The sequence below is a fragment of the Besnoitia besnoiti genome, chromosome VI (assembly GCF_002563875.1).
Source record: "Besnoitia besnoiti strain Bb-Ger1 chromosome VI, whole genome shotgun sequence".
Classification (NCBI taxonomy): domain Eukaryota; phylum Apicomplexa; class Conoidasida; order Eucoccidiorida; family Sarcocystidae; genus Besnoitia; species Besnoitia besnoiti.
The window spans coordinates 1,208,120-1,329,864 of NC_042361.1; the positions used below are offsets into that span (position 1 = coordinate 1,208,120).

General features: G+C 59.0%; 14 protein-coding genes and 1 non-coding gene across 15 annotated transcripts; 9 read left to right on the top strand and 6 right to left on the bottom strand.

Annotated features, from left to right (window-relative positions):
• Positions 1-662: 662 nt before the first annotated feature.
• Positions 663-9,850, top strand: BESB_065920 (uncharacterized protein; the record flags this gene model as incomplete). Its single annotated transcript, XM_029364985.1, has 11 exons — positions 663-2,242; positions 2,809-2,965; positions 3,291-4,916; positions 5,467-5,521; positions 5,760-5,930; positions 6,499-6,647; positions 7,205-7,306; positions 7,652-7,837; positions 8,388-8,474; positions 9,275-9,445; positions 9,719-9,850. 11 exons carry the CDS (start codon positions 663-665, stop codon positions 9,848-9,850), a joined length of 4,416 nt encoding a protein of 1,471 aa, XP_029218568.1.
• Positions 9,851-12,450: 2,600 nt separating this feature from the next.
• On the bottom strand, positions 12,451-13,170 carry BESB_065930 (uncharacterized protein; the record flags this gene model as incomplete). The annotated part of the gene is made up of 1 exon (XM_029364986.1): positions 12,451-13,170. The coding sequence occupies one exon, from the start codon at positions 13,168-13,170 to the stop codon at positions 12,451-12,453; it is 720 nt and encodes a 239-aa protein (XP_029218569.1).
• A 2,024-nt stretch (positions 13,171-15,194) lies between these two features.
• BESB_065940 (uncharacterized protein) lies at positions 15,195-17,202 on the bottom strand (the record flags this gene model as incomplete). Its single annotated transcript, XM_029364987.1, has 4 exons — positions 15,195-15,305; positions 15,912-16,178; positions 16,590-16,728; positions 17,132-17,202. 4 exons carry the CDS (start codon positions 17,200-17,202, stop codon positions 15,195-15,197), a joined length of 588 nt encoding a protein of 195 aa, XP_029218570.1.
• Positions 17,203-18,662: 1,460 nt separating this feature from the next.
• BESB_065950 (uncharacterized protein) lies at positions 18,663-21,297 on the top strand (the record flags this gene model as incomplete). Its single annotated transcript, XM_029364988.1, has 5 exons — positions 18,663-19,588; positions 19,924-20,004; positions 20,108-20,576; positions 20,815-21,032; positions 21,180-21,297. The coding sequence occupies 5 exons, from the start codon at positions 18,663-18,665 to the stop codon at positions 21,295-21,297; spliced, it is 1,812 nt and encodes a 603-aa protein (XP_029218571.1).
• Positions 21,298-23,212: 1,915 nt separating this feature from the next.
• BESB_065960 (uncharacterized protein) lies at positions 23,213-29,371 on the bottom strand (the record flags this gene model as incomplete). The annotated part of the gene is made up of 3 exons (XM_029364989.1): positions 23,213-25,110; positions 25,452-26,958; positions 27,341-29,371. 3 exons carry the CDS (start codon positions 29,369-29,371, stop codon positions 23,213-23,215), a joined length of 5,436 nt encoding a protein of 1,811 aa, XP_029218572.1.
• Positions 29,372-33,646: 4,275 nt separating this feature from the next.
• On the top strand, positions 33,647-36,238 carry BESB_065970 (uncharacterized protein; the record flags this gene model as incomplete). Its single annotated transcript, XM_029364990.1, has 2 exons — positions 33,647-35,498; positions 35,898-36,238. 2 exons carry the CDS (start codon positions 33,647-33,649, stop codon positions 36,236-36,238), a joined length of 2,193 nt encoding a protein of 730 aa, XP_029218573.1.
• Positions 36,239-38,321: 2,083 nt separating this feature from the next.
• BESB_065980 (uncharacterized protein) lies at positions 38,322-45,450 on the bottom strand (the record flags this gene model as incomplete). Its single annotated transcript, XM_029364991.1, has 12 exons — positions 38,322-38,464; positions 38,986-39,076; positions 39,505-39,573; positions 40,046-40,182; positions 40,474-40,645; positions 41,140-41,278; positions 41,707-41,847; positions 42,184-42,762; positions 43,188-43,327; positions 43,934-44,085; positions 44,632-44,827; positions 45,190-45,450. The coding sequence occupies 12 exons, from the start codon at positions 45,448-45,450 to the stop codon at positions 38,322-38,324; spliced, it is 2,220 nt and encodes a 739-aa protein (XP_029218574.1).
• A 2,680-nt stretch (positions 45,451-48,130) lies between these two features.
• On the top strand, positions 48,131-48,832 carry BESB_065990 (uncharacterized protein; the record flags this gene model as incomplete). Its single annotated transcript, XM_029364992.1, has 1 exon — positions 48,131-48,832. One exon carries the CDS (start codon positions 48,131-48,133, stop codon positions 48,830-48,832), a length of 702 nt encoding a protein of 233 aa, XP_029218575.1.
• Positions 48,833-51,368: 2,536 nt separating this feature from the next.
• BESB_066000 (DEAD/DEAH box helicase domain-containing protein) lies at positions 51,369-59,923 on the top strand (the record flags this gene model as incomplete). The annotated part of the gene is made up of 13 exons (XM_029364993.1): positions 51,369-51,740; positions 52,228-52,364; positions 52,845-53,016; positions 53,327-53,426; positions 53,832-54,015; positions 54,118-54,373; positions 55,010-55,122; positions 55,482-55,530; positions 55,878-56,349; positions 56,822-57,174; positions 57,508-57,559; positions 57,875-57,983; positions 58,291-59,923. 13 exons carry the CDS (start codon positions 51,369-51,371, stop codon positions 59,921-59,923), a joined length of 4,002 nt encoding a protein of 1,333 aa, XP_029218576.1.
• Positions 59,924-62,661: 2,738 nt separating this feature from the next.
• On the top strand, positions 62,662-72,839 carry BESB_066010 (uncharacterized protein; the record flags this gene model as incomplete). Its single annotated transcript, XM_029364994.1, has 10 exons — positions 62,662-63,373; positions 64,449-64,768; positions 65,056-65,336; positions 65,766-67,373; positions 67,757-67,902; positions 68,462-68,868; positions 69,379-69,658; positions 70,233-70,732; positions 71,239-71,590; positions 71,932-72,839. 10 exons carry the CDS (start codon positions 62,662-62,664, stop codon positions 72,837-72,839), a joined length of 5,514 nt encoding a protein of 1,837 aa, XP_029218577.1.
• Positions 63,729-63,800, top strand: BESB_069910. The gene has a single exon. It is a non-coding gene; the product is annotated as a tRNA-Thr (tRNA).
• A 1,551-nt stretch (positions 72,840-74,390) lies between the features above and the next one.
• Positions 74,391-92,665, bottom strand: BESB_066020 (uncharacterized protein; the record flags this gene model as incomplete). Its single annotated transcript, XM_029364995.1, has 12 exons — positions 74,391-75,902; positions 76,060-76,176; positions 76,601-76,739; positions 77,243-77,345; positions 77,625-78,962; positions 79,403-80,414; positions 80,916-81,281; positions 81,719-81,804; positions 82,168-84,515; positions 84,980-86,168; positions 86,652-86,837; positions 87,280-92,665. The coding sequence occupies 12 exons, from the start codon at positions 92,663-92,665 to the stop codon at positions 74,391-74,393; spliced, it is 13,782 nt and encodes a 4,593-aa protein (XP_029218578.1).
• A 1,998-nt stretch (positions 92,666-94,663) lies between these two features.
• Positions 94,664-101,609, top strand: BESB_066030 (OB-fold nucleic acid binding domain-containing protein; the record flags this gene model as incomplete). The annotated part of the gene is made up of 14 exons (XM_029364996.1): positions 94,664-94,692; positions 95,141-95,282; positions 95,908-95,979; positions 96,353-96,492; positions 96,928-97,021; positions 97,604-97,714; positions 98,198-98,377; positions 98,751-98,876; positions 99,431-99,640; positions 99,942-100,026; positions 100,186-100,277; positions 100,630-100,767; positions 101,004-101,054; positions 101,532-101,609. The coding sequence occupies 14 exons, from the start codon at positions 94,664-94,666 to the stop codon at positions 101,607-101,609; spliced, it is 1,548 nt and encodes a 515-aa protein (XP_029218579.1).
• A 1,476-nt stretch (positions 101,610-103,085) lies between these two features.
• Positions 103,086-110,309, bottom strand: BESB_066040 (uncharacterized protein; the record flags this gene model as incomplete). The annotated part of the gene is made up of 13 exons (XM_029364997.1): positions 103,086-103,625; positions 104,177-104,291; positions 104,641-104,792; positions 105,406-105,528; positions 105,827-105,970; positions 106,434-106,591; positions 107,090-107,177; positions 107,631-107,739; positions 108,116-108,203; positions 108,707-108,749; positions 108,934-109,053; positions 109,447-109,676; positions 110,216-110,309. The coding sequence occupies 13 exons, from the start codon at positions 110,307-110,309 to the stop codon at positions 103,086-103,088; spliced, it is 2,004 nt and encodes a 667-aa protein (XP_029218580.1).
• A 5,260-nt stretch (positions 110,310-115,569) lies between these two features.
• On the top strand, positions 115,570-120,838 carry BESB_066050 (uncharacterized protein; the record flags this gene model as incomplete). Its single annotated transcript, XM_029364998.1, has 2 exons — positions 115,570-118,160; positions 118,396-120,838. 2 exons carry the CDS (start codon positions 115,570-115,572, stop codon positions 120,836-120,838), a joined length of 5,034 nt encoding a protein of 1,677 aa, XP_029218581.1.
• Between the last annotated feature and the right edge of the window lie 907 nt (positions 120,839-121,745).

The following is a 121,745-nucleotide window of genomic DNA, read 5'->3' on the forward strand; positions in this document are numbered from 1 at the left end:
TGTCCCTCGCGTACGCAGATCGCATACGCGTTCTGTCCCGCCAGTTTCTCAAAGCTCCCTAGTAACGGTGTACTAGTCTTTCGCACAGAGGGCAAACTCCCGCTGTGCTGGAACAGCGAGGCAATGCGCCACCCACCAGCTGTCTAGCTCGAGCGACCCTTTTCCTCTGCGTTTGAGGTTTTTTTCCTCCTGGATCTGTTTTCTTCCCCTCCGCGACAGGGTTTCCCTCGGCGTCGCCTAGAGAAGCAACGCATCCGCACACTTCGCCGCAGTGATGCTGTTTCCAACGGTCTCCTCTCGTATAGTCGGGCCTCGCGTGAACATCAGCGACGTTTGAGCAGAATCAGCAGAATACGAGGAATGGGAAGATTAAATATTGAACAGATACGCTGCGAGGTCTTTTAGATAGGTGGCGTTCACTGCTTCTCTTTCTGTGCACGTCTGCGCCCCTTTCGCCCTGACCTTAAGCGACAGGACCTCATCGTCTCCTTTGCACGCCCTCCGCGGTCCCTTCTCTTTTATATCTTCAGCGCGTTCATCTCTATAGGGTTCCAGCAGCCTTTGCCTCTCTCTTGCCCTCCTCTCCAAGTTTTCTTCGAAGCACACCCTGCTTCGTTTTTGCCTGGCTGCGCCGAGGTCAACTCGTTTGCCTCGCGCCCCCCATGGCGGGATCCCCAAGGGGCGGGCCGTGGCCCCCCTCGTCCGCCGCTGCCGCTCCCTCGCCCTCTCTTTCCTCGTCGGGCTCACGGGCAGCAGAGCGACATCAAGCTAGCGGCGGGAACGCCTCCGCGCCCCTGTCTCCTCTCAGTCAAGCTTCTTCTGCTCCTTTGGGGCCTGCCCGCTCTTCTGTCTCTCGGCCGCATCCCTTTGGGCGCCATCTCTCTTCTTCCTCGCAGTCGCAGTGTGCTTCGTCCCCCCTATATGCAGCTGCGGAAGATTCGTGCAGGGTGTACCTACAGCCTGACCACCAGCAGCAGTTTTTGCTTCAGGGACGCCTGGTCGACGACACCATTGGCCCGCGATCGACGCGTTCGTTTTTTTCTCTCGTCTCCAGCGCCACAGGCGTCGGGCCTTCGTCTCCCTCCTCGCCTTCTGGACTGTTCGCAGTCGGCAGCGGCGCGGCGCTTCACTCACCGGCTGCCAGCGCATCTCTTTCCTTCGCCCCCTGTAATGCCTCCCACGCGTCGCTCGAGGGGGCGGGCGCGCCGGCGTCGTCTCCTTTCGTGGGCACAGCGGCGGGAGGCTTGGCGTCGTTCATGTCTTCTCTCACTTCCTCGACTTCCGGTAAGGTCTCAGCGGGGGGCGCAGCCGCCGGCGAGCGCGTTCTTTCGCGCTCAGTGGAGAAAGTGATTGAGAGCGGCGACGTCAAGATGGAGGACATCGAGCCTGAGCAGGCCGCAGACATCTCCAAGGCTCTCTTCCTTCACCAGAAGAATCACCACGTCCTTCTTCAAAGCGAGATGATCCCGCGGACGCCTCTGGCGATTCATCCACTCTCGCCCATGTGGGACCAGGCGGCGATGCCAGGCGCGCGGCAGAAGGATGGGCGCGAGGACGGCGCCGCATCGCGGCCGGTCTCGGCGGAAAGAGGCACGCGAACGCTCAACATTATCAGGGAGGTCTATCAAGGCCACCAGCACCCTTCGCCGGCTGCCGCCGCGGCCGATGGCGGTGCTGCGAGGAAGGGTGGCGAAGGCGAGAAGGCTGCGGTGGGCGCGGCGCATGCAGGCGAGGCTGCGACCGATGCGCACGGCGAGGAAAGAAAGCTCGCGAGTCGACGCACGCGCAGCGAAAGCGTGAGCAGAGAGAGTCTGCAGCAGCCAGAAGGCGCAGAGGCGCGTGGGACCGTAGAGAAGAAGAGGGCGAGGGCGGCAGGTTGCCTTTCGTCTCTCGTCGCAGGAAAGCCAGATGATGGAGGCCTGCCGGGCGGGAGGGGCGAACGCTCGCAGCTGTCGGCTGTGGAGGGACGAGGCGGCGAACCGGAGATGCTCCTTTTCCCGTCCAACGAAGCAGAAGAGGCGTGGATACTCGATGAAATCGAGGCGCGACTCAAGGAAGATGCCGAGTGGTACTTGGAGAGCACAAAGTCTGAGTTGCAGGAACTGAGAATAAACGCCGAGCGCGAAGTACTGGCGCTGCAGTATATCCCTCTCAAAGCTGACCGCCTGCTTGCGCTGGACACCAGCTGCCGCGAGAGTCTCCTCGGCGTCTTCGTCTGCCTCTGCCTGCGGCACATTGAAAGGTGAGAAAGTGCCGCGGAGAGGCAGAATGGGAGGTGTCGGGGGAGGGGGAGGGGGGAAGGGGGAAGAAAGACGAAGGGAGAGGACAAGGGTGCGCGACGCAGCTCAGCTCGGCGCACGAGACAGAAGGCCGCGTTCATGGAAAGGAGTTCGCGCGGCGAGTCTCGAGGCTCTCCTCGAGGGTCGCACTGTCTCTTTTTTTGTCTCCTTTCGACTGTTGCAGCCAAACCGTCTCCGCTGTCTGCGCGGCCGTATGGTGGCGGTCGCTGGGTGCGTCGTTTCTGGCTTTTCCTCTCTGCGTGATCCTCGCCTTGTCTTCTAGGGGCTGCTTAGGCGTTTCGTCCTTGCGTCTTGTTTTCGCCTTCTATTTCCTTCACGCGCGAGACGCGCGGATGAACTCCATATTAGTGTATCGGATTCAACTGCGCCTCATATGGTGCCTGAATGGTACGCTTTAGCATATTGTGGATGTCAAAAGTCGTGTCTGACGTTCTTCCACGGGCGCGTGTCTCTTCTTATCCGCTTGCCTTGCCTGCGTCTGTGCCCGTGTCCGCGCACGCTTTCTCAGCGCCAGCCCCGAGATCCAGAGTCTCCTCGCGGAGTGGAGTTTGATTTTTCTTCACACGCTGGCAAGCCCCCAAGTTCTGAACGTCGACGGCAGCGTCGAGAAGAGCTTAGTTCGGCCGATTGTTCTGCGCGACCAGCTCTTAAAAGACGGGCTAACGGTAGGCGGCAGACAGTGTCCCGCTCCCTTGCATGACACATCGTTTTCTTCTGTTCGCAGTCGTCTTTCTGTTCGGCTTTCCAGATTCCAGCGCATCTCGCAGGTCTGCTGGCTCCTTAGTCATCGCACTGTCTCGCTGTCTCGTTGTCTTGGCCGGTTCGTTCTTTCCTATCTTTTCGGTTTTGTTTGAGCGTTTCCGCGCGAGGCTGTCTGCCCGCCTCCGGCGCTTTCTCCACTCCGAGGGTCGAGAATTCTGCCCATGTGGAGTTATTTTTCGTTCTTGCGTGCGGCGTGGTGGCGGCTGGCTTCGGTGTGTTTGGTTTCAGGCTTCAGACATCCTGAGTCCCGTGCCGCTGATGAAAGTCGTCGTCCAGGCGTGCGACAAGCTGCAGCCAGAGTTCAACTCGATTTTCAACACTCTTCACGCGGAGATGTCGTGCTTCGCTCACCGGACCTCCTCGCCGCAGGATTCCCCCTCCAGCGCGAGCCTGTCTTCGTCCTTCCCTTGTGACGGCAAAGCGGCGGCGTCCTCGGCGCTACATTCGGACTCGGTGTCTGCTTCCACAGCGGCTCCCTCAGATGCGTGCGCCTCGTCGCGCGGCCCTGCGTCGAGTCGCGGAGGGCAGGGTTCACTCGACAGCGAGCTGCAGACGAGCCGCCCAGGCCATGGCAGACGCAGAAATCCTTCTCCGCCGGTAGCGCCGCACGCACGCTACGCTCGCGAGAGACAGGGAATCCTCGACGAGAGCGAAGAGGAGGGAGGACAGAGGCGTAGGGGGAGTGCGGATAGTGGCGATGGCGGAAAGAGACGCGGAAACAGAGCAGAAAGGGGCGCCTGCGCTCCCGCATCCGACTGTACGTACACCGCAGACGGGGACGCGCAGGCAGGCAGGGGGAGCGGAGCCGCCGTTTCGCTGCGCGCCGAAAGGCGCGGCGTGGACGACGGCGGCAGCCTGCACCACGGCAGTCCAGGCGAGTGCGGAGAAGACGCGGCGCGGAGGAGCGACAGCCTGGGAGGCCGCACGAGTGACGGGCGGAGCTCCAGCGGCGAGGGAGAGGAAGAAGAGAAAGTGAGTGAGCGTCTGCGGCGGCGGTTGGACGCAGAGAGGCGAAAGGAAGAGGCGGAAAGGAAGCGCCTGGAGACTTCCATTGTGTGCGCGCGAGCCCGCGGCCTCGGTTCTCTGGACGGTGACGCTGATGTCTCGTCCGAGAGCGGCAAGAGAGAGAACGGCCTGGGCTCTGCGCGGTGGCTGCCCTGCGACAGCGCGTGTCTGCAGCGAGTCGAGACACGGGGCGCTGGAGAGGATCAAGCAACGCAGGCGCCGCCGTGGCAAGTGTCCTCTTCGGGTTCGGATTCGCATCCCCTTCGCTTCACGTGTGTCGCGGCGCATCCTCTCGCCGCGGGTCAGTCTCGCCCCCCCTGCCGCGGGCGGCCGTCGGAGACGTGCGATTCGTCACTGCGCGTGTGTCTGGAGAAGCGCCGCGAAGAAGACGACGAGGATGCAGCAGGCCTGGTGGTCGCTGTGGGTTCCGTGGAGGAGCAGGAGGAAGATATCCAGGAGGATGGCGAGGACGGCAGCAGCTGCGGCGATGAAGGTTTCTCGCTCGCGGAGCAGCGAATTCTGCTTCATACTGAGGAGGAGCTTCATCGCTACCAGGCGCGAGCTAGCGGACGCCTCTCGGGGCTGCAGGGGCGCGACGACGGGAGCTTCAGCGCCGCCGCGGGCTCGGGCGATGACGAGGAGGCGTCTTCGCTGATGCCGTCGTTGCCGCCCTCCGCGAAGACAGTTCTACTCAGAGAACTGACGACGGCCCTCGTGACTAGCGGCGCGTTTGACGCCCGCGTGCAGCTCATGCTGCAGCTCTTCGCGGTGGAGATGCTTGGCCTCAATCCTCTCATTCTGATTAGACTCCAACATCACCTCGCCGCCGACCTCCTCGGTTTGCTCAGAGTATGCCGCCCCAGCGCTGCGCACGCGGTGTCGCGCCGCGTTTTCAATGCGAAAATACGCGCATTCTGCCCCGAGGCACACTTACAATCGTATTCATACTCGAAAACGCCGAATGCGGATGTCCGCGTGCAGGGTTTAGGGTGTTTGCTGCCTCAGTTCTCTCTTGTTTGCCGTCGCACAAAGGCTTATTGCTCCACGCGGCCTCGCCTCTCTCCTCTTCGCGTGGCCGCAAGCGTGGCGGTGCGCCAAGACTAGACTTCACGCACATGCGTCTTCACCCTTCTCGCTCTGTCTCTGGTCCGCGCCGTCTGTGACACGTCGATTTGCTCGCCGCATTACCAGAGTGATACACATATATACATACATATACCATTAAACACATATATGTATTTTTTTATGCGAATTGATGCTATCTCGTGTGTACGCGTCGCTGGGACCGGCTTGCAGCATTCGTTGCTCTCGCGGGCGATTCTTCTGCGGAGGAGGGTAGGGGCCGCTCGCTGATTTATTGTTTTGAATCGTTTTGGAGCGCTGCGCGTGTGCGTCACAGGCCAGCACGAAGGAAGGCTCGCGGCAGAAGGCCTGGAGGCGTCTCAAGATTGCAGGTAACCTTGGAACCTTTGCGAAGCTCATGCGTTTTACTTTTGCATTCCTGGCGTCCGAGGCTTCGCATATACATATATATATTCTATATTCACTTATTTTTATATCTTCGTCTAGCGTATGGGGTGTCGCTTCACACATCGGTCGCATGCGTAAGGTGCGCGGATGCTCCGTCGGGACTCGATCTGTTCAAATGGACTGCAGCTTTGCGAGGTCGAACCCGTCTCTCGTGTTGTCCAGGCGCGGCACTTGGCGGCGGATTTCTGGTGGCGCTGACAGCAGGTCTCGCCGCTCCCGGTATCGTCGCGGGCCTCGCGTCTCTTGGGCTCGGCGGGGCCGGTGTCTCCGCCTTCCTCGCCTCCGCCGGCGGCATGGCCGTCATGGTGTCTCTTTTTGGTGCCGGAGGGGCCGGTAAGCGACAGGGACAGCAGGCAGCAGGCGCGTTCCGGGCGGCCGAGTCGCGGAAGGCGACGCGCGCGGGTGGGGAGAAGGCGCCTTTACGGCGAGCTGTATGTATGCGTGCATGTGTGCATGCATGCATGTAGATAGGCAGGTAGGTATGGGTATGTGTATGCGCCGTATCTGGTGTTGAGGAGAGAGCCGTGCGCAAAAGCGAAAATTAGACGCGAAACGAAACGGTGCAAGGCGAGTGGTGATGCTGAGACGCGTGTTAGAGGGGAAGGCAAACAGAAGAGGAGAAAAAGGATTAAGAGACACAAGAGAAATCAGACAACGGAGACCAGGAGCTACAAAGAGACACGAGATTCTACCGGTGGCGTGTGTCGTAGAGGGAGGCGCTCGAGTAAAGGGTGGAGGGACCTCAACGAGGAAAACAATCGAGTGTATTATCTGTGTTGCTCCAGTGCCTACTTTTTTTCTGCGGTCGTCTGAGTAGCTTCACCTTTTCCCCTGCGGGAATTTCATCTCGGTGTGCGTGCGTAGCTTCTTGCGCGCCTCCTCTGCCTCCTTTTTGTCTCAGGTCTGACAGGGTGGAAGTACAGTAGGCGCATCGCAAACATCAAGGTTTTCGAGTTCGACATGCTCAACGGAAAAACGCCGGCAAGTCTCGGAGTCACTGTCTGCGTGTCTGGCTACTTGCGCACGTTTGATGACATCTCCCTCCCCTGGGTAGGCGCCAGAAGCTTCACAGAGTCCGCGGCGGTTCCGTGTGCAACTCTGTTGGGATGCGCGCAGGTCGCTCACACGACAGTGCCTCAGACCGAGCTGCCATCCGAGGCGTCTCGAGAGCCATATGCATGTATGTGTATACTATATATATGTATACGTGGATGTATGTAGAAGTGTGAAGGTGTCTCGACTAGTCGGTATGTGAGCTCGGGAGCCAGTCTGTCCCTTTCGGCAAAAGCTCCTCTCTGTGGCGCCCACACCTCTAGCGCCTTATCTGCGTTGAGGTCGCGATGCATGTGTATATATGTATATTTCCATGTATGAGCGTATACTTGTATATGCATTTACACACATATTTACATATATATATGTATATAAATGTATAAATATGTATATACTGTATGTATTGTGCACGACCGTTTGCCGAAGGTTTGCGAATGCTGGTGCAGTCGTGAGTCGAGAGGCAGAGGCCTCGATGGAGCTAATCTTCGACAGCGCTTCATGTCTGGGGTTGCGGTAGGTTTTTTATTGTCTCCTATTTTTGCCGCTCTCTGCAGCTGCAGGCATGTCCGCTCGCGTGCTCAGATCTCTTTTCTCTCAAGTGGGAGCCGAAGATCCTCAAAGCCCTCGGAGGCATGGTCGTTCAAATGCTTTCGCAGGTAATGTATGCGCCCTCGGCTCGCCGCTCACGTCTCCGTATATGAGCCGAGCGGACGGTTCGCGCGGCGTGGACGCTGACACTAGCGTGGCGGCGCGAAAAGTCTGTGGCATGCTGAGTGTCGAATCTCCGCGTCGGTCTGCAGCGTCTGTCCATTATGAGGATTCGCAGCTGTCGGAACTTCCCCTCACATTGTCAACGGCAGGCTGCAGCTTATGCACGCGAAATTCGGCGGCTGTTTGGGGGGCCTTCTGTGCCTCTCCACGTCGCGTTATTGGTACGCGTCCTCGTTGAGGGCGGCTCACATCGCGGTTTCTCTGGATGCTTCCGCTTGGTGGGCTCGCAGGACTTTGCTGTCGCGGCGGGCAAGTACTACTTGCAGCACACCGTGCTCGGTGGCCTCACGTTCGCCTTGTTTTGGCCTATGGCGCTCATTCAGTACGCGGCGAACCTCGACAACACGTGGATCCTGTGTCGAGAACGCGCACAGCAGGCTGGCAGACTTCTCGCCGATGCGATCTCCGACACGCAGGTATACATAAATATATATATATCCATGCATGTATATGTGTATATGGATAGGTATATATGCTTGTGTATATGTGTCTGTATATTCGTATGTATGTGCGTTGGGGTGCGGATCTGTGTGTCGAGATGCGAGTGCGCGATACCGAGACATCTCGCGCTCACCAGGCTGCCACATACATTTGCCATTACAAGTGCGTTGATATGTATATTTATATGTATAAGACATATTCTTTATATGTAAATAAATGTATGTTTTTCTGTATTCGAGTAGGATTCCGATGCACGCATGTGTTGTTCGCGTGTCTGCTTTTCTCAAGTCCGTGCACGCGTTTGGTTGAGACTTCGAGAGAATTATGGCTCGAGGGAGGCTAAAGAACGCAGCCGGATGCCGCACATGCCTGCGGCGTATGGTGCTGCGCGCCTTCCGTGAGCGCCAGGTCTCCGACTGGTATCAGAGGTCCGCGGGCCTGAGGCCGCCCAAGAAACTCTTCTGTTATTTGTTTTGAAAAGCCCTTTTGAGTCTTGTGCGCATCGCTTTCGGTGATTGCTCGCAGGCAGTTGGGCAGCGACCCGTCAGCCTGGTCGGCTACAGCATGGGCGCGCGAGTCGTCTTCTACTGTTTGCAGACGCTGTGGAAGCGCGTAAGTTCGAGATGCGTCACTCTCTGGCTTTCTACTTTTTCTTCCTCTTCTTTCAGCCGCCTAGAGCATCCTTAGGGTTGAGTCTTTCCTTTCAGCGATGCAAGGTCCTGTTTTCGTTCTCTGCGCGTCCGAGGTCAGCGTCACGGCTTCTCGTGTTTGCTGCTCGCCGAAGAGCTTCGCCCGTCGACCTGTGTGGACTGCGTGTCTCTTGTCCGCCCTCCAGCTTTGTTTGGCTGTTCCCGCTGCGGATTGTCGCACGTCTCTCCTCGCGGCCGAGTTCATTTTCGGCGTTCAATTTGCCGTTTCGCCCGTCTTACGCCTTTGCTTGGCAGCCGCTTCGCTTGAGTTTCTGTCGCTTCTTTGGCGGTCTTCTCACCGTCGCGGCGCAATCCTGCGTGCATCCGCCTGTCACCCAGCGTTTGTGCCCTTTCTCTTTGTCTGTCTGTCTCTCTGTTTGTCTCTGTTTGTCTCTGTCTGTCTCTATCTATCTACTGATATCTGTCTGTGTCTTTGTCTATTGCTCTATCCCTCTCTGTGTCTCTCTCTATCTATTATATATCTCTCTCCGTGTCTCTGTCGTTGTCTGCCTCGATCTATTGATCTGTCTCTCCTTGCATGACTATCATTGTCTCTCGTTCTATTTTATGCTCTGCGTGCAGCCTTTTCAACGGCTTTTTCTCTCTTTTTGTGCGCGAGTGTGGCGTCGGTGTTGTCTTCGCTTCGTCGTCTTCCCTCGTCGTCCATTGCCTCCCTTTCTCGCGTTCTTTCACCTCTTTCTCTCGTGTCGCCTTTTTTTTCAGCGAAAACTCCACGTGGTGTGCGACTGCGTGCTCATTGGTCTGCCTGCGAGCCTCAACGCGAAGCAGTGGTCAGCGGCTCGCGACGTGGTTAGCCGGCGCCTCGTGAACGTCTACTCGCGCTCCGACTGGCTTCTCGCATTTCTCTATCGATGGATGGAGTGGGGCCTGCAGGTGCGTTCGAGCCGCCGGCGTCTTCGCGGATGGCCTGGGCCCCACTGCATCGCTGAAAACCTGGAAAGAAGCTCGTCCTCACCCGCTTTCCGCGGGTGTGCGTGGGGACGGCTGTCTTTTCCTGTCGTGAGTACCGGTGCGGGGGATGGCGGCGCTGTTTGGCTGCTTGCTGAGGGTGCTCGAGTCGCATGCGCAGTATCTCTTCGTTCTCGGCGCCTGCGCGTGTGTTTGATCTCGCTGTGTGCGTCGTCCTCTCTGCGTGTCCGCCGCCAGGTTGCAGGCCTCAGCCCCGTGAAGTGCGTCCCGGGTGTGGAGAACTACGACGTCACCGGGCTGGTGAAGAGTCACGCGCAGTACCCGGAGAAGATCCCCGATATTCTCTCGTTCATCGGCTTCGACGCCTGAGCGCAGGCCGCAGGCCGCAGTTTCCGCCGCGTTCACTCTTCTTCTCCGGTGTCGTCTATCAGCGTTCATCATGGCACTCACGCCTTCCGTGCGGGCGGGGCTCAGGCTGTAGCCAGCCGCCTGGAAGGCTTGTGCGCTAAAGGGGAACGTATCGTGCCTCCCGGCGAAGAGAATCAAAGCGTCTGTTCAGCGGCGGGGAACACCCGTGTAGTTCAAGCGAAAGCGGGCAAGCTCGGCTGAAGGAAGGTGTCCGCGGCAATGCGACAGAAGGAGCGCCTGCGCCAGAAATGCTGAGTGCGACGACGCTCAGGCTCCGGCGTGCGGCAGTGGTCGAGGCAGCTGTGGTGTGCAGTTGCCGCTTTGAGGGGAAGGAGCCTCCGCCGGGGTGCGAGGCCCTCAGAAGGAGCGGAATGGCGTTCTGCGGCGGTTTTCTAGATGTTGTGCATTTCAAGCCAGAAAGCGGAGCTCTGTCCATGTGCGGAATTGCGCACGCACAAAGACCCTTGGCATCGTGGCGCCTGTATGTACAGCTGACCATCTGCTTGCCGCAAGTCGCATAGGGGACATCACAATCGTCACATTGCGAGATTTACGGGTCGGATCGCGCCACCGGTGATTTTTTCTGTGCATTTTCAATGTGATGGATGCACGGGTGCCGTTTGAAACGCTGGAGAATAGCCAGTCTCGTGCTCGCCGTCGTCCTGCTGCTGTCGGGCCGGCGAGTTCGCGGTTTGCGAATGCAGCCGCAGTTGGGCGCCCGCTGCGAACGTAGAGACGTGCCCACGCATGCAAGGTTTTAAGATGCCGCAGCCGCGTCCGTAAGGCGCCTGGGCTAGATAGAGATGGGGCTGTCGCGCGGGGGTGTGGTGAGGGCCTTTAGAGACGACTGCTATCCGAAGCGAACTGCACGTGTGTAGTGGCCCTCGCTGCGGACTGCAATACCGGAGAAACACAAGATATGCATTATTGCGTCGAATGCGGCGGCGCGCCCGCTCCAACAGCACGATTAACACGCCAAGCTTTGCGTCGTTTCCGAACGATCAATATGTTTTACACGAGTTGACGACGCCACATGCATCGCGGCGGATCAGTTTTTGCACGTTAAAGGTATACAAACAGCTTTACCTGCAGAGACAAACACGTAACGCGACGTGTCAACCAGCGCAGTTCGCTACTCCTGCAGTCACAACGAATGCAGAGGTCGCAGGGCCGCAGCACCCTGACGTGTAGTCATTGCGCGTCGGTTCCAAAACTCCATCGTCGCGCGCAACCCTCGCATTCGGGGCGGTGCCTCTCTGCTCTCGTGCGTCTCCAAGGATTTGAGTGCAGTACTCGCACTTCCTAACGTCGTAGCGCAGGGCGGAGTAGCTGAGGTTCGGGGGATCTTCTGCACATACGCGAGTGCTGCATGTTTGATCAGTTAGTTCTCACATGTCATCGCAATCGACTGCCCCCTCCTCGCGCAGAGGCGTTACGTTTGCGCCCACTTGACTACTGCATTTAAGCAGGTCTGTGGTTTACCTCGACTGAAGTCAGCATAATGAAACGGGGTTGCTCAGCCGCTGATTCACCATCTTCCACTTGGTTTCGGCTTCGTGCGGACTGCGCCACTGTATGCATTGATCCCGGCCGAAAGGACTTACCGGCTCTGCTGTCTACATCTGTCACTGAACTCACGGTAGCCTCTCTGCGCCGGGAAGTGCGAGTGGACGTTTACTCTATCAGTTTCATGATTTGGCATGTTTCCTCAGAACGCGCAAACGGTTTTCTTTGCAGCTCCGCTGGCCATCAAGAGGGGCCCATAGAACGAACTGCCTGCAAAGCGAGAATCGAATTCTAAGAGCGCTCGTTGCACAATACGTTCACGTGAAGCTAACTAAAACAAACAAGATGTTTGACCCTGTTTTTTGAATTGCCGGGACGTGCAACAGCACAGAAGCCGTCGGGTGCTTATGGCCATGCGTTTCACCATTTAAGCTCCCCGATACCGCGCACAGTCAATTACCGAACCTTTAGAACACGTGAGACCTGCACCAAAGAAAAACGCAATCCTACACGTACTCCGGAACGGCAAACCTCCCTTGAAGAGTTACAGACTATTTGTAGCCCCCATAAAATCACCGGAGAAGCGCCTCACTCGCTTATGCAAAAAGTTGCAACGTGCTTCAACCAGGCTACGCGAAACGACAGTGCTCAAACACATCTCATGCTCTCATCGTCACAGCTCGAAAAAGGGTGCGAGAGAAGGCAGACAAGTCAACTGTCCCGATATAGAATCGAAAACTACAAGCTCTCATCAGCCGCTACACATCACCGTCATCGGCGCTGCACGTGGACCGTGTACCAAGCATGTCCGCGAACTCTCACACTGGATACTAGCACTAGCAACGGAACTATCGGTTCCCCAACCACTGGTGCGCTTGCCGTCTACACGTGGCACACGCAAATTCCGGAACACGCGGTGCTCACGCGATACTTGCCTCGTCACACCACATGGAGTTGGTTCGTCGACCACCGCGTGGCGCATTTTCCAAGATAAGCGTGAACATGAAGACTATCAAATCTAAACCAAAGCCTAGTAAACGCTCCTTGGCGGCAACCTATTCCCGCGTCTCAGAACGCTCAGGGCGAGCAGCCCCCTGCCTTTGCGGTCTCGTTCGCAAATACTTGTACCGGAACGTAGCGACAGGTTCTCTCCCAGTTAAGGAGAGAACCAGGGCGACGGCTGCTAGAGCGGCATTAAGAAGGGAATGTTTCGGGCTCCCAGGCGCTTCGGCGCCCATTCGGTACCGATCCACGCGCTCTCGCAGCGCAGTATAGACTGTTGACGCCAGCACAAACGCACCAATAGCCTGCAAGAGGGAAACCCGCCGCTTGAAATTGACCCGCCTCCCACCTTCGACGTTTGGCCTCTGCTCCCGGACTTGGGAACCCGGTTCGTCCTCCTCCGCAACCTCGCCGGCGATCTCTCTCAGCGCCTCAGCAGTCCCCGGTTCCACCAAACCTGAAAGCTGATCAAGCAAGCGGCCCACCTGAGCGGCTTCCTTCTGCTTTTCTTTCTCTGTCCCTAGAGACACAGAAAACATGTTCAACGCAACCGGTTTCCCAGCCCCCCGTTCTGCGTCTCCTCCTCCCTCGGCCTGAGGCTTCCGCGTCGTGTCTAATTTGGAGCTCGATGGACCAAGGTAACTCTCAGTTTCCGTTGTCGGCACAGACGGCTCCGCGTCCATTATTCCGCTGGCAAGCGCCACGTGTTTAGCGCTTTCCGCTGCCATGCCGACGGCAACACACGCACACAAAAGCAACCCTCGGCCCTTCATGGTGCGATTCGCAGAATGACGCCCGCGAGACGAGACGCTAACAAGAAGCAATGGACGAATGCAGACGAGTATCTACAAAGCAACAAGCTTTAAACACGAAAAACCGCAAGAGCAAACAAACTCAAACGGTGGGGTGCTTTCGCGATCAAATAGAGTGGGGGGGTTGCAAACGACATGTCTATGCGTCGCATTGAAAATCGCTCACTGGCAGTGCAGTGCGAACTGCAGGAAGCCGGAGGCGCCACGCACCGCAGTAGTAGCTGGAAGGCGCTGCAAGGACGGGCGCAGAGCCGCCCGCTAACGTTTCAGAAGATTCGTGCATCGACCGGCATCTGTCCACTCTACTCTGTGGCGGTGACGCGCGTCTCTGGCCGCAAAGGTTACTCGATGCCTTAGATCCAGTGGCTGTAAGTTGGGCAGAATCAGTCAAATCCTACAAAGCGAGACGCCTCAGTTCCGCTTGATCACGCCTAGAAATGAGGAAACTCAGCGCATCAGAAGGATACCATCGGCGGAGATAAAACTGAGGTTCGATCACCTGGGAGAAACGAGACGCCGTCGAGATCGCAAGCTTCCCCGCGGGGAATGAGATTGCATTCTTTTTTCGAGGCACGCTTCATTGTTTTCTTTAGTCCACGCAAGCACGCGTGCCATCATCGAGGCGAGGCTGCTGCTCTAGGGGGCCACGTCGGTGGCGTGATGCGTCTTTCGAAAAGCATGTTGTGTTTCGCACCGTAATGGATACTTCCCGGCAGTGCGGCGTCATTGTTACCACCCGGGATTCCACAGCATTCAGACACACTCACGTTCTGCGGTCCCTCCAACACCTCCAACACATGCACTTCGGGTAAGCGGTAGCGCCGGCATCCGCAGGTATTTTTGCAGACTTCTAAATCACCGAAACGCACACGCGCGAGTCTGACCACAAGCACCACCGGAAGCGGATTTAACAACGGAAGTTCCGCAGTTCTGTGCCAGTCAACTGAGGCCGGGGATGCAGTTTTGCGTCTGCGAAGTGATGTGCTGTGCGCGCCGCGCTACATCACATCTACAACGCCAGCGCAGACTTCCCTTTTTCACAATTCACTATCGTATTTAGTCTACCAGCCGCAGCTCGGCCGCTGCAAGCTAGGTGGATCATCAGACTGGTGGCAGTCCACTGTTCCTGCGAGTGTGCTTCCCCGCGGTTTCGAGGAATGAAGAAGGCGTTTCGCTTTCAGTATCAAGTCCGTCTACTCCTGCTGCCCTACTACTAGACCGAACGGCGTCTACGCGGCTCGTGACGCTCCACATCACCCGTGCGCGCGAGTCGCCGGCCGCGATCTGCCTTCGAGGTCTCTGCCTGAGTAATTTCTGACCTGGCGTGCAGACACCAGCAGGCATGCAATATAATCGGATATACCTAAAACAAGAAGCATGGCGCTGCTAGGCACGCCGCGCTGCACTTATCTAGCGTCGCAGGCACACCCAGAGTTCTGGTGCTGCAGCTCTCGATCTCTGAGTGCGCTGGTCTTTGCGACGGGAAATGCCACAACCATCGCTGAAGAAGTCTAGTGCGCTGCCTGCTTTCTCGTTTTATGAGCGAAGCGTGTGCGCAGGCGCAGCCATGCGGGCCGCGCCGCAGGACCACGCAGGAAAGTTCTTCTACAAGCGAGTCAATTTGCACTGGAAGGCGGCATGATAAAGGCGCGTGCGCCCTACGAAACTCCCGTCGACTCTGCGCAACTCGCGGCGTGGAGCTGAGGCCGCAACCCGCCCGCCACGTAGCTCCCTTTCTCCCCTCGCGTCGGCGCAGGGGGCGCGACAGGCTTCCGCCACCGCGAAAGAAAACGAAAAAAAAATCAAAATTCACGATTTTCCCAGTCGCATGCAATGTGCGCCCGCCTGCTGCGATCGCCGTCGCCCGAGAGCAAAGTCCGCGCTCACAGAAGACGGATTCGCGCTCAGCTTGCCTCGACGCGATCTTCTTCTAACACGCGAAGCGAAGCCAACCTCGACTGCGCAGAGCGCGCCTTTCTGGACTTTCAGGGCTTGGAGGACCCTTCCGCGCCGCAGACTTGGCTGAAAAAATTCGACAGACGATACGGGTTGTGCGCAGCCGCAGCCGCCGCGTCGTCTTTGCCAGAGTCGCATTTCTGCAAGAAAGACGCAACGAAGCGAAAAAAAGGTCTGATGCGAGAATGAATCGGAAACGAGGGCGGGCCCCTGCGGAAACACACGCTCAAGCCGGCGATAAAAGACGTGGACATGCAAAACGAATGTCGCAGAGAACTCCAACCTCCTAAGTGAAGACTCCCTTTAACACACACCGCCGGGCGAACAGCGACATGCACCTGCCCCGACAGGGCGACAAAGTTCGAGATTCCCGGCATGCATCCCCGCCGCTCACTTCACCCGCGCAGACCGACAATCCTCAGAGGAAGGAAAACCTCGCACTCCGCAGGATAGGGATTTTGACGAAACCCGCAGCTAGCCCAGATGCCTACGGATTTTTCCGAGTCGACCTAGCTGCCACGTAGAATCGAATCCGCACGCTTGAGAAGAGCACATGCGAGGCGAACAGAGCTTTTCTCGCTCCTGAGAGGGCGCAAGTCGGGGCTGCGCAATCTGCAGTGTAGACTGGCGCCATTCAGAAGGTTGTAACGCCGTCATGCGGATGATGCGAGTTCAAGACCTTTTGAATCCACACAAAGGCCGTGGCCCTGATTTCTGAAAGCCGCCAGAGTACGGCCCGCGCTCACCTTGCTCTTCTTTTTCTTGTCCGCTCTGTGCTTCTTTTTCTCCTTCTTCTTGTCTTTCTTCTTCTTCTCAGTCTTTCGCTTCTTCTTCGCGCTGCTGCTCGCCTTCTCGCCGTCAGCACTGCGGCTGTCACTCGAGCTCGACGCGTCGCTGGACTCTGCAGAACTGACCCGATCGTCGCGCGCGCGCTTTCTGCGCTGCTTCGCCTCCTGCCTCAACAGCTCCAGGTGCTGCTTCTCCTGCGCCTCGATCTTCGCATTGCGAAAATGCTGAAAAAAGAAAAAAAAATTACAAAACTCCCACCCTCGTACCGCATCGCGCACGTTCACCCCGAAACAGGGGGCGCACCACCAGACACGCGCAGCGATCCACTCACTACCCACGCGCCTAGAGCACGCAAATTCTCAACCCTTAGTGCAGAAACAAACGCCACCCTGCATCGTGCCCGCCTCCCCGTGACTTGAAGTGGGCAGGCTCGCGAAGCGCCCAGCGTCCTCTCGGTGCTGAGACCTCCGCCCCGGCCTCTGGCCCAGCGTCGCGCGAGAAAAGGAGCAACGAAGAGAAGAAAGACAAGAAAACAGACGAGCAAGTCCTTCTGCTTGCACTCAAGCGCCCGCCTGCTTCCTCTCTCTTTCTTTTTTCCTCTCTCTCTCTCTCTCCCGCTCAGGATGACCTCTTACCTCCAGTTGATCTGCGAACTGCTCGTTCTCGTATCGCTCCAAGAATTCGTTGGCGCTCTCTTCTTTCTTCTTCAGCATCTTCCGCAGCTCATCCCAAGTCGGCCGCGAGTCCCGCTGCAGCTTCTCCATCAACGACGGGCTGCAGGCGGCGAAAACACAGACACGCGAAGTGCCCTCAAGAGCGCGTACAAACTTATACACACATATATACGAATATTATGCATGCATATGCATATATATACATATACATACATATATGACTAGATACATAGCCATGCATACAAATATATATATGTATATGTATGCATGCGCGTTGGCGGGGACGAAGCCGCATACCAGTCGCTTCGTCCACACATCTGCGTGCCTGCTGCGTCTGCCCGCCTGCGCGGAGGCTGCGCGAGCTGCACTCTGCAGCGCGTATATGCGCGCGGGCTGCAGAGGCAAGCAAACGGAGCTGCGCGTTCTGCGTGCGTTTCAGCGACTCGGTTGTTACTCGAGGCCTTTGCAAAGCAGCGGGGAGAACTCTGCTGGCGGAGAGTTACCCGCTAGAGACGACGCGCCGGATGGGGTTGAGAACCATGCCTTGGGGCTTGAAACCCCGGCACTTCACCATGGCGACGAGGACAAAGCTGAAAAAGGGGGCAGCTGCCGCGGCCGCGGAGAAAAGCGAGGCTCGAAGGCGGAGGGAGTCGCAGGGACGCAAGGCGACCGAGGGTGACGGTCGCGGCGTGTCGCTCAGACCTCAAACGCTCTCAGAGAGAAAATAAAGTCGAAGCGAATCCGGCAGCCAGCGCACGAGGGCGGGGTGCGGGCTTCCAGACGAGCTCCGCGGCCTGCGCGCCTCCTGTGCTGCAGAAAGACGCTGAGGCAACGATCGGCGAAGTGGCCCGCGGGCGCCCTGCTGCGCACCGCTGAGGCGCGAGAGGGAGAGGCGACGCGAGAGCGGTGCCAACTCTGCGTCTCCTGTGTGTTTTCGGTGCCCGACAGGAAGGTAAAAGAGGACTGTAGATGCCGAGCGACGCGCGCAGACTGCGGTTAAAAGAGGCAGTCCACAGCATCGAGCTTGCGAACTGGAAGATTTGCTCGCTCCACGCCGAGGCAAGCGACGAGAAGAGAAACAGAAGACGAGTCGTGACAGAGACCAAGAACGAAAAAGGCGAGAGCATGCCTCGCAGACACGCGAGGGAAGAACGTGGAAACAAGCTAGTTAACGAGCAGAGCCGCGTCTGGACGTCGCAAGAAAGTCCCAGCTTCCGAGAAAAAGCCTCGCGGCTGCTGTCAAGAGAACAAGCCAGCCCGAAAGAAAGAGACAAAACTTCCTCTCACAAGAAGGATGCCAAGCCAAGTCACACGCCAGAACAGATTCTCTCTGTCTTGGAGATGAAAAACGGGAAAAAGATAAAAAGTCAACCGCGGAAAACCTGCGAAACGGCTTGAGAAAACGTGCGAGAAAAGCCACCCAGAACCTCGCGTACACGCCGCGTAATCAAGGGCAGCAGACAGGCAAACAGACAGGCGGCACAAAAGAAAAGGCACCGGCGCCTAGAAAAAAAATAAGGCTTTTGCTCGGTTCACGCCTCGATTTTGTTTGCAAGAGAGGGCGGCGAACGCAGTCCAGCTTTGCATGCAACTTTCGCAGTTTTGAGCCATTGCAGACAACGCTGAAGCGCCGTGACGCAGCGATCAAGTGTCTAGACACCTCGCGGAAAAATGGAGGAAAGAAGCGATAAATGCGTCTTAGGCAAATGCTTCCAGAACATTCAGTCTCTTTCTCCAACTTTCCGACGGCCTCCCACAGAGGCGGTGACTTCTCTCTTTACAAGGATCTTAGGCGGGCTGGTGCATGTCGACGCACATGTGCACACTCTCGGGAGCTCTTCAAACGCTTCAAAAAGGCGTGTCAGCGCATGATATAAAAGCCTCACCCATTTCAAAACTATCATTTTCCGTTACGGCGCTTTCTCTTTTGTCTGCATATACGCCCGAGGAGAGCGAGGTGTCTCAGGACAAGCAGTATTCAGGCGTCGAGCCGCGTGGCGCATGTGACTTCGGATTCTCTCTGCGGCCTTCCTCATGCCGGATTTCCGCCCATTTCAGCTCTTTTCTTTTCCTTCTCCGCGTCTGGTCTCTCCATCTTCTTCTCCCCCTCCTGCGCCCCTCCTTCTTCTCTTCTGTCTCGCTTTTCTGGGAAATTCTATTCTCCTTTCGCACGGTGTCTCTCAGACTGTCCGCGCGCCTCCTTTCTCCGACTGCCATTTCTGGTCCGAGGCTCTCTCTCCGCCACCACGGGCCTCTTCTTTTCCTCTCAATTCCGCAGCGTCTCCGCCCGCGTTTTTCTCTGCTTTTTCTAGACTCGCCTCCTCATCGGCCTCTCTGTGTGAGCCGAAAACCTGGGCCTTCTCGTCTCCTCTGCGCTTGTCGTCTCTGGGCTGTAATTCGGCGTCTCCTACCATCCCTCCGCGGCGCCAGAATTCGTCACTGTCGAGAGACGGAGCCACGGCAGGTTTTGAAGAGGAGAAAGAGCTTGAAAGCGGCCTTTTTGCACATCGAGAGAGGTTCACATCGCATCGATTTGGACGCAAGAAGAAGAAGGAAGAGGATGACGTCACACCGCAACCTCCCTTAGCGGGGAAGTGTCTCTCTGCGCTCCTGAGTCGCGGAGTCTCTCCAAGACCAGGTGTGTTTTTGTCTTTCCTCGTCTCTCCTCGCGACGCGGCTCTCTACTCGCCGGGTTCGCTGCCTCAACAGCCACCCCACTTTCTCTCTTCCCCTTCTTCTTGTTCAAATACTTTTCCGGGGTCATGGTCCGTCTGTTCGTTGCCGCTCCGACCGTCCGGGGCTCGTCCAGCTTCGGCGCTGTGGGCTCAACCTCCCATCTCGTTTCCGCCGGGGTCTGTTTCTTCTTCGTCGTCTCCCTCGAGTTCTTCTGGTAGCTCGCTTCCCCTCCCCCGAGGCCGCAACCGTCCGCCATCCGCTCTCTGGAGAGACCTTTACAGGCTGTGAGTGCTTTTCGTTGCCGTCACGCCCGCCTCCACGTCTGCCTTTCTGGGAGTAGCTGTACGAATTTGTCGTCTCACAGGTTGTGTACGAGGAGTTGCTCCACGCAGCAGGGAGGCGGTAGCTGTTTGGCGAGCCCTTGTGCGCTGCTGAAATGGAGCCCGTTTATTGAAGAAGGCCGCGAAGCTAGTTGAGACGGGCTCCTTGTGGCCGGTGTAGCCGAGGCTTCGCGTCTCCGCTCCCCACAACCTTCTCTCTGGCGGAGTGGAGGACGCTGCCTCGAAGCGCGCCAGTCGCGCCTCGCGGTCTTCTGGTGTTTGCCTGCCTCGGCTCGCAGGGTTTTCTTGCACCGCATCCCGCGGAGAGCTTCGCTGAAGCCAACGAAGGAACGCGTTCGTCTGTTGCTTCGTCGGGTTCGGTGGGTGCATTGCGTCAGGAGTTTCGCCTGTGTCGCGACGTGACGACCGCTTCGTGCCGCGTCATGCCTTTTCGACGCAAGAGGGCTGTTTGTCTGCCTGCAGGCTGGAGAGAGATGCCGCGAGAGGGTCTGAAGAGGCGGCGAACGAGCGCGTCATTTTTCTATTTCAGGATTTGGATCAGAATCTCGCGCATCGCCTCGCGGCGCATCTGCTTTTCTTCGACTCGGCAACCAGCGGCCGCGACAAAAGTGGAAAAGACGTGACGCACGCAGGCGACGCGCAGGCTCGGGCAGGAGGCGCCGCGAGCGCCAGGGAGCTTCCTCTCGATTTCCGTGTCTCGTCTGCCTCGCCGTTGGATGCCTCGCTTTCTTCTTCATCTGTCTGCTCCACCGCTGCTGCGTCGCCGGTGTGCCTGCCTGAAGAGGCAGACGCGGCCGGTGCAGGAACAACAGCAGGGAGGCGCAGCGCCGCTGAAGAGGGCCCTCTCGAGGATGAGAAGCCTTTCATCATTTTCTTCAACTCTCCAGGCGGCTCCCTCAGCGCCGGCCTCGCGCTGTTTGACGTGATCAGAGTAAGGCCTCCACGCGCAGGGTGGAACGCGAAATACGCCGAAGTTGGGGAGAGCGCCACGCGCGAGAGACACGCCTCTTGCCTCCTGCCTGGGGGGGTTTAGAATCGCCGCTCTGCTCGACGTCGTATACATCGAAGGGGGGAGGGGGGAGCGAGCGGAGGTGATTGCATTGGGTTTGATGCCGCTGGATGCGCTGGAAGTGGAGTCGCTCTCTTCTTCCTCTGCGTGCGTTTCGCAGAGCCTGAAGGCGCCGGTCTACACCGTGAACCTTGGCATGGCTGCGTCCATGGCGTCGCTGCTTCTCGCGGCGGGGACTCCTGGTCGGCGCTTCGCTGTTCAAGGGAGCTCTGTGCTGCTGCATCAGCCGGCGGGCCTCCTCGCAGGCCGCGCCGCAGACCTGATCAGAGACTGCGGAGAAGTCGCGAATCTGCACGCTCGCGTCGTGCGGCTCTACAGGTAGGAGCGGCGTAGGAGGGGAGGCGGGGAGGCGGGGAGAGAGAAACGACTTCTCAGGTGCCTGTAGGATCTACGTACTGGAATGATACGCTTTGACACGGATTATTGTGTGTTGCATGACTCTCTTGTCTCTCGTCTGGCTCTTAGTCAGGTGACTGGGCAGTGTGCTGCAACTGTCCGCCGAGACATGGCGAGGGAGAAAGTCCTGAACGCGGAGGAAGCGTGCGGCTACGGCCTTGTGGACGCGGTGCTGTCGCTCTTCTAGCCCTCGCGGAAGTTTCGATCTTGACCTCACAGCCTCTGTCTGGTTAAATGGCCACGCGGCGGCCCGAGGTGTTTGTACACGGGAAGTCGAGCGAGAGGATGAAGCCTTTCGTGACGCCCGCCCAAGTCGCGCGTGGGGGGCGACCAGATCCTCACACGTGTGTTTTAGAAGAGCGTAGAGCCAGGGGTCTGCTTCCCAGCGTATGAGACCCGGAGGTCGAGTCGCGCAGCCGCGCTCTGCAGAAAGAGTTTCTGCAGTCTGGGTTCTTGGAGGCCGCATGCACCCTGGCTTTGCAGCGACCGTCTGTGTGTGTGTAGAATTCGGCTTGACAACCTCCGCGGCTCACTGTCTTTAAGTAGTTACTCGTCAAATCAAGCCCTACCAATATTCAACTTTACATTAGCCAATTTTTATATTCCATTTTTATTGAAATAAAAGACAGTTGTGCACCTCCGTTAATCTGAAGGAGGCAACCGCCCCAGTCAAACTACCTTCTTGAAACTTATTAAGATGATTAAAAAATGGCTCATTTTTTGCCATTGGGGCATTTGCGCGGAAAGCGTGTTTGACTAGGGTGCGGCGACATACGATTTTTTATCAGATATGTGAAATGTTGCCTGAGAAACGAAGTTGTGACCATGTGTATCGATGCACACGAAGCTGTAAGCTCTCTTCCTGGGCTGACTACCATATCGTTTGCGTAAATGTTTGCTTGCGGGAGTGCTGCCGCGAAATTTTCTTCCGGGCCGTTCTGTTCCGTTCCAGGTGTACATACACCCGGCACAGTATGTACCCCGTCGCCAGATTTAAGCTGCGTCTTTTTCCTCAGAAGTCGCGTCGCGCCATCGGCGTGACGATCTCGTTAGCACGAAACCTAGATCACGTCGTCCACACGTGGGAAAATTCCTAGAAAAATGAAGCTAACTCAGGCTATCAGATACCGACACCCGCGTTCTTTATGCTTACACTACAACCGTGCCCCGCTGGATTGCTTAAGACAGCTAAAAGTGTTGGATTTCCATACCACGAAAAGCGTATTTGCGTGGAAGCTTCAGGACAGGCTCGCTCTGCAAGCCTCAATATAAGTGAGCAGAATGCGCGCAAAGGTCGCGGTCGGAAGACGAAAACTACCGTGCATATATATCCAACCGAACACCACGTATTAATATAGCAAAGGTAATCAGGGTAATGTGGTTCCGCGGCAGCGCCTGAGGTCTCGTGTTCGGCTCGCTAAATACGTGAGGCGCCCCAAGCAAGTGCCGCAGCTGAGATGTTCATCAAATTTAGTTCATGGGCTCGCGCCTCACGCCGCAGATAGGTTCAGTGATGGCGGAGGCGGTTTGCCGCCCCGGCCCTTGAGCAAATTGCGTGCGGCTGCCCCACGATCGCCGAGACTGCATCGAAAAACCGCGCCCAACGCCTCTGGCGGCCGCACAGGCGAGAGCGGCAGTTGAAGGGAGGCGTCACTCGCGCCTGTCTCTGCGGCGCGAGTGAGCGTCGAAATGAGAAAGTCAGGAAGCGACTGCACGGAGGTGTACGTACACCTGGCCCGTGATTACCTTTCGCGAAATCGGTGAGCCTCGAGCTGCGAGCTGCGTGCCGGCGGACGCAAAAAAGCAAAAAGTGTAGGCTGGGGAAAGATGCCTAGTACTTGACAAATGAGCCACCTCCTCGCTGAAACCGCACGTTTTCCCCGGCAGCCAGAGGCGCAGGCAAAAGAGACACACTTGAAAGGAAAACATGGCGGCGCCGGCGTGCACACACTACATCTAGCTAGGCGTGTCTCCTTTCTCTCGCGAGCGCGGTTAACACGCAAGCCTCTGATCCTGCCCGCGCACTTCGCCCCGGCGGACAGCGCGTCTCTGTTTAACAAGGATTACCATCTGCATTCACAAACTGGCGCACCGGACGCGCCTCACACGTCCTCAATGTCGTCGTCCCCGTCCTTACCCCCGGAGCCTCCTCCTGCGCTGGCTGCGCCTCCGGTCGCAGGCCATCCGGCCCTCTGCGCGGAGACACCGACCGGGCCCGAGTCCTGGCTGTTCGATCCTGTCTCCCGGGTGCGTTCGCCAGATAGGGGCAGTTCTGCGTCGGCGAAAAACGGGGGCGGCAGCGGAATGGCCCCCGCCCAGCTGTCCAGCAAGGCATCTGTCTGATATACGTCCTCTTCCAAGTCTTCCTCGTCACCGCCGACCGCGCGACTCTGCGGCGGACGCGCCGCGACCCCGCCAGCCGCCCAGCTGAGACCCGAGGAGGAGGCGCCCCGCTCGCCGGGCGAGCTCGAGAGGCCGCGCAGCTTCTCAAGAATCGGCGCCTCGACGCCGCGTAGAAACTCCAGGCAGCCTGCACTGAACGGGCTCCTCCCCTCGCGGTCTCGTGGACCTGAGGCTGCCGCTTGGCCGGCGGCCTCGCTCAGCGATTGAGAGTGAACATTACTCGCCGCCCCAGCCGCGTGCGGCGACGGGAGGAGAGGGCCCGCGCTCGCGCCTCGCGGGCCCTCCGCGTCCGCGCGTCCCCCGCCTCGATTGCGTGACGCAGCGCTCCAGGGCGGCCTCGACTGACTTCGCTCCAGCGCGCGGATTTGATTCGTCACGTAGGGCAGCACTTCAGTGAAAAATCGGCTCGCGGAGAGCCCCAAAACGCCGTGGACCCCGCGCCAGGCCCACGCCGCCGCCGGCGGACTTTCAAAACAACGGTCTAACGCGGCCTCGCGAGACAACACAGACTGCGCGACCAGCAAGGCCGCCGCCGCGGGGGGCGCGAGGGCCTTCAAAGCCGGACGGGCCGCAGGCAGGCGAGTCGCGCACGAGCGGAAACTAGGGATGTGCGCGCGCTTCGGTGTACGTACACTCCGCGCACCCGCCACGCCGCGCGGATCTGCAGGCGGCGGCGGAGTCCAGGCCGCTGACGACGAAAAACTCACATGCAACGCGTCCTTCTGGTCAGGATTGGATTCTTCAATCGAACGCACCGCTGAGGGAGGCAAGCGTAAGAAACTTTCCGCTCGCGGCAGCGCGTGGGATCTATTGACTTTGGGCTTCGTCGCCCAGCTCTCGCGCGCACGCCTCTCGGCCGCAAGCGACGTCTCCGTCAGCTCGCCGAGTCGGCGTCGCACGCCCGCAGTGTACGTACACCACACGCCGCACCGCAAGCCGACCTGCCGCCGCAGGGCGGGCATGCGGCTCTTTTTGAAGGAAAAAAAGTTCGGCCGCGAGGCCCGCGCGCCCGGGTAGGTAGGCCCTCGGGTTTCGGGCCAATTCCCAGGCGCGCAGGGATGTGTGTTGCTGTCGAGAACGGCGCGCGCAGCGATGATCGCAGAAAACCAAGCGCGCAGAAGCGAGACGTGGTGAGGCACTTCGCCGTCGCCTGCCCGAGCAACCGCCGAGCCCGAATATAAGCCGACCCCGCCGAAGACGGCGTCCACGTCCGAGAGGTGGGCTGTGGTTGCGGCGACGTCGAATAGGTCAGCGAAGAAGACAAGGAAGTTCTCTTGGAGGAGAGAGGCAAAGTGCTCCCAGTCGCAGGGCGTCTGCTCCAGCAGCTTTTCAGGTGAGAAATACAGCCGAGGGCGCGTCCGCTTGTGGAACAGCAGCGGCCACGGCGCCTGCGCCACGACCGCAGAAGACGCGGGGGCGGCCAACAAAGAGGCAGCGGAAGAAGCAGCGAACGCTGAAGGTCTTGAAGGCGAAGAAAGCAAACACGAGCGAGCCGGCGAAGCTGCGCTTCGCAGAGGCGAGGGGGGCGGCGCCGCCGTGTTGAGGCGCAGGGGTGGTGTGTGGCCGCGCAGAGCCCAGAGGAAGGACGAAGAGAGTCCTGCAAATAAGGAACGGAGAAGAGACAAAACACAAGAAACAACAAACCGAATGCACGCCAGACTGCCTCCATCTGAGGTGAACACCGGCAGCATATCCCTCCACCGGCACGGGAAGTTAGTGTTCTCTCGTGCGGAGTTTTCTATCCAGCAGACACTTCATTCTTCTCTCACTGGAACCTTTCCTACGACGATTCTCCTACAAAGCATTCGCTATTTTCTCGACAGGCGCGAGGCGCATCCTGCTAACCTCCCTCTCGCTTTCACCTTTGCTCGATAGGTACGTGGCGGTGGCTGCCCCTCTGCCTTCCCCCCCTCCCGCCCCCTGGCCCCAGTAGCTTACCGTCAAAGAGTGCGTAGGCGTGGCTCGCGTCGCCGCCGCTGGACCAGAGTGTCTCTTCGCGCCGCGCGGCTTCGCCTTCCGATAGCAGCAGCGATGCGCAGCGACAGGCTGCTCGTGGCAAAGGGTCGGCAGGCCTCGTCAGCTGGAAATCCCACGCGACGTCTCTTTCTCTCTGCAGACGAGTCTGCGAGTCTCGCCCTGGAGAGTCGACCTGCGGCGGAAAGGCACTCGCGGGGCTGCCCGAGTCGCCGCCGCCGAAGCTTCTCAGGGAGACAGGCGCGCAAGCGGGAGAGGCTGGCGGCGAAGACGACGCCTCGCAAGCCGACGGCGGAGGCGGGGAAGAAAGTCCCGACGACGAGACGGCGTAGGAGGACGGCAAAGGCGAATCCGAGGAAGCAGGCGCGCGCGAAGCACAAAGCAACGGGGCTGCAGCGGCGAGCGCGTGCGCACCCGCAAGGCGAGGACAGGAGGCCATCGCCGAGACCAGCGTGACAGAGTCGGCCTCCAAAGTGTCGAGAGAATCCATAGCCTCGAAGATATCATCCAAGTCTGCGAGGTCAAGCTCCTCTAAGAGCTCCTCCGCCTCCGCGCCTGCCGTGCTGCTGGTCGTCGGACGCATCATCGCCCGCACCGCCCCCGCCGCCGTGCCTTGTCGAGAGCCCGCGGGCCTCTCGCAAATGGGGGACGCCAAGGACGCCTCTAAAACCTGTCTGCTTGCGGCCAGCGTCTCGTCGCCCGTCGCGCTGAAGGACCCCTCCACGCAGCTGCTGCCTCCCTCTTCTGGTTCGCCGCATTGCGACGGCGCGCGGCGACAGACACAGAACTTCCCGCGAGCCGCCGCAGCGGACGAGGCGCAGCAGCTCCAGCGCTCCCCTAGGGGAGAAGACGGGGCGTCTGACGCGCGTGCGACCTGCGGCCCTTCGCTGTCGTTCGCGGGCGCACGCGGGCTGTTGAACTGTTCAACACGAAGGAGGCGCTTGTTGTAGAGGATCTTCCCGAGGGCGTGAAAGAAGTCCCATTTTTCATCTTTGCCGCCCTCGCACAGTTCCTCCGCACGCGTCTCGTCGGCCGCTTCTCGCGCCGTGCGGGATAAGTCGCTCTCCTCTCGGGGTCGCGCACCCCCGCCTCGTCGTCTCGAGCCGCAGCCGCAGGCCTCCGCCGCTCGCGCGCGCTTCCGCCGCGACAACCGCGGCCTGGACTTCGAACGATCGTCGCTCTCTCCTTCGGAGGTGCTCCATCCCGCATCAACGTCTCGGCGCGACCCCCTGCTGCCTCGCGCCGACGGCGAAGGGGTCTCCGGCGCCGCGCCGGCCGCCGCGAACTGCAGCGACGTGAGGGCGTGCCTCACGTCGCCGTCGCTGATGTGCAGAATCGCCGGGAGATCGACAGACGGCAGCGCGGCAAGCAGCGCAGCAGCCTTGCTCGCCGACAGCGTCGCGCCCAGTGGCGCAGACGGCGATGGTAGCAGCTCTTCCTCAGCCAACACGCGCAGAAGAAACGGCCGAAGCTGAACGCGCGGAAACACAGCGAAAACGGGAAGGGCAGCACATGACAGCTGGCGGCACGAAAGCACACACACGCGACGGCGCACGCGCCTGAATGGCGCTAAAAGCCACGGTGCCGCAGGAAACAGGATCGGTTCGCTGCCGCAGGAGGCGGGCAGAAAGCGGAGCTTGTAGCTGTCTTTATCTCTGACTCCCTCGCTTCCAGTGCCCCCTTCCCGCGCCCTCCTGACTGATCAAACAAGCGTCTGAGCAGTAGATGTCTCTCGTTGCTAAAATGAGTGAGAACGGGAATCCCTATTTGACGTCTGGGTCCACTGGAAGGCCCGCGGCGCCCCACACCGTCCCCCTTGCTTCGCTGCCTGTCTCTCTTCGTGCGGAACTAACCTTTGCGACCGGCACTGGGTTGAGCTTTAGGTGCAGGACGCCGCGCTCGCCGAGTTCACCCGCAGGAAGGATCTTCCGGATGCCTTGAATCTCCTCGCGGGAGTTCCCGATGCAAATGACCAGCGGCTGGAGCGCGTCCGCCGCGACCACTGCCGCCTTCTCCCGCAGGCGCGCCGCCCGCCTCTGCGCGGCAAAGTGCTCGCGGAGGAGTCCCTCGAGGTACGCCGCAGCCTTACGGACAAAGGCCGGCGACCGCCGAAACAGCGTCGAGGGCAACTGCCGCAGAAGCGCGACCTGCCGGCAGCCGGGCTCTGCAGGCCTCGACGCAGAGGTGGCCGACGCCGCACGCGGCCCTGCGGAAGGCGGATAAGGACCGGAAGAGGCGTCCTGGGCGCCGCGCTCCACCTTGCCGCCTCGCGCTTGCGTCGACGGGAGAGGCAGAGAAGCGAAAGCACCGGAGGCAACGCAGGCGGTCGGCTGAGAGTCTGCCGCGCAAGTCAGGCTCCAAGCCGCAACCCCGGTCCCACTGTCTCCGCCAGGCCGCGGCGGACATACACCGGAAGGAGAGTGCCCGCGACTGTAGAGTCGCTCAGGAGGCGGCAGCGTGAGTGTGGGGAGGGGCGCTTTGGACTGCGCCTGGGCGAGAAATCTGAGGAGCGAATCGCCCAGCGAAGAGGCTGCGAAAAAGTCGCCGCCGGCGCCGAGTCCTCCTCCGCAGTGTCGCGTCTGCGTGCTGGGTGTCTCCTCTTCCCACTCGACAACGCCCAAGTTCAGCGCCGCCGCCACGGTGGTCGCCATCGCACGCTTGCCGCAGCCTGAGGGCCCCTGGATGACGCAGATCAGCGGCGCAACGGGCAGCACGTCCGCCGAGGCGAAAGCATTTTCCGTCAGAGGCGACGCGCCTTCGCTCGTGACGCCCGCGCTGCCCTGGGCGCAAGCCCCTGCGGCGGCGGCGGCGGCCTTCGAGTCGATTGTCAATCCCTCGTCAGTGTGGACAGCGACGTCGTCCTCCGCGGCGGCCGAGGAGTCAGGGAGCCCGCGGCGCGCGGGGTCGCGCAACCCTCGATCTGGGCGCGGATTCGAGGCAGATGAGGCAGGAGGCGAGGAGGCCGGCGAGGCGAACGGCTTCAAAAATTCGATGAATTGCTGGATCTTCTGCGGCGCCTGAAGAAGATCGCCTATCTCTCGCGGCGCGTATTTATCGACCCAGCATCGCGGATCGCTTCTTTTATCTCGCCGCGAGACGCACGCGAGAGCGTCTTCGTCAGACCGAAGCCAATCCGCGTCCCCGCCTCCACCTTCCTCCCATCTGCGCATGGCTCTCTTTCGTATTTTCACTTCTCCTTCATCAGGGTCTCGCTGCGCCAAGTCTTTGCTCTGCGTCGTCGCGCCACCCGCGCCTCCCGGCGCTGATCGCCCCGCCCGCAGCCGCCGCGCAAGAGACCGTTTTCCCGCCTTCGCGTCGTCGCGTCTTGCCGTCTCTTCTGCGGGGCGAGATGAACCGCTGGGCTCTGCAGCGGCTTCTGTTAGACGCGTCGCCGCCTCGCGCCCGTCGGCCGTTCTGCGCCGCCGAAGGAATGACAGACTGCGAAGCAGCGAGCCCGTCGGCTCCGCGTCTCGCAACCTTCGCGGCCTGTCGGCCTCGCAGTCGCTCTCCTGCCCTCCACGCGCCGCCGCAAGAGGCAGCGCCTCTGTCTCCCGCCGCCCGCTCGTTGTCGGACTCCCGTTGCCCTCAGAGGACGAAGAGAGAATGGTGAGGTCAAGAACGACTGCTGCGCCGCCGTCGCCATCCGTCGCCTCCACCTGCCGCCGGACGCCCGGCGTGCTGCCCCGGGCGTCGCGCACTGCCACCTCAGGGCTGCCGCTGGCATGAAGGCCGGCTGCTGCGCCTCGAGGTGGGGCTCGAGGCGATCCCGTGGCCGCCCGCGGCGGAGTCGCAGTTGCAGCCGAAGGCGCCAGCCGAGCGTGCGCTTGAGGCGGCGTCGCGCCACCTAGCGGGGCTAAGGCCGCGGACGCCGCAGAGGCGCCCATCGCGCCCGCTGCGGCTCGCTACCCGCGAAAATCAGCGCCCAGACGGTCAGCCGAAGCCGTGCTTCGGAGGCTCTGTAGAGCCGGCCTCGACGTCGGGCGGCTGCTGGCGAGCCGAGAGAGCGCCTACGCCGCAGGCTGAGGACCTTCGGCCTCGGTGGAGTGCATGTCGCACTTGGATGCAGAGAAGACGAGCATGAACCGCGTGAAGGCGGGAACGGGGGCGGAGACAGCGGCGAGAGGTAGAAGTGGAGGAAATTACATTCTTAAGGCGAGCCAAATGCCGCAACTCCCTTTTGGCGCGGCCTGCTTAGCTCAGGCCTCGTGTGTTCTCAGGAGGTGCTGCGACGTGTCTGAGTGGGGAGGGGCACGCGGCACTGCATTTGAGCGGACACCCCCCGCCCCGGCTGGTCGGGGGGGGGTGGGGGGGGGGGGGGGGGGAAGTAGGGGGGGGCTGTTGGTGGCCTGTTTCTTACGGGAGAGTCGTCGCGGGGGGGTTCTAGGCAGGAATTCAAACACTTCACCACCCCATGTTACGCATGCGAGGAAGGCCAAATGCCTCAAACGAGCAGAGGTTTTTCCCAGGCGTGGGAGACGTCGGACATGTACATAGTGTCGTATGTAGAGCGGCTCGCCGTAGGCCGGTCGATGGAAAGTTTTGCTGGAAGCCCAGCGCAAAGGGAACCCCCACAAATGTCTTGGGAAGACAGCAGGACAAAGAAAGGATGGCGGAGCGCACTCCGCTGCGAGGAAAGTGCACAGGGCGAGCCCCCGTAGCACAGAAATCTGTGCTGTGTCCGCAGGGGGACGGTAGAACCCGCCGGCGGGAAAGCCGCCGGAGTCTGCTGAAAACGAAGGCGCGAGTGCCCCAAAGGCGCTTGCCGCGGCAAAGTGGTGAATTTGGAGCTCCGATGCTCTGACGACTCAGCAGTGTGTCTGTCGCGTTTTCGGCTGCCGGAGCGACCAATATGGCTGCCCGCGCAAGAAGACAACGGGGCCAAGAGACCCCGAGGCCACCCGCGGCACACAGCGGCGTAGTGGCGCTTGGAACGTGAAACGGCACACTCAGATGCGGCGTTGACACAAATGAGCGGGACAGAAGGGGATGTGATCCGACAATCGAGGCGAAAGCACGTGCAAATCACCGAGTGAACCACGCGGCTGGTCTCAGCGCATGCATCCGGCCACCCCCGTTCGAGGCTTGTGCCTTGCGCACGCGCCATGGAATGACTTCTTCCCGCGCAGTACGCGCCGCGAAAAACAACGTTGGGAACTGTCCTTCCTATGCAGTGGAGCCGCTCGCTTTCTCCGCTTTTTCAAGCGGTGAAGCCGCGCCCGGCTGAAGGGAGCGTGTCACAATCGTTCGCATGCAAGGTTGCAGACAGCCCGATTGCAGGCACGCGAACTGGGTTGCCGCACACGAGATCGTCGTCCGCCCTCGCTGCCTCCTTCTCGCAAGGCGACGGCTGTCGATTTCGCGGAAATCCTTGCCGTGCAGGTCTCTGCAGCCTAGTGTGCGACTTGTAATCCGTTCATTTCGTTATATGTAGGGCAGACCCGCCAGGCGGCGAGATGGCGGCACTCGAACCTGAGACGTCAGCGTGCTCCCGGTCGCCCACCGTGCGCGGCCCAAATCGGCAGAGGGCAGAGAGAACCTCCATGTTCTAAAATGCGGAAATCTCGCGAATTATATTGTTGTGGCATTCGCAGTGGAGCGGGCTCTACGCAGACGGTGGGCTAAGGACCCACCAGCGACGGTTATTGCGGCTGCAGGTGGGCGCATGCATCGAGGGCCGTGATAACGACCTGTTCAGCGCGGGCTGAATGAGACACGTGCCCAAAAACTGAACTCCAGAAGGCTGCATATAATTATCAAAAAGACTCTCTTTTCTGACCGTCAAGACTCATCAATTCAATGGTTTGCGATAGAACCATAACACCATGGTTTTTACACAGTCCATCCCATGGCTTCTCGTACGTTGAGATGATGCCAACGGAGAGGAGCCAAGTAGAAACAAGGAACTTGAGAAGCATAAAAAAATTCATAGGTACGCAGAACGTCGGTCCTGAAACGGGTGCGTAACTTCCCAGCGGGAACGTGGCTGCTTTGTGCCAGCAATACCTTTTGGATCTCGACACGTACGCTCTCTAAGAATAGGTATACCGTTCGGATACAGTATCCATTGGGGGATCCGGACTGCCGTTCGATTTTTTAGGCTTCGTGGAGGAAGCAGCGGCAGGCAGCATTCTGAGCCCTCTCATATGCCTGAAATGCATCCGGCACCGAGGACATAGTAAGGGCGGCGACGGCCGAAGAGGCGAGGTGTGAGCAGCGGTGGCCTTCTAAGCAGTCACTGGGTCACGGCAAGGGCGAGATAACTTGGACGCCGTAAACAGAGCTCGTCAAGGTTGAACAGAATACTCCAACTATTAACTTATACTCAAATAAAATGCACGCAGTAGGCTCCAACTCTTTTAGCTGCCGTGTGCCGTCCGAAGGGCTATACCGCCTGCATGCAGAGTCAGCTCCGCTCGTCATTGTTTCACTCAACATCTAAGAGCCCTGTCTACATACGACATGTTCCATCACGCCGTGCGCCGGTCGGCGGTGCTCAACGTTTTTCCGACCTGATTGCACGCAAACAGTGTGGTTAGAACCAGCTCTTCGCTAGAGCTCACAAACTGTATGGCTCTAGACGCCAGCAACCTTTTATATCTTTTACGCAACGAATGGTTCCCAGCGCTCGTTCTCCATCTCTTAAAGCAAACGAGGAGATGGTTGTGTCTGGAGGGATTCTTGCCAATGGTGTAGCTTCGATGCACGAAATTGCAAGGGGATCTCACAGCGGCTGAGGAAACTGTCGCATGTTAGCAGCCCGGGAGCTCCACCTCTCCTGCCAGAGGCTGGCAACGATACTGAGTAATCGTCAAAAACATGCTAGTGCCGGTCTGAAGGGGCAATCAAAGGGAAAAGTTAAAGCCGTTTGCTGGGTTCCACGTGCTTGTTCATGGGATCTGTCCTCCAGCATTTCTTGCATCGGATTGAATGCTGGTCCGTCCCGTGTATATTGGGTAGCACCTCAATCGGAATGGAAGCTTTGAGCAATAGAGAGGGCGCCACGCGAGTTCAGCGAATGCGCGAAACGGCGTCACGTCTGACTGATAAGGATTTCAGGGCCGTGATGACGTAGAGGTATGGGTTAGGGTGCCGACACAGGCGTTTTTCCTCAGAAATAAAACAGGTGGCGTGGCAGCCCATGGCGCCAGACGCGCGGACTGCGGCACGGGGGCGGGAAAACCTGACAGCGCTGCCACTCTGTTTTTTGACTCTTTCATAGCTGTACTTCTGGTCTCTTCACGTATTGCTCCCCACATTTCCCGTTCGAGCGCATATTTCCGCGATTCATCAGCTGTCAGAGCGTGGCGCTGGCCTCTGCTGTAGCGTCGCCGTTTCAAGTCTGTGTATTCCTTCTCGATCCGCCGAGTAACAGCACTAGCGCACGGTGGTGACTAAATCATGCGCGCCGACGTGTCCACGGCCTGCGCTTCGATTAGGACTTGCCCATTTCGAGTTTCGACGTCCCTACAATCCGCGGGGGCAATTCGACCGCAGTGCTTGCCCTTCGTTTTGCACATCCAACCAGACAGCTCCAGCGACCCACGAAACCTCTGGCTGACGAATAAATCTCGTCACAAACGTCACGGGCCTCCTGCAGCCGCACACCAGCATGCTACGCGCTACCGCGGAGCTATGTCTCGGTCGCGAATCAGACTCAATCAGCTCGCATGCCGAGCTTTGTGTCAGCGGCCGCAACTCAGGCAGCCGATCCCATAGTGCTACACAGGGCAATAGCCCTAGGAGCGGGCAGACTCCTAGTGCCCCAATTCCGACTGTGAATGCCCGGGAGGTTTCCGAGGTCTTCGGACCTTCCCGGGAACCTGACGGATGCGACGGGAGTCCAGCCGCCGCATCCGGCCGAGATGCTCCCGAGAGCGGCCGGACGGCTCCGTGCCTGCGCCACGCTTCTTCTCTTTAGAAGGTCACGGGGTATCCACCCTTGTGTATCGTGGACGGAGTCGCAAACAGGAAAAATTATTCTTCTCGCACGCACAGACGAAGCCGACCCCAGTGCAAGTCTAGGATTGGCGGTCTTGCCGTTGCCTTCCAACGCTTCGTAGAGTCTCGGCCTCCAGCGACTCAGTGCGCCGGCGCCGGAGTTGAGTGTTTCACGGAGCTGCGAGGCGATCCCGGAGGCCAGACACCGAGGTGGCGCGCACATGGGGAACCCTTGGGGCGACTCATCACGCAGCCGTAGTAGTGGGGGCGGAGCCCCCTGCTGTCACGACAACGCGGCAGGCAGCGGTGCGACACCAAGAGAAGCGCCGTCTGACAACTCCGTGCCGCTAGCAGCGCACGCTTGCCACGAGGCCGCGTCAGCTACTTTCTATGACGATTGTGGCGGCTGTGATGCTCGCGAGGGTGACGAACCGCACTGCACTCCCCTAGAGGGTGTCGCGATCCAGCAGCGCGGAAGAGCCTCTCCTAATGAACCAGTTGGGGAGAAGAAAATAGCGTCGCCGGAGTTGTTGCATTTGCTCAAAATGCGCCGGCCTCAGAAGGGCACACGAGATGCAGGAAGAGAGCCGAGGGGCCGCGGCGCAGGGTGGAATCGCGGCCACGGCCAGCGCTGTGACGGCAGCCAAATAGCCGGAAAGGATTCGCTGCCCGCGGACAGAGGGCCCCCGGGGCGCAGATCCCCGTCTGAATGCCCGTTGCGAGTTCACGAAGACCCCTTGCCTTCATCCAACAGCACGCACGCGACGCGGAGGGAGCGGGGAAAAGAAGTGAGCCAGTGGATTCGCTGGACGGCGGCGCCCGGGGCCCCAGAAGACAGACTGCCTGTGGCGCTCGGGCTAGACAAAATCGCATTCTCGTCTTCTGACGACGACGAGGGCTCGGGGGACCGGCGGCGGCTGCTGGAAAAATCCATGACGAGCGCGACACAAGTCGACGCGGCGAAGGCAGACACCTACGCCCCTTCACTTAGTAGAACTGACGGTGCGACCGCGAGCGCGCCCTCTCACCCCGAGTCAGACGCAGCCCCTGAAGGCGGGGTCTCGGAGCCCGCCGCCATTCGTCGGTCGACGGCCACCACCCCAACTGCCGGCGCGTCTGCAGCTAACGAAAAGGCGGACGAAACCGTGGCTAAGGGGGCGCGGGACCCCAGGAGGCGCTCGGCGCGACTTCGGCAAGTCTCGCCAGATGAGGGCTTCGGGCAGCCCGCAGTGCCGCAATCGCGCCACCACGCGCAGGCTGCCTGCGAACGGCCGTCCTCAATCGCGAGCCTCGTGACCCCGGTGCGAAGCCGCCAAGGAATCGTGGAGCAAGGCGAGAGGATGAATCACTCAGGAGACCCGACTGTGAGGCGTGGCTCACAGCGCGCGACAGATACGGTAAGTGCGGAAGACTGGTCGGAGACAAGAGGGCCTCCGGGGGGTCCGCAGGGGAGCGGGGGCGGGCCAGCAGAGCGCGGGGAAAACCCCCTCGAAACAGGAGGCGAAGCAGCGCTAAACGGCGCAGCGGCATCTGCTGTTCTGAGGAGCCTTGCAGACTCTCCTGAGCACGCAGTGCGTCGCCCGGGCGAGCCGCCTCGGTCTTGCAGTGCGCCCGCCGACCGCAGCGCGCCTTTCCCTCCTGCCCGCCAAAGCGACACCGCATCTGTCGGCCGTTCGCCGTCCCAAACTCCCTGCCCCCCCCCTTCGGGCTCGCTGCATCCGCTGGCTGTCGGCTCGGCCTCAGCCGCTTCCGCTCAAGCCGCGGAGCTCGCTGCCTTTCGTCTGCCCCCTCCCTCCTGGACAGAGGGCGTGTTGAACGGCGGCTGCGACGCTGCGCAAGGCGCGCTGCCCTCTGCAGATGACCACAGAGCCATGCTGGGCGCCTCGTTGACGTTTTTATCCGACAGCGCGCAGTGCCTGCCGATGCAGGCGGCCCTCGCTGCGCGCGGAGTGGCACGGCTTGTGGGCGACAGGATCCTGTTAACTAAAGCTGAAGACCTGGAGACTCAGGAAATGAACGGAGGCGACGCGGACGCGCGCGACCTTGCGCTGATAAAGCTGCCCTCAGGGAGGTGTGAGGCGATAGGCATCCCAGTGCCGTCATTCTTGTGAGCGGCGCCCCTGGAGCGGCAGTCTCATTCTTCGCCGGACCCTTTTTCGCTCTTGGCGAAGGAGGCCTCGAGGGCTGCAAGCTTGGGGCACAGCGTGCGCCGATCTGAGACCTCAGCGGCCTCGGAGCTCGCCGCCGCATTCTTCGTCCCTCCACCGGTTTCTGCCGCGCCGCTAGGCCTCGACGGAGACGCATACAGGAAGGGCAGCGATGCGGCTGAGAGGAGGCCGGCGCTGGGATCAGCCCGCCACTCGCGCTCGCCGTCGGCCCCTCGGTACAGAGCGAGCCCCTTTCGCTCGCTGTCCCCGGCGAGGCGTCGCCACCCCCCGCGGCTGAATCCCCCGTGCAACGCTGGACTCTCAGATTACTCGCAGAGGGCCTTTGATGCGACTCGGGGGAGCTACTTGGCTGAACAGGACATTCAGCTCGTTCGCCTGCGCCTGAGGCACGTCCGCGAGCAGCGCCAGATTCGGCGCGCAATAGCGAATCTGCTTCGAAGCCACAGGGAAGAGATGACCGCGGTGGAAAAACGACACCGAGAAGAGCTCGAGTTCATCGAAAGCCGCGAGCGTCGCCTGCTGCAGACTCAGGATGACGAAGTGCGCCGGCTCGAGGAGTTTCAGCTGCAACAAAATCTGTCGAGGGCCCTCCGCATTCTTCACCGGCAGCAGCAGCGGCCCGTGGATCCAAGACGCGAACGCTAGGAGGAAGACCTTCAGATCGCTTTTCACGTACAGCGAAAACAGAGGGACGCTTACATTTGAGTTCCTTCTTCCGCCGAAACACCGCAGCCTGCGGTTCGGCGCATGCGAGCTGGCATGGAATTCACATATTCCTCTGACGGTCTACGCGAGACAGCGCAGCACGACCACTTGAGTGTTGGCTGCCTACGTAGAGAAGCGAAAATTGTGTTCTTTGGGCTTCTTTCTGTGCCTCAAGACGCGGAGTCCACGCATTAAACACTCCACAAGTGTGAAGAAGCAGACTTTCCGCGTGTATGCGTCTCTGCATGTCGGTCGCATATATTTATTTATATGCGTATATATATGTGCGTTTATATATATATATCCATATATATATATATATATATATGCTGAAGGGAGGAAGTCTGTACTGAACACATGCCGCGGGCGTTGTCCTTAGTTGCAACTTCGTGATGACGCCCACGCAAGAAAGCATCTGCTGTCGCCAGAGACCCGGCCGGGTCTAAAGTTTTCTGCATACCTCGAACGTGACGATTCGGGAAGCTACTCTGGCTGCCGCCGGCCTTTCGTCTCGCGTACAACTGAGTGCGACGTCAGGGCGGCCGCTGTTCGCTCTCGTTAATCGCCAGCCGCTCGATGTCTCTCCATCTAGCTGATTCGCGAGACTGTCGGCGCTGCTCTTTTCATAAGTTACAGAATTGCTTTGCCGAGTTTCTTAAAGAAAAGTGTAGTGCGTCGATGCCCACTTGGAGTATGGGCTAGCGAAGCAGGATCTGCCTCAGATCTGTGACTCCACGTGTGCGTCTCTAGACTCAAGGCACCTCTCTCAAATCCTAAGTCCCATCTGAAAACTGCGCCAACACCCGCGTGGCTACTCTAGCTACATGTGAATATGAATTGCATTCTACCTCTAAATCATATTATGGCCGCATCGGTTGAATGGAGATGCGCGACGGGATCTGCCGTGTTCATCCGCTCTAGCACAGAAGGCTTCTTGCAGCTAGAGACCGACCCCTCATACGCGTGTCCACTGCCCCTGTCTTCTTTCTTGCCTGCCGGCGTGTACGCTTTTCATGCGATTCAGCCAGCTCGGCCTCAGCGAGAAAGCGAGAGTGTAGGCCGGAGCCCGCGCGCGACAAACACAAAAACATTTCGCGTGGCTCGCCGCATGCAGGGCGGCCTGCGCGATTCAGACACAGAGGCCGGGTTCGGTACGCCACCGACACACGGAATCTCGCGTGCGTGTGTTCCCTAGGCGCCAGTGCGCTGCCGTTCAGAAGTCCACGCAACAAAGGGCGGCGCATGACTCCACGAAAAACAACTCTTCTGCTCCCTTCACACTACGCCTCCGCCCCCTGGGCCGTGCCCCAAGCGAGGCGAGTCAGACATGAAGAACGCAGACATGAACGAACACAAAAGGCGCCTGAACGGGTCGCAGCGTCAACTTGCGATTTCGTGACGCGAGATTCGAGCATGTTCCCTGCGTTCCTCTCCCGTTCCACACAAATGCGTGACGCAGCTCTGTCTGCCTCGGTCATCGCGATTGCATGCGTACAGCGAATTACAGTCATCCCACTCAACACGAAACAGCCAAAACGTCAACGCCACACTTCGCCGACGCCAAACGCAACGTGCCATCACTTTTTCGCCTCACAGCCCCCCGTGCGTGAGGCGTCCTGCATCCCGAGCGGCGCTTCGCGTTTCGTGTGGCACGCGCGCGTATGTCGAGAGGAGACGCCAAGTAGAAGCTAGTGAAGTCGCCTTTCTTGCGAAGCCCCCGCAACCCGAAGCGCCGCACCTGCAGCTCCAGCTGCAGCACGATCTGCCACTACTTAACACACCATTATTCCGCTCGCGTGCACTAAAAATCCGCGATCGTCCGCCGCAGAGAGCCCCTCGCCCAATCCTGTCGGCACTTAACTAATTTCTGCGCCACGCAAGCACGCGGCCTTACCCCAGAGCGACGCACGCAGATGCATTTTGATCTGCAGCGCCCAAACGGCACAACGGGCGAGACTGTAAGAGACTAGCGAATCGCGCAACGCACCGAGACGCGCGCGTCAAGAGCCGCTTCGTGGCCCCATCACACCGAAGGCGAAAACGGCGCCGCGACGAGATTCTGTCGCGTGCGACGCTGATGCAGAAGCCTTAGGTACGCGAAGACGACAAGGAGGAAGCGCAGGCAGAGACTCAGGCCCGGCATGCGGTGGATCAGAAGCAGCACCGCTGAGAAAACCCGCAAACACAACGCGGCGCCCTGAGCATGTCAGGCAGTTTGACACTGCGGACAACGAACCAGACAAACCGGGAAGACAGGGGAAAACGAAAGCCCGAGTGGCGACCGACGATGCGGGGCCCGAAGAGATGCCAACTCGAACGACTCCGCAAAGTCGGCACGCGCTGAACATAGTCACTCAAAAGCCGGAAAAAAGGGCAGCCTCGTGTTACACAGAGGCATTCCCGCCCACCTCCGCACGCCGCGCTCTCTCACAGACAAAAGTCTGCGTAAACGAGACAACGGGTGCATGCAGAGGAGCAAGCCGCATGCGGCTTCAACTCCACAGGCAGGCGCTTGTATTGCCGGGACCGCCAGCACACCCGACACTCGCATATATATATATATATATATATACATATACATACCTACATATACATGTACATACACATGCATACATATGGTATGCATGCGGAGGTTTTGTGGACACACGCGCGAGTCCTCTGGGAAGCTTGACAAAAAGTGAGGTTACCTGCACCGCCGCAGCCGTAGCGGAGAGCCATGCCGGCGATGTTCGGTCGGTAGAACGAGAGAATCGAGAGCAACCACAGCATGCCGACAACCTGGGGATTAAAAACGAAAACGCACACACCACCCCGAAACCGTGTTTGTCCTTATCTCTGGATGGAAAAAGTATGCGCAACTCGCTGATTCAAACGCAGACTGCTGCCCCGTCTCTAGTCGGGCTGAACGGGCTGTATGGAACGCGAGGAGTCGCGCGAACCGGGGAACCGGGCCTGAGCCTTCGCGAATTCGCTCCCGCAACCGCACCGAGTTCACAGGGATGGAGACACGGTGCAAAAAACAGAATACAAGTATACGCTTAGGATATAGAAACTGCATGCGCATCCTTATGCACGTGTCGCTGCACCAGACGAGGGGGGGGGGGGGGGGGGGGGGGGGGGGGGGGAACGACGCGCAAATAGCGAGGCTCCAGGCGGACGCGTCCTCTCTTTTCCGACAAGCACCGCTTCGGCCCCGCGTGACGTACCATCTCGCGTCGCTTCCTCAACTTCTCGTGGAAGTGCAAGACGGCCGCCGTGACCTTCAAAAGTGTTTTCTGACGCAGAAGACACGGACCGAAGAAAAGATCAATAAGACATGCCAGACCGCGACGCGGAAGCGCTCTCCTGGATGCACCGACGACTAGGACGCACTTCGAGCTGAGATTTCTGCCAAGCGCATGCGTCGTGCGCGGCAGTCCTCGCAGAGACCTGCAGCTTGATAGGCGCTGCAGCTGGACAGCTATTCCGCCTCAAAGGGAATGGAAACCTCTCACACGGCAGCTCGGCACAAGCCATGGTGGACAGCGAGAAACAAATCAGTATAACAAACTGTTTGTGATTTAATTGAAAAATCGTCGTTATTGTAGAGGTCATAATTTTGAAAAGTTTATCTAAAAGACAACTTAGTGGAATGGTATCCTGCAATCCTAAAGAACTTGATCTGTCTCTCAGAAAAGACTCTGGAGACGCGCCCACGCATTCAGTGCCGCCGAGCTGGTCGCATGTGTCCTTCGCCAGTTGACTCACGTGAGCCTGGCGGATTTGCACATGCAGAGTCTGCGGCACAGCCGAACTCAGAAGTGACTTCAGCAAAGAGTCCTCCATCGTCGCCTCATCCGACTGCTGCTGATCTTCGAACGCCTGCAGAGACGACGGCCCGCGGCCTGCAGACACGAAACGGCGAGACCCGAAGCGGTGCAAGCAGCCCCAGAGAAAACTTTACTAACAAGCTGCATTTAATTATAAAAACATTGAGCGGAAAAGAGTACAGAAGTCTTGTATCACTTTTCCAGCCTGCACCACTTCAGTCCCAGTATCAGACACTTGACAGTCAGAGAGTCACGACAGATACATATATATATATATATTTAAATATACTTACATATATACATTGTACAGGCAATGTGCCTGTATACGAATGAATACAAATTGACCGGCTGCGTGTTCATTCTCACCCTTCGCGTCGCCCTCTTTCCCTTTGTCTGTCGCAGGCCCCAGTTTCGAGTCCGGCCCGAGTGCAGCCGCTGGAGGTTTTCTCTTGGCATCAGACAGAACTGAAGCGGCTGCGATCGCCGCCTCCGTCGTGTTCGAGAGCGGAGTGAGAGATAGCATAAGGCAGAGAATGCCCTGAGAAGAAAACAAAACCAAACTGTCGAAGAGGGAACAATACAGTCGCGCAGGAATCAGCTCTGAGCAGACAAGCTTGACTCCAACAGAAAACATGTCTCTTCAGAACGTCAGAGAGACTACCTTTTTCGTGTGCATGACGCCGATTGTTTCGTACACGAACAGACCTGCCAGGAGGCTTCTCAGTCAAAACGAAACACGTACCCATCCTCCACCCACGGCAGAGGCAAAAGCAAAAATAACTCAGGGACTTCTTGCGAGGAAAAGGTATAAACGCGGCCGCTGCCACCCCTCAAGGCTCACATGCAGTTCTAAACATCTAACTAAAATACACACACAAATATATATCTATATATATGTAATTACGTGGGTGTCTCCTATCATAGGTACGGGCACCTATATATATATATGTGAAAATGCATATACGCCTATGAAGCGGGAGTCGTGCGGAGGCGTCTGCAGGTAGTGCTTGTGTCGGGCTTGTGGGAATGTACCAGCAGCAAGAAGAGAAGGGCGAAGCTCATTTGCGGCTGCAGCGTCGCCAGCAGAACGCCCGCGAGGCAGCAGCCAGAGACGAACGGGTGCTCCCAAGCCGGAATGGCCGCGACGCTATGAACGAGGCTGTTCAGCACGCTGTACAAACACACCGAAACACGCGAAATGCGCATGAAACGTGTCACGAGAAGACGGAAAATGCGCGAGCGTGAAGGCCGGACTGAGAAAGGAAAGGCATAAGTGCAACAGGAAAGCAGCCCAGTGACGAACCAATCGACAGAGCGTCACGCGGCGGCGCTTTCAGAGACTCACATGAGGCGAATACCATAACACGGAGAAGGCACGCAAGAATGTGCGATGCGAGAGATACACACACCACAGGCAAGGGAATTTGAAAGCAGAGGAACAACACGAAGAAGAATATCTTCACTTATGAGAAGAGGAAGTGCGGCATCAAGCGACCGAAAGCTGCGAAGCCGCGAGCCCGGAGTCAAATTAGAGAGAAGACAAACAGCTTAGGCGGGATAAAAAGAAATCCCAAAGACGCGCGCGTGTCATTCGCTTACCAAGCCCAAGTGAGGTACTTGAGCCTCTTGATGTCATGCCACAGCTTGCGGAAGTTGAGAGGCGGCAGAGACGCCTCATCCGCAGAGTCTATCACGGGGAGCGCGAGCGCACACATCTCGGAGACGTAGCTCCCAGGTTTTCTAAAAAAACAAAATTAAAAAAAGAAGAAAAACAGAACTCAGCCAGGTCTCCAGGCAAGCACAATCCTGCCTCGTGAACGAGTCTCCCACACAGTCTCAGACCCTCGATCTGCGCTCGACGATGGAGGAACGGCGTTGCCGTCTATCCCTTCTGTCTCAGCCGGACTTCGCCCTACCATCCCCGCTCGAGGCTGCCTCTCTGCTCTCTTCTCCACAGCTTCAGGTGTTCACAGCTTCGCGTCTCGCGCTGCAGCTGGCTGATTTCCCCCCGCCCCCCCCCCCCCTCTCCCCGCCCTCTCGTCGCTGGCCTGCAGTTCAGGGTTTAGGTTCGCTCACTTCTCCGAGCCGACCCGTCCCTTGGGGATGCTCCCGACGATTTCCATTTTGAAGAGGCAGCGAAGTCGCGGACCGCAGGAGTAGCCCTCCGGGAGGAGGGGCGGGCGCGGGGTTTCTTCCCACTCGTCGATGATTGTGGAGCGCGACTCCACCGTGAAGGACGAAGACCGCAGACCGGCGACCTGAGGCGCGGAGGCTGCCGCGGCCGCCGCGACGTTCATGGTGCATGTGAGCAGATCGATGTCTCCCGCGCAGACCTTAGCTTCGCTCTCTTCCTTAGCCGCACGCGCCTCCGTCTTCATCGGCGTGTCGAGGGTCCTGCAAGGGGGCGGGGCGGCCGCCGCGTCGCCGGTAGTCGACGAAGGCTTGCGAGTGTCCTCGGATTTCTGCTCCGAGGCTCCCTCGCTCTCGAAGCTCAGCCCCGCGTCCGCATCAAAAATCTGCTTCGTCTGCAGCAGCTGCGCAGTCGCCGCCGCAGAGACCAGCCGCTTCTCTCCCAGAATGAACGGCGAGTCCAGGCCCTGCCCCGCGATCCACTCCTCGTTCTCGTCGCGCAGAAACTGAGGCGGAAACTCCACCCTGCAGCGACAGAGAGACGCCAGAGGACCGCGGTGAAGCCACACACAACGCGAGGCAAAAGAGGGCGCAGACACAGCCCCCTCAGAAGGGTCAGGCGACAGGTCGCGCACGACGGTTACACACGCGACATCGGCGCAGCGCAGGAGCAGCTTGGCGCTTCACGCAGACGGCGAACAGATGTCTCATCCAGCACAGACGAAATAAGACATTCATCGCCTCAACTGACGTCGCGAACTGTCTCCCCACACCCCACGCGCACCAAGCACCACGTGGCAGTGAAGGCGCGAGAAAAAACCGAGCGGAAGTGGGATGCAATCTGCAGCTCTTCCCTTCTCGAAGCATCGCAGTTAAATCAGAGGCCCTACTCATTGTCAGCGAGACTTATGGGCTCAGACCGACACACACTTCGAGGGAGACGCGCTTACTCGAGGTCATACACCTTGAAGGGAAGCATGAGGTGAATGGGTATTTCGAAAACGCCGAGGAGGTCGTCGTCGGCGATCACGCCCAGCGTTGTGTCCCGGTTGAAGAGTTCGACTCGCAGAACGCTGTAGGGCTGATGAATCTGTCCCGCATGAAAAAGCAACAGGCACACACGCGCGTTGCAATATGCATGTCTGCCATGACGGCAGAAACAGACACTCAGACCTGGTGGCGCCGACAGGGAGACATCTCTCCAGGTATACAGTTCTGGATCGCGGATCGTCTGAACAGAGATGATAGCCACTAAAAATGTGACGATAACGATAAATAGCCTAGCTATAATCTTTGTGTTTTAATGCCATTTGTTCCTGACAAGAGCTCTAGGTCTATTCGCATCCGCAAACACACGCAAAAACGCATCTATTCCAATCTGGAATAGATGCGTTTCTGTGTGTAGACACGGGAAACGGCTAAACGCCGTTTCTCGTGTCTTCCTATCCCACGTGGCCGGCTGACATATATACGTATTTGGGGCGCGTACATGTACAAATATATACCGCAATAAAACTGAATAGACGCATCCACGCATGTGTGTGTGCTAGGCTTCACATTCGCTGTCGAGCTACCGCGCGCCATGCCCTCTACACGTAGGCGCGAGACCTGCGTCTCATCACATTTGCCGGATTTCGGTCCCATCTCCGCGGCTCGAGACGCTGCCCGCGCTTTGGCGAGAACGGGAAACTCGTACCTGAACCTCAATGCGTTCGTTGAAAATCGTGTTTGGCAGGCGCGCTTCTTCCTTTTCGCCGCTCACGACCGCAGCGGTATCGTTCAGGCCTTCGGGAGAGATGTTGAGAACTCCGCTGCGGTAGACCGGCACGCCGTTGAGGCTGACGCGAACTGCGAAAAATGCGAACAAGGCGTGGACACACACACGTTCACATGACATAGATGAGCGATGTCCCCACCGCAGACAAGAGGACAGCACTGCGAGAGCCCCGCCAATCGTTTGAGCCCAAATCGGCGCGATGCATCACGTAACATTCAACAGATGCCTCTCGGGAGGCACACGAATGCGAAAAAAGTGGAGGATAAAGGCGCAACAAACACGGCACGGTCACCGCAGGGCCAAGAGGTTTTCACCGCTGCAGATCAGCGCGTGTGTGCGCTCAAACTGCGGAGTGAACAAAAACTGCTGCTGCCCGCAGGTGGCACACACACACGCAGGGAAGCAGCGAAAATTCGCCTTTCGAATCGTCAACCAAAGAGTCGCTCATCGCGACTCGTCTAGGGTTTAGGGTCGCTCATAACGCCGCTTCATGGCGCCGCCGCCACAGACAGTCCTATCGCTCTGTGCACACAAATGCAGGCGCAAGAGGGAACAAAGTCGCAAGAAGAGTCATAAGCCGGCGTGGATGAGCAGGATCGACGTCTCTGCGGTCTCACCGTATCCTCTTGAAGGTGCGAGGCTGCTGACAGTGAAGTCGCGACGGCCGACGTGAGTCAGACCGCTCTCCTCTCTCTCCTTGGCGTCTTTGTTGCCCGTGGTAATAAACTGCGAAGCGTCAATGCCCTCTTCGGCGACGTCGGTCACTTCTGGGAGCAGGTAAGCGAGGAGAATCTGCAGGCGGCCGTAGCCCTCCTAAAAAACGCACACATGCGTGTACCGAGAGCGAAAAAACAAAGTTCACAGAAACACGCGATTGGCTGCGGCGTATCGCGCGTCAGCGGCCGTATCGCCGGCCGCTGACGCACAACCTCGCACTCGGGGTCATGTGACACGGACCCACAAACGGATACATGTGTATCTATATGCAGAGAAGCGTATCCGTTGAGGAGGTAATAGGCGGGAATATCACTTCCCCAGTCATACCGAGGGCACGCGCTGTGAACGCATGGCTTGTGGACTTCAACCATACATCATAAAACTATGAAATATACGTATATAAGTATACATATTAGAATATGGACGTATGCGTCATCTGTTGCTTTGCGACTTCTTACCACGATGAGGCCGTCAGCAGCCTCCTCAGGGTGCGCGAGGCACTTCCACCAGCTGAAGCGCTCGAGCTCGTGGGCCTCTGAGGGAATGCGCAGATCTTGGTTCAGCGCACTCATCGACGTTTTCGCCGCCATCACCAGCCGGTGACCGATCGGCAGGACGACTGGCGCAGAGGTCGCGGAGGAGTTCGGCGCTGTGCAGAAGAGCTGCTTGTGCATGCTCCCTTTGCGGTTGGCCTCTCTCTTCGATGGCGACGACACCATTTTGAACCAAAAAAAGGGTTTCCAGTCTGAGCAAAATGCTACGCGTCGCGAGGAGGAGGAGGGGGCACGGCAGGGGGGTGGTGGAGACGCACTCCCTGTCACTTCGGGCAATGAACACGCGGCACAAGCGGGATCGCAGAAAACGCGAATGCGAGCGAGCCAGGGAGACTCCCGACGCCGGCAATCGAAGAGGAGAGCGTTTGCTTTGAAAACGAACTGGAGACTCGCAGCCTTGCACGAAGAAGCAACGAAAGAGCTTAATCAAACCGCACGTGACCCTAAACCGCACGCAGAGGCGACGGCGTCGGGGCTGCCGCAGAGGCACTCTCTGGCGCTGCTTACAAAGAAGCGAGCTCAGGCGCAGTCAACTACGATATCACCGAAGCAACACTACGACAACACAGTCCCTCAGAATCAAGCTCGTGGCAGCGACTCGAGCACAGCAGAACCAAGATACACAAGAATGAACCAACGATTCCAGCAGTGTGTGACCGGGCGAACTGATACGCACACCACCAGATCGCGTAGGCCGGTCGCTCATGGATCCGAGGCGAACTCCGATGACGGATTCATATGCTAGCCGTCTCTATCCAGCGGTCTGACGCACAGGCTTTTTTCACGGCAAAAAACGCGCGACTAGCTCGCAGAACGCTATCAGCAGCGCATCATCCCGCTGCCCGCCTCCGCAGCCCAGGAGCTCGGCGGGCGCTGCTTGCGCAAGAGAGAGATGATGACTCCTCAATTAGGGAACGACTGGATCTCGAGAGACGGGGCTTTGCCGGCCGAGTCGTTACCGAGGGCCGCTGCGGAAGAAAGCGTCTGTTTCGCTCAGTTTCACGCGCCGGGTGTAATGCACAAGTCCTGAGCGAGTCGGAGAGCGACGTATGACAGATGCTGAGACTAGACACTGGAGGAACGCGAACACTTGAGTCAAAGACGCGACGAGATCGGACAGAGACAGCAAAGCTTCTTTGCTGCGACAAAACGAAGGCAAGCCAGCAGTGGACGGCCTCAACCGCGGCGGCGACACCGTGCAGCGGCGGGCGACGAAGCTCGCCGCGCTTTCCTCGACGAGCAGGTGAAACTAGCCTGCGTAGGTTGGTTGCTATCGCGCGGCTTTATTTTGAAAGTTTTTTTTGGGAGAGGGCAGTGTAAGCGCGGTCTCTCGCTATGGCGCGGCCCCGGTTACAAGTTCTGGAAGGGGCGTGCATGTAGTAGCCATTGGGCCGGGCATGCACATGGTGGTGTTTACGGTGCTTGTCTCTTGCAGGTGACTGCGCTGCGTCCCGCGAATTGGAAACACGCTTCCAGCTCAAACGTTTTTCGTTCCGTGCCAAAAGAGAACCGGATATAAACACGCGAACTCGTGGAACGGGCGTGGCACACCACGGTGGCACGCCTGAGGAGGGAGCACTCGTGGACTGCAGACACCTTAAGACAAAAGCGCAATGCTACACGTCCGTTTTGTTCGCTGTCACACCGTACGGGTAACAGGCTTAGCTTTATGTATATGCGTTGCGAAGTTAGGCAGTCGATTTCGAAGGGGCAGTCTTCATGGAGCTCTCACGGGTGTGAGGATCTAGAACGTCTTTCGGATGCCGTGTGAAAGGATGCGGGACGCGGGCATTCAAATAACTCAGCACAGAATCGTCCACCGTTTTGCGCAGAGGCTTCCATGAAGCAGTAGACCAGCTCGAAGTGGAAGGTAAGCCAGTGTCCGTGCTAGCTGAAGATACCATACAAATGCCCACGGTCCTGACGGCCACGCCTCCTGTGAAACGCGAAGCCTCTCACCCAGATCGCCCGACGTGTGTGGTGGCTTCCCGTGTCAAAGATACACGGCGCATCCTTCGGGGTAGTTTTTCCTCGAAACTCCCTCATGGTGAGGACCAGGTAGTGCCTCACGTTCTCACTATGGTCAGTGGATGAAGGGAATGCCCTACGGGCGAGGGCAAGGGGATCACAAGCCACTCGTCTGTGTCGTACGGTAGGTAATATAGCAGCCCCAAAACCACGTTGATAACGCCCGTTTTGCACGAATATCAATTTGGACACCGTCAACACGGTTGTGCTTCTTCGGTTGTGCGCAAGCAGGTCCGTTCCTGTGTTGCTTTCCCCGTTTCCGTCTGCTGGTACCAGATCCGTATAACTGATTGAACACCCCGGAGTTACCAGAGGGAATGATACAGGTCTGTTCGTCGTGACGGGTAAGTAACAAGACGTAGATCGGGGCCGACAGGTCAACAGCAGCTATGACTAGGTCAACACGTGTGCGATTTTTCCGAAGAGCATTAGCATTCGGGCTGTGCTTCCCACGTGCTGGCGCTGTGTGGCTGCCTGCTTTCCGGCGGTCTGCAAGCTCGAAGGCCTGACCTTCGCAAAAGGGCATGCTGGCTAGATGGTTGCGCACCTTGGTCCACGGAGTTCTGCAGGTGGACTATCTTCAGGGACTGCACAGTGGAAAATCGAAAAAAGCCCTGGTTTCTCTCGGATATCTTGCCTTTCCGTTGTACTCGCGACGGCCGGTCTGCATGCCGCCTATTTTTGGCTCGCCACACAGCCACCGACTCAACGGGTCAATCTACAACAGAGAAAAAGACTAAATTAGCACCCCGGTGGGAATGTCCTGCAAGTTTACCGACTCCGTTGTGCAGTCGTTCCGTTTTTTGGTTTTTGCCAAATGTCGCGTGTTTTGATTGCAACAGGAGCCCTGACGGCACTGAGCTTCTGTGGCTGCGGCCTAGGCCTCGGCTCGCGGCTAGGCGCTCTGGTAGGCTGTTCGCCAGCACCCTCGGAGAGAAGAAAGAGGGGTGGAACGCAGGATGTAGACCGGGAGGAAACAGAGTTGACGAGCGGCAAGCCAGACAGTCTGCCAAAGTCGCTCGTACAAACGTTTGGAGCAGCGGGTGTTGCCGTGGCGCTCTTCAAAGGCGGTGATATGATCGAGACAGGCGCTCGAACGTCTTGGTCTCTTGGCGCAGACAACATGCCTCGAAACTTGGTTGATCTATCAACTGTGATGAAGTTTCTCGCAGGCATTACATTGGGGTGGCAGGCGGCTCGTCTGGTAAAAGGCTTTTTCCGGTCGGGTGAGAGCACCGACCCTTCCGTCTTGCAGCAAGACGATGAGCTCGTCTATGAGACGCTCATACGGGAACAAGGCGGAATAACACCTGCAGACGACCCTCTGGTGAAGTCAACAACTGCGGGGCTTACTCTTGTACTCCTGGGCGGCGGGATGGTCGGTGCGCTATATAGCCGCATTCCGGAAAGCAGTTTCGACGATGTTTTGTGGAACACAAGAATGAATGTAGCAGCATCGTTAATGGGGGGCGCTGGCCTGGGTGTCGTCTTGCGGACAGGGGGGGAGCTGCTGTCGTAATCCAGACTACTCAGCGCAACCTCTTTTCGCCACACACAGCATTACCTATCGTGGTGCCTCGGACGTACTGATGGGTAGAGGCTACTGTCAGAAACCGGAGAATTTCCTTGTCTCCGTTCTGCTGTCGCCAGTTCCCTGTTGGTTGCGAATGGCCTGCCATATGCGCAGAGCCGTTACTTGATGTATATGCCTCATTGCAGCACACGCCGTGGGGAGAAATGTCAAGTAAACCTGCAAACGCAACCTCTGATTTTTGTGGCCAAGTGAGTTGGCAGGCCATATATATGTCGTGAAGGTACATCGTTTCCGGGTTGCCCCGCTGAAACAGCCACGGCCCCCCGCCAACGTGAAGAGGCCCGTATTCTGTTTTCGTATGGGCGGCGACGCTGCTACCAGATCCGCTGTCTGCTGTTGGCGCGAAAGGCTGCTGATGGAGGTGGGGGCCTCACGTGTACGCAGAGAGACGGTCTGACCGCTGTCACTGCTCCATCGCCACGATGTGCCGCCAGTGCTGACGCAGCACACCAGGCCAAATCTCCGCGTCGTTTGCCACACCATAGCTCTCACAACTGCGTGTCGCGCTGCAGTTGACAGTAGCAGCACGATCATCCAAGCATTGACTCCGTACTGCTCCTGAGGCTGCACTACAAGATTGCGGCTTTGCCGTGGTTTCGATACAGCGTTGTATCAATTGAATGATGCCGTCATGTTTGAGCCCAGCGCATCCACAGGTCCAGCACGACATGAACCCCGAGACTCAGTGGAAACAGGACGTGGCTGACGTGCGGCGAAAATTCCCCCGCCTCGCAGTTTCCGCGTGATGCAGTGGTAATTTAGGACGTGCATCGTGGCACACTATCACATAAACTCTGGGTAGATGGTTGGAACAGTAGATGAACGACACACAACCACGGCTTACCATGCCGAAAGAGCCTGTGCGTCCGAACAGTTTCATTGCTTTTAGGTCAGTTCTGTGGTATGATGATTAGTTGAAAAAACGTGCACCTACTCCACGCCTGAGCACTGATGTTACACCAAATCTCTCCCCGTTTCATGTTACTACAGTCACAGGGTCCAGTGCGGACGTGACGTCGGTGTGTGCCGTATGTGTTGCGCGAGACCAGTACTTCATCTCACCCGCCAGCTTAGTGAAGCGAAACCGAATGCAGAGCCAGCTTCCCACCTACACCGTTGTGCCGCTGAAATACAAGGAATATCCTTCAAGTCACTTCACTGGTATACATGACAAGCATCTGATACCGTTGCAACATGTCGAGCGACCTTCCTGCTGCGACTACTGCACAGGGGACCTCATGCCGCCAAACGCGCAGAATAGCACGCCGTATTTTCCGCGTGAGAGGACCTCAGGAACCGCCCTGCTGTGCCAGTTGGCAAGCTTGACACTACAGATGAGCCGTGTTGTGGCTGCCGGTGTTCGAGGCTCTCCGCAGACTCGGCACATGTTTCTTTGCGATTGCATGCAATATACAGGCTCGGCGAGCTTGTGCCGGGCGGCCAAATTCTGAGGTTGCTTCGAACGATCAGAAGTCCACTCGGAAACTCTCCGTCTCGATAAAATACAACCTTTCCTCCTGAACCACTAGGATATTTCGGTGATCGACATTTCCCATGCCAACCGTGGAAACGGATGTCTAACACCGGCCCGCCGCCTCTTGCGTGCCAGTTGCTGACTGCTTGCAGAATCTTCAGTACAGCTTCCCTTGTCCTACTTGCCTCTATTCTCTTTCGTTTTTCGCAGTCTTTCGGAACAGCTGTGCTTTCGGAGTTCGTTTGAGTCTCGAAGCCTCTCGTACTCCGCGTGCAGCATGTTGACGGATAGCAGCGGGAAAGGCGGGCGATCGGGCTGTAGATGCAGGTCTGGACTGCCGTCTTACGGTTCCTTGTAGAAACGAACTATATGCGTATTTCAAGCGTGTCCCGTGTCTATCGCATTCGCGAACTACCGGAAGAATTGTTTTCTCAGCCTGCAGGCACCGTGCTCACTCCGCTGTCCGCCGTTGCCCGGCACGCACCGCCGAAGAATCGATGGAACTATTTGCGCTGCGAGTCTGATGCCCATGCAAGTAAATAGCTGCCGGCCTTCGATCTCATCTCGTTCAGGTGAGCGAGCACCTCCCCTGCATTTGACTAGTAATGCAAAGGGAAGTCACGTTGCCTCTGCCTTTGAGTGACTGTAATCGGGAGCCGCCTGCCCTCTCGGCCTGGCGAAAAGCATGCTCGCGTTCCCTTTCAAGCAGCCCTTGCTCAGGGCGCCGACCAATGTCCGTTGATTTCTTCGAGAGTCCCAGAGTGAAGAGCAAGCCACTCGTCTTGCGCTCTTTTATCCCCTCTTCTGAACCCAAACACCGCTCGCACGAAACACACCAACCTTCGCGCTGCTACCTTCATCTCTTGGCTGATGTATTCGGCTCCTGCTTCCATCTAGTCTCCTGTACCTGAAGAGACGGTTCAGAGGGGTCTGCGCGGGCTCGCTCTGTCCCAATCCTTGTTTGTCTTCAACCCTCTGGAGGAAAAAATGGAGAACTTCTTTTTGGCGAAGGGCGAGGAGGTGGAACCGGCGCCCAACCGGCCTAAGCTGCCCTTGCCCGGCGACTTCGCGCCTTCGAACGACCGACCCGCGGCCGCGCCTGAGGCCGCGGATGAAGAAGACGATCCGCTAGACGCGTACATGAGCAAAATCTCCGAGCAAATTCAGGTGGAAGATGAAGCGATTCGTCAGCGGCAGGAACGCGAAGCCGAGGAAAGGGCAGCAGCCTTAGGCGAGGCGCAGCCTGAAACTGCGTGTCGCGGGAGCGACGGAGACGCTGCGAAAACTAGGGAAAGATTCTTTGATGACGAAGACTCTTTGGCAGACAGCTACGCCTACGTGTTGGATCAAAGGCAGAAGGTATGTGGCCTCTACACGCGTCAGATGCGACGGCGAAAAACAGAGAAAGCGAGAGAGCAGAACAAAACGCGAAAAGCGGAGGCAGAGAAATGGGAAGCATTTTCAGCGGCTTCACTCGATGTTTGGGTACTGCGCACGCAACGGACACCAACACCAAACAAATCTATCGACCTCAGACGAGCACGTATGAGGTGTATTTACACGGAACCACGCCCGCGGACAGAACGCTATTCTGCTCACAGCTTGTCTGCCTCTCCGGTACCACGTTTCCGCGCTGCTTCATCTGTACGACAACTCAGTGTTGTCCCCTGTCGCGTCGTCTCTGTCTCTCTTCGTTTTTTTTTCCTCATCGCGGTTTGCGCTTCGGGGCTTTCTTCCGTGGCGCGTCGGTTGCTCCAGTTTACGGGCCTGTGCTCACCGCCGCTCCCCGCCCTCTCCAGGATTAGGTTTTGTCTCAATTCTCTTCTCTTTTCGTTTCTTTGTGAAGGAGGCGGAGGCGCAGGCTGCTGCACTGTCAAAGGCGCGCCGGAAGAAGACCCGAGGAGGCGATTCCGACGACGAATTGCACCGAGAAGAAGAAGACGTTCGCGGAGCGAAACAGCTTGCGTCTGTCGATCATAGCATGTACGCCTTTTCTCTTCTCCCTGCTTCTCGTGTTTATCTCTTTCCTTTTCTTGCGCGCGGCCGCTTGCCAGAGTCGTCTATGGATTTTTTTCCAGGAGACGTTTCATGCCCGCTGTCTCTTGTTTGCTCGCACCTGTCAAGCTGATGCCTTCTTCCTGGACCCGTTTTGCAATCCTCCAACGGTCTCGCTGGCGCGTGATTGTGTTTGTTCGGTTGCTTTTTCGTGCTTCCGACTTCATTTTGAGCCTCTTCTCGCGAGTGATTCACCGACTGCCGTCGTGCATTCCTCTTTGTTCCCCCTTCTGTTGCCAGCGGCCGCCTGTTTCTTCTGGGAATTCCATTGCGTGTTTTTCATTCCTATGCTGTACGTTTCTGCCACTGCTTCGCTCCTCCACTTGCTGCGCGTTTCTGCCGTTTCCGCCTTTTTTCAGTTTTCCCCTTTTATTTCGCTTGGCGCATGTGCGGTGGCGTCCGTTCCAGGTACGAGTATCCAGCGTTTCAGCGCGATATCTACGTGGAGGCTGCCGATATCTCCAGTCTGTCGCACGACGCGGCTGGCGAGCTTCGCCGCTCCTTGCAGATTAGCATCACTGGCCTCAATGCGCCGCGCCCCATTGCTTCCTTTCTACACCTCAAGGAGTGTCTATCGAAGGTAGGCGGAATCCGCGTCGCCTGAGCGAAGTTGAATTCGTTCGCTGGAGGCATTTTTTTGTCTTTTCGACAAGAAATAGCTGCGTGGTCCTGCCGCCCCGCGGCGCGCGTTCAACATACCGTTTACGACCAAGTGTGTGAACAATGCGCTCGCCTGTCCCTCGCTGCCGCGGTCGACACAGTCAACGGATGGCCGAAGGCGGAAGATGAATGCGTGCATGAGGCCGCAGCTCATGAGACACACTCTAGAATAGTCCCTCTCTTGGCCTGTTGTGAAGGACGAAGGCGTTTTGTTTTTTCCTGCGCGTTAGGCCCTCTTCACGGGCATCAACAAGCGCGGCTTCGTGCTGCCGACGCCGATTCAGTCCGCTGCGATTCCCTGCTTAATGAAAGGCAGAGATCTTCTCGGATGTGAGCCGCCCCACCGGATCATCGGGTGGCGTCTCTCACACTTTTTGGAAGAAATATCGAGAGCCGCGCTTTGCATTGCATCCGCGCTTTGCATTGCATCCGCGCCTTGCATTGCATCCGCGCCTTGCATTGCATCCGCGCCTTGCATTGCATCCGCGCCTTGCATTGCATCCGCGCCTTGCATTGCATCCGCGCCTTGCATTGCATCCGCGCCTTGCATTGCATCCGCGCCTTGCATTGCATCCGCGCCTGCATCTGGGGCGATTTGGCTGGCACGGCCGGCCGCGGGCGCCTGAGGTCTGTAGCTCTTCTTCTCGATTTACAAAGTAGGAGAAGGCGCGAGAGCATGCGTGCGCTGCTGCTGAACTCTTTGCGCCCTTTTCTGGCTTTTTTCTTTCTTCCCAGTGGCGGAGACTGGCAGCGGCAAGACGGCAGCGTACCTTATTCCGCTCCTCGCGCGTCTCCAGCACTTGAAGGAAGAAGAGCGGTGGCCGAAGCAGCACGTGCACTACGCGGACAGGCGACCGGAAAAAGTCGGCGGCTTGCTCCTCGCGGGAGGGCCCGCGGGCCTCGTCCTCTGCCCCACCAGGTGCGTCTGTGCGCCGCTCGATGAGCCCTGGAGGCCCCCCACCGCGGCGCTGACGGCTCCTCGGTTGACGGCTTCCAGTTATCGGTGCGTGTTTATTTTCAGGGAGCTGGCTGTGCAGATTGACGGCGAAGTGCATGCGCTGATCGCGAAGTCGAAGCAGGGCTCGGCTGCGCTGAGTCTGAAGCACGTGCTTCTCGCGGGCGGATTCGATAAGACCGAGCAGTACAAGGCACTGAAAGTCGGCGTGGACGTCGCCGTCTGCAACCCGGGGCGCCTGATTGACTTGGCGACCATGAAGGGCATGGAGGATGTGCTGAAGAAGGCCGTGATAGTCGTCGTCGACGAAGCAGACAAAATGGTAGAAATGAAAAAACGCGCGGAAGGGCTACGCAAACGACTCCGGAGGAGGCGGGGGAGGGGAGGGGGCGGGGGAAGGGGGGGGGGAGAAGATACTGAAGATGACTCCTGTTATGGGGCACAGACAACCAAGTTCACCGACCCAGCGCTTCCACTGGATTGCTTAGGACAGCGAAACGCGGTGGATTTCTCTATAACGGTCTCCGTGTTTCCTTGGACTCTGTAGATATTAGATCTGCTTATGAGTAGAAAATAGGGCGCATCCGGAGTAAGATAGACGACAGCGGCAAATCGACCGTGAAGGAGACGCTTGTTGCGAGTGGAAGAACACGCAGATAGATAGATATAACTTAGATAAAAATATAGATCGATATCGACAAATTTGTATAGATATGTAGATCTAGATAGGTAGATCTAGGATCCAGATAGGTAGATATAGATTTAGATATAGGTTGCGAAGGTGCATTCGAGTGCGCATGCACATGATGTCTTAGAGAGATATAGATAGACAGACAGATAGATAGATAGACCGCCCGAGAGGCGTGAGACGTGGGGGGAAGGAGAGAAGACGCGGAACCGGAATGTGAAACCAGGCTGCACAGCGACTGTTTAGGGCAACCTTGTGTGTTTGGTGCAGGTTCAGATGGGGTTCGAGAATCAGCTGCGGACTATCTTGAGCGCGGTCCGCCCCGATCGCATCACATGCATGTTCAGCGCGACCCTTCCGCACAGATGCGAAGCTATCAGCAAGTAAGGGCGGAACCGTGCGACCACCCGGCAAGGAATCCAGGCATGCGGGTCGGTCAACGCTTTCAGCAGGTCTGAATCTTTATTTCGCCGTTCTGTCTTTATCTGCGTCATCTGTATGTATACGAAAGCGCAAGGGGCTTGGAATGACGTGGCGCTCCTCAGCGTCGAGGGCTCCATGTGTCTATCTAGCCGCCTGCGAAGCCGTGCGTCGCGGCGTGGCTCAGATCTGCTCCCACGGATATCCGCGAATAAACAAAAAAACGATTCGTTGACATGCGCGCACGTAGGATAGACGCGGTTTCCTACTGTGAGGCGGCCAGGCTTCCTGTGACGGCTTTGAGTCTGATTTGTTTCTGTAGACACTTTCTACGGAGCCCCATCAAGATCACGATTGGCGAAGGCGGGCAGGTACGCGAGGTCGCCTCAGATGTTTTACTGAGGTGTTCGCTTCTGCGGCTTGAGGACGTACCCGACCGCTCGGCTTTTTCGCGTCTGTACTTCACGCCTCACGCGTCTTTTGAGGCGTGTTGCGCGGGAACACTCGCGAGGCTTTGCCGGCTTCTGGGCGGTAGTCTCGCGCGCCTGTCCTCTGCACGAGATGGGTTGGCCTGGGACGCCCGCTCGCAGGCTGTCCGTTTTCTTTTCGATTCAGACGCCCTCGCGTCGATGCCCGTCGCACTCCGGTTTCGTGGGCAGGCTCGCTCGTCACCCCACAGCCTCGGACGTTCTTGTTTTTTCGGCGTGGTCGTGCGCAGGCCGCGAAATCGGTGGAGCAGAACGTGATGGTCGTGCCGGATGAGCAGAAGAAGTATAACTGGCTCGCGTCGCACCTTCTGTCGCTGCTGGCGGCTTCGTCTGCTTCCAACTCGTCGTCGCTCAGCGCCCCGCTTCCGGCCGCGGCGTGCGACTCCGACCGCGGCAAGGTCGCCGTCGTCTTTTGCAATACGCAGCAGAGGTGCGAGGACTTGGCTTTCCTGCTCGAAGACGAGATCTCTGCGCAGATGAACGATATCGCGCGAGGCTCGCGCGCGCCCGCCAGCGCGGAGGGGTCATCCGACGGCTGGGACAAGGCACGCAAGCCGCGCGCGATGAAGGAGCTGACCGACAACGAGACTACCAAGGCAGCCGCGGCGCGTCTGCTGCAAATCGACTTCGGCGCCGCTGAGCCCGGCAAACGCGACGATCCAAACAAAGTCCTGCGAAGAAACGCGGAGCAAACCTTCAAATGTACGCAGACAGCGGCAGGCGCGGCGGGAGGCGGCGCGAGCTGAGAGACAGAGAATCAGAGAGAATGACGCGCAAATCTCAAAAAAGGAGAAAGCAAGTGCCTCAGAAAAGAATGATGAATCAAAGTTTAACCGCGAACGACCCGCGCAAGCGAGCTCGCCTCAACCTCTGCGTTAGCTGTCACCTAGAGGCGGCGAGTCGCGATTCAAAACAGATACAGATATCAGTGGAGACGAACCGTGAAGTGCTGCCTAGCTTTGATCTCGTTTTGTATGTTCCTTTAGTTCTCTCTAACCTGCGGTCGCGTCTGTCCTTGAGCCTCGCCTCTCACGCGTGATTTGACTCCACGCAACTGTGTCAGCGTCACTCGCGTCAGTGGCTGATGCCGAGTTCCGCGCCCACTTTGCGGAGTCGTTGCAGGTGGCTTCCGCGCACTGCATGCGAGGCTTCCTTTTTCGCGTTTTGTCTTCAGATGTCACGGTTGTCCACGGCGGCCTGAACCAGACAGAGCGCCTCTCTGCGATTCGGCGCCTCCATCAGCACATCTTGAAGCCTCCGCCGCCCCCAGTTTCGTCTCTGCCTCCCACAGCGCCTCGGGACCACCTGATCTCTCCCCTAGTTCTCGTGGCGACCGACGTTGCCGCTCGCGGCCTCGACTTCCCTGCAGGCTTGTCTCTCGTCGTGAGCTACGACGCGCCGCCTGAGGGCGAGGTGTACGTACACCGCATTGGCCGCGCCGGCAGGGCCGGGCGACGCGGGCGAGCTTTCGCGCTGCTCACCCGCACCGAGAAACGCGCGGCGGCGTTGCTTGTTGAGGCCATGGAGGTGAGAAAATAGCGCGAGTTCCAGTCGTGGGCTCTGGGGTCTGTTTTTTTTGCGGAAACCCGGTTCCTCAAGTCGCGCGATGCAGCACCGCTGTGCTGGAGGCTGTCTCTGGCGTCCTTGGCATCGCCATTTTGCGCTGAGGACACTCTGTCTCGTTTCCTTGGTAATGTGGCGTTTTCTTGCGTGGTCGTCGTTATGGAATGAAGTGTGCTGTCTCTGCGCGGGTGTGGTTTACCTCCCCCTGCGCTGAGGCACCTGCCTTCGTTCGTTCGCTGGAATGATTTCTTCCCTCTCTGCATGCATGTCTGGCTGGCTTCTTCATGTTTTCTCCAGGGCGTTAACCAAGAGGCCCCGCGCCACCTGCTTGACATCGCGATGGGCTACGGTAAGCAAACTCGCGCCCGAGATTCTTGAGTGTTTTTGCATCTCCTGAGCCGTAGATTTCTTTCTCCTGGATCCCTCATGGCGTCGTGTTGGATGGAGCTGATGATTTGTTTCGTGAACGTCTTTTTGGACAAAATTTTCGCAAAGATCTACATTCTTAAGCAAGAAGCTGATGCTGCTTTCGATTTTGTGCACGTTTTTCACTCTTCTCGTCCCTGCTTCGGGCTCCGCGTCTACATCGCTTTAGTGGCTCGTGTGTCGTTAGTATGCCGTCTCGCGTCAGGCACATTTGTTGTTTTTTTCTTTTTTCTTTCAGCTCCTTTCCGAACTGCCCGTTTGGCGGGTATGAAGATGGAGGAGCCTAAAGGCAAAGGGAAGAAGAAGAGGGACCATCGTCACAACGCAAATGCGGCCTTCGGCCTTGGGTAGGATTTTCAAACTTTTAGCATGGTCAGGTGCTTCTGCGATGCTGCTCTTGCCTACGATATCGAATCGGCTTTGCATGACTCAGCGTCGTCCTCCATCGGTTCGTTTTTGGCATCGTTTTTGAAGAGAGACGTTCCCCTTGTTTCTGTCTCTCTTGCAGCTTTTCAGTGCAACCCGTTTACGGCGCGTTTTTCTTCGCCTTTGGGGTGTTTTTGCCAGCCGTCCCCCTGTGGTGGGCGAACCCCGTCCCCTGGCGCTCTCCACAGGCCTGTGTCTTTAGGTTGTCTGTTCGTCTGTTTTCTTCAGCTACACCGGTTCTGCGTCTTCTGACGGGTCGGCCGCGAGCTCGGCGGCGCCGAGCGTCTATGCGAAGGCGGCGTCTGCTGCGGCGGCGGCGATTTTGCGCCAGAAGGAGCAGAATCTACAGGAGGCCTCAGCAGCGGCGCACCCGGGGTCCTCGCAGGGCGGCGGTGAGGCCGCGTCGTCGTCGGGCGCCGCTGCGCAGCCCTCGGCAGGCAAGCGCGGCCGCTGGGACTCGAGCGTCAAGGCACAGAGCGCCGACGGCCTCTTCACGCTGCAGCAGTTGCAGCCTGCCTCCGCGCCCACGTCGGCCTTTTCGCTCGCCTCCAGCACGGCGGACGAGGCGGGTGGGCGGAGCGGCGCGGGTGCGGGCGCCTCTGCGCATGTCGCGGGGAAGCAGGTGCGCGTCGTCGGCATCGACGACGAGCTCTCCTCGGATGAAGAAGCTCCAGCGTTGCCGCCTGCACAAGCGTCTGCAGCACGTCCCGGCCTGCTGAATCTGAGTAAGCGCGAGGAGAGGCGGCGGCAGTGGGCGGAGGAGAACGAGGCGCGGCGCGTGCAGCGGGAAAAAGAGGAGATGCTGAAGAAGCGCGGGCAGTCGCCGCCGCCGCCGAGAAAGGCCTTTTCAGAGCGCCGCGCCGCGCCTACCGGCGACAAGAATGGCGAACCAAGTCGGCGCGAAGACGAGGGAACCGGCAGCCGAGTGCCGGGCGGTGGCGGAGCGGAAAGCCCTGCGGCCCCACCCGCGTACATCTCTTCCTCGTTTTGGAGCACAAACAGCCTCCAGGGGTCCGCGGCTACCTCTCTTCCCTCCGGCCACGCAGCGGCGGGCGACGCCCCCCCGTCCTGGATGGCGCAGGCGTTGGGAAGCGTCGCTCCATTCAACGCGTCGACTTACGCGCCGCAGAACTCGGGTAGCCACGCCGCGCCGCACCAGGGCGCGCAAAGCCTCATGCAGCACATGCCTTACTGGGACCGAAACGGCGCAGCGGGCGCGCCGGCCAGCGGCGCGACCGCAGCAGGGTGGCACGGTGTACAGACACCGGGTGCGTTCGGGGCACCATCGCCGCCGGGCGCCTACACAGCGCCGTCGCATGCCTCGTTCGCCCCCCCGAGAACTACGACGGAGGCGCCAGGGATGCAGCGTCGGCAGCAGCTCTGGCAGCTGCGATTGCCCATGCGCGGCAGGCTGCGGCGCGCCGAAACCTCTGAGTGGGGTGGCGCGCTCGCAACGCGCGGGGGGAGATGGGCCTCGCGCGCCGACCGCCGGCGTTTCACCGTGCAACGGGAGCGCCGCTTCAGATTTTTCTCATGTCGGCTGCTGTGGGCCGCAGCGGTCGAAGGATGCCCATTGTGGCCGGTCTTGTTTGCCTTTGAAGGCGCTGTCTCGGCGGCACCACCGGTCTGCGCCGCGTTCCAGCGGGGTGCCGACGAGCTTTCTAAGACTTACCCGTGTTTCAGGCGACTTTACGCCTTCGACTTCGTGACGATTCGCGCATGGACATCCGGATCTCAGTTAGTTTCACACCGTCGCGGGGTTTTCGTTTTACTTTTCTGTCCCCGTGGATGCCTTTCGGTAACTTCTGCTCATAATCAACTGAGCTCTGTCCGTGCTGCGATTCACGTCGGCGCGCTCTGAAGGCTAGGTAGCCCGCCAGATACTCAAAGCGAAGCGCGTTCGATGTGTGGAGTGTACTCTGGCCGAAAGGGCGTGTTGCGAAGAGAAATTGCAATCCAACTCCCCACGCGCACCCCTCCGCCGGTCACTTCATCTTTTGACGCGTACAGAGCAAACACACACTGACAAGTTGTCTTAAAGAACCTACACATCAGCCATCTTCGTGCTGAGGGCATCTTTGTAGTCTTCACTCGAAGTCTGACAAAGCGTTTAGGGTATCAGACTCAGATGCTAGAAAACAGACTTCTTGCTAACCCGAGGGCACAGAACGAAAAAGGCAGGGAACTACTGCACAACGGCACATGATTGCAGACCAGGTGCGAACACGCCCCACGCAATTCGCAGACGAACGGAACTGCGGAAAGCGAATCTGGCCTCGCCTCACTTCGATGCTGGCTGCCTCTCGAGTCCGACGGCGAGAGCGGCGGCGCAAATAGGACATTCGCGAGAGCGAAATGTGCGTTATTGCGTTTTTGGAGATGCACACTCCCACTATATTGAGACCCAGGCTGGGTAGATCTCGACGCGGAACGATATCGGTGCTGTGTTCAGTATGTGCGCTGTTCCTTTCTGCTTTTTCTTTCGCTCTACATGTCTCTCTACGTGCGTGCCCCGTGTTGCTTGTGGTTATTCTACTGTTTATTCTAGGGCGGCATTACAGGTGAACTTATGGGTCTCGCTCGCACGCATATTGTCCTACACCACATGTTGTATTGTGGCGTGTTGCGCTTGTAGATTCTGGCTTCCTGACGGCTTTTTCGTGCGAATCTCGGAACAGAATCCTCGCCGCTGAACACCCACCCGCTCGCGCACGGTAACGGGGCCACAGAAGGGGACTCCGGTCTGAAAGGAACACTTCACTGAACCATTGTGTGGCGCGGCGCCTGGCCGCAACTGTCCTGTTTCATTGCTGTGTCTTCTTTCATGCTCTCGAGTCGTAGGGTTAAGAACAGCTGCCAGGAATCACTCCGAAGGAGCGCCGACGGCTCACCCACTTATCCCTTACGCGAGAGAAGGCACATGACAGAATGCAGGAATTCCACGACTATCTTTTTTCATTAATCACATGCATTTGGTAGGGGATTTTTCATCTTAGCATTTGGTAAGGATTTTTCGTCTTAACTAGTATACATTTCAGCTCGGGCGTGGCGTTCCTAAGATACTTAAGTTCTTTCGTGCCGCAAAGTCTGGGCAAAACGTTTGCCAGGAGACGCCGCAAAAACCACAGAAAATAAACCGCCGGCTACGAACCGCGAGCGAGCTCTAACCGCACACGTGGTGTGCCTCAGATTCACTCCCGAGGGAGTCTTTGAGAAACGATGTTCTGCTGCGCGACGACGGCCGCTACGCTTCTGCACACTTCACGTAGTCGTCGTGTATCAGACCCGCGGGAAGCGGTTGCGCAGAAATCACAGGTACCTTTGCTACCAGGCCCCAAAATAACTCTAGAAACACCATGGTGCGCAACCGTGACGTACACGAGGCTGCTTGCTTTCCGCGCCCCAATTTGCAGATACGAACTCTCGCGAAACAGCGTTGCCGTTTCAAGCGACGAAAGATCAGCGGACGGGGGGCGGGGGTTGTCGCGAATATCCCATACAGCGTGTCAGGCTTCGCTCCAAGACAATAGCCACTATTCTTTCGTGTTTTAGCGGAAAACTGAAATCCTCTGAGTTTGGAGTCTTCAAAGGTAACGCGGTACTTCCCTGTCGGCATGCATGCGCTCCTTTTGGTGGAGCTACCGGCGCCACACGACATGGTGTTGCTGCGCGCGAGCGTAGCACACAGACCGAAGGCCGAGGTGCGGTTGGGAGCGCTGCAGATGGAGTGCAATTCAGGTTGGGCAAGCGAGCAGGAAAGAAGGGATGGTTTCGGTCCTCCTGCGTTTACTGTCAGCCTTGCCATTCTTAACGCATTTTAGCCTGCAAACGTGCCCGACACGGGGGGAATGCCGCGGATTGTCGCAAGGCACAGACCGCGTCATTGCGATAACGTCGCAGTTGCGCAACTAATTGAGTCTCAAAATGGGAAATGTCTAAGGTTCCAGAAGAAGCCAAGCGCCAGGGTTATCTGCCTGGCTTTCGCAAGTATGCTTGGAGCGAAAAAAAGACTCAACGTCAGCGATGATTTCGGTTTCGGTGTAAACAACGACGGAGTATTCCGGGGGTGAGTTCGGGCAGCTTTCGGGGTCCCGGGTGAGTGTATATACACAACAAACTGTTTGCGACAGACAAGAAAACCCCCAAGAGGGTTATAAAAGAGCGTATAACATTCCGCCTAGCTTTCTGGGAAATTCCTTAAGACAGCGTTATTCTCTCTAAGTCGAGGTGCGAGACAACCCGACACGAAGCGAATCTACCAGTCGTGCCCCCCCCCCACCCCCCCCCCCACCAACTACTCAGCCGCTGCCTCCTGTCTTTATAGTTCGGTTTCGAGCCGGAGCTTTTCTATTCCAGTCAGCGCATTATATAGCCCAGCCAGAGTTCCCGGGCTGTTTCGATTGAATACCTCTCTTGCTTCGCGGCGCAGCGCGCCCGCGAGCCATTCGGTTTCACGCGCTCTATAAACCAAGTCGAGGCGGTCTGTGTACCTACTCATCTCAATCGAAAGATACGCGATCCCCTCCAATGACAACTCATCCGGCCTCTTGGCTTTCTGCCTGCCTCTTGTAATCCTTCTCAGCTTCGTTGCCGCTCAGTATGGCGGCAGCGGGCCCCGCGCCTGCTGAGCCTGAGCGCCCGTGGCGCGCCCAGCTTCTTCACTACACCCGCCGCCACTATTATGCCCTGCTGCATCGCTGGTCTTTGCTGCATTCGCCTCTGTTGCTCGACTGGAAAACCTTCTGCGCTGTGTTTCTACCCGCGGACGTCCTTGCCGAAGGCAGCGCCAGCACTGCAAGCCCCGGTATGAGGCCGCGATGGACAGATCGCAGCAAGAGAAGTTGCCGCGCTCAGGCGCTGCATCATGGCGCGGAAGACGGAGGTCCAGGGTACCCAGTACGCGGCGGCCGTGGCGAGATAGAGTCCGTGGCTGCTACCACCCCCGGCGATCACGGGCCGGCTCCCTCCGCGTCATCATCAGGAATGCATTCGCCTGAGCACACCCCTCATCGGGGTGTCAGCAAGCATGGAGAAGTCGCAAGCGAAAATGCCACGAATGTGTGGCCGTCGCTCCTGCAAGTGAACCGCACTCTCGATGAGTCTGGAGGGGTGGGAGCGGCCGAAGACGTAGACCAGTTCTGCGAGGCAGCAGAAAGCCTGAAAACATTGGCTGAGGACGTCTGGGACGCGTTCCACGTTGGCGGCGGCCTTGAGGCGCTTCAGCTTCTCGGCGGCCTCGCCTGGCTGCTACCGTCATGCCTCAGGACGAAGGCTAGGGCCCTGACTCGCGTCTTCGACGTCACGCGCACAGGTGAGGAGGGGCGGGAGAGCTTGTGGAAGCATTCGCGACAGCGAGAGGGAAACGGCCATGAGGATCCGCGTGCAGGGAGTGCATTCACGCAAGCAAGGCAAGGCTGTTGGAGAGAAGCTGCCTGCGCAGTGGAGGCCAGGGCGGAAATTCAGCGAGTCCGGCAGCATCGAACCCGTATCGGGGAGCCCCAGACACGGAGTTGATCGGGCTTGCGCAAGTCCAAAGCACGCGGACAGCGACGCACGCGGACGCGACGGTTGACTGAGCACGCCGCACACTGAATCCAGGCAGATACAGCAGCGCAATTGACAGGCACCGCGTTCACGCAAAGACCGACGTTTGCCGCATTTTGCCCGCCACCTTAGCTTAGGGGTAGAGCATCGGTCTTGTAAACCGAAGGTCGTGGGTTCAATTCCCACAGGTGGCTAGTGCTTCTTACGCATCAGCTCGATTCCTGAGGGGATCTCTGAGTGAAGTCGTCTCGCCTGTCTGCATCACTCAGAAAGAATGATGATCAACCGAAGCTACTCTACGATAAATACAATAAGATGAAATCCACACTCTCGGAACAGCCATCTATCTGGTCTCCGAGAAAACTGCCGCCTCTCCCGGCAGTTCTCCCGTTTGGCCTTGCATCTGTTGCTCGCCGATGACGCCATCACTTCGCATGTTTCGCTCTCCTTCCGCTGCACCTTCGCGCCCTGCGTCGTCCTCTTCTCGACCCCTTGTTCTTCTCATGCTCACACCTCTTTGCGGTTTCGTCTACAGTCTTTCTTTCTCTCTTTCCTCCCCTCTCTTTTCTCTTCTGATCTTTCCGCCGCGGTTCTATGCTGTGTCAGATACGCTATTTTTGTCGCCCTCTCGGGGACGCCTTGGTATCTTCCTCACAGGTTCCATCCGCTCTCCTCTCGTGCTCTTTCTTGCTTGATGCCCTCTTGAGCTTTCACTGCTTGTCTTCGTTTCTACCAGTTGCATGTCGTTGGCCCCCCTCTTCGCTTCCTTCTCTTTTTCCTGTTTCGGGTGATGACTCTCTATCTTTGCAATGACAAGTCGGGTTGCTCCTGTCACTTTGCAGGCCATCTGTCCTGCACGGAGCTCTCGATTCTGCTCGACAGGAGCCTCCGCGGCCTCGCTCGCCTGGTGGCGTGCCAAGCGATATCGGCTGTAGCTACACCGTACAGCGCTGCCCTTCTAAACCAGGCGATCGCGGAAAGGCACGTCGCTCAGGAGGCAGATGAAGGTGGCGGAAGCGACCACGGGAGACACCTCGCAGCCTCACGAATCGCCGGGAGGGGCGACGGCCACCAGATCAGCGCAACAGAGACACCCGAGGCGGTTCACGCCGTCAGCAATGACCCCGTTGCGTGGGAGTTCTTAGTGGGCGTTCTTCAAGAGGTAAGAAGAGACTCGGTAGCAAAAGGCCGAATGCGCAACGAGATTGAAAACCCATCTCAAGCTGTTTCACGCACTGACATCTTGCTCGCTGCCGTCCACACGTGCCCTGCGTCTCCGTGTCTTACGCACTTTCAGATGTTGGTTGTTGGTCGCTTCCTCAAAAAACTTTCTTCTCGTCTGGCTGGCTCCAGCCCATAGGAGCATTCTACTGTTCCTCCTGGGCGGCTGCAGCGGCTCTATATCTGCAAGTTCACCTCTCTTTGTTTCGCGGTTTGTTGGTGGCTCAGATTGAGTGGTGCATTGCGCGGTGCCTGCGGCCTTCTCTGGCAATGGCGGAGACGCTGCTCCTGGCGTTCCCCAGCGCCTCGCTGCCGTGGATCGCCTGGCTGCAGCCTGGAGCGCTTTTTCTCGGGCGATTCGAGATCCTGCGCCTGCTGCATCACAGCTCGCGTGCGCCGCAGGGGCGGGTGGTGCTGAAGGTACAGGAGAAGAAAACTGGCGTGACCTTCGCGCTCAAAGTCGTCGTCAAGCGAGACGCGCATGGCCTCATGCAGAGCGGAATCTGCAGGTGAGCGGTGCCCAGCGGGCTCACAACGACCAGCGGAGGGGCGCCGCCAAGCTTTGCTGCGCGGCTGTCGCTCCACTTGAACAGCCGCACAAAAGTCAGCGTCCGACGTTCGCATCGCAGTCCAGACGAGACGAGCGCTTTAGCTGCGTGCAACGTAGCTTTCAGGAATCAAAATGCACTTCACATATGGCGAGACACATCCACGTTTGAAATCTGGCATCGCACGTCTCTCTCAGCATCGAAGGCACTTGCATACTTCGCCGGTCGAGCGATGGTCTGTGACGCCGCGTGGCGATCAACCCAAACTTCCTTTGGCGTTTTTGCGTCAGGAGCCCCTCCGCTTGTGGGCGCTTCGTTCTCCATTGTTTCCGTTTCTTCACCTGCGTCTCTGCTCGCGTTCCTCTGCGGCCGGCGTCTTCTGCTGTTTAGTCCTGACTCTGGCGTCGTCTCTGCGGTGGTCGCCCCGGCGCTTCGGAGCTCCTCCTTTCTTGCAGAGGCGCGGCATCTGCAGAGGCATGCGCAGCAGGCGCGAGAGGCGGGTCGCGGCCACACGGCGCGCTGCGCACTCCACGGGGAGGCGCCGCCAGTTGCTTTTCAGCTCTTGGCGTGGGAGGACGGCGAGACGCTGCAGGCTTTTCTGGCGCAGAGACGGCGAGACATGGGGGTCTCGACCCCCCCGGCTTGGCGCGCGAATGTGGAGGCGACTGCTGACAAGAAGCATCCTGCGCTAGCCTCTTCACCGTCGCCTGCAGGTGCGCTGCGGCCGTCGCCTGAAGCCTCCCACCTCCTCGCGCCGGCGTTCTCTGAGACAGAGCTGGTGGCCTTGTGGCTCGCGCTGCTCTCGCTGCTGCAGGAACAGCATCGCGTCGGCGTCACGCACAGCCAGCTGAAACCAAGCAAAATTCTGCTTCAGAACGCAGCAGACAGCCTCGGCCTTCTCGCGGCCGCCTCGCCGTCACACGGGCCAAGCGGCGCACGGCCGTCGCCGCATGCGTCTTCCGCTGCGCAGTCGCGAACCGACGAAGAAGCAGAGGGGGGGCGTGTACAGGGACGCGCAGCAGCGGAAGATGTCAAAAACGAGGACCTGAACAGCCACACAGGGCAGGACGTCGAGACACAAGGTGACCAGTCCTTCTCAGAAAAATCACTAATCCTTCTCGACTGGCAACTTGGAATAGAGGGCCAACAGGTGGAGAAGTCACTTTCGTCTTGCCTTCGCGAAGCACATCTGGGATCTCTGCAGTTTGCTTCCTCGAGGTACGCTTATCCTTCTTCCCCTGCGTCGCAGTCTCAGGCTGGCGAGGTGTACGTACACCCGTTTGGCGCAGCCCCGCCTGCGCCGGCGGAGCTTTGCGAGGCGCCGTCTCCCGCGTTGGAGGACGAAGTGTGCGCTCTCGTGGGCCACGCAAAGCGAGAGCTCTGTCGCGCGCTCGACGCGATTTCGCCAGAAGACATCGAGCAAGAAATTCGCGCGTTCTGTGGCGCTGGCGATAGCGAGGGATACGCGCCTCCTGAGCAGCAGCTGCTCGCCCTCTGTCAAGCTGCTCAGGCGGCGTCTGCTGATCGCGGCGACGCGAGCGGCCAGGGCATGTGGAATCGCTGTGATGGAGGAAGTGCGGAGGTTTGCGAGGGACTTGAGGGCGGCGGAGGCGCGCGAGCTGCCCGTTTGTCGCCGCCTGGAGGTGCCGCGCCGCCCTCGCTCTCCCTTCGTAAAACATGGGATATCTACGCCACGGCGAGGATCGTCGAGGAGTGCGCTACCCTTCACCCGCCGGTCGCGCAGCGCATGCGGCCGAATTTCTGGGCGCAGTTCGGCTGGCGGCAGATACATGCGGAGGAGGCCCTCGAGGTGGTCAACTGCGGCCGCTTCGGGCGCGAGGCACGAGACTCAGAGGGCGCGAGGGGGAGGACTGTGAAGAGGCGGAGGCGTCGTGGCCCTTGGAGGAAGAAAGCGAGAAGTGTCCACGAAGAGTCGCCGAGCGACCGTCGAGTGGAAAAGGGCAAGACGATGAAGACCCAGAGGCATGGCAAGAGACGGTGCTTCCAAGCATCCTCATTCAGGCGCGGGGCTGCTGTCTCTCGTCGCTGACGACAGTGCACACGTCCCTCGCGTCTGTCGACGAAGAACTCAAGACGCACTTTGAGCAGGATATCCTGCATCTGCACGCCTACGGGCTCTCAGACAATTTTATCTCGATTTTGAGCAAGTAGGCGAAGCCCCGCGGCGCCTCGAGGTCCAGACTCTAAACTCTGCGGCGCACTGATAGCCAGGCAACCACGAGTGCAGAAGAGGCACTCCAAGTCGCGAGCCACTTCTTTGTTTCCGTGAGTGCAGACAGGAGAAGCATATCTCCCGCCTGGGACCCTGTTTGTCTGGTCTGCGCGGAGACGGTTCTGTCCTGCTTTGCTTATCCATTTAGGGCTCTGCATCCTGCGGCGCAGAAGAGATTTCGAGACGTCGAAGAGCTTCGCGAGCAGCTCGAGGACTTGGCGCAGAATCTCCGCCGCCTGCCGCGTGCCTTGGCTGCCGCCGCGCGAGACTGTCTCCGCCTCGCCGGCGCGAGTCGTGCGTCACACCACAGAGGGCCTCACGCTCTTGCATGCGTCTACGCGACTCGCGCACATCGCCTGATACACGCGGCGTGTTGTTGTAAAACTGCGCTCACTCACACTTTCCGTATGCAGTCTCGCAAATCCGCATGAATAAATCTGTATATGCGCTCAAGGACGTGCTTGTGGGGGGTTCCGTCGCCACGCGGAACGCTGTATGTCCGCCATCAGGCGCGGCGCGCCACGCAGCTGTACCAAATATGAAGGGTCGACGCACACGTAGTGATTCCCGCAGTCTGTCTCGACGCCCTCAGCACTTGTGAAAAGGCAATTCGTCGCACCGTTTCGCTACCAGGCGCATGGCGGCTCGTGTTCAATGAGCCCATGGAGCCCACTCACCGCTCGCGGCGCGCAGCACTCACGTGTGTGGCGATTTCCCACGTGGACGCGCGCGCGTCCTCTCTGCGTTTTCGCCTTGCGCGACTTCGCGTTCTCACTGAACGCGTCTTCCGCTGGAAGTCTCTTGACCTCTCGCGCTCTGTCCGGTTACCTCTCTGCCTCCCTCCCTGCGTCAGGCGAGAAGCCTTCAAGCGCAGCCCGGGGCGCCGCCTCGCCTGCGCCCCCCGCCGCGGCTTCGTGCGCGAATTCCGAGGCGTTCTCAGGCAGGCCAGCGTTTGCCGCGCAGCAGACCGAGTCTGCCGGCATGGATCTGCGGCGGCTGCAGTTCGGGCCCTTCCGCATTCGCTACCTCGCCAAATTCGCAAGGTACCTAAACGTCGCGACGCTCGTGCTGCCCTCCGCGTCGGCCTCCACGCGCGCCGCCTACGGCGACGCCTCTGCAGCGCTCTCGTCTGCTTCGCGAGATGACGACGTAATCGTCATTCCCCTTGGCAAGATGCTCAACCGCGAGGAGAGGCATCTGGACTTAAGCGGGAAGAACTTGACGTCGCTCGAGACGATTCTTATCACGCGAACGCTGCTGGTCAGTGCGGCACGACGCACGCCACGCGCGAGCGAGATCGGGGGGTCTAAAATGCAGACAGCGAGAGAACGCAGGGACAAATCGCAAGGAACTTAGCGCACAGAAAGATACTGCGAAGCCTCACGCCTTCGTCGGCAGCTTTGCATCGCCCCGCATCCGTGTCGGCTTGCATGCAGTCGCGCTGTTCACGTTTTCGCCCCCGGTGAATCTGCAGAAGCTACTCGGCACGATGCGGACCCTTTGAAACGCCGCTCGCATCAAGGCTACACAGCAGAGACGACCGGGGCCTGAGGAGCCCCTATTGTCTACTCGCACAGCTGCAGCGTGGGCTCACCTCCTCCGCACGTCTTATGTACACGAACTTTCGCATTCGCCTACACAGTCGTCCTGCCACACCGGTCCAATGGCCAGAGCGATCGTAGGTATCACCAACTCCGCATCTTAGATACCGAAGCAAGTCAACTACATGTCTCGCAAGGCTCCCTCTGCCGTCTCCTGCACTTAAAACAGAATGCCTCATGGCTAGAAGAACTCCATCTGAACGACAACGCCTTCGGCTCTGCGCCTCCCCGGGGCGTGCCTTCGCGCGAGCTCCTAAGCGCGGGCGAGGCCTTCGCGCCGTCGCCGCCCCAGCAGCTGCGAAGCTCTTCGCCAGCAGAGGGGCACTCGCAGGGGCAGGAGGCGCGAAGCTCCTGGGGGCGAGGCAGCAACGCAGCTGCGCAGCTCCTTGGCGTCTCGCTGACATGCATGCGAAACCTCAAAGTCCTCAACTTGAATCGCTGCCAACTCTGTGAGTCACCAGACACGAAGCCGTCGCTTGCTCCAGGCTAATGACAGCGGTTGAGGCGCTGGGCAGGGGCCTCGACAGGCACAATGGACTGAACACGCAGCGAGTTACACATGCGCATACCATACATCTACATACTTCTTTCGCGCGAATATATCTATCTAACCATCTATCTCTATGCATGTATGGGTAATAGCAAAGAGCGAGGTGAGGCCATAGACTGAAGGGAGCATCCGTAGACAGACGCACATGGAGTGAACATATAGCTTCGTGCCTGCGCCAGCTTGCGTGGCTCGTGCTCGTTAGCGAAAGTGGGGTCCTAGCCTCCCCGAGAGAGACACAGACGCTTTCGAGAGGCACGTTTAGGGCAACCATGTGGGCGCTGGGTTCAGGGGATTTGTGTGGCGCCGCACCGGCGAGTGCGGCGCCACAGGCTGCGAGACGCCGAAGATGTCAGCACCAGTGTTGCCCAGCGTCGTCCCCTCGTCTTGCCCGTGAGTTCGTGCTCCTGTCGCCTTCGAGCGGAGGTCTCCATCAGCCCTGCAGTTTGGCGTCGGTTTGCGGGGTCTGCGCGCAGCTCCGGTCGACAGCCTGCATCTCCTCGAGTGCCTGCGGCGCTGCTCCAGCCTGCGGCGGCTGTTGTTGAGCAGCTCGTTGATGTGCGACTCTCCCTCTGCCGAGGCTGGCACGCTGTCGCTCTGCACCTCTGCGCGGGCGTCGTCCTTTACCGCGTCTTCGCGATCCCCGTGCTCGTCGTTCGTTTCGCTGTCGCCATCGATGCCGCTGGCCTCTTGGCAACTGTCGTCGAGGACGCGCCGCGATAGAGCCCTGCAGCAGCGGCAGAGCCGCAGCAGCTTGGCGGCGCTAGAGGGGCCTCGAGAAGGAAGCGGGAGAGGAGACTCCGGAGGCGCAGGCGGCGACGAGGATTTTGAGAACGAGCAGGTATGCCGGCTGGCGGCGAAGGCGCTGAAATATGACTGGCCGCTGATGGAAGAAGTCGACTTCAGTCTCGCGGAAATCTCCGACGCCGGCCTCGACCTCCTCGCAGACGCCATTGCCAGCCACGCGCATCTCCAGGTGAACGACGCAGACACCCGGCTGCGCGGCGCTCCCGCGAGTGTGAAACGAAACAGATATGATTCATGTGCCTTTCTTTGCTGCTTCCCGAGGTTGCTTGAATCGGGCGACTCTGGCGGGGTTCCGCCTTCCATACGCGCTTCCGCACTCTCCTGCATGCTGCGTCACCTCCTCAAGAGCACCTAAGAGACGACCCTGCGTCTAGCAAAGCTCTGCGTTCCTCGTTTCTGTCACAGGATTCGCGTTGATGAGAAGCAGACGGGGAGTGTGCTCACAGACATATGTTTTTTTGTGGTTGCACGGTGTGCCGCAAATGTCGCTACGTGCGACCGCATCCAGAAGAAGCTTTTGAAAGCCTGGCTGCGTCCGCTGCCCCTAGAAGCGTCTGCCGCTTGCCCAAGATGGCACCGCCGCCGGATCAAAGTCCTACCGGTTCTGTGTGGGGTTTAAGACTTCGGCCGACTCATGCGCACGCATCCTGTGTGCGTGGCTGTCGTTCTCTGCAGCACGTAAACCTCAGCGGCAACCCCATCACCGTCGTGGGCCTGCGGTCGCTGTGTCGCGCGCTGCGGGCGAACCGCAGCGTGGGCCTGCTGAGCCTGAAGGAGATCTCCGCCCTCGAACAACGCCCAGACAGTCCGACTCCTGTCGAAGAGAACGCGTCAGCGCTGCAGAAATCGAGGGAGAGCCTGAAACGGCGGTCTGTCGCCCCGGGAGGCGCGAGAGATCGCGGCGGCAAAGGAGAGGAAGCCCCGCAGGAAGACGACGAGGCTTCACTTCTTCTCCAGATGCTCGAGCGAGCTGTGGGCTTCAACGTTCAGTTCAAAGAACTCCGACGCCACGCCTCTGTCTTCGACCGTAGGTGGAGAGATGGAGGGGTGGGGTGGGGGGGGGAGGGGGGGGAGGGAGAAGCCGGGCGAAGCCAAGAGAGGCGTAGAAACACCAGAGGCCCTTTGATAAACACAGGACGCCAGAAACCAGACGGCAGACGCTGCAATTCGCTGACCAGGCACCACCGGAAACCCCTGCGAGGTGGCTCACGAAATCCGCAGGTTTAAGGTTTAGGGTCAACTGTACCCGGACTTGGACGCCGACTGCCGCGCAGGTTTGAGGTAGTGGAAGACTTCGCTTGACACCCGTCTGCGCGTGGACCTGCCTCTTGCATTAGTGAGTATCTCCGCATGTTTTTTTATTTGCAGTGCCTGTCGGCGCATCGCTCATGAGCGAGACGCTGGCCTCCTGGCTGGAGGGAGACTCCTACCTTCAGAAAAAACTTTTGCTGCACCTGCAGCACGTTCGCCGCCTCCATCAACGCGAATCCGGGACCGCAACAACTACGGGGCGCGTTCGCAGGCACGGAAGGCAGCTCACTGCCTCATCGGCAGTGTCGTCCTCGATGCGTCTGCCTAGCGATGGATTACACGGCGACAAATGGGGACAGGGGACGCCAAGCGGCGAGCAAGCTGAGGCCGCGTCTCCGCCGGTTACCGGCACAACCGCTAGTTGGGCTCCAGGCGGGAGCGAGAGGGGCAGAAACGCGCCGAAGCGGGACGGCAGAGCGCGGTCCTCGGCCCTCGGCTCCGTGGGCTTCGGTGCCGAATCGGAGACGAAGGGAAGCGGTGACGAAGGAGCAGGGGGGGAGAAAATCGAGAGTTGGAACTTTGGACGTTTCAGGGCTCCAGACCAGGGCGAGGAAAGACGAGATGCAGAGGGAGAGAACAGAAGAGTGTGCGAACGCGCCAACGAGTGCGAAGGCAGTGAAAAACAAGTTGAAGGAGGAAGAAGAGAGTTTCGTGTGCGCTTCTGCTCAGGAGGCGATGGAGCGGAAGAACCCCCACGAGGGGAGCCAAGCGTCGCGTCGTACGATGCAGCACAAAAAGACAGAGCCGCTGCGACTGCATGCGACGACGAAGACCGCTTCTACATCGAACTCGAAAATGCACTCGCCGATAAAATGCTAACAGCTGACGGGTCGTCGCTCAAGTCCAGCCTCTTCCCAGCGTTCAAAGAGGCCGATCTCAAAGAACTCGAAGGGATCCTGAATGTCAAGCCTCGTTGGCAAACGCTACAGGGGCGCCAAGGCGACAAGGGCGAGGACATGCGGTAGCACGTCGACAGGCTTGCAGAGGCGGGGCTGTTAAAAGAACTCTTCCCTATGGCGCTGCCGGCATTTCACTGAAACGGGGAAGCAGACGCTAACGAACCGCCAGAGCTGTCCTGGCTTGTCCTAAGGCTGTGCGTACGTATACACATGTGTATACGCAGAGAGGTCGACATGTATGTGTACATTTGCCAAATGTATACGTATTTATATGCCAGTTCGTTTCGAAACCCGCGTGAAGCAAATTCGCAAACGGGCCGCGGCTTGAAAATCGACGCATCCGTCGTCCGCCTCGCGGATTTGTTTGAGCACGCCGGGGCAGTTCAGTCTCCACAAGCATATAAACTTCCTGGCATAATGCGCGCCTGCTTGCGAAGTTGCGAAATGCCTGGGTACGAGCGACATGAGCGGACCTGACGTTTCCTCTTTGCCAGTGTTTCACCTTGTCTTGTCGGCTCCGTGCAACGTATGCCCCGAAAGCACCGAACGGTCGACGAAGTGTCAGAGTCACTGGGCGCTTGAACATCTTGTTAGGTTCTCTTACAAGCTGTAAAACATCCTGCAGCCATACGACGTACTCTCATACCGCCGCCCATGCAGGCACACAGCTAGCAAGCCCAGGTGGTCACGAGAAGTCGGCAGGCGAGAAAAGGCAGAGGGAGCAAGAAACGGGGACGAGGCCGCACGACTTTGCCCGGCGTTCGCCCCACACAAAATACGAATGTAGACAAACACACGGTTTAGGGTTTCAAACACCCGTATGTGGAACACACCTGCATCCCCCCCCCTATAATGCAGCGTGACCCACATATCTGCAAAATGGAGACTTCGGAAATTCTTTAGATTTGTAACATCTATCAATCGACGCGTATATATGTGGATCTATCCGTTTTTACCCCAATATCTAATCACACCTTGATTTGTACTTCTATTTTTGTGTATCGATTCGAAAAACTTTTCAACCGTGTACACGTTTGGTGTAGATACGGTAGGCGAACGAGAGACGTTTTGAGGTGTGCGGGCGAGCTAGCCTTGAGGTCACCCTCGAATATGCAGCGATGCGTCAAGTCGCAGTCACGGTGACGAGGATACCTGGCTAACTCGAGAAATACGAATACATATAGATTTATATAAATATATGTTCGCCTACGACGCATCGTGAGCATTCACCTGCATTGATTGCAGCGCCTGTGTAAACCGTGGCCGCCAGCTCTTATACGGCCGTTTCATGCATGTGACTGCTGGGGTTACAGGTTTGTAGCTTCTGTTCAATACAGTGCTTCCGAGCGCGCAAGAGACAGGCCCTGCAGAGACTGCATGGTTTGCTCTCGAATCCGTCGGCCGTTGCCTGATACCGGCGATCTGAACGTGGCGCATATCCGGACTTTTTACACGTGTGGAGTGATTTGCGCGTGTCTGCCTCTCACGCCTTTGGCTGCAAGCGAGAGAAATGATGCCATCCGATCGTGAAACAAAAAACACATCCCGAGTCCGCGGAGGCGCCCGCCTGGCGACACACATAACATGTCACATGCAGATGCGCGTGGCGGCTAATCCCTAAACCATACTGTAGAACGCGGCGCAGTGTACGCATAAGCGCACAGCGGGTGGGCTCGGCGTCTTGCGGCTGACTGCCATCGACGATCCCGGCGCGTGGCAGTTTTTTCCTCTGCGAGGAAGCGCCAGCGCGCTGTTCGTATGCGCCAGCGCGTCTGGCGTCATGAGGAGGGCTGGGTCGGCTGCCTCGCGGGAGGCGCTCTCGCGTGCCTCCAGACAGCGCAGCACGTCGATGCGTCTCCGCAAGCGGAAAAGTGGAAGGTAGGCGAGAAGTTTCTTCTGCTGCATGCGACGCGCATGTAGCCGCGTGTGCTCGCGCTCAAGGCGCTCCAGACTTGTCCAGCGCCGGGGCATGCGCTTGCCCTCCGCCCTCTCCTCTGCGTGGCTAGGCGAGCCCGGCGAGGCGCCCGAGGACGGCGCCAAAATACCCGACGCCGACGACGAGCAGAGAAGAGGCGAGTGGTTTGGAGGCTCGAGTGCCGCGTCAGTTTCGCGGGAGAGCGAAGGCGACGCAAGGAGAGCCGTCGAATCATCGAGGCTCCAGCGCTGCGAGGCCTCATCTCCAGGCTCCCCCCTCGGCCTCGCCGCGTCATCGCCGCCTTGAGGACTTTCCGCAGTCACGGAGACAGCTCCGTGGCCCCACGGCCGAGAGGGCTTGGGGCGCGTCTCTGCGACAACGCGACTCTTGGAGGCCCTCGCGCAGTCCTGGTGCTCTCCATCTTCTGCCGCCTCTCCCGCCACCTTCTCTCTCCGCCGAGGCGACGTCGCAGACCCCGGCCGGGTGCGGCGGAAGCCCGAAAAGAGGCGATTCCGAACCGACGCAAACGGCTTGCCTGCGCCTCGCTCGCTGCGGGCGGCGGCGGCCGTCGACGTCAGCGAGGCATGCGCCGGCTGGGAGACCGCCGACTTCTGCGGCGTTTTCCGCTTCCGAGACCTCGCAAGCTGCCCAAAAAATCCGGAAGCCCGCGCATGCGGCACGGGCGCAGCAGCGCCCCGTCCGTCGCCCTCCTCCAGCGAAGCCTGACCGGCACTCGCTATTGGAGACGACGCGACGGAGACCGTCTCTGCGCCTTCACGCTCAGCAGCGAGTCGCCCTGGAGAGCCGTGCCGACGCCCGGCCGGCTGCGTGGAGACCGACGAACACCGCGAAGATGCGCGCGCGGAAAGCCGCGCTGCATCCCTGGCCCCGACAGCGGCTGGCGGTGCCCCTTGCTCCTGACCTTCTGCGACTCTCCGCTCCGCATCCCGCCTGACGGAGTGCGCGGCGGCTTCGCCTGCAGAGAGCGCCGACGCGAACGAGGCTCTCTTCTCGCCGTGAGCGGCCCCCGCCGCGTCTCCACTCTCCGCTACGATGCCCTCCTTCGACGCCGACGCCGCTTTCGCGGGCTCGCACGCGGCGGATGGACTCGACAAGCAAGCGGAGGCAACCGACGGCGCGCCGGACGGCGACAGACAGCCGCCGAGGCGGTCGGTACCCGCAGAGCGGGAGTCTTCGCCGCTGTTGATGACGCTCTGTAGGACAGGAAACATTTCTGAAAAAGAGCGCATAAGCCGCCAGCACCTCTCGTCTCGAAACACGCTGAAGCGGTATATACACAAACATGAGTGTGCCTAGGCTCCAACGACCGCCCTTCCTCTTCAGGGGCTCGCCGCCGGGCTCAAGACTTACGTCAGGCGGCGTCGGCTTCGTAATGTCGTCCGCGTGGTCGCCGCAGCATTTGGCCATCTGCTGCGCGCGGGGGGGTGCCGCCTCCTGGAAGACCGCCCCGCTGCGCAGCTCGAACCTCTGAAGAAAACGAAACACACGGCCCGTTCGTTCGTGGACAGCCACTGAGCAGACGTGCGCCGACGGGCGCGGCTGTTGTCGAGCATCTCTCCGTTCGCTGCGCAGCTGCCGCTCTCCGCGCGCGACGCGCCGCCGGAACAGATCTTTCTCTCCCGAGTTCGCCCCGACGCCGACCTGCGTCGCCGCGGGCTTCCTGAAGTACGAAAAACTCTTTCCTTAGTGTCAACTGCGATTTAGGACGTTAAGAGACGAATTCTCGAACCACTCAGGCTGAATACTCAACTTCACGGTCAACCAATGCAGATACTCGGAAGATGTGAATGCCAGACGGGCCTCCCGTAACTTCTTCTCCGAAGACGTTCAGCGAGCTTTAGGAAAGTATATGGACATGTGCGGCCTCCTATTCGCTCCTGAAGAGACTTACCGGCGTCGCGGCAGCGGGAGGGGAGTGCAGCACGAGGAGTGGCTGGCAGCGACCAGCGGCGACCGCGTGGAGCAAAGGGAGGGAGAGAGGACTCTCAAGCGTCACGAGACATGGCGCGCAGTAGTAAAACCCGCAGCACCTGAAGAGACACGCCGAACGCGAAAGGCAGACAAAGTGCTCAAGTGTTTTTACCCTCAACACACATGCATGAATTTCATCGGCGGGAGGCGAAGAGAGGGGAGGGGCACATCTGGGCACATAGGGAGAAGCGCATGGACGATAAATGCGCGCGCCCTCACGGACTCTAGACGATCAGGAATTCTCGACATATCGAGAAAAGCATGCGTATACACAACAAGGCCCTCCGTATTCGCATCGCCACGCCCACACACCCGTACGCGACCAGGAACCGATACAAACATACATACCAGCATATGTATACATATATATATATATATATATATCGATATATAGTGTTAAGAATATAGGCATGAAGCGCCCTTTGCCACAGCATACATATTCACTCCTCCGACCGCCGCACGTCGCGAGGGAAGGCGCAAGTGATTGCGGTCCTGCATGCACAGCGAGGGCTTGAATGCCACATTCGAAGACGGGAAATGCCCCGCTCTGTGCCTCTCTTACTGGCAAAGCATCCCTTCGCCGTCGACGAGGTAAATATCATCCATGCGCGAGTGTCTCTGCAGCGCCCCGTCTCGAAAGTCGACTCCTTTGCTTGAGCCCAAACCTGCAGGCAACGACAGAAAAGCACTCGAGCCGGTCTGACGCGAGGCACCACACTCGAGCCGCAGCTTCCGCTCCCATGTAATTGAAAAATGGTGAATGCAGACGCCCCCGCGTCCCACCTACCCCCCCCCCCCCCCCTCCCGGCACCCAAAGAGTTCAAGGCGCCAGCCAGATACAGGCAACTTGACAGGCATTAGCAGCTTTATATAAAAGAGAAGGAGACGAGTGTGCTGGAATCTATAATACAGGGCTGCTGCCTCTCATTGTCTCTTTGGCGCACCTGTCAGAGTGGAGTGGCGCGGCGAACTCGAGGCCGAGTGAGAGCCTGCGCGGTACTGAGACAGTAGGAACCCAGGGGCCGGAACGCGGAGGTGAGCGCCCATTTTCGTCTCCTTTCTCGCGGCCGGCGACGGGAGGGGAGCAGTCGCCCCCCCCCGCGCCGCCTGCGCCGACGGTGAGGCGGGCAGCGAGCAGGCCGCGCAGGCGGCGCTTGAGGGCGAGGGCGGCGCGGCAGACATCCCGAGGGACTCGCGGGAGAAAACTGAGATGATCATGCGCGTTTGGCGCTTCTCCAGGACAAAGACAGAGGACAGCGAAGACGCCTGGGCCTTTGCGCCTTCACAGACGACCAGCGGAAGAGACAGCGACGCGGACGCGAGCGCCGAGACCGGCGAAGAGAGCGCGGACATGGGCGCGGGCGGCAGGGCCGCCTGCGGCCCGGGCTCCACGCGCGCAAGGGGCGACGCCCGGGGCACGAGGAGCTGTCTGGCCAGGAAGCCCGAGCGCGCAGAGGCGAACGAAACCGGCGAGGAGGTGAAGAGAGACAGAAGCGCAGACCGCGCAGGGCCCGGCGCCATCTCGGTGCCGCAGTCGCGACAGGAAAGGTAGCAAGAGGCGAGCGCGGCGGTGCCCAGGAGCACCGCTGCCGCGAAGGGGAAGAGCGGCGGTGCGGCCGAAGAGCAAGGCGCGAACAGGAAGACCGCCGCCGCGGAGGCGGACAGAGTCAAGTTTACAGGCAGTCTCCACTCCGCCGCCTCTACCGCCTCGTCGCGATCCGCGCCTCCTTCTGCCCGACTGCCTCTGTCTTCCTCGTCCACATCGCCAAAGCTCGAGAGCGCTGACAACGCGGAGGACGCCTGGAGCGTCAGCGCGTCGTCTTTATTTCGCTCCGCTTCGTCGAATGCATCCGCTGCCTCACTCGGCCGGAAGGCCACGATCCCGCTCTCGCTCCGGTCGCGGCGGCTGGCAGGCGGCCGCAGCGCGCCAGCCCCCCCGCCCCCTCGCCGCGCCGCACTCGCAGGCGACAGCGTCGCGCCGTTCGCGCAGGACTCCTCCGCCTTGACGGGGTAGTAAGCCGGTCGGAAGGAGCTGCGCGTGCGATCGAGCGCGCGGCTGGCGGAGGTCGGCGAGAAGAACGGCCGCGGCGAGGGCGGCGACGAGTAGAACGAGGACGGAGAAAGGAATGACGAAGACGAACACGAGGACGGCGACGCCGCTGGGAACGCATCCGGTGGCGCGGAAGACGAGGAGTGCTGCATCAGCGGACACAACTCCAGGGACGAGATCGCCGCCACATAGTGCGCGCCGAGAAGCGAGAGGAGCAAGACGTCGGCGTCACCTGAAGACGAAGAGAGAAACAGGAAAAGGGCCATTTTTTGTTTACAGCAGGGCGAACATTCATCGACGCGCTGCATGCCACACCGCGTTCCCTGATTGCGATGCCATCGCCAAGTAGACCTCAGCAATGCAAAAATACACTTGTATACATACAAATACACGTGTGCTTGTGTGCATGCCTATAGGTACGGTTGCTGATATATATATATATATATATATATATAAACAAACATATCTTATATATGTACGCATAACTGTATACACGTGTATATCAATGCATGCAGGATTTTGTGCAGTATACACACACATACTACGGGTCTTGTCTGGATAGTCGCCATTTTTTGCGCGCGAACGCAGTAGCCGAGGGAAAAACTCGGTGGAGAGACAAGATGAATGTGATTCATTTTTTACATTTTTCGATGCGCCTCTTGATCAACTCACCTGCAGTCCGCCTGGCGGCTCGCTTGCTCGCAGCCATGAGCGCCAGGAAGGCTTCTCGTTTCATTTGATGGGCGACCTTGTGAATCGCCCGCCACTGAGCCTCGACGTCTCTGCCTGCGACGCAGTCTCTGGTGCCCTCTGCTTCGCCCTTTCCTCCCTCTCCCTCAGCCGTCCTGCTGTCTCGTTTCTTGCTCTTGGCCTCAGTCGCGCCTTCCGCAGCAGGCTCGCCCGCTCGCGATGCGCGCGCCCCAAGCGGCCTGCCCCCTCGTCCGCCGGTGTCTCCGCCGCGCAGCTTCGCCCGACCGAGCAGATTCGCGCCGAGCTTTCTCAGGCGTCTGTCGAGCGAGGCGAGGGCGTCTCGTCTTTCCTCCGGCGCAGGGGTGCGGCGTTCGCTCTCACGGGACTTTGTTTCAAGATCCTCTTCGCGGCTTTCCATCGCTCGCGCAGCAGAGCAGGAGGCCCCTGGCTCGCCTACGTCCTCGCCCTCCGCGCTTGCCTGGGGGCTACGCCGCTTCGCCTCCCCCGCTGCCGCTTCGGCGGCCTCGTCGCCCTCCTCCGCGCGCCGCTTTGTCTCGTCTTCGCGGAGACTCCGCTGCTCTCTGACGAGGAAGGCGAGCGTCACACCGGCCGACAGGACGGCTGCGGGGGGGAAGAAACCCGAGTTGAGCAGGACGGCAAGCGCGCGGTAGTCGCGCCGCTGCAGCGCAGTGGTGACCGCCTGCAGGCGCGTGAGCAGCAAAACTTGTTCTTCGCGGCGGCGCAGCTCGGCCTCTGCTCCGCGGCGCCGCGGGCCTTCCGCCGCCACATCCTCTGCGTCGCCCGCGCCCGCGAGGGGCTGCGATTGGGACAGAGACAGCGTGGAGAGCGACGCCGCGCAGGGCACAGACAAGAGGGCGCCGCGCCCCAGTGAGCAGGTGACGCACGACACCAGCGGCTGGTAGAGGAGGCGAAGAAGAATCGCGTAGTGACCTCGGTCCACGGCGGCGACGACACACTGAAGCAGCGCGCGAACCTGCGAGAAGAGAGAAAAAAGTCGCGACAGAAAACACACTCAGATCGACAGATGCACACTGCAGACGAAACACTGAACGAAATCTCATCGACCAATAAATCGCGGAGAAAAACGTGCCAAGCAAGTTGACAGGCGGCACACTACACGCACGTCGTAGTCTCCTACGCGCTGCAGCAAGGCCTCTACAACCGGAACTGGCAAGAGCCCGTGCTTCAGTATCGTGCTGTAGACTATCAAAATGCACAAAGGTGAGGCACTCATCCATATACATACACATGCATGCATATAGCTGATAAAGGAATTCATAAAAAGCCAAATAAATATATACAGATATATAAATATATACACATAATCGAAGACTTGTACAGCACAAGTGGGGGCGCGTCGCGTCGAAGTTGATTCGCATACGCGATGCCAGATAGCCTCTTGGCGTGCCTCTGTCTCGCAGTGAAACATCGCCGTCTTTAACGCGAGAAGCAGGGATTTTTCTGCTGTCTTTACCTTGGAAAACCTGGTGCGCTGCTCCTCCGGCCTGGCGCTGTCGTCATCCTCCTGTGCGTCGCGCCCTTCTAAATCCTCCCCGCAGACGCAGACAGCCGGGGAGCAGTAAAGCAGCATCTCTGAAACCAATGCGAAGTCGCCTTCCATGCACGCGGCCAAGAGAGGAAAGACGCCGTTCTTGTTCGTCTGCAGAAGCAGCAGCGCGCGGGGATCCAGCGAGCTTCCCGAGGAGCGCGAAGAGGAAACCGGGAGAGGCGAAGAGAGAGGAGAGGCCCCGCGATCGCCAACGTCGAGCGCCATCAAAACGTGCAGCAGATGCTGCCGCGAAATTGAGGGCGAAGGACTGGCGAGTCCTGGGAGACGGTGCTAAGAATCACGCCGCAAAAGAGCGGAAAGAGACGAGAAATTAACAAGATCCCAAGGCAAAAAGAGACACCCGAGGACGCGCCGCGGAAGCAAAGGCAGGGGGCGACTACGTTGGACCGCAGCGGCAGAGAGAGATGATGAAACCCCCATGCAAAAGCTTCCACTACTTCTTGGGTGCCTGATCATATAAATATGTTTATCTACTTACTACAGCCACGGCTTTCCTCGAGTATGTGCTCCCGTAAAACAGTTGAGTTTCTTGGAGACGAGTGCACATGATCGTCGAGAGATCATCAGGACGCGAAAGAAAAGCGATAAATGAGCAGAGGCAACACGGCGAGGGAATGCGCAGGCAAGAAAAAGACAACAAAACAGCGTGGAAGCGCCTGTGAAACGAGAGAAGAAGGAGGAAAGTGACGCGAGGCCAGAAAACTCACCGAAATCGCGATGCCGCGAGCAAGGAGAATCAGCAGGGTGTCATAAAAAATCGGCGTCCGCATCAGCAGTGCTCGCCGCTTTTCCCCTAAAGCGAGCCACACAGACAAGATTCCACGAGGCATGACAGGACAGTGAGAAGCGCCAGACGCAGAGCCACGAACCCAGTCGTCACCCACAACACACCTACGCGGAACTAAAACGCGCGAGATCAGGCGAAGAAAGGCATCTGCCCGCCGCATACCGCCCGCGTGCCTTACGCGGGGGGCGTCCGCGTGTTGGCTTTAGCGTTGACAATCAAAGAAGAAAAAACACGCGCGAGAATGAAGAGACACCAAAACAGCCCCTTACACGCCCTCGAAGACGTCGGCGCCACAAATAGCTGCGCGCCGCGTCGCACGAAGCAACACACACACAAAAGCAGACGTGTTCATGAAGAGCGTTTTTTTACACGCATAGGCCATCACGCTGGGCGCGCTGCGCCGAGAAGAAAGGCTCGTTTTCGCTGTCCAGTGAAGAGCAGGCTCACTCGGGAGTAGCGTGTCGAGAATCATGACGGTGAGGTCTTCGTTTCCATGAGCCACAGCGAGCATGAGGAGACTCCAGGCATCTTGATCTGCGCGCCGCAGCTCGCCGCCTCTCGCGTACTCCATTCGCTTCCGCCTGCGCCTTTCTTTCTGCTTAAGTCGCCTGTCGAGCGCCGCGCCTCGCGGGTGCTGGTCCTCCCGCAGCAGCGCCTCGTCTCTGTCCGCGGCGACGAGCTTCCCAACGAATACGCCGAGGCGCTTTTCGCGCTCCTCGAAGAGAAATTGCTCAAAGGAGGCGGACTGCAGAGAGGAGGTCGTCTGAAGCTCCTTCCTACTGCGACGCGAACGCGAAAACAAACTTCGTTCTCTTCGCCGCGAAGAGCTGCGGTCGCTGGACTTGCCCCGGCCTCCACCCCCCTGCGACGGCAAACGCGGGCGCGGCCTGCCTCGTCGTCGGGTTTCACCTTGCCGTTCTTCTTCGTCCTTCTTCACGCCTTCGCGACCCCGGAGCGCGGCTTCGTCGCCTCTCCCTGCGCTGAGTGCGCCTTCGGCATTCCGACTCTCGTCCTTCTCCTCCGTCCGTCGACTCGCGCCTCGCTTCAGAGCCTCGCTCCCCCCCCTCTGCGCCGCCGCGCTGCCGCCTGACGCGCGCCTTCTCCGGCGGCTGCGGCCTATATTTGGAGATCCGCCGCCGCAGGCGGCGTCTTCTTCACTGCAGCTCGTCGTGCTCGCGACGAGAGTCCACCAAGGGTTATCTGCCATTTGCTTCTGCGCGAGAGACGCGCGGCCGTGTCCGCAGCAGCAGGGGCTTTCTTCCCACGGGATCGACTCTTCGTCGCTCTCCTCGCTGGCGCCCTTCTCTCCCTCGCTTTCGCAGCCTGGCGGGCGGCGCGGTGAGAGAAAATCGAAGTGCGAGTCAAAGCCTCCAGCGGGCAACGCCGCCGCGGCACGCAACGGACAGAAGACGCTGTGCTCTTTGCGCGACGCGGAGGCCGCGGAACCGTCGCCCGAGTGGCATGCTGCGAGCCTCGAGGGAGACGCCGAAGAGGCTGCCGACGACAGTGCGCCCTCCGCGCAGGAGGACGACGAGGCTCTCGAGGAGGCGGAGGGCGACATCGCCTCAGAGGACGTGGAAGAAAACGAAAAGCAAAGCGACGGCGAGCGAGAAGACGAGATAGACGAACAGGATGTCCAGCGACACCGGTGAGGGGCGCAGGGGCCCCCTGCCCCCCGCGCTGGGGGAGGAGGAGAGAAGAGACTACTCGGCGAAGGCGGAGTCTGCGACAAGGACGAAGACAGGGGGGACGGACGCGGCCGTAGCCGCGCCGAGCGACTTCTGTCTGGCGAGTGCTCGCGGCACGAGCTATTGGCAACCGCGTCTCTGTTCCGTTGTCGCCCTTCTCGTCGAGCCGCCGCGTCTCTATTCGTTGCGTGCACGCCTCCTCCTCGCGACCCACCGCCGGTCGCGTCTTCAGCGCTCTCCTTGCTGTCGTCGTCGGCGGAGAAAAACGCCTCCTCCGCCTTGTGGAGCGGCCCTGCAGACGCAGGAGGCTCTCCAGCGCGTCTCGGCGTGTGTTTGGTCGACAGGGCTGCATCAGCCCCCCGCAAGCGTCCTGCCGACGCCTCCGCGGCGCCGCCCTCGCCTCTCGACTCTGTCGCGGTCTCCGCCCCGTCCCGCGACCTGTCAGGCTCCGGGAGGCTGCGGGTTGGCGGGTACGAGCTCCTCAGCAGGAAGAGAGGCGCGGGGCTTTCCGCCGCGTCGCCATCGCCGGCGCTGCGAGTTCCCTGCAGCCAGAACTTGGCCTCGCGCGAGTGGATCGAGAGCGGCGCAAAGGCCGCGACGCTCGAAGACACCAAACTCTGCGAAAGAAGCGCGAAGAGCCGAAACGGAGGGCCCTCCACGGCGGCCGCCTGCAAGGCGTCCAGCGCAATGAGCGCCAGAGGCTGCGTTGCCCTCTCGAAGAAGGCACAGCGCAGCGCAAAGGGCACGCGAGGAGAGGCAGAAGCGCCACTTGGAGACGCATGCGCAAGAGGCAGTCCCGAGGAGGGAGGAAAACAAGCGGCGGGCGGAGCTGCCTCGGAGGACGCGCACAGCGACGCGCGCGAAGCGACCCTCATTGCAGGTTGAGACGAGACAGAAACAAAAGAAGCAAACGAGGGCGTGGAGAGAGCACGCGCCGCCGCGAAGGTAGCCGCGGAGGCTGCCTGGAGGGAGTTGCCGCTGTAGGCAGCCAGAATACGACGATCCGACGCAAAAAGGGGCGGGTTGAGCCTGAAGGAATTGCAGACCCAATGCACAACAATCGAACAAATGAATGCGAAGGGAAACACGCGCAGGGACGCCCGTTGCGAGTAGACGAAGCAACCTGGAGCAGCCAAGAGGAGGCGACAGGACAGAACTGGCGCGCGAAATCAAAGCGTTCACCTCCGACGTAAAGGAAACAGCGGGAGAAGCCATGCCGCCAAGCCAGGCCGCGGCGACGAAGACAAGCGCCTGCGCAGTGGGGCCCTCTCTTTAGTGGCAAAAACTGGGAAAAAGGGGAAAAAAGAAGGACGAGAGACGCATGCAAGGCCAGAGGCGCCAACGCGTCGAGGGCCAGAAGGCGGCATGCTTCCACGGGAGACATCGCGGTCTACAAAGGCAAAGAACTGGAGAAAAAGCGACGGGACAGGGACGGCTGAATACCGATCCGACAACAATCTCTGAAAAACGGCGGACAAAATCCCAGTCCTCACCGCTCATAAGGGTCGTACGGATCTGCGATGCAGACGCCCCCGTCTTCTGCTTCCTCTTCATCCTCGGCGCAAGGCAAGGCGCACAGCCGCTCTGCGTCGCCACGCTCGTCGCTGCCCCCCGCCTTGTCGCCTGCGCCTCGCCCTTCCTCCTTCGCACTCGCCTCCGGCGCCTCTGACGGCTCCGCTTCTGCGCGACTCTCCGCGTTGCTCTCTGCGGAAGCTTGCGCGCGCGCGCCTTCCGCCTTTTCGCTCTCCTGCGGTTTGGGCACCTCGCGCCTTTCCTCCTCGGCGAGCGCTTGGCGCCGCACGCCGCGGGGGACTTCGGCCTGCGCAGCTCTAACCCCACTTTCTGCGCACTTTTCCAGTTCGTCCTCCATCGACAGCGAGCGAGTCACCTCCTCGATGATGCTGTGCACGAACTGGAAGGACATCGAGGCGACACCTTGCCACGCCGAGCCCCCGAAGAACGCAGGCGCGTGTTCAGCGTCTCGCTCGCCCTTCGCTGCCGCGAGGCGTCCGCGCTCGCCGCCGGCAGTCTGCTTCGCCGATGCACGCGCGGCCTCTGAGGGCGACTCTGCGAGTGCCGGCGCTTCACCCTCCGAGGGCGGGTCGCCAGGGCCCGCCGCCGACGGCAGGTAGACGGCCTCGCTGAAGAATTCGTCTTCGTCCATCAAGTTCAGCTTGGCCGCGGCGCTGTACGCGGGCCTGCCGACGCCTCTCGCGCCGTCGGGGACCGCAGCCCCTCCGCCAGCACTCTTCGCAGGCGTAGAAGACGAGACAGCAGCTGAGGCAGACGCGGTAGCAGCTGAGGGAGGCGAGGCACGCCGTGAGGGAGGCGAGGCACGCCGTGAGGGAGGCGAGGCATCCCGCGAGGGAGGCAACGCACAGGTCCCTTCAGGCGCTGGGGGAGGCATCGGTCGGATGTCGAGCCCGAGCGAAGGCGACGCAGAATCGGCCGCCCGAGTCAAGGCTGCGAGGGCCTCCGGCGTCGCGCCGCCGCGCCGCGCAGGCATGTCCAGGAAGCTGGCGGGGGTCGCCGAGTGGACGCGTCGCTTGGCGGCCTCAGAAAGGGCGAGGGACAAACGCGACCGGCGCCCCGCGGCCGGCGGAGACGCTGAGAGGCTGCGCGGGTCTTGCGCGCTGGACTCAGACGCGCGAAGGCGACGACCAAGCCGCTTGCTGAAGCACACTGAAGACATAAAAACGAGACAAAACGAAGGACATGAATGCCCAGCTGGGTGCCTAGAGCCGCATGCAGACACCCGAGAAGTCTGCGAGGGGCGCTCCGGATGCCCAGGGCAAGAGGCCTCACTCCGTCACAACCCGCCGCTTTCTCCCCCACCCCCGAACCCCCGGAACCCTAAACCCTAGTCACTCCCGAACCCCCTCCCCTCCGCCTCGAGCAGCGTCCCGCGCGGCACCTTTTTCACGTGCTGGTATATGCAAGTTGGTAAAAGCATATGATGAGGTGAGTGAGCACGCGAAGACGGTTCAAAGCGGCGTTTCTCTTTCACGTTTCATTGAGACGCGTTCCCCTAGAGATCCTGCCGGCAAAGCATGTGGGGCACTTCCGCATGTGAGTGTGCACTTTGAAAAGAGACTCGCTCGCTCCGAAGAAAAAGGGGGAGTTCCTAACTCTCGCGCCTTATAGCGAGTCTTCCGTGCGGCTTACTTTTCGCGGTTCGGTGCGTCACCTTCCAGAGATCCACTTGCTCCTGCTGCCAAAGAATCCGCTCGATGGCCTGCTGCTGTTGGCCTCTCGCGACGGCCTGGCAGGCGCGGCGCTGGCGATTCAACACGCACACGTTCGCGCCGCTGTCCAGCAGCTGCTGCACGACGTCGAGATTTCCTGCATGCGCTGAAAAGAAAACGGAACAACCGCTCCACGAACAAATGAGACTGCTAAAGAGACAGTACCGCACGAATACACTAAGCAACATATATATTTACATGTATCTATCGATATATATATACATATATATTTGCATACATGCATGCGTACATACATATATACATACACGTGGACATTGAGGCAGGCGAGGGAGGGAGGGTAGGGGAAGAAGATCTGTCACACGAGAGAGAAGCCGGAGCCGGCGCGGCATCCATACTAGGCCCTCGACTCACAGCTACGCAAACTTTTCTGCCGACTTAGATCGCCGGCAAAAGCCGCCTCATCTGCGTTCACAAGACACACCTGGCCATACTATAAAAACAGATGCATGTGAAGGTGAGCACACACATGCATCCGTCCACATGCATACATATACAAATATATGCAGATGGAGAGGAGGCGGCGCTACCTGCGAGGTGGAGAGGCGTCCAGAGGTGGGTGCCTCCGCGGAGGTTCAGGTCGAAGGCGAAGGGACACGCGTGATTGAGCATCGTGTGCTGCAGGATGTCGACGTCGCCAGCTTCAGCCAGGAGGCCGGGCGCAATCACGTCACGCTCGCGTCTGCCGCTCTCGCCGCCTGCGAGGCCGTTAGCGCGCGCGCCAGACGCACAGCGGGCGAGGGCACTCGCGTCTTGCAGCTCACTGCCCCCCGTGGCCTTCACAAGCGCAAAGAGAGCGGCGGAAGTCGCCTGAGCCGCGACGAGGCATCCCGACGTCGTCTGCAGCTGTGCCCACAGCAGCGGAGACGGATCTTCCATCGGCCGGCGCGTGTCGCGCTGCGAGGCGCAAAGACTTCGCGGCGAAGCCGCAGGCGGAGTCCGCGCGTCGCTTGGCGAGGTGTCTGGCTCTCGAGCCACGCCACCGCCGTCGCGCGCCTCCACGCGCGGCATCGCCGATGGCGGCCGCGAAGAAGGAGCTCTCTGCGACGCCGCGACAAGGAACGGGTTCACCGCATGAGAGGAGGAGACAGAGGCAGCACCGGCCGCGGAGGCGACGGCACCGCCACCTGGCGGCGCCGTCGCGCTGGGCGCCGGCGACGCGAGATGCGATGAAGACTCCGTGCGACGCACCTCCTCGCGGTCTCTCGTCCGCCCGCGCTGCGAGCTCGCCGGCACAGCCGCGTCTAAACCGACGACATGGTACGCGAGTTGGCGGGTTTCCTCTCCGCTTGCTTCTCTCTGTGCTTCTCCCTCCTCGCGGCTGCGGTCCTGCGGCCTTCGCGGCCCCCCGTGCGCCCTCGGCTCGCGCTCTCGACCGCTCACCTGCATCCGCCTGGCGTCTGCCTCGTCTGCCGCCGCGGCGCGCGCGCCATTGTCTGGGCCGCTCTTTCGCTCGCTGGTGAGCTCCGCGCCCCGCGGCGAGGCGGCCGGCGAAGCACTTCGCTGTAGGGCCTCCGCCGCCTTCTCAAACCGCCGCGCCGCGTCGAGGAGGCTGACGGCGGGGGCGAGGTAGTCCACACGTTCGGCGTGCGCGCAGAGTCCGCGCTGACAGCGGGCGTCGGTCGCCTCCGTCAGTTCGTCGATGAACCAGAGAGCCTTCCGCTGGCCGCGCCGCGCCGCGAGGTGCACAGCGCCCCACAGGTCGTTGTTCAGCTGATTCGCGCGCACGCAGACGCGCACCGCCGCGCAGGCGAAGGGGCTCGAGGCGTCGCGAGACTCGCGCGCACCGCGTGAGTCCCGATGCGCCGAGTCCTCCGCGCCGCCGGCTGAACTGGCATCCGCGCGCTGGGCCTGCGCGCCGGCGTCTGTCGCCTCTGCAGGCCTCGCGCGTCCCCCGGGGTGGCCGCCGGCGCCACGCAGGACGACGAAGCGCGCGCCCGGACCATCATCTGCGTGCGGGTGGCGCAGCAGCAGCAAGGCCACTTCGAGGGGCGGCGGCAGCGGCAGCCCAAGCAGATCGACGAAGCGCGAGCGGACCCGCGTATACTCACTCGGGGTCGCCTCCGGCGCGGGCGAGGCGGATGCCTCGTCGACGTTCGAATCCGCGGAGACGCGGAGAGACGCCGCGCCGCCGCCCGAGGCACCCGCCAGCGACGACGAGGGCGGTGCAGCTCGTGCGAGGGCGACCGCAGGGAAAGGCGCTTTGGTGCGGCTCCTGGCGCGCAGGGCAGACGAGAGAAGCAGCGGCTCGAGGCCTGGGCAGCCTCTATCGAAGACCGAGAGCAGCACGTGGAGAGCAGTGTTGCCGTCGCTGTCGACCGCAGTCGGGTCGCAGCCGGCGTGGAGCAGCAACGCGCAGATGGCCACCTCGAAGGAGACAGTCGCCACATGCAGAGGTGTCCCGTAGATCCCCGCCCCCGCGTTCAGCAGCGCGAAGCCGCTGAGAATCGCCGCCTGCGTCGCCGAGAAGGCGGCCGGGGCGCCGCCGAGGGGCGAAGGCGACGATACCGGGCGCGGAGACGAAGGAGCGAGCGGCGACGGAGCAAAGAACTGCGGAAGCGCGTAGACCGGCGAGCGCGAAGAGGCCAGCTCCGGAAAGCGGTAAGGCAGCAGACGCGCGGCGGACTCGAGGTTGATCCCGTCTGGGGCAAAGCCGCCGCGGGCGACCTCCTCACGAGCTCCTGTCTCCTTCTCAGCCTCCGCGTCCGCCGCGGCGGCTTCTCGCAGGCGCACAGCAGCTTCCTCCACGAGCAAGGCCACCAGGTTGAACTGGGACTCTCTAACGGCGAGAAGGAGCGGCGAGCTGCCGTCGCTGTCAAGGGCGTTGAGCTCGGCGCGCTCGCCGGCGCGGAGGAGCGCCCGCGCGACGCCTTCGTGACCCTCCAGCGCGGCAACGTGGAGGCGCGTCCGGCGCTTGGCGTCGACAGCGAAAATTGCGTCGGTGGCGAAGGCGCGCGAGATCGACAGACGTATCTCCAGCGTGCACAGAGAGAGCAGTAGAAAGGCGAAGGCGGACGAGGCCGCGAGGCCGTCGCCGCCGGAGGGCCCTGGCGGGAACTGGCGCACGAGGTGGCGAGCCGCGGCGAGCAGACGAGGCGTCGGCGCCTTCAGCGGACACTCCCATGACTCCCGCCCAGAGGAGAAGAAGCACACAAATTCAAGGAAAGAAAGACAGCAGGGACAGGCCCGCGGGAAGGCCGAGTCCGCCGCCGGCGCCGCAGGCGCCTGAGGCCCTCGTGACGCCGAGCAGTTCCCCGAGGCCGCGAGGTCGGCGGCCAGCCAAGGCGCTAGCGGGGCCGCGTCGGCGTCCACGGGCGAGCCCGCCGAAGTGATGCCTCGAGGCCAGAACGAGTCCTCGCCATTCTCCTCCCCTGGCGCCCAGCGTCCCTCTTCCTGTTTGAGACGTCGCAGCGCAGCGCGGAATCGCCGGCAGGGCTGGGCGCCGCAGAGAAGGTAGTCCTCGTCCCGCCTGACTGTGTTGTGCACGTTCCGTCCTGCACTTCCTCTGCGGGCTCTCGAGCACGAAGCGGCTTCTGCCGCTTCGTGCTCGAGAGTCTCCTCGACCTGGGCTGCGAGCTCCGCGGCCCGTCCGTGGAGCCACTCCTGAACGGCGCGGAGCTGGGCGAGGAAGCAGCGGAGCTGTTCGCCGCGCGCCACGCGCGCGAGCGGCGGCGACGTGTACCGGAGCCAGTCGAGAGACAGTTCCTCCAGGTGGGCACTCAGCAGGTACAAGTCCAGCGGCAAGAGCGTGAAGGCGTTGCAGTGGACATGCAGCACGCGCAGCCTCCTGAAGAAGAGCTGGCCGTGTACCGCGAGCAGGTCGGCGTAGGGCTCCGCGCCGCCGACAGGCCCGCAGGCGGCGGCGGGGGTCGCGGCCGGGGCGCCGCCGCGAGGCGGAGACGCCGAGGGATCTGCGGCCAGAGCTGCAGAGACAGAAGCAGGCGCGAGGAGGAAGGAGAGGTCATCCAAGAAGTTGCTCTCGATGTGCAGCTTCTCCAGCGGCGAGACGCCGCCGCCTGCCCCCGGCCTGCGGGCCTCGCGTGCCTCGTCCCCCCCGAAGGACGAGGGGCGATCCGGGAAGTGCGTGAGGTAGTTGGAGCTGAGCGACAAGGTAGCGAGCGCAGGCAGATCCAGAAGCTGTCGCGGCACTGTCGAGAGAACGTTGCCATCCAGAAGCAGGATGCGCAGGTGGCGGAGGCAAGCGACCGATTCCGGCACACTCTCGAGATTGTTGGAGCGCAGGTCCAGCACCTGCAGCGCCGGCAGCAGCGAGAAGAAGCCGTTCGTCACCGCGCGGAGACTCTGACATGAGAGCGCAAGCGATGCGGATATGGCTGCTTTGCCGGGCTTGTGCGCAAGGAACACATTCGCCCCGAACGCGCTCTCTGTCGCCGTCTGCTGCGCGGCGTCTCTAGCCTTCTCCTCCGGTCGCGCAGGCGCCGCGTTGGGCGATGCATAAAAGTCGGGTGCGAAGTGGCGGACGCCGCAGTCCGCCGCGCGGAACTCCACAATCGACACGCCGGGCGCCTGTGGCAGGTCAACGATCAACTCGGGGCTCAAACACGCACATCCACTTTCCCTCTGTCTTCGAAGAAAATCGCCGCCTGCTGGAGGCGCCTCAGCACCGGCAGGCGACGCATCAGCAAGCCGCGAGAGCTGCAGAGTGCAGAGATGGCCGTCGCTGGACGTGCAGGGCTTCTGGGGGTCGCGCGCGCGCCCCTCTTCGCTGAGCGACAACGACAAGTCAGCGGGCGACGATCCGTAAGAAGATACCGACGAAGACGCAGATGGAGGCGCCTTCCCAAAGAGGGACGCGGCACACGGGGCCCGCAGCCGCTCCTGGTCGCCCTCTCCGGGAATGTCTGATCCTTCATCTTCGCTGTCCTCAAGGTGTCGTCGTAGCTTCCTCTTCTTCAGAGTAACCAGCACCGTGGGGCGCTCGTCGGAGCCAGCCCCCGAGGAGGAGGCAGCGCAGAGACTCGGCGAATAGGGGCAGCGTGAGGCAGAACGCGAACCAGACTGGGTGTTGAAAAGGGCGAGAGAAGCCGAGGCGGATAAAGCGGAGGCCGGGATAATTTCGCATCTACCTGGCCGCTGCGTAGGCAGATACACCGGTGGGGGTGACGCGAGAGCCGCAGCGAGCGGAGAAGAGAAGGCAGATACTTCATTCCCGCGCGTCCCGCTGGATCCAGCTATCAGTTCAACATCCTCGCCCTGCACTCTCTGCCACGACTGCGTGTAGACAAAACGCCGGCGCGGAGGGAGGGAAACAGACGCTTGGCGAGCGACGTGAATCATCTTCTCGCGCTCCTCTTTCCCATCAAGGCCTCGCGACAGGGACGCGGCGTCGATCGGAATTAAACTTGCGCCCTTCGCAGGTTGTTCCTTGCCATCGGGAGAAGGCGCTCTCACGTGAGCTACATCGTCTCCTGCGGAGCGACTGAAAGAGGAGGAGTGAACCGTGCTCTGCGCGGCGCTCTCCTCAGCTGTACGTACACTCGCAGGCTGGCAGACACTGCCAGCTCGCGCGGACGGTCCCCCAGCTGCGCCAGCGGCTGTCTGATCTGGACTCGCTGGGGTCTGCTGAGCCTGAAGAATGTCTCGGTAGGTCAGGATGTGCGAGGAACCCTCGCTAGAAGACGAAAAAGCGGGGAACAAAGTTGGGGACGAAGGTGTCTCTGCGCAGGCAGAAACCGCGGATACTGGAGAGGAAGCTGCCGAGGACAGCTTCCCAGACTTTCCTGCCGATAGATGTGGAAGCGCAGCGGAATCGTGAGGGAGAGACGAAGAAGAAGACGAAGCGTGCCATGAAGGGGAGGAGGGAGAGGGAGAGAACGGCGTGGAAGAGGAGGAAAGCGACTTTGGCTTGTCGTTCTCGTCCTCCTCTATGAAAGATCGCAGCACGCGACCCCACATCCTGCTGCCGAGATTGGGAGACAGATGCCAACGGTGTCAAGGCCGCAGGCCGTTTCCTGTCACAGAGTGCCTGACCTCGAAAAGACTGCTTGGGTGATGTGCTGATGGTGCATTAAGAGTGTTAGAGGGGCGGTGACGGTAATAACTAACGTGGCGTTACTTGCTGAAAAACAGAGCGATAATGGAACCACAGACGCATGTCGATGCACAAAAATGCGTTGAAGGTGGGAATTTGTTGACTGGATCAGACGATGATCAACCGAGAAGGACGCTCTCTAGCGGAGCCAAATGGCAGCGAGCTACCAAACGCAGGATTTTGCTGCGGAAGAAAGTGGAAAGCAGACCCGTTGCGAAGCAAAGCGGCAATGGATATATTCCAAACAAATGGAAGTGAATGAAACAATTAAAAATGAGGCGAGATAACGGTCGTGAGCACTCGGTAAGCTTTGCTCAGTGCGGACATGCGCTGAGACCGTATTGCACGTACAACCGAAGATCAGAAGCGGTAGCGAAAACTCGGACGGAATATGGACAAGAAGCAGATTCTGAGCAACCAAAAAGAAAAGGGGCTTGACAGAAAAAGAAAAAAAGACTCCCTTTTCACTTTTCGTGCAACCGTGAGATACGGACCGCCTGCATGTTACTTCTGCCGGCTCGGTGATCTGTAACCCCTTTCGTCAATATCGGGCGGCCATCCCTGCAGCAGGACAAGGAATCCAAAAGCCCCGTGAAAGTCCGCTTATGCTTGACAATGTAGCTTTTTACGTTCAGTCTGCGCGTGCTGGATAAGGTACGCGCAAACTGCAGTCGTTGCAAAGTCAGCTGTCCTGCGATGTGCATGGGAAACTCTGTGAGCCTCAGCTCTCTCGAGCCACATGCGATTGTTTGGGGCCTCATGTTCACGCATGCATCGTTCCACGCGGACTGAAAATGCTTAGAGTTCAATCAGAATAACGAAAAGCGCAGAATATGCTCCGCCTCATCGTACAAACAGACAGCAGAGTTCACAGACCGCCAAATACGCGACACAAAACGAGTCTAGCGCGACCAACCAACGGTGGCGTCTGCGGTGGCATATTTTGGCTGGTTTCTGTACATGAAGACAATGCTGGGAGGGGGGCAGAGCAGGTTAGCACCCAAGGTGGCTGGCCATGTGAAGAAAAACACAATCACTCACAGCGCAAGTAAATTCCCGTGGTGTACTGGTCCCTTTTTCCGGCCAATGAATAACCAGGGAGAGATGAATGCGGACATATTCTGCTTTTCGCACTGTATCACTTAGCGACCGGTGGCCACGAGTGGTGTACATACACCGGAAAAACTCGCACACCATACCCACCGCCCTCCGGTCAAAAGTTGCAGGCCCCAGCGTGTCTCCTGCTCTCCGGCTGCTGTTGGCTTTGCGCATCCATTTTCTCTGAGAATTTCTCTTCCGGCTACGCTGCCTTTTTTTTTTCGCTTCGCTCGTCTTCTTCGTCTGTTCTCCATTTGTATTTTGCCGCCCGCGGTTCTCTTCGCCGTCCTTGAAGGAGCGCGGCTCTCCTGTCTAGTGTGTGCACGCGCCGTTTTGTTCAGTTTTTTCCTTGCATGATCCCTCCTCTGTCGGGCCCCTCGCGGTGTCTTCAGCCCGTCATTCTTGCCAAACAGACCTCCGAATTTTTTTCTCCAGCTTGGCCCTATCGCCGCACGGCTGCTCAAGGGAGAAACACGGATAATTACACAGCACACGCGGGAAAAGAGAGCCTGGGTAAAAAAGAATTTCCTGCAGGTGTCGGCCGGGCGACATTTCTCCCCTTTTTTGAGACCCTACAGTTGTCTCTCTTCGTTGTAGATTCTCTCTTGTGGCCGCCTTCTTCGTCTGAGGAGAACTGCAGGGCAATGCTTGTCGGATAACGCAAAGTGTCAGCTGTGCCGTCTCACCGGTTTGCTCCCTAGCCGAGTCGCAGGTTGGACAGAAACGCATAGTTCGCAGCAAGGAATTCAAACATAGAAGACAAGATGGCGGAATCACAAACTGTTTCCGCGGGGTGAGTGGCGATCTGCGTCCCTCTGAAATACGAGGTTCTACGTCCACCTCCTCTCCTCATCCTTTCTCCGCCCTGTCTTGACAGCGGCTGAAAATCAACATAGCGAACCGTTGGCTGATCATGGCGTCAAAAGTGCTGAACACTATAGAACAGTGAAGTGGAAGCCAGTCTCACAGGAGGAAGAACCGAGGCAGTGCAGCCATCGTGTGTATGTACACCTGGCTGAGGGCTGGGGTGTATGTACCGCCGCACGCAGGCAGCGCCAGCGCGGCAATATATCCGGTGCTTCCGCAACAGGCGACGTCCATCCCTGGTCGCCTTGGGCGTGTTCCTCTCTCTTCTTAATTCTATCCACGCGCCAGTGTTTCGTGGGAATTTACATGAGGCAACATTTGTCCTCGGCACACCTTCGGCTTTCCTCTTTTAGCTTTTTTGTTGGGCTGTGCAGAGGAACCAAGTTCTGCTCCCTCAAGACACTCAATCCCTACGTGGTTCGCTGGGCGCTCAAAGTCCGCGTCGACGAGCGCACGGACCTCATCTCCACCAAAAATGGCAGACACTTTTTCACAGCTGATCTCAAAGATGCCTCCGTACGTTCGCTATGTGTCCGTTCTTCTGCACGTGGGATACGACTGCTGGCCATTCAAGATAAAGACACTATCGGGCGAGCCCCCCTGCGTCTTCGCTGCTGCTTCTCTTCGTCTTTCCCTCAGCGTTTACAGGTCTCAGCTTCGATTGCTTCTTTCCTCTCTGGTCTTGTATTCGGTCGCGTCATGCATTTTCGCTTCCTCGGGGGATGCCCGTTTCGGCATGGCCTTCTCTCTTCCTCTGCGCACTCGGTTTTGCGGTCCCCGTTTCCAGCCGTTCCGTTTTTCTCTGCCCTTCCCTGCGGCCTCTTCTCTCCTCTCTGAGTCATATCCTCTTCGTGGTGCGTGTGTTTTGTGTTTGTTGATCGCGCTTCGGCTGCGCGCGGGTTCAACTGCGCTGGAATCCGTACGCAGGTGCGGACATCGACACACCTCCACTCTCTGTTGTGGATCCCGTGAACGGGCAGTCGCACGAGTTTTGTGGTCGCCCTTTTCGGTTTAACTCTCCCGTCGGGGACGTTTTTTAAGCGGAGCTTGCTTGTCGCAAGTCGCATCGGCACTCAGGCTTTTTCTGTCTGGCGCCGCCGGCCTCAATTGCCTTCGTGTGTCGGGATCCTGCCTTCTTCAGGGAGAGATGATTCGCGCGGTGTTTTGGGGTGACGCTGCAGAGCAGTGGACTTCCGTCGTCAAGCAGGGCAAGGTAAACTGCGGCGTCGCCAAGACGCGGAAAGTGAACGAGATGCGGCAGACGAGAGACGAGACGAGACTAATGCTGGCAGCGCCTACCAATATATATATATATATATATATATATATATATATATATATATATATATATATATATAATTATGTGTGCTTGTATATATGTATAGATATACATATTTCGATGTCTGTGTTTGTTTATGTCGCTCGCTGGGGCCTTGTGTTTCGCATCGGAGTTCCGGGGGTCCGTTTTTCTCGCGCGTCTTTCCGGACGCCGTTGCAGGGCTCTCTCTGCTACAGCACCTCGCCAAGCGTGGCTGGGTGCCAGCATATGATGCTGAGGCTTCACTTTGTCTCTTTTGTTTCTGCAGGTCTACCAGATGAGCAAAGGACGCGTGCAAGTCGCGAACAAGAGATTCAACACGCTCGGACACCAGTACGAGCTCGTCTTTTACCGCGACTCAGAAATCTCGGAGGTCGCCGACGAGGGCGAGATCTCTACAGCGCGCAGGTTAGGCTCCACTGCTCGTCTTCGTTGCCTGCGGAGTGTGTTTTTTGTCTGTATGTCCCGGTGAACCGCAGGGAGCTGCAGCGGAGTGCCTTTTTCCCCCACGTTCGCCAGACTTGATGGGTTGCCCCGCCTGTTCCATTCCCCGTCCGCTCCGCTTCGAGTGATTTGCTGGGACGTCTTGTGTGACGGACGAGAATCAAATAATGACACGCAAATTGTGCCTGATTACAGCTGGGCACGAGGAAGACGCCTCCATCGATGAAGCACTGCGAGAAAAGCCGCTTACTTGACGCGGATTTGGGCCACAAGTCGCCTTTTCCGCGGCGGGCGCAGCCGGGCGTTGGCTGCGTCGCTGTGCACGCTCTCATCGCGCCTCCTGCATGCGAACGCACATGGATGCCACATGGATGTATGTCTCGTCGCTTTGTTCTTCAGTTTGAAGGCGCTCATGAGCCTAAGAGACATCGCGGAGTCCAAGCGCGAAACACCCTTCCTGGCGGACGTGCTCGGCGTAGTCGTCGAGACCCAGGTACGAAGCGAAGGCACTCCGCATTTGCCGATGGCACTCTGCACTCTCTCTCTGCGAGCATTCACTCGAGGGTAGACGGGTTCTTCCGGCAAGTCGGTCAGCAGCTTTATCTCCTCCCCCACCCCATACGTATATATGCACACATACGTGTATATATATGTATATATATGTGCACATATACGCCTATATAGAGATGCAGGTAATGTGTCGCTTTAGGCGCGTGCGAGCGCCGCTACACCGAGGGCCGTAAGCGGTCTTTGTGTCTGACGCGGCTTCCGGACTCTCGGCTTTTTCTGCGTCCTCGGCTCTTCTCGCACGCACCCCTCTAACAGCACAGAGGCATCGCCTGGGGGCCGCTCAGCGGTGGTTTTTTGCGGCATTCCTTCTTCTCGCGTCGAGCTGCGTCGGGCCTCATCGTGTGAGGCGGGCTGCGCGCCAACGAGTTTCAGCAGAGGGAGCGGCGCAGCAGGTGCCGACCCTGAAGGCCGCAGTCTAGGCGAAGCATCAGGGGGGCGGGCAGGAGGGCCGTCGCTAGACGCGTCTCCTATCCTCTGGGGTGTTTTTGTGGGTCTGCGTCTGCAGCCGGTCGCGTCGGTCGTCTCGAAGAAGACCGGCGAGGAGTTCAAGAGGCGCAACGTGAAGGTAGTCGATCGCTCCCAGTACGAGATGGAAATTTCCCTCTGGGGCAGCCAGGTGAGCGGCGCACTTCTGCGTGCTCTTCAGCCTCCTCGCGTTGTGGCAGTCACACCTCTTTTGTGTCTTGCTGCAGAAAAGTGAAAATTCCGTCCTGTTTGTGTGGAGGATGGTCTGTGCGGCGGTCGCGGGAACCCCGCGCTGCAGACAGGCAGAACAGAGAATTCGCGGTCTTAAACGCCAGGCTCCGCGCGTCATTCTCCCTGCGCGCTGATCTTTGTCTCCCGAGCCGCATCGCCTTCATCGCCCTCGGGAGCGACGCCCCCAGTGCCTCGCAATACGTATATATATATATATATATATATATATATATATATATATATATATATATATATATATATATATATATGTAGTTATATTGTATATACGTATATACATGTACTTTTCGCTACGAGTGTATTATTTTTGGTCATGTCAAGTGTGGGAACATGCGGGTTTCGAGGTGGGGCCGCGCGTGTGACTCTGCTTACTACTCGGTTTCAGGTCGACGCGCTGGAGGGACTTTCGCTGCCGCGGGTCGTGGCCTTCACCGGCCTGCAGGTCCGAGAGTGGCAAGGCGGCCGCCAGGCCTCGACTGGAAAAGGCAGCGAGATCCTCACGAGCTTGACTGCCTTCGCCGGTGCGGAAAAGGACGCGCAGAGTCTTCTCCAGTGGTACAAAGAGGTAGGCCCGACCTCCGCGCGATCGCGAATGCCGTATATATATATATATATATATATATGCATGCATAAGTATAAGCATGTATATATGAGTATGTGGTTGCACCTGTACGGATATATACGTATATATGGAGATAAAATTTTTTAGCAAGCCGCTCGGCGCGATCCTGTTGAGAGGTACGGGGCGTCTCCGCGAGCACGCGTTTCGACTGCGTCGGGTTCTATCCTCCTTTCCATCTATGTCGAGGCATGTAGGGTTACGCTCGTTTGCCGGATCTGTGTGGTGGTTTATTGTGGAGAATGTCATCTGCCTGCGCCGGCGAGCCCGCTGTTTCTATGATGTGCCATTGGGCTTCACTTGTCTCTTCTCTTCGCAGAATAACGGCTCGGTTCGCTTTGCTTCGATGAATCGCCCGCGCGCCGGCGACCTCGGCGCCGCAGGAGCCCTGGAGAAGAAACGCGTAGAAGAAAAATGCATTGACGAGATCAAAGAACAGACGGACGTGAGCCTCATTCTCAGCATTTTTATCGAGTCTCGTGCGGCTCGCCAGAGTGTTTGCGCGCATCTGGCACTGTTTGAGAAGTATGCTCGTATACAAACGCATGTGTGGCTGCACGCGTCAGGCTTGGTTTCTACGCTCAGTGTTTGTCACGGTGTAGCGGTCACCTATCGCAGCGCAGTCTTCTCTCGTGCTCGCTGCTATCTCAACCCGCGTTTTCTCTCCGCTTAAAAAAAGTCTGTATGCTGCTCAGCCTTCGCTCGTGCTCATCCTCTCGCTGCGGCGTTCGCCTGCCTTTTCCGCGTTTTACCGAATTTCCCTCTGTTGGGCATCTTCAGCGGTCCACTCTCTGTATATACATATATATACGCTAATGTATGTATGTATGTATGTATGTATGTATGTATGTATGTATGTATGTATGTATGTATGTATGTATGTATGTATGTATGTTTGTATATGTAGCTATGTGCATTCGCCCGCCGGGAAGTGCCTCTGCCTCTCTTACGTCTTCAGTCGTGTGTTGGTGCCGTTCTCTGCGTGTGCTTCTCGTTCAGGGCGCCTTCAGCTTCATCGGACAGATTCGGCGGATCTACTGGCGCGCGCGGCGACGCGACGCTGGCGAGGGCGAGCGCCAGACGGGCAGCCAAGGCGTCTCCTCGGATCAGCAGGCTGTCATCATGTACCCCGCGTGCGGTTCCTGCCGCAAGAAGTTGATTGAGAACGGCGAGGGCGACTACACATGCTACTCATGCGACAAACAGCACGTACGCTGCGCGAGAGAGCGTGTGTGCAGCAGGGGCTGAACCCGCTACGGCGCCGCACGAAGCGCATGCAGTGAAGTGAAATTTAAAAAAAGAGGGGGCGCCGAGCCGATATTTCAAAAAGCGATGGACGCCAGACGGACGCTGGCGAGACGTCCGCGGGGCAGGGCGATCACGCGCAAAATGTCGTCGTCAAGAGAGGTCGAACGATGCCAGCCACACAGGGTCATCCGAGTTTGCCGTTGTTCATTTTTCAGTGACATTCCAGAATTTTCGTGCTCTGTCGGCACTGTCGCTTCCTCAGGCCCAAGCTGACTGGCGGTACATGCTCATGGTCAACTTCATCGACCATACAAGCAACGTGGCTGTCCGCTGCTTTGCAGATCAAGGTGAGACTTGTTACTCAGATCAAGCCACAATCTCTCCTGGTTTCTCAATTGTTCATTCAAGTGTCCCTGCTTCCTGAATTGCTGAGCGTGTCGCGCATCGGCGCTGTTCGGCGTGGATGTCCAATGCTGGGGATTCGGTCTGTGCGTTGCCACCTGCAGCTGAAGAGCTACTCGGCGTACCCGCGAACGAGCTTCGTACCTGGAGCTTGAAGGAGAAGGAGAAACTCATGGACTGCCTTCTGCCTCTCGACGTGAGTCTGCGCCCCGCGCTCTCTAACCGCAACGACGCGGCGCGCTACTCAGGCAATATATATATATATATATATATATATATGTAGAGGGATGCGTGTATAAGGGCCTGGGCCTATATATATATATATATATATATATATATATATATATATATATATATATATCCGTGTATTCTTGGCGGGGTGCGTGCATGTGGGAGGCACGCGTTGAGAGGCATGGAGGGGGAAGCGCCTATATGTTGCATGCTTATGTGGGCGCGAGGTTCTTCTACGCGACCTAGCTTCGCCTCCCTTACGTCGTCCGTTGCACGTGCGAGATCTCGCCTTTGTACGATCGCTTCCTCTTTTCCAGCACTACTTCCGCGTCGTGCTGCGTGCTCGCACCGAGAGCTACAACGGCGAAGAGCGTCTGCAGCGCACAGCAATCAAAATCGAGAAGCTGTCGCCGCTGGAGGCTGCGAAGCGCCTCGTGACTCTTACGAAGGAACTGGTAGGCACAGCCTCCGAAGCAGACACATGGGGCTTCGATTCAATCTCAAGCAACTGGCGTTGAGGCCGGCGCATTTGCCATCGACTAACAGGAGGCCGATTGGAGTGTACCCGGGGTGGCGCACCAGGCGCAGAGGGAGTTTTTCTCATATGTTTGATATCGTGAGTCGCACCCCCTCGGATTTGCGTAGCTGCGAAGCAACAAGCAGTGTGTGCGTCTGGGTTTCCTCGCTGCAGCTGGCGCAGGCAAATCCGAAGTGCGGCGACGATCTGCGCCGCAAGCGTTCGGTAAGCCGTGGGGAGTCAGGAGCATGCGTTCCCGTTGCGTTTTCCTTCCTCAAGAGCCAGGGAGTTCTACGGGTGGCGCGTGTGGGTCTATATGTGTCTATGTGTGTGTATGATTGAATTTCTACCTGTCTATATGGTTATACTCACATACGTGGGTAGCTCAACATGCGTATGCCCAAGTAGGAGGAGGGAGTGAACGCCGGAGTCGAGAAACGGCTCTCGCTGGCTGCATTCGTCGCTTGTGTTTTGCGTGCTTGATTGCTTTCTGCGTCTCGAGTCTGGACAATGATCGGAGTGATTCTCTGATTCCCTCGTCCCTCGCGGCGAGCGTCGCCTGAGCGCGCCATATGGCGTGCTGTGTGCATCAGAGGCATCGGGCCTCGCAGTTTTTGTGCGAATTGAGAGTGTCATGGCGAGCGGGAGCGTCTCGCAGCGACTGATGCCGTTGCTCTCTTGCCGTTTACTATGATTTGTTAGGACGCGCTGACGGCGGGCGACGAGGAGAGCGCGCAAGACGAGAGTGCGATCCCTAACATGAAGGTGGAGGCCGCATGAAGGCCCTCCCGCAGGCGTGAAAACCAAAGAGAGAAGAGAGAGAGGCAAATCCGCTGCGAGGTGTCCGCCCTCGGAGTGTTTAGAATATCTGTGTCAACCGGGCTAAATCGCCGTTCGAGTGCACACTGATGCAGAACAAAGTTTGTTCGGCTTTCGAATCTCCCAAGTGGCTAAGCACCGCGCGTCGTGCCCGCGGGTTCAATGAGGTTCTTCCGAGTAATTAAAGCACTCTTTGGCATTGCTCGGCTGTTTTCTGTGTGCGCACTCTCCTCATCGTGTTGTGTTTTTGGCTCTATTTCGTCCCTGTCTGTCTCTCGTAGAAACGCTAGCTTAGCCCAGTGCTAACCGTTTCTCGCTCTTGCCATTTTTTATGCACAAAACGGCGCTCCTCCCTCTCGTCGCTGCGGCGCGGCCTGCTGCGCAGTCTGCCTGGCGGCTCCAGTCTTTATAAAAACCAGTTGAACGAAAAAAAGGCTTCATACTTGCCCTGGAAACCTGTATGCAGTTCGAGTAACGTTGTGGGGCGTGGAAAAGCATATTCGCGACTTTCCTTCCCCGATCTCTTTCTCGCAACAGTCGGAAACCTTGAGAACCTGCCTGTATGGAAATTCTTGACGCTCGCGTTCCACCTGTTCGACTCAGAACGCGCGAGGCGTGCGACTGCCGTCTCCCGTCTCCTGGCGCATTGTTGCCCACGTTCTTTGTTCTACTCCCGCGTTCTCCCTCGCAGCAACTCCTCCGCTCTCCGCTTTGTCGCAGCATTTGCCGCTTCTTACACTCGAAAGGTCGGCGTCGCCCAGCGTGCGGTCGCCGTTCTCGCTCCCGCAATCAGAGACGCACACCCCAACACACCGCAGAACGCAGGCATATATATATATATATATATATATATATATATATATATATATATATATATACGGATAGATCGATGGACAGATGTATATGTACAAGCAAGTATATATAGAGAAAGAGGGAAAGAGAGAGACATAGAAATAGATCGATGGCTGGGCACGCACTCAGAGTGGCGCCGCTCCCGCGCATGTGTCAGAGAGTTCGCCATTGTTTCGAGGTTCGCCACGAGTTTTCAAACTTCTCTCTCGGCTGCGACATGAACGCACTGATTCGCTCCCGTCCACAGAGTCGCAAAGAAAAATAACGCGGCTCATCTCTAGCCCCGCTCCCCGCATCCACTGCCTCCGCTGCGGCACTTCGCAGACGGAAACCCGGATGGTGCTTCTCCCTGTTTCGGCAGCATCGTGCAGTCATCTGTTCTGTTTATCAAGCCGCTAGACTTGGTGGCGCATGCACAGATGGGAATTCAATTCGCATGTCCCATCTAACGCGGCTTCCACAGCGTCCGGTTGCCGCTACGAAAGCCGCTTTACCTCCTGCAGCAGCTGCTGGCGGAGGCTGTCTCGAAAGCCTTCCGCCGTGTGCATTCGTGCTCCGTCCGCGTTCGCGAATCGCCGAGTCACTCTACGGCTTCTTAGGATTCGGATTCACATCAAAGATCCCGCTGTTTTGAATGCTGCTTCCCTGCGCGTATACTTGCGCAAAGTAATTGTAGTCGCGCTTCGGGGGCGGCGGCTTCCCCGCTCGGCGGCCTGCCGCCCCGGCCGGGGGAGGCGGCGCTAGCGACGGCGTGTCGGCTGCGGCGGCGCCCGCGTCTGGGTCCGCCGCGAGGGCTTCTAGCTCTTGCGACTGGACCTCGTCGTCGCCCGCGGCTGCAGGGGCCGGAATGGTCTCCGGCGCATGCGCCTCCAACGCAATCGCCTGGGGCGGCGGCGCCCTCCACGTCTGCTGGCGCGGCGGCCGGGCCTGCGCCGGAGACGCCGCATGACGCGCGGGCGAGGAGGACAGCGGCCGCGTCACAGGAGGCGGGCGCGGCGACCGAGCCGACGGAGGCGTTAGCGTTACGTAGTCGGTCCACGAGTTGTCCGCCCAGAGGCGCGCATAAAGCTGCTTGATCAGCGTGAAGTTGCCCATCTCGAGGTCGCGACTGAAGCGCTCAAATGGCTGCATGCAAACATACAGTGAAGCGTAAGCGCCCATCGAGCCACGCGACGGTGCCCACGGCGATGGCGCCGCCGGCTACACCCGAGACGCCAACGCAAGGCCAACTGGCGGCCGCACTCGCAGGCGCACTCGCACGCCGCTGATGCTCGCGGGGGGCTTCCCCACACAAGGGAACAACATGAAACGTGCAGAGGCAGACACGATAGCACGCGCTGGACGCGCCGCCGCCGGGCGCCGCAAACGGCAAGGCCCAAACGCCTGGGCGACGAGCGTTCTCGAGACGCGAGCGCGGATGCGGATTATTTTTGACAGTTTTTGAACTACGCCAGCAGAGTTTGATCAATTACCACAACTCGGTCACAGAAAACACCTCAGTGCCCACATTCCTCGGCAACCCCGGGAGGGTCACACGGAAGGCGCGCTCGCGACACCGCGCGCCGTCGCCGGTCGCGGCATTCGTATCCCTCAGGCGCAGTGGAAATGAAACACGTGTATCGAGATGCGAAGTGAACAGGCAGGTGTTTCAGCATGGCTCTCTTGGCGGACTTTACCATGACGCGCTTCTGCAGCCTGAAGAAGATAATCGTGTGGAAGACCGCATTGCGGATGCTCTCAGAGGGCAGCCGCATCGTCACAGACTGCACCTCGTACGCCCCCGCCTGAGCACTGAATCCAACACACACAGCGAACACGAGGGAGGATTCAGCAAAGCAAGTGGAAAGAAGCGCATCGAAGCAGTTTGATGCGACTCGCTGGTCGGGCCGAAGGTTCTAGCGACGGCCTTCGTCGACTTCACCCGCTTGCGTTCTCGAGCAATTCTTCCCGGCTCCCGCTGGCACTGAAGGCAAATTCGTGTGTCCGCCCCTCCCCACTCCCCCCCCCCTGGCAGTCAGCTGTGTCTGCGAGGCGAGCCAGGTTACTGCCTGCAGAGCCACGCCGCCACATGGCTGTATCGGCACCTTCAAATGACAATAATGGGATCCACAGCGGCAGGCGCGTCACGCTGACTCCATACCTGAAATTCAGGACATGGAAGATCATGGTTATGTCGTCTTCTCGATAGTCCAGTTCGTCCGCCTCTGGCCGTGTCACACAGAAGTTCTCCCACCGCATGGTGCGCTCCAAGGCCGTTGAATACTCGCGAACCCTGGCAGAGAAGGAGACACCCTGCGAAAAAGGAAACCGCACGCCAGGGAAAGACACGTGGGCAGGCAGGAGGCGGCAAGCGCCGAGGCCGCCCAAACCAGTTGTGAAAACCAAGACAACTCTGTGCAGCTGCAGACAACATCGCAGGTACTCTTTGCAAGCCAGCCACGTCTTAAATGCAGCAGCTGAATGACGTCCTTAGTGTAAGGACTTCAGCAGTTGCCCTGAGACCTGCGCATGACAGCTCACAGGAGTTTCAGATCCTCCTCACGCGGAAAATCCCTAGGACGCTACGAAGTCCACAAACTCCGAATGACCTGGGCACGCCTCCTCTCAGAACTCAGCGCCACGAAAATGAATGTGCGCGGAGCGGCGCTCTCCCGCCTCACGCTACGTTGCAGCGGCACGCCCCACAGCTGCCTAGAGGAGTCCGGCCGAGAGACTCGGGCTAAGATGCGCACTGGAGGGCTGCATAGAGATGAGTACGCATGCCTTTCCTTTGTGACGGCCTCCGGTGATATCTGACGCCAGACAGGTGCATGAAATACGGATCCGCTGGCTGAGATGCCAACTTTGTCTAGGCAGACTATCGTGCGCACGCGTGCAGGGCGGGAGAGTGCCCCCTGGCACATACACTGCGCGTAAGAGTGAGAGTGCAGTCGAAGAACGGCTTGGTGTCTTCAACAGATTTCGGCGGCAGCTCAAACAGCGTGTGGAGGTCCGCGTTCGCCATGGTCACGTCGAGGGGCGTCTCCACCTGGAACGACAGCAAATGGCGCAGGAAAAACCACGTCGTCTAGGCGCAAGGGACTGATCTCCCGCCCGCCGGTGAGACACTGCCAATTCCGCAGGGATCTCCTCTTCGTGTCCGCGTGTATCATTCGGCAAATGTGACTGTGCGTGTCAAACAAGCCATGCATGCGGTAGAAGGTCGTCGCGGCGCCTGGCGCTCTCCTCAGTAGGCTATTGGCACCTGAGCGCGCAGGAGTCGGCAGCACGCGACGATTGTCGGTGAGGCTGTTTTCCTGGGCTCCCGCACGGGATCGCTTCCTCACCTCCGATAAGATTTCGAGCATCCGTCGGGCAGTCTCAGAGTTGACTGTGATGGGGCCCTTGAACGCGACCGAGTAGACAAAGGGGTTCGCGGCTGTCGTCCCTTCGATGCGACGCGCCACGCGAATCTGCACCGAATACCCTACCTGCAACGAAGCACCAAGCAAACTTTCAGGGTTTCAAACGATTCAAGCAGTTTACAAGTGGCTGCGTAGGCGGGAAAGGACCGAACATGCTGACTCGTTAGACACGCATCCAAGACAAGCAATCGCCGCTCTTTCGCCTTGCCGCTGCAGGAATTGCCTTTCGCCACACAAACCGGGTGCCGCGCTTGGCTGCGCGCTGCTTGGCGCTGCAGACCTAGCCTGGGCAATAAGCATCCAGAACTCATTTCCAGCATCACGCCCCTCGGGTGTGACTCAGGGCGACGCCACAGACGCGACAGCTCCCCAAGCTGAAGCGACGAATGGGCGGCATTCCTAGTACATATTAATGTGCATCTATTTCAAACGTGTCTGCGCACCATAAAAAAAAGCCAAGACTGAGATTTTTCGAACAACACTTCATGCACTCTGCCATCTGCAGGTAAAAACAAAGATGCAGACGTACGTATTTTTCCTCGACTCGAGTAGAGAGACCCGTCTTCTCAGGCACTGTCGAGAACGAGACGTCCTTCCCAGGCTCGTGGGAGAAAAACCACTCGACAACTCGCGGCGGCGCCTTGTTCAAGACGCGAGCGGCGAGATCCTTCATCTTCAGAACGCCTCCTGAAGGAAGGTCAGAAAAGCGAAAAAACGCATGGCAAGACGGCGCGTCGCCAGCGAAACTGCTTGCGTCTCGCCAGCACCGCCTCAGTTGAGCGTCTGCCACGTGCGCAGAGGGAAACACGTCGTGTGTATCGCAGTACACGCAGTCGAGAGACAATAGTCGACGCACGCACACGAGGCGCAAGCCGCAACGAAGCTTCTAAGTGAACGTTAGCTCTGGTACGTATCGCGAGCCCTTTTAGCTGTCACGTCGAGTCCCGCGGGATGGTGGTGCGGATCTGTCTGCTTCAGACCGACTGCTCCTCTAAACACACTGCAAGCGGAAGCCGACGCGCCCATCAGAAGGTGGAATGCCGCAAAAGGAGTAAATCGTCGCATCGAGTTCCTTGCTAAAAACCCAGCTCGTGGCTCGCCATCCATCTTTGTCATTCCATACAAGACCTTTCGAGTCGATAGTATTGCTCCCTTTTTCCTGGAGCTCCTCGTTTCTGTCCTCACCTGATTCGCACAGCCCGTCAATGGCGACGGGGAATTTGTTTGACTGGCGGGCGGCAATCTCGTCTTCTGAAGATGCCGATGCGTCATCCTGAAGACCCCAAACACTTTGGCACAGCGCGTGGTAGTCGCCTACTTCGAAACGCAATTGCTCGCCAGCGCAAATCACAAAGGCCCCTCGAGAGCCGCTCTCTCCACCGCGGTGCTAGTCTTGATGACTTTCATCCTCCGCATGCAAAATGGGTCGCACGAGACAGGGCGGAGTGTGGCAGTGCGCCTAGGGGCTGGAGCAGCTCAACAAAGGTAGACGCCGCACGCAACGGTCCTCTGCAGTCACACCATCCGCGCATGATGTAGAGCCCTGAGAATCTTCCGGACGCGACTGGCACCTCAGGAAAGCGAGACGTTACGCTCTCAGCGCTGTCTTTCTCGGATGATAGCCTCAATCGAGACAGTTGCATCCGCCCCCCCTCAGCGGTTCCCAAGCGCGGCACATCGCGACTCATGTGAACCAGGAAGGCAAGCGCGAAGCAGAAGGACTCACGTATTGCGCGATTGAGGGACGATCAATCGTGCAACGACACGGCTGGTCTCCATGCAGTGGACAGCCGGTTCTTCTCTGCAGCGCCTGTTGTCTTTGTCGGCGTTCGCGTCTGCAGCAGCAGTCCCACAAAGATGCCGAGTCATATTGCAAATATCCGTCTGTGGCTGCATCCTTCTCTCCTTCCTGAAAAGTGGCCCGTTGCGTATGAAGCTCCCATCGCCTCCAGTCGCGTGATTCCCCCTTCTCAGCAAATGAAGCCCCTGCGAGCCCGGGGTGTGTCACGTCGTCGAGCTAGACAACTTGCGATGGAGTTGCTCTGCTGGTGCACGTATTCGCCGAGACACAGAGGCGGAAATGCTCCAACGGCTGACTCGAGCAAAGCTCGAGCGTCGTGAAACAGCGTCGCAGCCACGCGTGTCTGTCGAAAACAGATGCTTAGCCCCAAGGGGCCGGAGACCGGATCGCGACACCACGTAAAGCCCTACTCCTGAGCTCGTCGCCGTTTGTCAAAGTCGTCCTCGTCGCTGTCTGACCAGTCGCTCGAGCTCACCAAATCGGCGTTTTCCAACATGTCTGCAATGCCGTGGAGCAGCACAGAGAGCCAGAGTAAGCCCGGCAGGCAAGGAGCTGCTGCACGTTCGGGTGCTGGTCACTCTGCGCACGTGCTCGCGCAGCATACCAACTTCCGGCGACGTAACAGCAATAGGGTCGCGTTGCCGTCTACACCAGCGTCACATGCATGATGGTTTTGCTACCTGCATGGTCACGTAGCAATCGCGCAGGCTACCACAAGCCGAGGGAACAAAGCGACATCGAGTAGTTGTCTGGGGCATGGCTCGAACCTCAGTTTGCCAGCGCCTCTCTAAGCCAAAAGCATCAAATCACGCTCTCCTGAATGCCGCAGACGACACAGGTCGCGTAGCTGCACCCCGCGCCAGGTACCAGCACACCGCTGCAGCTAGGAATCAGCTGGCCTCAGTGCAACCCGACACCACCAGAGCAGGACGGTATCCTCGCTTGAGGGACGGCACGGGATTGATGATAAGAAGCGACTCCGCCGCGTTGGCTCCTCTCACTTTTGTTGCCATGGCTCATGTCGCGAAACCCAAAGTGGTGAACCTGAAAACAATCGACGCAGAAGACAGAAAAACGCACAAGGGAGACACAAGAAACGCGGAGCACGTGCACTCAAGGAAGCTCTCGTACGGTCATCGGAGGGGAATGAGGGGCTGCGATGGCAACAGCTCCCTTAGGCAGTAGCTGATGCAGATACGTCTCGTGAAAAGGGTGTTTTTCCACTCACTTGGATCCCAAAAAGCATCTTGAGGAACTCCGCGAACAGGTCGCACTCCTTCGCGTTCTCGAACTCAAACGATAGCGACGATGTCTCATTTCTTTCCGTCTTCACATACACTTCCACGGTCTGCGACAGCCACGCACACGCGCTTGCACTCAAGGGCATACAGCTGTAAACGACGCGCGTGTCTCCTTTCGCCGGTATACGAGCCCACAGAGAGCCACGCTGATACACGCGTAAATGGGTCCCTAGTACGATATATACATTACGCTTAGAAAATCGCTAGTCTTTCACTGAATGTCGGCGGAGACGCTGCGCGAGTCGGTATCGAGGTTTGGCAGCGCAAGCAGGAAACGAGGAGGGATACGGACAGACACGTAGCACGGTGTCTGTGTGAACTCTCTCCTTCTCTGGGCACATACGCAGCACCAGAGCGAGAAGATTTCAGATGTCCTGGCGGAGTCAAAGGCGTGCAGTGCGTTTCCAGATGCGTGGATATGTGGTTGGAGGAAGGCATACCATGTTCTGTCGCTGCACATACTTGATGCGCGTGGTGCGAATTTCTTTCAGCGGTTCTCCGCTCTTGTCGCAAAGCAACATGCGACAGCTGGGCTGGTTCTGTAGCTTCAGAATGAACTCGCGTTTTTTGCCCTCGATTTGCAGGCCAATCAAGAAGTTGCGGTTGCAAAGCTTTGCGTTGCTCGGCGTGAACCGCTTCACACATCCCGCGCTCCCCCGCACCTGAAAGGCTGCATACACACAGCGGGATCCCCTGCGTCCGCAGATCTGTGTAGTCTTTGAGCCAGCCATTCAGCGAAACCACGAGATCAAAAGGACTCTGGTGAACGCTTCCAAAGGTCCTGATCCGATCTCCCACGTAGGCAAGTAACAAGCTACTGCAAGAAGTCGCAAACGGACTGGCAACCAGCGCCACGCTAGTACGCCGTGCGAACCGAGATGTCTCGCAGTTCGCAAGATGCCAGGTCGCGCTGGATCCATTCATGCGCGCGCAGGGCTGGAAAACGTCGCAGCCTTCCCCCCCAAAGAGCCCACAGAGCCCCAGAGCTGTGCTCCAGCGTGATCAGCAGCTACGGACATCGCCGACTTGCAGACTGCGGCGGTTCGTGCATACGCCGGAGCGGAAACAACGTCACTCACGGAATCCTGCACTCGACAAGCAACGAGAAGATGCCTCACAGGGTTTCGGTGGTCACTGCATGATAGGTAAAATGGGAAGCGGGCGCAATGTGTGTATCCGTGTTGCAAATGACGGCTTTGCAGAACGAACCTTCATCGGGATCGGGGCGTGTCTCGGGATCGAAGAAAAGCACCTTTTCCAGGACCCATCTCTGGTTCTCTTCGGTCGATGCGGTGTTCCCCATATTTCTTCGGCAGCTAGAGTAGAGGAGTCGATACACCGTGGAGCGACAAATAAAAATTGCCTCCTTTGCCCAACAAGTTACCCGGGAGGAAACTCCGGCAGCTTGCAAAGGGGAAGAAGTTGAGCACTCTGTCTATTTTGCGTCTGGAAGCAGCTGCATGCCCTCTAGCATCGCATATTCTTAACGAAGGAGAGACTGGGAACAAGGACTCGGTGTTAGCCGGAGGAGGTCCCACAGTGGAATGTGCGCTGCTGATGGATGCCGGACGAACTCGCAAAAGAAAAAGGGGAGGAGTCAGAAAAGGGGGCATGCATGTACTTGACCGGTCATCACGATGGCTGAAGGAAACCGATTAACTGATTACCCCATTTTCTCCGTTCTCAGTGGAGAAACGAGAATCGACGAACTAGCTAGCCGCCAACGTGTGCCCGCGGCACCCCCGGAGACCCCGCTCCCCCTCGAGAAAAAGGCGTCGATTCTGTTTGAAAACGTTTTGTAGACAGATATTAGAAGCTGTCTAGTCAATATGGACACGAGAAAAGAAAACGCGCTGAAACAAACTAAACCAGCCGTCGAGTCTACTTGGGGGGGGCAAGACAGTCGACGCCAGCATACCCGGGTAAGAAAGTGGCGAGCAAGCCACGGCGGACGACGTACACGTCCCCTGCACTAGAGAAACAGATGTGGCAGATTCGGCGAACTTGAAGAAAAAGCCCGGAAAACAGGCCGCAGCTTCGCTCAAGTGTTTATGAATAGAGTCTGCAGTTCATAAAAGGCGTCTGAAGTATGCGGCAGGGCGAGGCCAGTCGGCAGGGCGAGGCCAGTCGGCAAGCCGAGGCGCGGAGTCGCGAAATGAGTGTCCAAAGGATTTGTAGGTGTGAATACGTGTAAAAAACACCGGAGCTGACAGCACAGGAAACAGACGGCACAATCCAAGTTCGCGGGGTCAAGCGCGCCGCGTACTACGGCAATTCAGCTGCGAATCCGGCGGCCAACCAAACATGCTTGTGCTGGGTCGGCAAAACGTAATTCGTTTCTGGGTACAGTTCAGCGTCATCATATGTGTCATTTAGGCTGAACTGGATAAGGGAAACGGGCGCAAAGCTGCTGCATGCAAGATAAAATGCGTTTGTTTATGCATGTGCTCGCGACGGGTAGCGAGTTCGGATATCGGAATGGCAGACTGAGCTCGTCTCGCAGACAGCCGCTTGCGGTTTGCCTCATCGGTCCGGTAGGGAACCAACCGAGGGCTCACGAGTTTCCTGTCCTTACTGACCTCTGCGGAATCGCGTCCTTTCGTCAAGTTCCGTCAACTCCAAGAGGAAGAGATGTCCTTTAGCGTGGTGGCAGGGAGAGTCGCTGTCTCCGGTATAGCACAGTTCCATCTTCGCTGCTTCATCTCACTGGGGAAACCACCGAACCCTCACAAGAAAACAAGAGGTGGTGCGTGTTTTCCAGTCCGCGTTTGGCTGGGCCACGTAGAAATGCATACCGGTTGCAGATGAATCAGTTGTTCGGCCGTTGCGCCACCACTACGTTATTTGAGTGAATGTGTGAACCAGCGTGTTTCTACGAACTACCCAGACTCCCACTGCGAGATGAAAGCATGCGTTCTACCGCCTAATTGCTACTGAATAGTAATAACGCGTAACGGGCCTTCTTTTCATCCCTACGTGATAAAGAGCCTCTTTTGTTTTTAAAAGGCATCCCGCAGTTTTGTTAGCACCGGATCTCGACACAAGAGCGGCAAACGCGAATCGCATTCACAGGACCTCCCCTGGAGAAACCCCTGGCATAACCCGCAATCCAAGTTGCTTTCTTTGGTTTTCGAGTACCAGACGAATCGCTAGCGAAGCTATCACTTGTGTGGCCTTCGTTGGTTTTGCAGCACAACACTATTCGTGAATCACCACTGAATCTAAGAAAACACATTACCAGAAAAACGGTTTAAATATAGGCAGCGCTTGACTACCTATTACCACGGTGAATGCTCTCAGTTGCACATATGCTGGAAGGGACGAGGGCCCGAAGGACGGGAAGTGCTCACGACACTTAAAAACACCACAACTGCAAAAATATGATGAGCGTCTTCCATGGATAACACCTCGTGTGGCATACCAGCGCCCAACATGTCCGTACCCGGAGGGATAGGTTTGTGGTGTAGAGCCCCATTGTGAGGAGATATAGGTAGAAGATACCCGGCGTCCCAAAGGCAGTCGTTGATGGCATACGCTGTATCCTTACCACGCATTGGCACACACGTTTCTGCAGGTCCAGGCAGCATAGCTGGAATTCCGCTGACCGTGTGAATCTGGCTGCATGCCATCACGGCTCTGCGAAAGAGCTTGAAAATGCTTCTAGACTTCGGAAATGGCGATGACAACGCCTAGGCCGGCTCCTAGTAGTCTTTACTGGAAGAACTAACCGTCCGTCATATTCCACATGCTGCGGGGCATATGATATAATTAGTCATAGGGGGGTGCGGTGCAGATGCATATACCGCCGGAAGTACGGATCTGAGCAACTGGCCTATGGGGCTTGGCTTTCCATAGGAACGACCAGCCAATCAGGCTACTTCGTGCCTTTCTGTATGCCTGAGAACGACCTGAAACTCAGTGAATCGTCAGCCTGTAGCATGTGCCGACACTGTAAAAGAGCAGTCATGAAGCGTGTGATTTCTCTTCATGGTTCGGGCCGTTTCACAACGACGGGTGCAACATTTCAACTGGTTGCCTGCCTTGTGGCGTCCTGATTGGCAGGTGGCCACTATCACGTGTGGTGCAGACTAGAGAGCGGGGGGCAAGTGGGTAAGCAGCCTGATACTCCCCTTGGAAAAATCTCTTGGTTCCGACGCACTGCAACATGTCAAGCCTTAAGTGGAGTGGCCTGTAAAATGCTCGATAGCAGGCATGAGGTTCCCGCGACGCACGGAACCGAACAGAGCTTGGATGCGGCGCGTGGCGTCACCTCTTCCTGCACGAACGCCAATGCATCTGCGGATGGACATAGAGGCTCTGTACCAGGTTGAAACCCCTAGCGAAATATGAGCTATGGTCAAAAGAAGAGAGTACACGCAGGACGGGTGATGCAGCATTCTCACACACGCTCGTGAATTGTAGCTATACGCCGAACAGCAGGTTTACACGAGTCAACTGCTCCGCTGGCTGCGACGCTAGTATCCTTGTCTAGGGCGGCGCCACGCCCGCTGAAACGTAACCTCAACACAAAAAGGAGACCATGTTGTGTGTTGCTCTTCTTTCTGTGCACGTGTATTCGGACAGCATGGTGCAACAAGGAACCCTCTAGCCTAATCAACTGCCGCTCCGCCAGCTGCTTCGTATACTGTCATCGCGTCAGACCTTATGCCACACCGACGCACTCACATTACCAGTAAACTGAAGCGCCAAGCCTTCATTACGACGCTTCGAGTGCGTCTCTGTCTCTTTTCTCAATCGCTGGCCAAAACATGTTCTTTACCGTTTGGGATGGACGAATACAGCGTGCGCTGACCCCAAGCTACATCGCACCTCCTCCGTCGTGACAAGTAAGGCCAACCGCGACCAGCGCGTTGTATCGGGATTCGAACAGTAAGCAATTGCTTTCTCGGCAAAACATGCCCAGCGAGCATGCCGTGCACCTATGCTGTTTGAGTATTGCTTTCCAAATTGCTGCCTACATTGAAGACCGGTACGTGCAGAGGGCCTCTCCCAGAGCTTGTAGCGCACAAGAATCAAGACACATGATAAGATATCACGGGTCTCCATAAATGGAGGGATATACGTCCCTCCGGGATCGTGGTCAAGAGGAACTTCGAACGAATGTTTTCGAAATGCCGAGCAACCCGGTGTTTCCCCGATTACGGGGCTGGATGCCGCTCCCCGACAGCGTCTTATCTGCGAGGAACCCTTCTGGCGCGTTTTTGAAACTCTCCCTCAAAAAGTCGTGAAGACAGTCCTCGGGTCGACCCGCTACCGTCGACGCGGATGCCGAAAAGGAGAAACTGGAAACGAGCTGAGCGACCCATCCACTAGAAACACCCATCACAGGTTCATCCAATTTCGGTGGAAGTCCATCTTCGTCAGAAGGGAGTGTGGAAAAGGAGCAATCTTGCTGCCATCGTCCATTGTGATGCATATGCATTCCCGCAGCGCGGATGGCGCGAGGAAGGGTTATGTACTATCTACAATTTTTCTCACTTTCCCAGACACGACCAACAGGCGCCCTTTTTTGAAATTTCGCGTTCTGAGCAGGAACAGGTCTCTACCCGGATAAGTCTGCCTGTTCTTCGTAGTTCACAGACATTTCCCGCCAGTCACTCTTCTTTCTCAACACAGTGTAGCGGCTCCTGTTGCTCGATTGGCGAACGCAGCTTTTCAGGGGGATCACAACTGCCACGCTGTCGTTGAGTCGGCAGCTCTAAGAACCATTTTTATGTCGTTGGTGGGCTTGTCTATTCGTTTCTGGTGTGACAAGCTCCTCGTGCTAGCGGTTTGCGATGAAGGTGTAGCGTCGTCGGAAACCTTTTTTGCGACAGCCATGCTGCGCGATTTTCAGTCGATGAAGGTTGACACGAGTTCGCGAGGGTGTAAAGTGACTCACTGTCGCTTCGCAAATGCGATCGTCATTTAACTAACGGGCTCGGGATGTACTGCAGGAGCTTATGTCATGAGCTTCGCTGGGTGGTGGTGAAACCATTGGACACCCACGAACTCGTACGGCCGACGAGTTGAGATTCTTTCCCGTTTCTTGTCTTTTTCCCCGCTGTATTGTCATCTTCCTTTGCGGTCTGGGTTTCTGTAAGCCGCGCTTCCCTTTGAGAGCGCCGCTTTTTCCGAACCCTGTAAAGTTGAAAACGTCGACTGCCGTTCTCAGAAAACACATGTTCTCGCGGTTTTCCTTCCGGACCGAACTTCCTCGTTTCTCAGCGCGGCCCTCTCTCCGGTGCTGGCCTGCGCTCTACGCTTTTCGATAGAGTCCACCGAGTCGTCACGCAGCAGCGAACTGCGATGCAGCTTGGTGGAAGAGGGGGGTCAGTCGCTGACCTGCCGAATGCCAGATCGCGTGTCGCTTCTCTGGTTCCGTCAGCTCGTCTGTGTTTCGTTTGAAAAGGACCCGCTGGGTGCCCGGAAACCGCATGTGCGACCAGAGGTGATTACCACATTTGTCTCCCGATTTTCTCTCTCCCGGCACTCTCGCTCTTTGCTGTCTCTCGCGAGTCGCCGCCTCACCCGGCGCCGGGGGCTCCCATCCGTCGCACACGATGCCTTCTGCCCCAGCCTCGTCGGCTCCCGAAACGTCAGCAGCTCAAGACTCCTCCATCGCCTTAGAGGGCACTCTTAACGGGCCTCCGCCGTCAGCGCCCGCCGCTCGAGAGGCTAGTGCGCCTCAGGGGCCTCTGCCCCCCTCAGGCGCGACTGAGGCCTGCTCGCGGCTAACCAAACTGCCAGCTGGCGCAGCCTCTCGTCTCCCCGAAGATGACGGAGTAGCGGACGGGGAGAACCCAGGGAGAGAGTGCGCGGGGAAGCGTGAGCACGGCGGTCGGGCTGGGTCGCCGCCAAAAACGGGGCGTCACGACTCTCCAGCCTCCCCGCCCACCTTCGACGCCGGGAGCTCGCCAGGGACTGCACCACCTCCCTGCCCAGGAAGACCGAGCAAAAGAGAGACCTCTCCGAAAGCGGCAAGGATGGCGAGCGCAGAATCGAGTCAGGAGCCTTCGCTCTCCCCTGGCGAGCTGGCCTCGCCGGCGCCGTCGTCTCCGGCGCGGAGTGAGGGCGCGAAAAGGTGTACACGGCGCGATGGGGGACGATCTGCGGTGTCGGGGTCCTCTCAAAGCCGCAATGCTACGTCACACAGCGAAGCGCCGCGCAGCGCCTCATCGTCTCCGCCTGACTCGCCTAACTCCAGTCGTCCATCTGCTTCTTTCCGCCGCCGTTTCTGCAGCGGAATGACTTCTTCATCCTCGTCGTCTTCCTCTTCCTGTTCCTCTCCTTCGTCTTCGTCTTCGCCGTCTCCTTCTGTCTCTCCCGCATCTTCTGCCTCTTCGTCTGCTTCGTTATCCCCACCTTACGCGCCAGCGTTGCGGGTGGCGGTCTCGTCTCCTCATTTGCTGCCGGGGGCGCCTGTTGGCGGGGGCCTCTCCTCCCCGTCCTTCGCGACGCCTTCGGGTTCTCTATCGCCCACTCTGCACGCGACTTCGTCGTCGCCCAAGTCCGTCTCTCAGCGGATGACGCCCCACCACGTCTGTGGCGGCGGCAGCGGGTCGCCATCTGCCTCAGTGTCTCCTCTGCACATCTGCTCGCCTGCGTCGCTTCACTTTCCGGCGTCGCCGAACTCTCCGTCGTCGGGTGCGTCTCAGGGATTCCCCGCGCTGCCGCGCACCATCTTGGCCTGCGTGACGTCGCCGCTCTTTGCGCCAACCGCGACGTGCGCGTCGCCACCAGGCATGCGCCTCCAGTCTCCTCCGCGGCGTCTGTCTCCCATGGCGCTTTCACCCCGTGCGTTCTCGCCGTCCTGTCTTTCGCCGCCTTCGCTGTCTCCGTCCTGCGTCTCTCCGCAGACCTCGCCCTCGGTCCACCCCATTAGCGACCTTGAGCTGGACGATTTCCCGCATCCCTTCGACGCTCACGCGCGCTCTGCGCTGCCTGGTAGCCCTGGTTCCCCACCGCCAGGTCTCCTCTCCTCCGCGCCCGCGACGTATCCTCCGTGCGCGAGTGCGGCCGCTGCCGCGGGGCATCATCAACGCGGGTCTTCTTTCCCTTCTCACGCGCATCGTGGGAGCTTCTCGCATGCCCATCGCGCTGCGCCGTCGGAGTGCCCTGCCGCTCCGCATGGGGGGGGAAGCCTGGGCGCGGCGGATTCAGGCGGTGTTTCGCCAGGCAGTCCGCGTCTTTCCGCGGCGACCGCCTGCACATGCTGCGGATGCAGCGAGGCTTGCTACGTCCCGAATGCGTCGGCGCTGGAGGCGTCTCCGGAGAGCGCGTGGTGCGTCTGTCCCTGTCACATGCAGAACGCGGCAGTCAAAATCGATATGTGTTCTTTCGGCGCCTCTGCGCACCATCTGCCGCTGTCTTCCTACTCCACCTCTGCTGAGAAGTTGTGCTCGCCCGGAGGCGCTGCAAGCCCCGGACACCTCAGCCCCTCTGGCGAGCGCAGCCCCCGGCGGCAGGCACTCGCGGGCAAGTCACACGGCTCTCCCTGTCTCCGCCGTCGCCCTTCGCCTGCGCCCGCCGCACGGTCGTGCGTCTCGCCCTCTTCGCCTTCTTCCTCCGTCGCCGCCCCTGTCGAGGCCCCCGCCCGCGCGGAGGCCTTGGCGTCTGCCCTCAGGTCTCCCGCTCTTCGGCACCACGCGCAGGCGCCGCCTCGCGCGGAGAACGCTGAGGAGGCGGAGAAGGCGGGTGGCGGGAGGGATGGCCAGAGGTCGCCGCGCGGACAGTCTGAAGAAGAAGACAGACGCAGAGCAGCAGGAGAGGAGGGCGATAGTGCCCTGCTGCGCGCGGCCGCGGCGAACTGCGTGTCTGGCGCGGCCGGCGGCGGAGCAGAAGGAAGAAAGTCGCCGGCAGCTGCGTCCTGGGAAAGGCCGCTGGCGTCTGCCAACGCAGAGCTCCTGGGGGGCGAGCAGAGCTGTGCGGCTTCAGGGGCGGAGGTCTCGGCCGCTGGGGGCGATCACCACGCGCCAGGCGCGTCGCCGCTGTTGCCTGAGGCTGTCCTCGCTCCTTTCGCGTCGCGCGAGGGCGCGAGTGAACCTGTGGGCTCTCGGACTGAGTCAGACGAGGCTGGAGCGACAGAACTGTCGCCGGTGGCCGGCAACGCATGCGGCGATGTGGAAGTGAACAGGATCGCTTCGAACGGAGGGTAAGAAGACAGAGATTGGTGCTTTTTCATGCGTTGTGCGGTTTCTCCTTCGTGCGCTATTAGCGTGGCCGTAGTTGCCGTCACCACAGACCCGTTTTTCCTTTCGTGAGCGTCGCGCGCGTTCCTTCGGAGTTGGCTACGGTGTGCGACGCTTTCTGTGAGCCTTGCGCCGCTTCGCACGTTTCTGAGCCCCAGTTGTCATTTCTGCGTGTTGCGCGTTGCGCTCTGTCTTCAGCCTCTCTGTGCTGAGCAAGTTTCGTCTGCCGCCGTCTCCGGCAGGGGCAGCCTACTTAGAGCGTACGCGCCCGCCGACCGAGGAGAGTCACGCACGCAGCGAGCCAGCCTCTGGAAGACGTCCTCCCGCTGCCTCTTCGCCATCGCCTTCACCTCCTGAGCTCGCAGCCACTGCAGGGGAGACGCCGAGCACCCCAGACTCCGGCCTCCCGCCAGCCGAAGCGCGCGCGCAGGCTCCGAGTTTGTTTGAGAGGCTCCCGCGTGGACTCATCGCCTGCGGGCGGAGTCCTGGGGTCGAAGGCCCGCCTCCGGCGGAGACGCACGCGACAGAGGAGGAGACAGACAAAGCAGCAAGCGGAGCGGCGCGGAACAGAGATGACAGATTTGCCGAAGCTGGCGGCGAGGCGGCAGGTCTCGAGCCTCCGCCTGCGGCGCCAAGTCAGGACACAGGTGACGCTCTAGCAGAGCAAGGGACCTGCGACCCTTGCGAAGAGTACTTCTGCAAGGGAGGTCCGGCGCGGTGGTCGCCGCAGCTTGGCGGCGAGGCGCCGCCGACGCCGCCGACGCCTGACCATGCCTCCTCGGCGTTTGTCGCGCATCAGGAAACTACATGCACGATCGAAAGTTCAGGGGAACTGGGCGCCGAGAAGGGAGACACAGCTGCTGCCGGAGCGCCGCAAGCAGAGTCCAGCGGCGCCGCAGCCGGCTCTCCGCCAAAAGAGTTTTCCGCGTCGACCTTTCCTCGCGACTGGCGGCCGGCGGGCGACGCCGAGGCGCACGATGCGCGCGAGCGAGCTGAGGAGGAGTGGGGCAGAGAGGAAGTCGGAGGCGCGGCGACGCTCCGCTCGGCGTTTGAAGGCGAAGACAAGGACGAAGTTGCGAGGCTCGAGAGAGGCGATCTGTCTGAACCGCATCTGTCGCTCTCTGGGTCGTATCGCGACGACCCTTGTGGCGACGAGAGAGAGAGGGGGCTGGACTCTGGGAAGCGTGAGCAATCGTTCGCCGTGTTTTCGTCCTTGTTTGCGCCGCGGGAGCCGCCAGAAGAAGACCGAACGAACGCCAGCAGCCGCTTGCTCTCGCTGTCGCCGACTCCCCCGGCGTCGCCCGCAGGGGCGGCCACAAACACGGACGAGCTGGTGTACGTACACCTCGACCCGGCCACGGGAGAGCGCAAGGAGTTTTCGGCGGTGTATTTTCGAAAGTCGAACCGGATTCGCTACAAGGGCAGCATGTTCACAAGCGTCCAGTCGTGGGTTCAGTGGGTGGAAACGGGCCACGTCGCCTCTCCGCCGTTCCTTCCTCACTTCCACTGCGCGCGGGATGTGCACGACGCGGACGGTGACGAAGAGGAGTTGATCGACGACAACGAAGAAGAGGAGCACGCCAAGCGGCGGCTCGATGGACGCGCTGAAGGCGATCACTCGCGCTTCGATCTGCTCAGTCCGCAGGAGCGGAACGCCGCGTACTCGACGTTCCTGGGGAGCACCGCGAGTCTGCAGTTGCATTTCACCGAAGACGCCAGCCAAGCGAACCAAGACGAGGGAGAGCGCGCGAACGAAATGCACGCGGCGTTCCTGTACGAGAGCGACAACGACGCCTTCTGCTTCTCCGCACACGGCCACGACGACGAAGGTGAGCAGGAGTCGAATTCGAGCGACAGCAGCTCGGGCAGAAGTTCTGAGAGCGAGGAAGAAAAAGACGAAAACGAAGACGAGGGAGCTCCGGTCGCGACCTTCGACAGAGCGACGCGCGAGGCGTCCGCACCGCGCTTCTATACGGCAGAAAACGACGAAGACGACCAGACAGCCACCACGAGAGGAGATGCTCAGAGAGTGCTCGCGGCGCGCGAGGACTCTGGGGGGAGGAGAGTCGAGCCGCAACGGGGCGGCGACGCAGACGCGAGCCGCGCTTCCTCTCCGCCAGCAAAAGTCTGTTCCGAGGCGCACCGAAAGGCGAACGCGTCGCCGGCCGCCGCTCAGACTTTCGCCGACTGGGTCGCTTTCCCCGAGTTCAGTGGGAGTTCCGGGGGAGACGCCACGAGCGATGTGCGAGGCGCCGAGCACGCGGGGAGTGTACGGCGTAACGGGGGAGTCGAACAAGCGCCGGCCGTGGACAGGAGTCCCTTCCACCAGTGCCCTGTAGTCTCTTCCATGGGTTGGCGCGCGGTGAATGGGCGCGCAGGCGACAGCGAGGGAGTGCGAGTGGGGAACGCGGACGGACTTCAAGGCGAACACAGACCGGCGAACCGAGCCAAAGAGTTTTGGGAGGCGTCCTTCGAGGCGAATTACGTGTCTTCTTCCTTCGTGGCGTCATCGTGCACGCACCCCGACGACGACGTTCATGGAGATTCTGCCGAAGAGCCGCTGTCCAACGGGCGCGATCCCTTCTCCGCGCCTCTCGTCGACCCTTTTGCGTCTTGGAGCGAAGAACCCAGAAAACAGTGAAATACTCAGGGACAAATCCAAAGGCAGGCTTGATCGCGCCCAAGGCGGGTTCTCTGCCGTAGCCACCCGACAGCAACGAGGCAGCTCGTCGCCGCGAGCGACCGCCTTTGCTTTAGGAGGTCGCGGTGAATCCTACGTGGGAAATAGAGACAGAAGAGCGCAGTGTGGGCAGTATTTTTCCTTTCGCGCATATATAGATATATGCTCTATATATACATATGTATATATATATGAATATATTTATTCAGACGACGTGTATCTCTCCAGTCTTATTTGCGTCATCTCTAGAGCGAGGGTAGGAGCCTCCGCGGTTGACAGGCCGCCGCGCCGCAGACGCGCGCACGCAGATGCCAATTTATTTGCAGCGTGCCCTTGCGCATGCAGCCCTGTTTGTGTATTTGGGATTTGTAGGCGATCCTGAGCGCCTTTAATGTGTTCGCTTGAAGACCTCTGTGCGAAGAAAAAAAGGGTTAGGGTTCAACTTGACTGAATCGTCAAGCCGGCGCGCGCCCCTAGTCCGTTTAGTGTGTATTGTTTTTGCCTGAGTGTATCTCAATCCCGTGTGGAGCCGTAAAGAATCACGGATTTTTGCGGGCGGCGACCAAGGAAAGGAGAGAGGTGGAGAAACGAAGTGTGGTGGAGAGGCGGGTCCCTCAAGGGAACGGTTTCGGGCGGGCGAGAGGGCCTGCAATAGAGGAATAGGCATAATGATTTTGGTGAACGTAGAAGGGATGCTGACTTTGGTGAAAGCAGAAATAAGGCGAGTGGAGAAGACACAGAAGAGAGGCCAGTTGAGAAAACGCAAATGGAAACGAACGCAGAAGTTTCTATGTTTCTGTGGACGCGTGCTGCGCGGAGAGGGCGAGCGACGTCGGCATCAATGCATTGGCATTGTGTCTCTCTGGCG